The sequence below is a fragment of the Perna viridis genome, chromosome 10 (assembly GCF_037379345.1).
Source record: "Perna viridis isolate PV_CMFRI_1.1 ecotype Kerala chromosome 10, ASM3737934v1, whole genome shotgun sequence".
Lineage (NCBI taxonomy): Eukaryota > Metazoa > Mollusca > Bivalvia > Mytilida > Mytilidae > Perna > Perna viridis.
The window spans coordinates 6,045,265-6,189,443 of record NC_142454.1 but is presented as its reverse complement, the minus strand read 5'-3'; the positions used below and the strand labels follow the sequence as shown (position 1 = coordinate 6,189,443).

At 31.9% G+C, this 144,179-nt stretch overlaps 5 protein-coding genes across 12 annotated transcripts; 3 read left to right on the top strand and 2 right to left on the bottom strand.

Moving 5' to 3' along the window:
* Nucleotides 1-9,012: 9,012 nt before the first annotated feature.
* LOC148604290 (uncharacterized) lies at nucleotides 9,013-12,504 on the bottom strand. Its single transcript, XM_088549748.1, has 3 exons — nucleotides 12,360-12,504; nucleotides 10,625-10,828; nucleotides 9,013-10,213 (listed from the first exon to the last, which is right to left on the bottom strand). The coding sequence occupies exons 1-3, from the start codon at nucleotides 12,500-12,502 to the stop codon at nucleotides 9,409-9,411; spliced, it is 1,152 nt and encodes a 383-aa protein (XP_088405874.1). The 5' UTR covers nucleotides 12,503-12,504; the 3' UTR covers nucleotides 9,013-9,408.
* A 46,117-nt stretch (nucleotides 12,505-58,621) lies between these two features.
* Nucleotides 58,622-61,754, top strand: LOC148604289 (gamma-aminobutyric acid type B receptor subunit 1-like). Its single transcript, XM_088549430.1, has 4 exons — nucleotides 58,622-58,794; nucleotides 59,138-59,377; nucleotides 60,554-60,614; nucleotides 61,615-61,754. The coding sequence occupies exons 1-4, from the start codon at nucleotides 58,651-58,653 to the stop codon at nucleotides 61,722-61,724; spliced, it is 555 nt and encodes a 184-aa protein (XP_088405556.1). The 5' UTR covers nucleotides 58,622-58,650; the 3' UTR covers nucleotides 61,725-61,754.
* A 2,737-nt stretch (nucleotides 61,755-64,491) lies between these two features.
* LOC148604288 (gamma-aminobutyric acid type B receptor subunit 1-like) lies at nucleotides 64,492-70,350 on the top strand. The gene is made up of 7 exons (XM_088549429.1): nucleotides 64,492-64,623; nucleotides 65,308-65,424; nucleotides 66,044-66,166; nucleotides 66,986-67,321; nucleotides 67,999-68,154; nucleotides 68,834-68,982; nucleotides 69,369-70,350. Exons 1-7 carry the CDS (start codon nucleotides 64,576-64,578, stop codon nucleotides 70,042-70,044), a joined length of 1,605 nt encoding a protein of 534 aa, XP_088405555.1. The 5' UTR covers nucleotides 64,492-64,575; the 3' UTR covers nucleotides 70,045-70,350.
* Nucleotides 70,351-72,357: 2,007 nt separating this feature from the next.
* LOC148604287 (uncharacterized) lies at nucleotides 72,358-110,203 on the bottom strand. Of its 4 annotated transcripts, none has more exons than XM_088550793.1 (22): nucleotides 110,180-110,203; nucleotides 104,305-104,425; nucleotides 95,136-95,264; nucleotides 94,080-94,205; nucleotides 92,660-92,895; nucleotides 88,150-88,425; nucleotides 87,805-87,867; nucleotides 86,025-86,090; nucleotides 85,407-85,481; nucleotides 84,196-84,426; nucleotides 83,241-83,477; nucleotides 82,761-82,988; nucleotides 81,842-82,084; nucleotides 81,096-81,287; nucleotides 80,568-80,777; nucleotides 79,738-79,929; nucleotides 79,216-79,332; nucleotides 76,870-77,049; nucleotides 75,294-75,495; nucleotides 75,002-75,091; nucleotides 73,876-73,977; nucleotides 72,358-73,541 (listed from the first exon to the last, which is right to left on the bottom strand). In XM_088550793.1, exons 2-22 carry the CDS (start codon nucleotides 104,317-104,319, stop codon nucleotides 73,263-73,265), a joined length of 3,489 nt encoding a protein of 1,162 aa, XP_088406919.1. In that variant the 5' UTR covers nucleotides 104,320-104,425; nucleotides 110,180-110,203; the 3' UTR covers nucleotides 72,358-73,262. The 4 variants fall into 4 exon arrangements, with proteins under 4 accessions (XP_088406919.1, XP_088406918.1, XP_088406922.1 ...); XM_088550792.1 differs by lacking the exon at nucleotides 110,180-110,203 and adding an exon at nucleotides 108,725-108,932; XM_088550796.1 differs by lacking the exons at nucleotides 84,196-84,426; nucleotides 110,180-110,203 and adding an exon at nucleotides 108,725-108,932.
* Nucleotides 100,068-125,128, top strand: LOC148604286 (uncharacterized). Of its 5 annotated transcripts, XM_088550798.1 has the most exons (11): nucleotides 100,068-100,434; nucleotides 101,253-101,276; nucleotides 118,438-118,566; nucleotides 118,819-118,950; nucleotides 119,165-119,289; nucleotides 120,819-121,076; nucleotides 121,479-121,541; nucleotides 121,748-121,888; nucleotides 122,240-122,506; nucleotides 123,039-123,269; nucleotides 123,540-125,128. In XM_088550798.1, the coding sequence occupies exons 1-11, from the start codon at nucleotides 100,348-100,350 to the stop codon at nucleotides 123,808-123,810; spliced, it is 1,728 nt and encodes a 575-aa protein (XP_088406924.1). In that variant the 5' UTR covers nucleotides 100,068-100,347; the 3' UTR covers nucleotides 123,811-125,128. The 5 variants fall into 5 exon arrangements, with proteins under 5 accessions (XP_088406924.1, XP_088406925.1, XP_088406926.1 ...); XM_088550799.1 differs by lacking the exon at nucleotides 101,253-101,276 and having other exon boundaries at nucleotides 100,073-100,434; XM_088550800.1 differs by lacking the exons at nucleotides 100,068-100,434; nucleotides 101,253-101,276 and adding an exon at nucleotides 111,764-111,942.
* The last annotated feature ends 19,051 nt before the right edge of the window (nucleotides 125,129-144,179 follow it).

Sequence of the window (144,179 nt, the reverse complement as noted above, 5' to 3'; positions counted from 1 at the left end):
TGCAATGTAGGGTATTGACCATCAATCGCATTGAAGGTCCATTCATTAATGGTAATGGCTGGTGGTCACAAGCATTGAATGTGTTTGATGTGTAGTATTCCAGGAGGAACTTTCTCAATTTCCAGCGATTTGATTCAGATACGATGTAAAGTAACTTTGTGGGTGGCGAAGGCGGTAACTGACGTTTGGGGCAGGCACCAATAGTTACGAGACCACTAATACTTCTAATCGTATTGGTGTTATTTGCTGTAGCTTTTGTTAGTATATCCGGTTGTGTTTCGATGATATCACCAACAGTCGGAAATCTTTCAGAAATCATGCCAAGGTCAACGCCAGCTTTTCTGATTATAAAAAGTTTGTCTAAATTGACGATTATACAAGTCATTTGTCTAGTCTTGACGATCTGTCCTTGTTCGTCTTTTTCCGACATCCGGAGAATGACGGCACCGAGGATCTTAATATCCTTGTTATTTTGTGTGTGTATTTTGATTGTTACAGAAATCAGTCGGTGAATGACTCTGATTCTGGCACCCGTGGCTACTGTGGTAGAGTCTGGCACGGATTAATAATTGTAACACTGACTGTAACGTTTATTACAAAAATAAAAGCGAGCTCTCTGAATATACAACATGTTAAAATATATATACTATTCAATTATATAAGACACATCCATCAATCAATATGAATCTGGACATAAACATTCTATGTGTCCAGTTTACCCGCCCATTTCTTATTTGTTTACAAGTATTTTTGTCCTCCAGGTATTTGTTTTAACTTGCTTATTACTTGTTACTTGTTGTTTTTCATAACATGTTGTTTTACTTCCCCATTTTGGTTGTTTTATACCCGTAAGCCTTTTTGGTTGTTTTATACCTGTACATGCATATAATTCAATTTATAGTTAACATGAACAATAGTAATTCTTAAAGTCATTACACATTGCTCCCTTTCTCAAGAATAACAATTTAATCAATAATGTCTAAGCACTATCCTGTCACCCTGCCACGGTGGATATACGAACGGTGAATGTCTTGGTGGTAAGACAGAATCCAAAGGCTTCATAGGCCCCCGAAAATGCTCTGATTGTTAAATCAATGTAGGTTGGGGTTTTGATGATTTATGTATCCATGTATCTTTCAGATTGTCAAAGAGGCAGAGCCCTTTCATTGTGTTGATGTGATCGTAATGAGGTTGATACGCTACACAAAGTGTTGAACACAGCATGTTCATACTCATTTGTATTGTGATCGCCGGGCGTTCCTGTTTTGGGTTTGTCCTTGCTCCGGCGGACAATTTCGTAGTGGCGTTCCCAGTTGCAGTGCGTGCATCTATGACCGTATGCAGAACACTCTGTCTTTCTAACACGAGCTGATGCACTTTTACCGTGTCCCTTTTTCTACAATTAGTGCAGATTTCGGTCTTTTACGGCTGTCTGTTTTGCCTTTCTATACGAACTACTGGCTGCGTGAACGTCATGCGAGTCAAATAACCTAGACACGGACTCTTTGGCTTTGACAAATTGTGAAACTTACTCAAGCGTCATGTCCTGATTTTTATCACCAAGAAGATCAAGCTGTATTCCCGCGTCTGGTATACCTCCAACGAAGACATCTCTTACTATAGTATCAGTATAATTCACATGATTGTTACATTGGTTCATCACGATTTTGACGCATGTATGTAGATTGACCCTTGCTACCATAATGTTTTCTTCTCGGGCAGCTAGTTTCTTAATTGCTGCCATCACTTCTTGTTTAGTCCTGTTGGTAAGGCTGTCACATGCAGATCGTGTTAAGTCTTTGCGAAGTTGCTGATCGCACCATTCTAACAATTGTACAACTCTGTCACGGCCGACTACTTTTGTTACTTCCATGTAGTCGGACCATAGAGACTCGAAATACGCCCATTCCACGCTTGTTCTTGCTGTGAAAATGACAGGTCTTTTGACTTTGTTAACTTTTGCAGGGGTGACTAATCCAGAAGCATGTGTAGTACTAGTGCAGTTAAGCGTTTATGAGTGCAGCGACGATTACTGCATCAAGATCGTCAGTAACGTGATCACAGTCTGGCACTGGACATTATACGGCTGGCATTTTAGTTGGTGGGTATCGCTGTCTTGAATCTTTGGCCTCCGTGGACATAACTAAGAACAATTATGAACAATGACCACGATCTGTAACGAAAAATAAAACATTGTAAGGACATTGTCATATAACATTTACAGTCTCTAGCTTTAAGTAATAACCCTCCAGTTGTCTCGAGTGTTGGACTGCAAAAAAACGAAATGCTTTAAAAAAGATGTATAGTTAATGTAGTACAAATGTACTAAAACACCTGACCGCACTGTTACATTTTGTAAATACAGTCAAAAATATTGTCCTTAAAATTTCACATAGAGAGCAGTGGTTTGTTTTCATATACAATCTAAATTTCGTGTCTAAAAACACATTTTCTCAGAGTCTTTCAACTGTTTACTCAATCTCTTTATTGATTCAACTTTTTTTGTCTTTTCTCAAATCTGAGTTGTCTTTCTTGTAATATGTTATGTACTTATGTATTATGCAACTATTTTTATCCGGTTTATTTATTGAATTCTAAGTCTTTGATTCAAAGCGGTCCATTGATAATAATACATTTTTTAAAACTCTCTGATAACACAGCATTGGAACACATGTGTACAGTAAATACCCAACTTTGTAATTGTAGCAGTATGTGTCGGTCACTTGTCACACTCTTATTCCGTGTAGAGTGCATAGACAATAAGCGTCTTTGATATTCTCGGTAGTGAGTAGCGTGTGTCCATACTCCTTACCATATTAAGTATAAAAAAATGCATTTTTGTCTTCTTATTTAATCTTGAATGCATCGTATTTATAACCCACCATTCCCGTCAGAAATCCATGAACCAAGTCAAGACTAATTCGTTTTTTTTCCCATTTTTCCAGTGTTTGTTGTTGTAATATAGACTTTCCTTTTGACTATTGCCTAAAGTCTATAGCTATCAGTTCGGTAATTTCGTTACTACTTTTAAATTACTTTTGATGCTTCAAGCATTTCCTTTCCTTCGTAGTAATTTTCAATCAGCGCCGTCGTTTAGAGGTTTTGTATATCGACGTAGTGTATATACTTTTCTAGAAATTACGGCCATGACGCTTGCTGGTCTTCTAAATAGATGTTAACGATCACAGGAAAAAAACAAGTAAGGGGATAGAATGCCAACCAATCAAAACCACTTTTTTTAAAGTCCTACCTTTCTTCACTTTGACCTTAGACCTGCTTAGCTGTCATGAATTGTTAATTGCCAATATGATCTTCTATTCTCATAAAATGAATATAATTCCCATTCACGCACATATGACAAGCAACACCGCGGGAGTATTGTGATAGTAATTGATTTCATTTTTGGTTTTGATAGGGTTGGTGCTATTTGTTTTTATGTATGTTTTTTGTTATAATTTTTTTTTATGTTATACTATTTCGGTGTTCTAGATGTTGTTTTGTCCAAGAACTTCTCATCTTAAACACATTCAGTATCGCTATTTCTTCTTGCTTTAATAGTTGAAATATAATAATATGTTTATATATGAAATCAACTTCTTTTTTTTATATTTTTGACTAGGTTATGCGAAATAACCAACCTCGCGGCAGTTCATGAACAAGCGTAATGCGAGCACAAGCATAATCAAGTAATGCGGGCATAACTTGGTAATAAAAATAATATCAATTATTATGATTTAATTTCTAATCGATTAAAGTAAAAATTAGGATTTGTCCTTTCAACGAAGCTTTATTAGTTTGGAATGATTTAAATGGCGTACTGCGACCGATCGACGTTAATGACGTCACAGCACCAAGGAAAATAACCTATTTATCTTTCTCAGATGAGAAATAAACAATCAAATTGAATTATTTGTTTTTATCGCCAACATAATTAAAAGTAACAATTAATGATAATATACTCAATATAACATTTAAATAAATCACTATTAGCCGAGTGAAGCGAGGCAAGACACTCTTTTATGCCAAAAAATTGTGCCCCAATTTTAGGGGAGGCGTACATGGTTTTGCGTAAGCCATTTTACCGAGCTTAATTGTTTTTAAAATTATTAAATAATTAAATAATATGACCAATACTTTGTTTTACTTGAAATTTTCTTGTCAAGCTTCAATTAAAAGACAGATCATTCCTTCATGTATATTGCTTAAAAGTGACTTTGCAATTATATTGTATTGTAGACCCACTGTTCTTTAATACTACAGCTTTTTAAAGTATTCTTTGTTTTATTTTGTCATTGTTTAGCCAACTTTAAGCTTCATCGTTTTGTTTTGGGTGTTCTTTGTTTTTCCTGTACATTTACTTGAAGTTTTAAAAAAGTCTTCTCATGTTCTTGCTCAAATCCGACACATTTATTTGATAGTTGTTCATTTATTTATAAAGGATGAGGGTCCATAAGGCCTTGTTCTGCCCATTGAAAGAGTAATCAAGGGAACCAAGGTTATACCGGTAATCAAAAGAATGTAATCCAGGAACAAAGACCAGACATGGAAAGCAGACATACACAACAACGAACATAAAGTAAATAAAATCATACATACAAAGTAACAAAAGCAAATGTACATACACAACAACGAACATAAAGTAAATAAAATCATACATACAAAGTAACAAAAGCAAATGAGCAACTCGGACTCCACTAAAAACTGGGAGCGTCCTCTGCTTTTCTAGAAACACTCGCCGAGTTGCTCATAAAAAGTCAAGTCCGGGGTAGACAAACGAGGAAAAGAAAACTGGTGCAAATAGATACACCATAACGATCCACGAGTTCGTGATGACGACCATAAAACTTCTGTAGTGATGTCTTCAATCTTGTAGCAACATAACCCTGTTCCAGAAGCCTATTTGTTAGAGTTCTAGCGCGATACAAAAAGTCTGCGTAGTTTCGGCAAACTCTGGCATAACGTATGAGTTGTGATATGAACACTCCATACGCAGGTGCAGAAGGGATGTTGCCACAGATGAAAGGAAAGTTGACAATTCTGAATGAAAAGTCATCACGTTTGTCGTAAAGTTTGGTCAATAGTTTTCCTTTACCATCGATTTTGAAGTGTAGGTCAAGATATGAGGCTGACTTCACAGTGTCTGTAGTATCCTTTATCTCAAGTTCTTTTGGGTAGATGCGATGTATCATATCCCCGAAATTAGGATTGTTTAAAGATAATACGTCATCTAAATAGCGGAAATTGAGATTAAAGGATCTAACCATACGATATTCTTTCTTTCTGATCAGGTCAGCAAGTAAAGGAGCACAATTTGTTCCCATTAGAATGCCGACCGTTTGTTGAAAAACACTTCCACCACACTGGACAAATATGTTGTCGATTTAAAATTCCAGAATTTTGTAAACATCTTCCTCTGTATATTTGGAAGATGATTTGGAATTATTTCTTACAAAGTATGAGGAATCTCTACGAAGAACTATATATTTGTATCTAGGTGTACCATCTTTTTTGGAAAAACAACGACGTATAGTGTTTTAAGTCGGGATTTTAACTGAGTATGGGGAATAGAAGTATATAGTGTTGAAAAATCATAGGTTTTTAATACTATTATATTCAGATAATAGTCTTGAACTGATTGTCACCAAAAGATCTTTCGAATTTTTCAGGATCCACATTAAATTAATACCACTACGGGAGTAACAAGTGTTGTGGTAGGACTGTAGACCGTCTTTGACAGTTGTGAGTATAGATGTTAAAAGTTTTGAAAGAGGTTTGTTGGTACATTTTGCAGATCCAGCTATGAAACGTTGTTTGTATGGATTAACGTGGAGTTTAGAAATCCAGTACATAGACGGTAAATCACAATCATCGTCCTTGGTAGAGAGACCAAAAGAGGATAGCACAATAGAAATAATTGGTAAAAAAATTATAATCAATTCGGAAGAAAACTAAATAATATTGTAATACATATTGTAAATTTTCAATTTTATGCATTCAGTTTGTGATTTAAAGAGTAACAATACAGAAACGAATGCACAAAAACCGCCTGGAAGGCTATTTTGTCAATAAAATAGCATTTTTGTCCGTCTTTTGCCACCTATTCTATAGAGAGACCCAGCGTTAACCCAAAAAAGATTGAAAATGAAAGTGTGCATTTATAAAATCTTTCTACAGGAAAAAGGATTTTTTGGTTAACGCTGGATGTCTATGTGCATTTCTAAAATCATGCTTAAAATCCTTTCACAAATGACTAAATCGTACTTTACCTGTACATGTATCATGTGACCTAGCTAACTGTCACATGATTAAGTACCTGGCCACTCGTGTAATATACACTGAAATCCTAAGTACGCTGTACAAGTGGAGTAGATATATTAATTAAAGAGCTTTTATCTCACCTTTATGCCAAAGAACAAAAAAAGTCTGAAATAATCTTTGTTCAGACGTCGATTGTGTTATAGCCACTGCTATAAACATGCATGCATGTACGTGAATGCACTTATATACTTTGAAACGCGTTACTGTCATTTACGTGGGATTTTCTCTATGGATTTACTATTGGAATCCAATAGTTTTCAATATTTTTTGCTCTAATATCCGTATAAATCTCATCGATAAAAGATTGTTCTACATTGTGATTTTACTTTGCATGGATAAGAGACTTTAAATAAGCTCGTATAAGCATTATTGTATAGAAACCTGCAGCACGCTGTCTAAAGATAATTTTCTTTGTAATAAATGCTGCAACGCATTTTATTTCCATATGCGATCAAGCAAAGTTGGAAACACTGTTATAATATCAAGCGCGAATAAAGTTTTTTACTCGTTTCTGTTTTTATTTTTTTGAAAGTAGAAAAATTAAAAGCCGTTTGCTTTGTTTGCCTGTAAAAAAATCAAGGTCTGGGTATTTATCTATTGCGATGGTTAAGTAGAGTTCTATATAACAAAGTTCTTTCAACACTGCTTCCTTTATTTGGGAAAAGTCTTCAATACATATACATTTACAATGTGCATATATCAAACATGTCCCTACATGTACATGTATTCAATATTGCAAATTTAATATATGCAAAATGCTGGTCAATTTTACGCAACTTTCTGTGTATCCTGTTGCTTAAGTTTCTTGTATATAAACATTTCTTTCGTATTTACTGTGCACTGACACATACGCCAAAAACATGTAGATACCCGTTTTTATATCAAAGCTGTTAGCTGAGGAATTACTTTGATGCTCCGCTCAAGAGGAGCATGGATGTACATGTAAATTTTTCACGTCCATGTGTAAATATCTGTGCTTAATAGCCTACATGTAGTTTTAGTATTTGTTATAACAGGTCTTATATAATGTTTGTGCCAAGCAGTCCTGTCGTGCTAATTGTTGTCTGCAGTTCCGCTTTTTGTCTGTTTTTCGAATATTAAATGCAAATTTTAGCGTCTATATTTTATGTGAACGAAGTTGTCTTTTATTTTAGTCAACTGCATCCTGTGTTACGTTTGTATTTAATCCATGTTTCCAAAATGTTATCTGCTTCTTGAAAATATTAAAAAAAAACAAAAACAAAAGAAAACAGAACAAAAACAGGCGCGTGGCGGGTGGTGGATTTAATGGGGGTGCGACAATGCCTTATACATGTAGGTTGACAGGTTAAATAAGCATGGTCTGACCGTGAACCATCTGAGGTTTAGTGGTATGAATATCCAAGTGACATTTATTGAAATTAGTTTTTGAACCTTAATTTAAGATATACCAAGATTTCATGCATTTTAGCGGAGATACAGTTTGCATTGATGTTAATCTTCGGAAACCTTACAAAACGAGACCCCTGTTATTCTTATCCAAAACTGAAGTGTGTCACTCATTGCCTTCTTAACTTCCCAGTTTCATCCCCAATATTTTGACAGATGAATAGCGAAAATTTCGAAAGCGGCAGGATTTAAGCTCCCACCGGGACACTGACAAGACCGTTGAAGATTACGGAATGTATGATCAAATGTTGGGCATCCTCCCAAGTCAGGGTTTTGAGTCCACTCTCGCTCCCTCAAACCCCTGACATCACTCATTCATATTTAGCGGGTATCGTCCAGCGCCATGTAGTGAGTTACTTAAATTTAACCCGGATCCAAAATCCAATCAAATCACTCGTAATAGAAACTCTTCGATATAACTTGCAAAGTGGCTACACATAACGTCATTTTTTTCAGTAAAGACCCTAAACAGAAACTACAGTTATCATTTTTGCTCATACTGCATCATTTGTGACATCATACAACTTTCAGTCACTATATTGGATCGTCCATTACCTCGTATTATTGTTTACCTTCCACAGACATTTTTATGTTAAATCGATTTTCATTGGTGCTTCTCAGCCAGGGAAGCAACCAATCGAAATTGGCTGGACGATACCCGCTAAATATGAATGAGTGATGTCAGGGGTTTGAGGGAGCGAGGGTGGACTCAAAACCCTGACTTGGGAGGATGATGTTGGGAGGCTCCAGCCGAATACATATGTATAAGTTTCCAACAATAATTTACTATATATAATTATTCGTAATCATAAATTCTAATAAAACATGCTTCATTTATATTTTTCTCGTTTATATATTTTAAAACTTCGCAAATATTATATAAATTTTTGATTTAATTAACAGTATTGATAAGTTTATCAACAATGATTTGTGCATGTACGTGCTTATTATTTTTCAGCTATTGTACTCGGAAAACTTTTAACACATTGCTCAGGGATCTGTCTGTTTGTCTGTCTGTCTGTCTGTAGTTAACCACGATAATCATTAGTGACTTTTAACTGGTGATGAAGATATATAAAGCTACTCATGCAGTGTTATTATGTAGTAACTGTTGAGGAAGAAACGGTAACATATGATTTGTATATTTGCCCCATCTATGTTGATTCTGTTTTCAGCGGAAAATACTCTGAGACTCGATGATTTTATTTTTTTTTTAATTTTATACAAGTTTGATTCAAGTAAAACGATATTTTACGGAAGGGGAGACAAAAATAATTAATTGCCTAAAGCTTTAAAAAACGTAGAAATTACAGGGCTAAGTGCGCGACTGCACCAATGCGCATATAACTTTGCTTATTTCTTTTACAAACAAAAGAAATTTTCTCTTTGATTTTGATAAAAACGAAGATGAAATATATAGTTTTAATTTAAAAAAAAATGGAACAATTTTGAGTTTATTAAAGGGAGATAATTTCATTTCTTCTAGTAGGCGCTACAGCGCCTTATGTACCCTCATCCTTTTTAGATATTATTTACATACAAATAATATCAAAAAGGTCAGAAATTAAAATAATTTTATTTATTGTAAAAGGGCATTCAGAATAAGTAATACACAAGTAACAGTATAAGACGTTATACATATAACAAATGTCTGTCAAGTGTCTAAAGTCGCTCTAAATTTTGTTCGAAGTGTATGTTCCGGAATCTCATCTGGTGATCACCAACACCACTCCCGGTCATTATCCCGATTTTTGGAAAAGGATAGTTTCCGAGTTTCATGTCGGAATACCGTCCACAAGGCCCTACAAAATCGACAAGTATGTTGTTACCATTGTAAACTTTTATCTTGCAATCGTTGGTATGAGACCAGTAAATGTCAAATTTAAGCTCAAGCCACTCGTGAGCATAAGGGAGTTGGCTTTCCCACAATATCTGCCACGCTTGAACACCGGAAGGGGAATCGCATATATCTGAACTTTTTCCTTCTTCATAACGACATCGCCTAGGTGCTAATTTTTCGGGGAAAACGAATGGTCTTGGATCGTATCGGAGTCCAAGGATGACCTTGTCACCCATTTTCTTCATTGCCATAGGAGGACGACCACCGTATGAATACAGGAGGTTGTCGTTAGCACCAAATCGTCCTTTAAAACAACCACCTTCGCTTTTACAAAGGTCTAAGAACTCCTGTGTCGTATAATAGTTTGTTGTATTAGCTTGGATATCATAGACAAGCCGATCATCAGGCGAGCCCATAAACTTGATGAACAATGTGTCATCTGGAAACGAATTTACGTCATCCATATTAATGGTGATGTCAAGTTTCTCGTGGAAATAGTCTATATCTGCAGGTCTATTGATGAAGTCTTTACATTCTTCAGGTTCGCAAAATATGATGCCATTCGTCCAAAAGCCTCCCGCTCGACAGGAAGTGAACTCGTATCTTGCGACCTTTGTAGGATCATCACTGAAAGAACAAATTATCCATGCATAATACATTTGTACTGAAGCATCCATTACATACATGTATGAGATACATGGTCATCCTACGCAACAACACATTAAAGCGATTTTTTTACATAGCCCGCCATATGCATTTTCTTAACATTTCTTCAATATGAATTTGAAGTGGCTTTTTTAACTGTGAATTCCGACCAACAAAATCATGCTAGAATTTGTTTTTTTACACAATGGATAGAAATAAGATAAAATTGTGAGACAGGTTTTACAAATACTTTAGTCGGACTAAGTTGGTTTAAATTTATCCAAAGTAAATTACATTTTTATAAAAATAATCTTATCAAAATATAATTCTTTGAATCTGTTACATGTTATTGAACTTTATAATCTATTTAAACCTTCACTGTCATAAACTTACTTTGAAAATTTTATGTCAAGAACTTTCAGATCATCCACAGAAAGAGAATAACAAAACTTTGTCTCATAATCCGTTAGTCCTTTGTATGTCGTGTACACTTTTGAACCCCCGATCGTCAGATGACTTTTATCCAACTTCGTGTCGCTTTCCGTCGTCGTTATACACCTAAGGTTGCCTTCAAGTTCAAGATTTGCATGGGCTTGTCTGTAAAAAAGAAAAAAAACCTATATTGACTTTCTGGTGTGCATCTTAAAACTAATTCATATATATCATTTCTCATGGTTAAAATCCCCATTCAAAAACATAATACATCGTTGTTACTCTAAAAAAGACTGTGCATCTAGATACAAATAAGTATTTCTTGGTAGATATTTCTTATACTTTGTAAAAAAACGATTCCAAATCATCTTCCAAATATACCGAAGAAGAGATTTGCAAAATGCCGGAGTTTTTTTTATCGACAACATATTTATCCAGTGTAGTGAACGCGTTTTTCAACATTGAATTTCAAAGCTGGTATTGCAATGGAAACGCATTGTACTTCGCTACTTGCTGACCTATTCTTTCACTCTTATGAGGTTGACTTCATAGCTGATCTAATCCATAACAAGGAACATCGTTTAACTAGATCTTTTAATCTCAGTTGCCTCTCAAATGACGTATCATCGTTAAACAATCCTAGTTTGCGGGATTTTAAACATCGCACCTACCCCAAAGAACTTGAGCTAAAGGATACTACAGACACTGTAAAGTCGGCCTCGTACACTTAGAGATCGATGGTAAAGGAAAAGGAAAACTATTGCCCAAACTATACGACAAACGCTATGTTATTCCAGAGCTTGTTGTAACTACGCAGACTTTGTGTACCGCGCTTGACTTCTTACAATAAGGCTTCTGGAACAGGTTTATGTTGATACACGATTCAAGTCATCATGAACTCGTGGATCGTTACGTTGTATCCTTCTTACGCCATGAAAACTGATTTTGTTAAACGGGTCATAGATTTCCTTTCCTCTTAACTATGGACTTTACTTTTAATGAGCAGCTCGACGGGTGTTTCTAGAAAAGCAGAGGACACTCACCCTACCGGTGCACCTGGTCCATGCTCCCAGTTTTTATCGGAGTCCGAGTTGCTAATTTACTTCAGTATCTTTGTATGTCTTAATTGGTTACTTTGTGTTCTTTGTTGTGTGTGTCTGGCCTTTGCTCCTGGATTGCACTCTTTTGATTCCGTTAGAATCTTGGTTTCCTTGATTACCTCAATTTCACTTACTTTATTAAACCAAACAAAAAACAATAACAACAAAACAACAACAACAAAACGAAAAAATAGATAAAAACAAACAAAAACTCAAACAAACAAAAAAAACAACAAAAAACAACAAAACAAAAACAAAAACAAAACAAAAAACAAAACAAACAAAAAATTACTATACTCGTTCTTAGAATCTTTAGAAGTGAAATATGACAAAAGATGAGCTTTCTTTTGAAAACAATATTTTTCATTAACATTCTTAAAAAATAATTAAGAAAACCATGTATTATCTTTAAAAAATAAAGAAAAACGACGTAGTAAAATTTGGTTCTTTTTATTTTTAATTTTCTATTTTACACAATAACATAATAACACGAGATGCGATCACGTGACTTACTCTACCACAGAAGAACATCTTTTGCGGTCGAAAGTGGTCGTACAAAAGAACAAAAAACCTGATTTTAAAAAAATCATACTTACTCTTTGAAGTAATCGCAGCTCTTTATTGCACGTTGCTCCTCAAATGTTTCAGGCATAGATGACACAGACGTAACGACACGTGTCGCAAAAAACAACAAATATATGATACATATTGGCACGTACTGCATTTTCCGAGGCACCATCACTGCTGTTTAACAGTCTGGGTATCACTTAAGGTAAGGCCTTTTATACTATACGCAGCGACCTTGAACATAATTTAACCATATGAACTACTTAACAGTTTGGTAAAATTGAGATAATAATGAAAATTGAAATTGAAAATTTGTTTTTCTGTACTGACATGTACCAAGTCTTATACAGACTACTTAAACTATTCAAATATCGTCACGTGTTTGAATTATACATCTATGTACTTAATGATATTTGTCGTTGTCATATAAAACATGATAATTGTGCCTCTCTCTAATTGCTTTTGGTATTCTATTTTTGACAGCATTCTACCCTGAATATAAAGAAAGCTTAGTCGGCATTGGTACTATCCTGTAAATTAAAATAATTATAATAGAGGCTCAAGACAGCCGGAATCGCTCACCTGGTAAACCATTGCTTATTAGAAAAAAAACTTGAGGAGTTAAAATCAACTGAATTATCAAATGCAGGAAATGCTTTTAATAGCATTTTTAGGACCTAAACCAGAATTTTGCTAAAGGCAACAGTTTTTGAATTATTTGAAAAAATGTGTTCCGTTATTAGTATAGGCATCCATATCTATTCACGGATTAAATATCACTCATTTCGAGCACTACACACTAAATAACCAGTATGCTTATTTTCATTAAGTGATCTTAAATGGTTTTAGAGTAGAAGATTTTCAAAGTTGAACATGTGAAAAAAATTTTCAGAATTGTTTCAGAAGCCGTAACTCCTACATCAGTAGACGAATCGTTTTGAAAATTTTGGCATAGGTCCGTCTCATGATGCTGAAATATATTACCTTCTGCCAGAGTTTTGCCAAAAAGCAACGGTTTTGAGTTATTTGCAAAAAAAAATGCCTTCAGACTCCTATGTTCTATTTTTAGTAACGGTGGCCATGTTTTTTTTCTCACGGATCATAAATTCCAACTGTCATTTTGTGCACAATACTCTTAGGAACAATCATGCGAAGTTTACATCCTGTTGGTCAAGCAGTTTAAGAGATTTTTGATAAATTGCCTGGTGACCTAAAAAAAGCGTGAAACGCGTCATTTTTACCGACTTTTATGCATGTACATGTAAACTTGTATATTATTCTGATGACTGCGATATAAAATCATGCGTACCTGTATAAAGTTAATGGAACAAGACGATATTTGACATGAATAAACTTTTTTTGACAAGATATTTTTCCGTTTTTTGATTTCGAAGCAGTGAATGCTACTGCTAAAACGATGACGTACACCAAATAAGTCAGAATTCTCTATTGAACCAGTGTTCTTCAACAAGAAATTGAAAACGTAGGGTGCCTCTTTTTCGCATACGTACTTTGGTAACACTTCTATTTAACGTATTATTGTTTATTTACGATAACTTGTGTAAATCTTATCAATTTTTTTATTAGACTCCTTATAAAAATGCCCGTCTTCACGGTTTTTGAGTAAAGGGAGTTCAAAGAGCACGTTCCAAAAATGTAATCTTTTATTTTTGGTCCAATTTTGATTTGTTTATATGATTCTTCATAAAAATACATGCCCCTGTTTTTTCAGTCGGATATCAGATATCTCTTACAGTTTTTTTTCAGTTATAAGGATCGATCAATGAGAAAGGTCTTTTTCATCTTTCATTAAATTTCAAAATTACGTGCAATATTGACCAGTTGTTGTTTATTTAATGTAAATACCAGTTGTCGTGTACTTAATGCAAGTCCCTATGCTTAATTAGTTGATCAAAACCTGATATTGTGTCCACACTTGCCCCAAGTGAACAGCGTTTAACATGCTGCGATCGTATCATGTCGCGCTCCGTGAAGCTCATTATTCCTCTTTTGATATAACTAGCAACAAAGACATTCAATTATGCTTAACGAAGTTCTGTTCAATCCGTGAAATGAAGTCTCCAAGAATGACTACACTCTTGATATAATAGTTCGTCGCAGTTCTAAAGTGTAACCAAGGGAACCAAGGTTATAGCGGTAATCAAAGAGTAATCAAGGGAACCAAGGTTATAGAGGTAATCAAAGAGTAATCAAGGGAAACAAGGTTATAGCGATAATCAAAAGAATGTTATCCAGGGACAAAGATCAGACATGGAAAACAGACACACACAACAAAGAACATAAAGTAACTAAAATCATGAGCAATTTGGACTCCACTAAAAACTGGGAGCATGGACCAGGTGCACCGGTAGGGTAAGCGTAACATATGAAATGGAAGTGACTTTACCAAAGCTTTCTCGAGTCTAACGAGACCAATAAAAAGTAACTAAAAATGGTTCCTAATCTCTCTCTTTTTTTAAAAATATTTTTACACCTGCGGTAATATAACAAAAATAATCAGAAAGATCTATAAAATGTAATGTTAATAAATAAAGCGTTATTAAAGTATATGATGCGCTAAGTTTATTTTGATGAGGTTTAACGTGTGTTCTTATAACTAAATAACATTGTATTTTACGTACAATGATTTAAAAAAAATCACTTCGCGGGATAGACCATCGGCTTGGTGGGATAGAACACCGGCTTGGTGGGATAGAACACAGGCTTGGAGTGGTAGAACACCGGCTTTGTGGGGTAGAACACTGGCTTGGTGGGTTTATACGTTTGCCAGAAAATATTGAAAAACTGAAATATTTTTGTTGCTTAGATGAAATATTACTGATATCAGTTTGATGGATTGCTCTACATGTATTCCTTACTTGCATTGAAATAAGCATCACCGTGCCACAATAATATCAGAATGGCATTTCTTGTATTTTATGTAAAAATAAGAAAATGGGTTTTTAAATAGATAATTTTAAGAACACAAAACATGATATTGTATGTAAAAAAAAAAACTTGGATACAGTTGTATCTTGCATGTGACATGGTATATAAGGCAATGTCCTTTTACAGTGCCTTCCATTACAACAAGTAAAACCACAAATAACCAAATGTAAATAATGGGATTTAAGAACAAGTCAAGCGAAGTTGAAAAGGCTTCGGGATTCCCAATCTATAAATGGCATATATAGCTGATCTCTCTTTTTTAAAATTATTTTCACACCTGCGGTAATATAGCAAAAATAATCAGGAAGATCTATAAAAGATAATAAATAAAGTGTTAAAGTACATGTACATGATGCGTTAAGTTGTTTTTTACAAGGTTTAAAGAGTGTCATTATAAGTACATAACATTGTATTTTACGTACAATAATTTTAAAAGAAGTTGTTAAATGAAACATGAATTGAAGAAATCGAAATTAATTTGACATTACGACAAACCTGTGTAATCAATCTACAATTATAAAAGTAAATAGACGCATTACCCCCCCTCCTTTTTCCCTTTTAACAATAAGCCCAATATATTCAGCTTCTGTTGCATAAAATAATGACGCATTCTATTAGATAATATTTCAGAAATACTATAATACAATACGCATGTACAAGGTACACCCAGACTGTAGTATTGGAACCCCTCTAACAAAAATTAAAAAGCAAAACAATAAAAAAAGACAAAACAAAAACAAAAACAAAGCAAAACAAAAACAAAACAAACAAAAACAAGAAATACACAAAACAAAACAAGACCAATTAATAATATTTCTTCAAAATTAAAAGCTTAAATGGCCACTCTTAGTAATACGAGTTACAAAAACTTTCTGCTATTCACTTATGCAGAAATCCATATTTATTTATTGCGTTCAAATTTAAAAAAAAATGTCATCATATTTAGATATTGAATAAATATTTTCTAGAATATAGGTAGACACTAATTATCAATAACGAAAAATTGTAGTTAAATGTGAGGTTTTTTGTTATCCCCTAAAACCCTTTCAAATTATGAGCATTCTTAGCAATTTGGTTAGATATCAATAGAAATAAAGTACAATAACTCTGTCAGACATTCCGGACAGATTCTTCCGCCTACCTGTTAATTAACCAGGCGCGTAGCTGCCGTTAGGCAAAAAAGCTTTTGCCTGCACTTTAATTATGCTCTAAAATGCTATCTCCGCGGAGCTTCGGGGGGAAAGGGGGGGTGGGGTATGGGGGTGGGGGGCAGACCCCCTGCCGTAATTTTGTCTTCCTTTCAATTTGGCCTCAACTACGCGCCTGTTAACGTTTTCACTCCACTCTAATCTCTTATCGAAATTTCAACTGCGTGATATGTTTTGATCCCGTATTTTGTCTTATGTTTTGAGGGATATATTTTTAACATTTTGACTTTTACATTTTTTTTTTCAAGAACAAATTCGAGGTATTCTTACTTTAGATGAAAACTTTCCATCTTTGGGGTGTTTTTTTCGGGTTAAAAGACTAAGTCCTTCCAGAAGTGGATTTTTTTCAGCTGTTTTCACATAAATTATATTCAAACGGGATTCTGACTTTCACTCGGATCCCTCCTTGGAATTCTACCACTTTAATTTACATATATCCCGAAATCTTATTTCGTTTTATGATTTATAGCCAAAAAATTTAATTCGACAAACGTATTGTACTTAGCATATGGTTTTTAAACAGCAAGATTTCTTTCAATTTTGTTTTAATATACCATGACATACGTCTTATACACTTACTTTTCTGGACTTAATTTTCTCATTTTAAATCCCCTTTACCGGTTATATTTAACATAGATCGTGTCAATTTGAAATTTATATTTTTTAAAACGTCCAACATTTATGTGTTTCCAAGGTAAAATTTAGGTCAGTCATTACGATGAACTTATTTAACATAGATCGTGTCAATTTGAAATTTATATTTTTTAAAACGTCCAACATTTATGTGTTTCCAAGGTAAAATTTAGGTCAGTCATTACGATGAAATCCCAAGATATGCTCATTAAACTTTAATACCAAAGTGTGATGCCCCGTGCAGGTCCGGGTGTTAAAAGAATAGGCCTGCAGCAGCGCTAAGCTTGTCGTAAAAGGCGACTAAATAGTGCTCAGAACCCTAGCCGGGGGCTAGGGCGCTCTGCCCACTGAGCAACTGGGATGTGTGCCCCAGGTGGTGGAATGGGGTATCCCTGGCATGTTATATGCTGGGGTTGTCAGGCTATAATACGGAAAACCTGACCGCAAACCATAGTGGTGCACCGTGTTGGGAAAGATGCCACGTTCCTCGCACGTTAAAGAACCCTACTGTGGTATTCTCCCGGAGTAGGAACCATAGGGCTCCGCCGCAGGAGGCTAAATTACCCGACCCTACCCACCTCTCCCTATTTCCAGTGGCAATCAAAATTTGTCGACCCCATTGTCCTTGTGTCCCATTCCTTTTTCATTTCATCATCATTTCATGTTCATATTATCATCAATTTCATGTTCATCGTCTGAATATAGCTGAAATATTGGTGCTCGGACGTTCAACCCCAACAAACAAACAAACAAACCAAAGTGTGATGATAGGGTCATTTAGTTGTACGTGATTTTTGTATTTTCATTTCTGTTTCAGTTTTTTTTATTACAATATTGATTTTAAGCGAACGAAGTTCTTTGGTGTTGAAATTGAAAGCGATTTAAGATATTGAAATAAAATACTGACATTCGAAGTTTGAAAATGTGTACTGTTTACTTTTTGTAAAAAGGTTAACATACATTTACATAGTAAAAATGAAGATATGAAATAGATCCATAGTTCGATTTTCAGTGGAAAAAATATCAACGACCAACAATAATAAGACATAGAAATAAGAGCGTTCAAAAACGCCAGTGAAACTAGAAAAAAAAACTGTGATCATAGCGTCTTGTTGATAAACCGCGCTCCCCTAAATAGAGTTTATACAATAGTATTCGTATCCTGTGAAAGCGTCATTGAGTTCTATTCAACGTTTTCAGAGAAGTTGCAGATAAGAAGAGGCCCTCTTGGTTAACCAATGACAAGTCCATGTTTTGCACCCGGAAATCTAAAAGGTCATTCAGATTGTTAATTAAAAAAAAAAAAAACAAACAAAGAAGATACACAATAACATAATGTCATAAAGAATGAATAAAAGTTTCATCTAGTTCCATTTAGCATTTTAAGAGGCATTAGATTTGCTCAATGGTCAACCAATGACAAAGTCCTAATCCATGTTTTGCATCAGAAAATCCCAAAAGTCATTCAGATGAACAAAACAAAATTTGAAGTGGACAATGTCATCATGTGAAAGCGAATGTATGAAGGTACCATCGGTTTTGAGAGGAGTTGCAGATTAGAACGGAAAGCAAGATTATAATATATAGACACGGGTTCTATTTTTCGTGTGTGATTAAGATATTGGGGGTAATAAAATTGAAGTATTTGGGGTTTTTGATAAAAATTTAAAACTTTTGAAATATTTTTACAATCAAAAAATCAAATGAGATGAAATTTTGACTTAGTCAAAGAAAAAACTGTGTGAAAACGATTTTTCTCTGCAAAATCCAATTGACGTCTGTGTTATAAATCTAGATAGCAAAATAAATTAAAAAGTCAAATTTGAACCGCAGAAAAATAATAGAAACTAATTTTTTATATGATTTTTAAAAAAAATTTCTGAAATATTGGACCCATAAAATCGATCTTCGTTAAAATTTTGTTATGGATAAACCCTGTGAGAAATACTAAGACATGGTTTCTTTTGTCGTTTAGGATTGAAACATTGGTTCCATACGATTGAAACATTGGTTCCATACGATTGAAACATTGGTTCCATACGATTGAAACATTTAAAATTTTTGGTCCAAAATATCGAAACTTATGAAATATTCTCATAAAATATCAAAAGGTATGCAACTTTGACAAGGAAAACAGTGATTTTCTAACAAAATCCTTTTGACTTCTATATTAAATCTAGATTGTAAAAGGAGTTTAAAAGTCAAATTTTAACTCGCAAAAATAAAAATAATCATCAAATCATACTGTTTGAAATTAAGGACTCGAAATTTGTTCTTTGTCGGAATTTTGTTTCGGAAAAGCCCTATGAGGAATACATAGACTCGGGTTCATGATTGAAATACTGGGTCCATTAAATCGAAACTATTGAAATGTGCTTATGTGCTTATGAACGGATCAAACACGGGTGAAATTTTGATAGGATAAACAGTAAAAAATATATTTAATCTACAAAGATCTTTTGTTTTATATGTTTAATTTACTTATGTACATAGCTACATAAAAAAACAAAACAAACCAAAAATTAAAAAAAAAAAAAAAAAAAAAAAAAAAAAAAAAAAAAAAAAAAAAAAAAAAAAAAAATGAAAGCCGGAAATAAAGGCAAAATATCATAAATGGAAATACTACATTATCGGTTTCAAACATTGAACCTGACACATGTACACGTGCCGTGAAAATGTTTCTTCGAATGTTTATAGTATTAATGAAGCATAATGGATTACTTTAGAGTATACGGGTTCAATAATCGTGTAAAGAAAGACACAGGACTAAGTTTTTTGCAGGCTTTGTCACCTATTAATCTTTGTAAGGCATGCGCAATATGGAACTCATGCCACGACGATTTGACGCCTACTTTTGGGACTGATTTACTGCTGGATATCGAAGCTTTGTTTATTCGATTACCTTTGTATAGATTTGAAATAATCATGAACGGACACGATATTATCAACGTACTGTTAGATAGCATAGCGTGGGCAGCCATTTTATTTTTGCGAACCGTGACATAGGTATCGGCTGTATGTGCTCAATAATACATCGTATTTACCCCCCCTCCCCTTTTTCAAAAAAAAAAAAAAACAAAAACAAAAAAAAAAAAACCTCACACTGTACCACTACAAACACAATACACAATTACCCAATAACATACACACGTTAAAGTACAAAATGTTATTTACATTTCAGTTTCGTTTCAGACAAGTAACTGTTTAAGAGTAAGATGGTTAAAATAAACAAAAGTAAGGATTTTGTTGCTTTTCTTGAAATCTAGTTCAAAGGTTTGATTGGATGAATTATATTGCCAATCAAATCGTTCTAATTTTATTTCTCGTTGTCAATCATTTTGTCTAAGGATTATTTAATCTAAACATGAAAAAAAGTTCTAAATAAAAAATAAATCATATTTGCATATTTGCATATTTGCACTTTAAATTCGTTTGCTTACTTTACAAAAAAATGAATATGCCTATTCTTTTTTAATATAAACTTATCTACAAGAATAGATCGACACAAAAACAAAGAATAATTTTCTCATTTAAGGTCATCTATGTTGCTTATTTCCATTTTAAAGTATTTTCCCTTATTGTTTTATATTTTGTTGTTACCTGTTATAGCTTGACATGGATGATTGCCATTTATTGCAGTTTCATCAAATTTTAATTGTTTCTGTCGATGAAAACATATCATTCTTAAAGAAACAATCAAATTAAGCACTTATTAATGTAACCAGTGAGTGATTTTAGTCAAATCTGTAGCTAAATTGATATATCAACCAAAAAAACTTATCTAAATTTCTTCTTTCCCTTTTTATATTAATACATCAAAACTGACATATAAACGTAAAGGTTTCCATTAATTTGATCAGCTCTGTCATTCAAACCTAAAACAGCATTGATCCGTATGATGGGTAGCAAAAGCAGTGATGCCCAATCAGTCGCAATGGTATTATCCTAAGACGTTGATCTACAGACATGAGAATCATGTTTATACTAGGAGGCAGACCATCGAGTTTTCAGCGACATGTTTTTATTATCATACTTTTGAAAAACATAATCATGTCGTCCCTTGGCTATACATGCTTAAAGCAGTCAGAATATTGTAATTTACAACTTAAGAAAGAGAGCATTTCTACGGAGCTAAAAGCAAACCGTTTTGGTAAATTCAGTATACGTATTGGCGGACTTTTTGAATTAGGCTCTAACAGGCATTACTATGCTCATTCGGAACTTTCTGCTTCAATGGTAGCTTTAAAGCATGTGAATGAGAACAAGGCGTTGGGAAATTATCACCTAGAAATAATTCAAAATGATACAAAGGTAAGTCTCTTTCCTTTAAAGTTTAAAAAAAAGTGAAAAAAAAAGTTATATAATTGAGTAACCGACCACGAAGTTTCGGTGGCTTATTGGCTTTACTTCGTACATTATTATTATTTTTTCCCGTCATCTCCCGTCTTCCTATCAATGTACTTTTCCGGCAAATTTCTGAGAAACCGTAAGGCCAGTTCTTACGAACGAAATTTTACACACGTCTGGTACCATCTGAAGTTGTACCTGAAGTTTTCAAAACTGTCAAAAATGCGGCCATTTTAAAATGGCTGCCAAATAAGGAAAAAAAGTCAAAATATAGGACACAGCAATATCTTGGAAACCTAGGTGCCTAGGAACTTGAAATTTAGTACAGTAGTAAAGTTTGATATTCAAAACAAAATTATGAAAAAACGGGAACGGTATGTTGACGTTGGCATGGTCAACCGATTTTCCCGCCAAAATTTTAAAATGCTCTGATTTGAATAAAAGTTGTTTTCTAAGGTAAAAATGACATGCTGAATAAATTTTGTGATTGTATGACAATTTGAAAGTCGCTGTAGCTATGGTGACAGATTTTTCGCCAAAACTTCAAAATATTCTGATTTTGATTTAATTTGGTTTTTAGAGTGAAAATAGTGTGCCGGATCTAAATTTTTAGGTTTGGAACTGATATGTGAACGGGAGGTGACTTGTACCACTTTTCGCGAAACGTAAACTTTTATATTTTTATATTAATAGGTCGTGTCAAAAATATGCTCAAAAGAAAGTCGCATAAAACTTTCAAAAATGTCTGCAAGCAAATTTACTGTAGTTCCATTGTATCATTTAGCTTAACCTGCTCATACCAAGTATTAAGCTCACATTTGGAAGAAACATTACATTTTTAACTTGAAGTATTTGGTTTTTTTTTAAAGAATATTTACAATTTTTCCAACATGCATTGTGTTTTAGATTTTATCCAACTTGACAAGTTTTGGAATCGGTAATATTTATTTACATTCAAATTATAGTCTGAAATATGTAAAATTCGTAATTGATTTAGAGCATTGTAATTTCAGACGAAAAACACTTGCACAATAAAATATTCTTAGTACCCATAAAATGAAAATTGGTTTACAAGGAAATCCCTATACGTAGAGATTACATCACTATGGGTAAAGTGATTATGTTCGCCTGTTTTTTTTATTTTTCTTTTTTTCTTTTTTACAAAACTTCAAAACGAGTTCTTAGTAACATTAATGAGAAGTTTTATTGTTTTGTACAATGTCAGAGCATTTAATCTAATATTAAGTCTGTATTGCCATAAACAATTTTTCTAAAGTATGATAACATGGAGTGGACCGAAGAGACACTTCAGAAAGATGAACAGAAAACTATTCAATTTCTCGCTTATTGGTTGTGGAGAAAACTCCTGGCAGAGATAAATGATATTTAAAAAGTCGAATAATATTGATAATTCTGTTTCATCTGTTAATATATTCTCTTTAAGAGCATCCAAGTGATAGAATATCTTGCTTGATATTGATAGTAAACAAATAAAAAAGTACACCAAAGCTGTATATAGGGGACAATCCTTTGGATTTAAAAATCAACTGGTAAAGAAAAGCAGCAGCTGTTAGGTTCACAAAAACATTACCTTAGGATAGCAACCATCCAAAAACCTATACAATGTGACCTCGGGTTTCAATAGTAATTTTTTGTCCTAAATGTTAGTTTTGGCAAGGACAATGTTATTTGTTTTTACCTGAAAATAATATAAGCTCACCTTGATATGTTTCTGAGTGAAAATTCTAAAATTACTTTAAAATTATCAAATTCAAAGATAAAAAAATTACCTCTTCCCTCTCCCCCCAAAAAACAAAACAAAACAAAACAAAAACATATTTAAATATGCTAAAATAGTCGGTATATGTATATCTTTCTGCGCTCACGTGTTTTAGTGTTATATAAGTAACACTCCTTCAAACGTTCACGTTTCCCATTTTAGCGTTCGTGCATCGTTTATCGTGCGTTTACACATCGTTTTGCGTTCGTTGAAACACACGATAAACGCACGATAGAAGCGTTCGTTTAAAGGTCTCAGTATCGTATTAATTTTCCCATAGACTTCTATAGTGAAGTGCATATTTTTAGGATTTTTTAAAAAATATGTAAATTGATTCAAAAAAACTTTCACTTATGTAGCATTTCTAAGGACATGTGAAAAAATAATTTCCCGCAAAGAAAATAGGGTGAGTCCACGAAGATCGGACAGAAAAGTAGTCTCGAACTATAAATAGCCATTTTCCCTACTTTCAATTTCGTTTTGCACTCACCAAACCAACCTTTTCAGTGGAACATTTTTATGATATTATGTTAGATTTTCTTTTAAAAAAGTTCTTCATCTTACAGTGTGATGTTTGCTCTATTTTATAAGTCATTGTTCATATCTTTTGACAAAATATTAGTTTGTAGAGAGGCAGAAAGAAAATGCACTATATTTTTATAGCATCCATGTTTTGACGTACACCTGCTCAGGGATATGCAATACGATACTGGTACCTATTACTAATAAACATTTCAATATAATCATAAAAGTTGTTGTTTTTCTGCTAGAGTATTCATTTTCATACTGAAAATTCAGAACATCATTGCCCTGCTATAAACATGAGTTTTCTATTAAAATTTTTATATAGGTACCCTATTCCAGGCATGAGACTAATATCTCAGTGTTAGCCAGAAAATATTACTTTTGATAAAAAGCTGCTTCATTAGTCAAACTAAGCAAATTTGTGGTTTATTCTGACATGGTAGATACATGAGCTGTACTATGAGTTCCAAATCATTATTTAATCCCCACTTGTGACTTCCATATATGGAAATATTAATATTCGAACCTCCGTTTTTGTCTTTAACTCAAGGGAGCCTCTTGTTTAAAGTAAAGTATAATGACTGGTACAACCAACTGTTTTAAACTATAGATATGGTCATTTCAATTATAATAAATCCAAAAAAAATTATACCAATATCATAGTTTTAAAAAAATATAGCTTTTCATATGCAGAAAATACAGATTTTAAGCCATTTTGGTACCCCAGGCAGATACAAAAGGACCTCAATATGACAGGAAAAGGACTTTTTCTTTAAAACAGATAGCTATGATGCAAGAAAAATAGTTTATTGGTATAAATATTATAATAACAACTGTCTGCTTTAGATACTTTTTGAAAAAATTCAGTTTTTATATGAAAAAACACCTTTATTTTTCTTGCCGCATTAGAATCTGTCCATTTGAACCACTAAAAAAAGTCCACTAAAAAATTGGCTGTTGACTTTTGTGACATTTCTGTGTTTAAATCAACCACACAGTTATATGGCAACTCATTTTAGCTATTTATTTGAAAGAAAAACAAAAAATAAAAAAAATATTCATTTTTTCATATATAAGAGGCAATGTATGGAAAATGACTATTTTCAAGTCCTAACCACATACTTAAAATGTGTTGTAACTTGAAAACTATCCTTTATGCAGGAGTATTACTTGCTTTAGGTTACATGAATATAGATATGCTCATCATAAACAGTCAAGATAATAATTTTATTGAACTGATATTATACAAATTCATGAAAACAAAATGCATTTCCAAATTTGGTAAAGATTAACCATAAATGCAAAAAACCAGAGCTACCATAAAAAATCAGGTTCAAAAGTTGGCTAATTCATCTTAAAAGTGTTACCTGCATTGGGGTACTACTTTTTCAGCTGGTAAAGACCACTTGCTGAATATCCAACTTTACTTGAAAAACTGGCTTACTAGGTCTCAGTATCGTATTAATTTTCCCATAGACTTCTATAGTGAAGTGCATATTTTTAGGATTTTTTAAAAAATATGTAAATTGATTCAAAAAAACTTTCACTTATGTAGCATTTCTAAGGACATGTGAAAAAATAATTTCCCGCAAAGAAAATAGGGTGAGTCCACGAAGATCGGACAGAAAAGTAGTCTCGAACTATAAATAGCCATTTTCCCTACTTTCACTTTCGTTTTGCACTCACTAAACCAACCTTTTCAGTGGAACATTTTTATGATATTATGTTAGATTTTCTTTTAAAAAAGTTCTTCATCTTACAGTGTGATGTTTGCTCTATTTTATAAGTCATTGTTCATATCTTTTGACAAAATATTAGTTTGTAGAGAGGCAGAAAGAAAATGCACTATATTTTTATAGCATCCATGTTTTGACGTACACCTGCTCAGGGATATGCAATACGATACTGGTACCTATTACTAATAAACATTTCAATATAATCATAAAAGTTGTTGTTTTTCTGCTAGAGTATTCATTTTCATACTGAAAATTCAGAACATCATTGCCCTGCTATAAACATGAGTTTTCTATTAAAATTTTTATATAGGTACCCTATTCCAGGCATGAGACTAATATCTCAGTGTTAGCCAGAAAATATTACTTTTGATAAAAAGCTGCTTCATTAGTCAAACTAAGCAAATTTGTGGTTTATTCTGACATGGTAGATACATGAGCTGTACTATGAGTTCCAAATCATTATTTAATCCCCACTTGTGACTTCCATATATGGAAATATTAATATTCGAACCTCCGTTTTTGTCTTTAACTCAAGGGAGCCTCTTGTTTAAAGTAAAGTATAATGACTGGTACAACCAACTGTTTTAAACTATAGATATGGTCATTTCAATTATAATAAATCCAAAAAAAATTATACCAATATCATAGTTTTAAAAAAATATAGCTTTTCATATGCAGAAAATACAGATTTTAAGCCATTTTGGTACCCCAGGCAGATACAAAAGGACCTCAATATGACAGGAAAAGGACTTTTTCTTTAAAACAGATAGCTATGATGCAAGAAAAATAGTTTATTGGTATAAATATTATAATAACAACTGTCTGCTTTAGATACTTTTTGAAAAAATTCAGTTTTTATATGAAAAAACACCTTTATTTTTCTTGCCGCATTAGAATCTGTCCATTTGAACCACTAAAAAAAGTCCACTAAAAAATTGGCTGTTGACTTTTGTGACATTTCTGTGTTTAAATCAACCACACAGTTATATGGCAACTCATTTTAGCTATTTATTTGAAAGAAAAACAAAAAATAAAAAAAATATTCATTTTTTCATATATAAGAGGCAATGTATGGAAAATGACTATTTTCAAGTCCTAACCACATACTTAAAATGTGTTGTAACTTGAAAACTATCCTTTATGCAGGAGTATTACTTGCTTTAGGTTACATGAATATAGATATGCTCATCATAAACAGTCAAGATAATAATTTTATTGAACTGATATTATACAAATTCATGAAAACAAAATGCATTTCCAAATTTGGTAAAGATTAACCATAAATGCAAAAAACCAGAGCTACCATAAAAAATCAGGTTCAAAAGTTGGCTAATTCATCTTAAAAGTGTTACCTGCATTGGGGTACTACTTTTTCAGCTGGTAAAGACCACTTGCTGAATATCCAACTTTACTTGAAAAACTGGCTTACTAGGTCTCAGTATCGTATTAATTTTCCCATAGACTTCTATAGTGAAGTGCATATTTTTAGGATTTTTTAAAAAATATGTAAATTGATTCAAAAAAACTTTCACTTATGTAGCATTTCTAAGGACATGTGAAAAAATAATTTCCCGCAAAGAAAATAGGGTGAGTCCACGAAGATCGGACAGAAAAGTAGTCTCGAACTATAAATAGCCATTTTCCCTACTTTCACTTTCGTTTTGCACTCACTAAACCAACCTTTTCAGTGGAACATTTTTATGATATTATGTTAGATTTTCTTTTAAAAAAGTTCTTCATCTTACAGTGTGATGTTTGCTCTATTTTATAAGTCATTGTTCATATCTTTTGACAAAATATTAGTTTGTAGAGAGGCAGAAAGAAAATGCACTATATTTTTATAGCATCCATGTTTTGACGTACACCTGCTCAGGGATATGCAATACGATACTGGTACCTATTACTAATAAACATTTCAATATAATCATAAAAGTTGTTGTTTTTCTGCTAGAGTATTCATTTTCATACTGAAAATTCAGAACATCATTGCCCTGCTATAAACATGAGTTTTCTATTAAAATTTTTATATAGGTACCCTATTCCAGGCATGAGACTAATATCTCAGTGTTAGCCAGAAAATATTACTTTTGATAAAAAGCTGCTTCATTAGTCAAACTAAGCAAATTTGTGGTTTATTCTGACATGGTAGATACATGAGCTGTACTATGAGTTCCAAATCATTATTTAATCCCCACTTGTGACTTCCATATATGGAAATATTAATATTCGAACCTCCGTTTTTGTCTTTAACTCAAGGGAGCCTCTTGTTTAAAGTAAAGTATAATGACTGGTACAACCAACTGTTTTAAACTATAGATATGGTCATTTCAATTATAATAAATCCAAAAAAAATTATACCAATATCATAGTTTTAAAAAAATATAGCTTTTCATATGCAGAAAATACAGATTTTAAGCCATTTTGGTACCCCAGGCAGATACAAAAGGACCTCAATATGACAGGAAAAGGACTTTTTCTTTAAAACAGATAGCTATGATGCAAGAAAAATAGTTTATTGGTATAAATATTATAATAACAACTGTCTGCTTTAGATACTTTTTGAAAAAATTCAGTTTTTATATGAAAAAACACCTTTATTTTTCTTGCCGCATTAGAATCTGTCCATTTGAACCACTAAAAAAAGTCCACTAAAAAATTGGCTGTTGACTTTTGTGACATTTCTGTGTTTAAATCAACCACACAGTTATATGGCAACTCATTTTAGCTATTTATTTGAAAGAAAAACAAAAAATAAAAAAAATATTCATTTTTTCATATATAAGAGGCAATGTATGGAAAATGACTATTTTCAAGTCCTAACCACATACTTAAAATGTGTTGTAACTTGAAAACTATCCTTTATGCAGGAGTATTACTTGCTTTAGGTTACATGAATATAGATATGCTCATCATAAACAGTCAAGATAATAATTTTATTGAACTGATATTATACAAATTCATGAAAACAAAATGCATTTCCAAATTTGGTAAAGATTAACCATAAATGCAAAAAACCAGAGCTACCATAAAAAATCAGGTTCAAAAGTTGGCTAATTCATCTTAAAAGTGTTACCTGCATTGGGGTACTACTTTTTCAGCTGGTAAAGACCACTTGCTGAATATCCAACTTTACTTGAAAAACTGGCTTACTAGGTCTCAGTATCGTATTAATTTTCCCATAGACTTCTATAGTGAAGTGCATATTTTTAGGATTTTTTAAAAAATATGTAAATTGATTCAAAAAAACTTTCACTTATGTAGCATTTCTAAGGACATGTGAAAAAATAATTTCCCGCAAAGAAAATAGGGTGAGTCCACGAAGATCGGACAGAAAAGTAGTCTCGAACTATAAATAGCCATTTTCCCTACTTTCACTTTCGTTTTGCACTCACTAAACCAACCTTTTCAGTGGAACATTTTTATGATATTATGTTAGATTTTCTTTTAAAAAAGTTCTTCATCTTACAGTGTGATGTTTGCTCTATTTTATAAGTCATTGTTCATATCTTTTGACAAAATATTAGTTTGTAGAGAGGCAGAAAGAAAATGCACTATATTTTTATAGCATCCATGTTTTGACGTACACCTGCTCAGGGATATGCAATACGATACTGGTACCTATTACTAATAAACATTTCAATATAATCATAAAAGTTGTTGTTTTTCTGCTAGAGTATTCATTTTCATACTGAAAATTCAGAACATCATTGCCCTGCTATAAACATGAGTTTTCTATTAAAATTTTTATATAGGTACCCTATTCCAGGCATGAGACTAATATCTCAGTGTTAGCCAGAAAATATTACTTTTGATAAAAAGCTGCTTCATTAGTCAAACTAAGCAAATTTGTGGTTTATTCTGACATGGTAGATACATGAGCTGTACTATGAGTTCCAAATCATTATTTAATCCCCACTTGTGACTTCCATATATGGAAATATTAATATTCGAACCTCCGTTTTTGTCTTTAACTCAAGGGAGCCTCTTGTTTAAAGTAAAGTATAATGACTGGTACAACCAACTGTTTTAAACTATAGATATGGTCATTTCAATTATAATAAATCCAAAAAAAATTATACCAATATCATAGTTTTAAAAAAATATAGCTTTTCATATGCAGAAAATACAGATTTTAAGCCATTTTGGTACCCCAGGCAGATACAAAAGGACCTCAATATGACAGGAAAAGGACTTTTTCTTTAAAACAGATAGCTATGATGCAAGAAAAATAGTTTATTGGTATAAATATTATAATAACAACTGTCTGCTTTAGATACTTTTTGAAAAAATTCAGTTTTTATATGAAAAAACACCTTTATTTTTCTTGCCGCATTAGAATCTGTCCATTTGAACCACTAAAAAAAGTCCACTAAAAAATTGGCTGTTGACTTTTGTGACATTTCTGTGTTTAAATCAACCACACAGTTATATGGCAACTCATTTTAGCTATTTATTTGAAAGAAAAACAAAAAATAAAAAAAATATTCATTTTTTCATATATAAGAGGCAATGTATGGAAAATGACTATTTTCAAGTCCTAACCACATACTTAAAATGTGTTGTAACTTGAAAACTATCCTTTATGCAGGAGTATTACTTGCTTTAGGTTACATGAATATAGATATGCTCATCATAAACAGTCAAGATAATAATTTTATTGAACTGATATTATACAAATTCATGAAAACAAAATGCATTTCCAAATTTGGTAAAGATTAACCATAAATGCAAAAAACCAGAGCTACCATAAAAAATCAGGTTCAAAAGTTGGCTAATTCATCTTAAAAGTGTTACCTGCATTGGGGTACTACTTTTTCAGCTGGTAAAGACCACTTGCTGAATATCCAACTTTACTTGAAAAACTGGCTTACTAGGTCTCAGTATCGTATTAATTTTCCCATAGACTTCTATAGTGAAGTGCATATTTTTAGGATTTTTTAAAAAATATGTAAATTGATTCAAAAAAACTTTCACTTATGTAGCATTTCTAAGGACATGTGAAAAAATAATTTCCCGCAAAGAAAATAGGGTGAGTCCACGAAGATCGGACAGAAAAGTAGTCTCGAACTATAAATAGCCATTTTCCCTACTTTCACTTTCGTTTTGCACTCACTAAACCAACCTTTTCAGTGGAACATTTTTATGATATTATGTTAGATTTTCTTTTAAAAAAGTTCTTCATCTTACAGTGTGATGTTTGCTCTATTTTATAAGTCATTGTTCATATCTTTTGACAAAATATTAGTTTGTAGAGAGGCAGAAAGAAAATGCACTATATTTTTATAGCATCCATGTTTTGACGTACACCTGCTCAGGGATATGCAATACGATACTGGTACCTATTACTAATAAACATTTCAATATAATCATAAAAGTTGTTGTTTTTCTGCTAGAGTATTCATTTTCATACTGAAAATTCAGAACATCATTGCCCTGCTATAAACATGAGTTTTCTATTAAAATTTTTATATAGGTACCCTATTCCAGGCATGAGACTAATATCTCAGTGTTAGCCAGAAAATATTACTTTTGATAAAAAGCTGCTTCATTAGTCAAACTAAGCAAATTTGTGGTTTATTCTGACATGGTAGATACATGAGCTGTACTATGAGTTCCAAATCATTATTTAATCCCCACTTGTGACTTCCATATATGGAAATATTAATATTCGAACCTCCGTTTTTGTCTTTAACTCAAGGGAGCCTCTTGTTTAAAGTAAAGTATAATGACTGGTACAACCAACTGTTTTAAACTATAGATATGGTCATTTCAATTATAATAAATCCAAAAAAAATTATACCAATATCATAGTTTTAAAAAAATATAGCTTTTCATATGCAGAAAATACAGATTTTAAGCCATTTTGGTACCCCAGGCAGATACAAAAGGACCTCAATATGACAGGAAAAGGACTTTTTCTTTAAAACAGATAGCTATGATGCAAGAAAAATAGTTTATTGGTATAAATATTATAATAACAACTGTCTGCTTTAGATACTTTTTGAAAAAATTCAGTTTTTATATGAAAAAACACCTTTATTTTTCTTGCCGCATTAGAATCTGTCCATTTGAACCACTAAAAAAAGTCCACTAAAAAATTGGCTGTTGACTTTTGTGACATTTCTGTGTTTAAATCAACCACACAGTTATATGGTAACTCATTTTAGCTATTTATTTGAAAGAAAAACAAAAAATAAAAAAAATATTCATTTTTTCATATATAAGAGGCAATGTATGGAAAATGACTATTTTCAAGTCCTAACCACATACTTAAAATGTGTTGTAACTTGAAAACTATCCTTTATGCAGGAGTATTACTTGCTTTAGGTTACATGAATATAGATATGCTCATCATAAACAGTCAAGATAATAATTTTATTGAACTGATATTATACAAATTCATGAAAACAAAATGCATTTCCAAATTTGGTAAAGATTAACCATAAATGCAAAAAACCAGAGCTACCATAAAAAATCAGGTTCAAAAGTTGGCTAATTCATCTTAAAAGTGTTACCTGCATTGGGGTACTACTTTTTCAGCTGGTAAAGACCACTTGCTGAATATCCAACTTTACTTGAAAAACTGGCTTACTACTAATAAACATTTCAATATAATCATAAAAGTTGTTGTTTTTCTGCTAGAGTATTCATTTTCATACTGAAAATTCAGAACATCATTGCCCTGCTATAAACATGAGTTTTCTATTAAAATTTTTATATAGGTACCCTATTCCAGGCATGAGACTAATATCTCAGTGTTAGCCAGAAAATATTACTTTTGATAAAAAGCTGCTTCATTAGTCAAACTAAGCAAATTTGTGGTTTATTCTGACATGGTAGATACATGAGCTGTACTATGAGTTCCAAATCATTATTTAATCCCCACTTGTGACTTCCATATATGGAAATATTAATATTCGAACCTCCGTTTTTGTCTTTAACTCAAGGGAGCCTCTTGTTTAAAGTAAAGTATAATGACTGGTACAACCAACTGTTTTAAACTATAGATATGGTCATTTCAATTATAATAAATCCAAAAAAAATTATACCAATATCATAGTTTTAAAAAAATATAGCTTTTCATATGCAGAAAATACAGATTTTAAGCCATTTTGGTACCCCAGGCAGATACAAAAGGACCTCAATATGACAGGAAAAGGACTTTTTCTTTAAAACAGATAGCTATGATGCAAGAAAAATAGTTTATTGGTATAAATATTATAATAACAACTGTCTGCTTTAGATACTTTTTGAAAAAATTCAGTTTTTATATGAAAAAACACCTTTATTTTTCTTGCCGCATTAGAATCTGTCCATTTGAACCACTAAAAAAAGTCCACTAAAAAATTGGCTGTTGACTTTTGTGACATTTCTGTGTTTAAATCAACCACACAGTTATATGGCAACTCATTTTAGCTATTTATTTGAAAGAAAAACAAAAAATAAAAAAAATATTCATTTTTTCATATATAAGAGGCAATGTATGGAAAATGACTATTTTCAAGTCCTAACCACATACTTAAAATGTGTTGTAACTTGAAAACTATCCTTTATGCAGGAGTATTACTTGCTTTAGGTTACATGAATATAGATATGCTCATCATAAACAGTCAAGATAATAATTTTATTGAACTGATATTATACAAATTCATGAAAACAAAATGCATTTCCAAATTTGGTAAAGATTAACCATAAATGCAAAAAACCAGAGCTACCATAAAAAATCAGGTTCAAAAGTTGGCTAATTCATCTTAAAAGTGTTACCTGCATTGGGGTACTACTTTTTCAGCTGGTAAAGACCACTTGCTGAATATCCAACTTTACTTGAAAAACTGGCTTACTAGGTCTCAGTATCGTATTAATTTTCCCATAGACTTCTATAGTGAAGTGCATATTTTTAGGATTTTTTAAAAAATATGTAAATTGATTCAAAAAAACTTTCACTTATGTAGCATTTCTAAGGACATGTGAAAAAATAATTTCCCGCAAAGAAAATAGGGTGAGTCCACGAAGATCGGACAGAAAAGTAGTCTCGAACTATAAATAGCCATTTTCCCTACTTTCACTTTCGTTTTGCACTCACTAAACCAACCTTTTCAGTGGAACATTTTTATGATATTATGTTAGATTTTCTTTTAAAAAAGTTCTTCATCTTACAGTGTGATGTTTGCTCTATTTTATAAGTCATTGTTCATATCTTTTGACAAAATATTAGTTTGTAGAGAGGCAGAAAGAAAATGCACTATATTTTTATAGCATCCATGTTTTGACGTACACCTGCTCAGGGATATGCAATACGATACTGGTACCTATTACTAATAAACATTTCAATATAATCATAAAAGTTGTTGTTTTTCTGCTAGAGTATTCATTTTCATACTGAAAATTCAGAACATCATTGCCCTGCTATAAACATGAGTTTTCTATTAAAATTTTTATATAGGTACCCTATTCCAGGCATGAGACTAATATCTCAGTGTTAGCCAGAAAATATTACTTTTGATAAAAAGCTGCTTCATTAGTCAAACTAAGCAAATTTGTGGTTTATTCTGACATGGTAGATACATGAGCTGTACTATGAGTTCCAAATCATTATTTAATCCCCACTTGTGACTTCCATATATGGAAATATTAATATTCGAACCTCCGTTTTTGTCTTTAACTCAAGGGAGCCTCTTGTTTAAAGTAAAGTATAATGACTGGTACAACCAACTGTTTTAAACTATAGATATGGTCATTTCAATTATAATAAATCCAAAAAAAATTATACCAATATCATAGTTTTAAAAAAATATAGCTTTTCATATGCAGAAAATACAGATTTTAAGCCATTTTGGTACCCCAGGCAGATACAAAAGGACCTCAATATGACAGGAAAAGGACTTTTTCTTTAAAACAGATAGCTATGATGCAAGAAAAATAGTTTATTGGTATAAATATTATAATAACAACTGTCTGCTTTAGATACTTTTTGAAAAAATTCAGTTTTTATATGAAAAAACACCTTTATTTTTCTTGCCGCATTAGAATCTGTCCATTTGAACCACTAAAAAAAGTCCACTAAAAAATTGGCTGTTGACTTTTGTGACATTTCTGTGTTTAAATCAACCACACAGTTATATGGCAACTCATTTTAGCTATTTATTTGAAAGAAAAACAAAAAATAAAAAAAATATTCATTTTTTCATATATAAGAGGCAATGTATGGAAAATGACTATTTTCAAGTCCTAACCACATACTTAAAATGTGTTGTAACTTGAAAACTATCCTTTATGCAGGAGTATTACTTGCTTTAGGTTACATGAATATAGATATGCTCATCATAAACAGTCAAGATAATAATTTTATTGAACTGATATTATACAAATTCATGAAAACAAAATGCATTTCCAAATTTGGTAAAGATTAACCATAAATGCAAAAAACCAGAGCTACCATAAAAAATCAGGTTCAAAAGTTGGCTAATTCATCTTAAAAGTGTTACCTGCATTGGGGTACTACTTTTTCAGCTGGTAAAGACCACTTGCTGAATATCCAACTTTACTTGAAAAACTGGCTTACTAGGTCTCAGTATCGTATTAATTTTCCCATAGACTTCTATAGTGAAGTGCATATTTTTAGGATTTTTTAAAAAATATGTAAATTGATTCAAAAAAACTTTCACTTATGTAGCATTTCTAAGGACATGTGAAAAAATAATTTCCCGCAAAGAAAATAGGGTGAGTCCACGAAGATCGGACAGAAAAGTAGTCTCGAACTATAAATAGCCATTTTCCCTACTTTCACTTTCGTTTTGCACTCACTAAACCAACCTTTTCAGTGGAACATTTTTATGATATTATGTTAGATTTTCTTTTAAAAAAGTTCTTCATCTTACAGTGTGATGTTTGCTCTATTTTATAAGTCATTGTTCATATCTTTTGACAAAATATTAGTTTGTAGAGAGGCAGAAAGAAAATGCACTATATTTTTATAGCATCCATGTTTTGACGTACACCTGCTCAGGGATATGCAATACGATACTGGTACCTATTACTAATAAACATTTCAATATAATCATAAAAGTTGTTGTTTTTCTGCTAGAGTATTCATTTTCATACTGAAAATTCAGAACATCATTGCCCTGCTATAAACATGAGTTTTCTATTAAAATTTTTATATAGGTACCCTATTCCAGGCATGAGACTAATATCTCAGTGTTAGCCAGAAAATATTACTTTTGATAAAAAGCTGCTTCATTAGTCAAACTAAGCAAATTTGTGGTTTATTCTGACATGGTAGATACATGAGCTGTACTATGAGTTCCAAATCATTATTTAATCCCCACTTGTGACTTCCATATATGGAAATATTAATATTCGAACCTCCGTTTTTGTCTTTAACTCAAGGGAGCCTCTTGTTTAAAGTAAAGTATAATGACTGGTACAACCAACTGTTTTAAACTATAGATATGGTCATTTCAATTATAATAAATCCAAAAAAAATTATACCAATATCATAGTTTTAAAAAAATATAGCTTTTCATATGCAGAAAATACAGATTTTAAGCCATTTTGGTACCCCAGGCAGATACAAAAGGACCTCAATATGACAGGAAAAGGACTTTTTCTTTAAAACAGATAGCTATGATGCAAGAAAAATAGTTTATTGGTATAAATATTATAATAACAACTGTCTGCTTTAGATACTTTTTGAAAAAATTCAGTTTTTATATGAAAAAACACCTTTATTTTTCTTGCCGCATTAGAATCTGTCCATTTGAACCACTAAAAAAAGTCCACTAAAAAATTGGCTGTTGACTTTTGTGACATTTCTGTGTTTAAATCAACCACACAGTTATATGGCAACTCATTTTAGCTATTTATTTGAAAGAAAAACAAAAAATAAAAAAAATATTCATTTTTTCATATATAAGAGGCAATGTATGGAAAATGACTATTTTCAAGTCCTAACCACATACTTAAAATGTGTTGTAACTTGAAAACTATCCTTTATGCAGGAGTATTACTTGCTTTAGGTTACATGAATATAGATATGCTCATCATAAACAGTCAAGATAATAATTTTATTGAACTGATATTATACAAATTCATGAAAACAAAATGCATTTCCAAATTTGGTAAAGATTAACCATAAATGCAAAAAACCAGAGCTACCATAAAAAATCAGGTTCAAAAGTTGGCTAATTCATCTTAAAAGTGTTACCTGCATTGGGGTACTACTTTTTCAGCTGGTAAAGACCACTTGCTGAATATCCAACTTTACTTGAAAAACTGGCTTACTAGGTCTCAGTATCGTATTAATTTTCCCATAGACTTCTATAGTGAAGTGCATATTTTTAGGATTTTTTAAAAAATATGTAAATTGATTCAAAAAAACTTTCACTTATGTAGCATTTCTAAGGACATGTGAAAAAATAATTTCCCGCAAAGAAAATAGGGTGAGTCCACGAAGATCGGACAGAAAAGTAGTCTCGAACTATAAATAGCCATTTTCCCTACTTTCACTTTCGTTTTGCACTCACTAAACCAACCTTTTCAGTGGAACATTTTTATGATATTATGTTAGATTTTCTTTTAAAAAAGTTCTTCATCTTACAGTGTGATGTTTGCTCTATTTTATAAGTCATTGTTCATATCTTTTGACAAAATATTAGTTTGTAGAGAGGCAGAAAGAAAATGCACTATATTTTTATAGCATCCATGTTTTGACGTACACCTGCTCAGGGATATGCAATACGATACTGGTACCTATTACTAATAAACATTTCAATATAATCATAAAAGTTGTTGTTTTTCTGCTAGAGTATTCATTTTCATACTGAAAATTCAGAACATCATTGCCCTGCTATAAACATGAGTTTTCTATTAAAATTTTTATATAGGTACCCTATTCCAGGCATGAGACTAATATCTCAGTGTTAGCCAGAAAATATTACTTTTGATAAAAAGCTGCTTCATTAGTCAAACTAAGCAAATTTGTGGTTTATTCTGACATGGTAGATACATGAGCTGTACTATGAGTTCCAAATCATTATTTAATCCCCACTTGTGACTTCCATATATGGAAATATTAATATTCGAACCTCCGTTTTTGTCTTTAACTCAAGGGAGCCTCTTGTTTAAAGTAAAGTATAATGACTGGTACAACCAACTGTTTTAAACTATAGATATGGTCATTTCAATTATAATAAATCCAAAAAAAATTATACCAATATCATAGTTTTAAAAAAATATAGCTTTTCATATGCAGAAAATACAGATTTTAAGCCATTTTGGTACCCCAGGCAGATACAAAAGGACCTCAATATGACAGGAAAAGGACTTTTTCTTTAAAACAGATAGCTATGATGCAAGAAAAATAGTTTATTGGTATAAATATTATAATAACAACTGTCTGCTTTAGATACTTTTTGAAAAAATTCAGTTTTTATATGAAAAAACACCTTTATTTTTCTTGCCGCATTAGAATCTGTCCATTTGAACCACTAAAAAAAGTCCACTAAAAAATTGGCTGTTGACTTTTGTGACATTTCTGTGTTTAAATCAACCACACAGTTATATGGCAACTCATTTTAGCTATTTATTTGAAAGAAAAACAAAAAATAAAAAAAATATTCATTTTTTCATATATAAGAGGCAATGTATGGAAAATGACTATTTTCAAGTCCTAACCACATACTTAAAATGTGTTGTAACTTGAAAACTATCCTTTATGCAGGAGTATTACTTGCTTTAGGTTACATGAATATAGATATGCTCATCATAAACAGTCAAGATAATAATTTTATTGAACTGATATTATACAAATTCATGAAAACAAAATGCATTTCCAAATTTGGTAAAGATTAACCATAAATGCAAAAAACCAGAGCTACCATAAAAAATCAGGTTCAAAAGTTGGCTAATTCATCTTAAAAGTGTTACCTGCATTGGGGTACTACTTTTTCAGCTGGTAAAGACCACTTGCTGAATATCCAACTTTACTTGAAAAACTGGCTTACTAGGTCTCAGTATCGTATTAATTTTCCCATAGACTTCTATAGTGAAGTGCATATTTTTAGGATTTTTTAAAAAATATGTAAATTGATTCAAAAAAACTTTCACTTATGTAGCATTTCTAAGGACATGTGAAAAAATAATTTCCCGCAAAGAAAATAGGGTGAGTCCACGAAGATCGGACAGAAAAGTAGTCTCGAACTATAAATAGCCATTTTCCCTACTTTCACTTTCGTTTTGCACTCACTAAACCAACCTTTTCAGTGGAACATTTTTATGATATTATGTTAGATTTTCTTTTAAAAAAGTTCTTCATCTTACAGTGTGATGTTTGCTCTATTTTATAAGTCATTGTTCATATCTTTTGACAAAATATTAGTTTGTAGAGAGGCAGAAAGAAAATGCACTATATTTTTATAGCATCCATGTTTTGACGTACACCTGCTCAGGGATATGCAATACGATACTGGTACCTATTACTAATAAACATTTCAATATAATCATAAAAGTTGTTGTTTTTCTGCTAGAGTATTCATTTTCATACTGAAAATTCAGAACATCATTGCCCTGCTATAAACATGAGTTTTCTATTAAAATTTTTATATAGGTACCCTATTCCAGGCATGAGACTAATATCTCAGTGTTAGCCAGAAAATATTACTTTTGATAAAAAGCTGCTTCATTAGTCAAACTAAGCAAATTTGTGGTTTATTCTGACATGGTAGATACATGAGCTGTACTATGAGTTCCAAATCATTATTTAATCCCCACTTGTGACTTCCATATATGGAAATATTAATATTCGAACCTCCGTTTTTGTCTTTAACTCAAGGGAGCCTCTTGTTTAAAGTAAAGTATAATGACTGGTACAACCAACTGTTTTAAACTATAGATATGGTCATTTCAATTATAATAAATCCAAAAAAAATTATACCAATATCATAGTTTTAAAAAAATATAGCTTTTCATATGCAGAAAATACAGATTTTAAGCCATTTTGGTACCCCAGGCAGATACAAAAGGACCTCAATATGACAGGAAAAGGACTTTTTCTTTAAAACAGATAGCTATGATGCAAGAAAAATAGTTTATTGGTATAAATATTATAATAACAACTGTCTGCTTTAGATACTTTTTGAAAAAATTCAGTTTTTATATGAAAAAACACCTTTATTTTTCTTGCCGCATTAGAATCTGTCCATTTGAACCACTAAAAAAAGTCCACTAAAAAATTGGCTGTTGACTTTTGTGACATTTCTGTGTTTAAATCAACCACACAGTTATATGGCAACTCATTTTAGCTATTTATTTGAAAGAAAAACAAAAAATAAAAAAAATATTCATTTTTTCATATATAAGAGGCAATGTATGGAAAATGACTATTTTCAAGTCCTAACCACATACTTAAAATGTGTTGTAACTTGAAAACTATCCTTTATGCAGGAGTATTACTTGCTTTAGGTTACATGAATATAGATATGCTCATCATAAACAGTCAAGATAATAATTTTATTGAACTGATATTATACAAATTCATGAAAACAAAATGCATTTCCAAATTTGGTAAAGATTAACCATAAATGCAAAAAACCAGAGCTACCATAAAAAATCAGGTTCAAAAGTTGGCTAATTCATCTTAAAAGTGTTACCTGCATTGGGGTACTACTTTTTCAGCTGGTAAAGACCACTTGCTGAATATCCAACTTTACTTGAAAAACTGGCTTACTAGGTCTCAGTATCGTATTAATTTTCCCATAGACTTCTATAGTGAAGTGCATATTTTTAGGATTTTTTAAAAAATATGTAAATTGATTCAAAAAAACTTTCACTTATGTAGCATTTCTAAGGACATGTGAAAAAATAATTTCCCGCAAAGAAAATAGGGTGAGTCCACGAAGATCGGACAGAAAAGTAGTCTCGAACTATAAATAGCCATTTTCCCTACTTTCACTTTCGTTTTGCACTCACTAAACCAACCTTTTCAGTGGAACATTTTTATGATATTATGTTAGATTTTCTTTTAAAAAAGTTCTTCATCTTACAGTGTGATGTTTGCTCTATTTTATAAGTCATTGTTCATATCTTTTGACAAAATATTAGTTTGTAGAGAGGCAGAAAGAAAATGCACTATATTTTTATAGCATCCATGTTTTGACGTACACCTGCTCAGGGATATGCAATACGATACTGGTACCTATTACTAATAAACATTTCAATATAATCATAAAAGTTGTTGTTTTTCTGCTAGAGTATTCATTTTCATACTGAAAATTCAGAACATCATTGCCCTGCTATAAACATGAGTTTTCTATTAAAATTTTTATATAGGTACCCTATTCCAGGCATGAGACTAATATCTCAGTGTTAGCCAGAAAATATTACTTTTGATAAAAAGCTGCTTCATTAGTCAAACTAAGCAAATTTGTGGTTTATTCTGACATGGTAGATACATGAGCTGTACTATGAGTTCCAAATCATTATTTAATCCCCACTTGTGACTTCCATATATGGAAATATTAATATTCGAACCTCCGTTTTTGTCTTTAACTCAAGGGAGCCTCTTGTTTAAAGTAAAGTATAATGACTGGTACAACCAACTGTTTTAAACTATAGATATGGTCATTTCAATTATAATAAATCCAAAAAAAATTATACCAATATCATAGTTTTAAAAAAATATAGCTTTTCATATGCAGAAAATACAGATTTTAAGCCATTTTGGTACCCCAGGCAGATACAAAAGGACCTCAATATGACAGGAAAAGGACTTTTTCTTTAAAACAGATAGCTATGATGCAAGAAAAATAGTTTATTGGTATAAATATTATAATAACAACTGTCTGCTTTAGATACTTTTTGAAAAAATTCAGTTTTTATATGAAAAAACACCTTTATTTTTCTTGCCGCATTAGAATCTGTCCATTTGAACCACTAAAAAAAGTCCACTAAAAAATTGGCTGTTGACTTTTGTGACATTTCTGTGTTTAAATCAACCACACAGTTATATGGCAACTCATTTTAGCTATTTATTTGAAAGAAAAACAAAAAATAAAAAAAATATTCATTTTTTCATATATAAGAGGCAATGTATGGAAAATGACTATTTTCAAGTCCTAACCACATACTTAAAATGTGTTGTAACTTGAAAACTATCCTTTATGCAGGAGTATTACTTGCTTTAGGTTACATGAATATAGATATGCTCATCATAAACAGTCAAGATAATAATTTTATTGAACTGATATTATACAAATTCATGAAAACAAAATGCATTTCCAAATTTGGTAAAGATTAACCATAAATGCAAAAAACCAGAGCTACCATAAAAAATCAGGTTCAAAAGTTGGCTAATTCATCTTAAAAGTGTTACCTGCATTGGGGTACTACTTTTTCAGCTGGTAAAGACCACTTGCTGAATATCCAACTTTACTTGAAAAACTGGCTTACTAGGTCTCAGTATCGTATTAATTTTCCCATAGACTTCTATAGTGAAGTGCATATTTTTAGGATTTTTTAAAAAATATGTAAATTGATTCAAAAAAACTTTCACTTATGTAGCATTTCTAAGGACATGTGAAAAAATAATTTCCCGCAAAGAAAATAGGGTGAGTCCACGAAGATCGGACAGAAAAGTAGTCTCGAACTATAAATAGCCATTTTCCCTACTTTCACTTTCGTTTTGCACTCACTAAACCAACCTTTTCAGTGGAACATTTTTATGATATTATGTTAGATTTTCTTTTAAAAAAGTTCTTCATCTTACAGTGTGATGTTTGCTCTATTTTATAAGTCATTGTTCATATCTTTTGACAAAATATTAGTTTGTAGAGAGGCAGAAAGAAAATGCACTATATTTTTATAGCATCCATGTTTTGACGTACACCTGCTCAGGGATATGCAATACGATACTGGTACCTATTACTAATAAACATTTCAATATAATCATAAAAGTTGTTGTTTTTCTGCTAGAGTATTCATTTTCATACTGAAAATTCAGAACATCATTGCCCTGCTATAAACATGAGTTTTCTATTAAAATTTTTATATAGGTACCCTATTCCAGGCATGAGACTAATATCTCAGTGTTAGCCAGAAAATATTACTTTTGATAAAAAGCTGCTTCATTAGTCAAACTAAGCAAATTTGTGGTTTATTCTGACATGGTAGATACATGAGCTGTACTATGAGTTCCAAATCATTATTTAATCCCCACTTGTGACTTCCATATATGGAAATATTAATATTCGAACCTCCGTTTTTGTCTTTAACTCAAGGGAGCCTCTTGTTTAAAGTAAAGTATAATGACTGGTACAACCAACTGTTTTAAACTATAGATATGGTCATTTCAATTATAATAAATCCAAAAAAAATTATACCAATATCATAGTTTTAAAAAAATATAGCTTTTCATATGCAGAAAATACAGATTTTAAGCCATTTTGGTACCCCAGGCAGATACAAAAGGACCTCAATATGACAGGAAAAGGACTTTTTCTTTAAAACAGATAGCTATGATGCAAGAAAAATAGTTTATTGGTATAAATATTATAATAACAACTGTCTGCTTTAGATACTTTTTGAAAAAATTCAGTTTTTATATGAAAAAACACCTTTATTTTTCTTGCCGCATTAGAATCTGTCCATTTGAACCACTAAAAAAAGTCCACTAAAAAATTGGCTGTTGACTTTTGTGACATTTCTGTGTTTAAATCAACCACACAGTTATATGGCAACTCATTTTAGCTATTTATTTGAAAGAAAAACAAAAAATAAAAAAAATATTCATTTTTTCATATATAAGAGGCAATGTATGGAAAATGACTATTTTCAAGTCCTAACCACATACTTAAAATGTGTTGTAACTTGAAAACTATCCTTTATGCAGGAGTATTACTTGCTTTAGGTTACATGAATATAGATATGCTCATCATAAACAGTCAAGATAATAATTTTATTGAACTGATATTATACAAATTCATGAAAACAAAATGCATTTCCAAATTTGGTAAAGATTAACCATAAATGCAAAAAACCAGAGCTACCATAAAAAATCAGGTTCAAAAGTTGGCTAATTCATCTTAAAAGTGTTACCTGCATTGGGGTACTACTTTTTCAGCTGGTAAAGACCACTTGCTGAATATCCAACTTTACTTGAAAAACTGGCTTACTAGGTCTCAGTATCGTATTAATTTTCCCATAGACTTCTATAGTGAAGTGCATATTTTTAGGATTTTTTAAAAAATATGTAAATTGATTCAAAAAAACTTTCACTTATGTAGCATTTCTAAGGACATGTGAAAAAATAATTTCCCGCAAAGAAAATAGGGTGAGTCCACGAAGATCGGACAGAAAAGTAGTCTCGAACTATAAATAGCCATTTTCCCTACTTTCACTTTCGTTTTGCACTCACTAAACCAACCTTTTCAGTGGAACATTTTTATGATATTATGTTAGATTTTCTTTTAAAAAAGTTCTTCATCTTACAGTGTGATGTTTGCTCTATTTTATAAGTCATTGTTCATATCTTTTGACAAAATATTAGTTTGTAGAGAGGCAGAAAGAAAATGCACTATATTTTTATAGCATCCATGTTTTGACGTACACCTGCTCAGGGATATGCAATACGATACTGGTACCTATTACTAATAAACATTTCAATATAATCATAAAAGTTGTTGTTTTTCTGCTAGAGTATTCATTTTCATACTGAAAATTCAGAACATCATTGCCCTGCTATAAACATGAGTTTTCTATTAAAATTTTTATATAGGTACCCTATTCCAGGCATGAGACTAATATCTCAGTGTTAGCCAGAAAATATTACTTTTGATAAAAAGCTGCTTCATTAGTCAAACTAAGCAAATTTGTGGTTTATTCTGACATGGTAGATACATGAGCTGTACTATGAGTTCCAAATCATTATTTAATCCCCACTTGTGACTTCCATATATGGAAATATTAATATTCGAACCTCCGTTTTTGTCTTTAACTCAAGGGAGCCTCTTGTTTAAAGTAAAGTATAATGACTGGTACAACCAACTGTTTTAAACTATAGATATGGTCATTTCAATTATAATAAATCCAAAAAAAATTATACCAATATCATAGTTTTAAAAAAATATAGCTTTTCATATGCAGAAAATACAGATTTTAAGCCATTTTGGTACCCCAGGCAGATACAAAAGGACCTCAATATGACAGGAAAAGGACTTTTTCTTTAAAACAGATAGCTATGATGCAAGAAAAATAGTTTATTGGTATAAATATTATAATAACAACTGTCTGCTTTAGATACTTTTTGAAAAAATTCAGTTTTTATATGAAAAAACACCTTTATTTTTCTTGCCGCATTAGAATCTGTCCATTTGAACCACTAAAAAAAGTCCACTAAAAAATTGGCTGTTGACTTTTGTGACATTTCTGTGTTTAAATCAACCACACAGTTATATGGCAACTCATTTTAGCTATTTATTTGAAAGAAAAACAAAAAATAAAAAAAATATTCATTTTTTCATATATAAGAGGCAATGTATGGAAAATGACTATTTTCAAGTCCTAACCACATACTTAAAATGTGTTGTAACTTGAAAACTATCCTTTATGCAGGAGTATTACTTGCTTTAGGTTACATGAATATAGATATGCTCATCATAAACAGTCAAGATAATAATTTTATTGAACTGATATTATACAAATTCATGAAAACAAAATGCATTTCCAAATTTGGTAAAGATTAACCATAAATGCAAAAAACCAGAGCTACCATAAAAAATCAGGTTCAAAAGTTGGCTAATTCATCTTAAAAGTGTTACCTGCATTGGGGTACTACTTTTTCAGCTGGTAAAGACCACTTGCTGAATATCCAACTTTACTTGAAAAACTGGCTTACTAGGTCTCAGTATCGTATTAATTTTCCCATAGACTTCTATAGTGAAGTGCATATTTTTAGGATTTTTTAAAAAATATGTAAATTGATTCAAAAAAACTTTCACTTATGTAGCATTTCTAAGGACATGTGAAAAAATAATTTCCCGCAAAGAAAATAGGGTGAGTCCACGAAGATCGGACAGAAAAGTAGTCTCGAACTATAAATAGCCATTTTCCCTACTTTCACTTTCGTTTTGCACTCACTAAACCAACCTTTTCAGTGGAACATTTTTATGATATTATGTTAGATTTTCTTTTAAAAAAGTTCTTCATCTTACAGTGTGATGTTTGCTCTATTTTATAAGTCATTGTTCATATCTTTTGACAAAATATTAGTTTGTAGAGAGGCAGAAAGAAAATGCACTATATTTTTATAGCATCCATGTTTTGACGTACACCTGCTCAGGGATATGCAATACGATACTGGTACCTATTACTAATAAACATTTCAATATAATCATAAAAGTTGTTGTTTTTCTGCTAGAGTATTCATTTTCATACTGAAAATTCAGAACATCATTGCCCTGCTATAAACATGAGTTTTCTATTAAAATTTTTATATAGGTACCCTATTCCAGGCATGAGACTAATATCTCAGTGTTAGCCAGAAAATATTACTTTTGATAAAAAGCTGCTTCATTAGTCAAACTAAGCAAATTTGTGGTTTATTCTGACATGGTAGATACATGAGCTGTACTATGAGTTCCAAATCATTATTTAATCCCCACTTGTGACTTCCATATATGGAAATATTAATATTCGAACCTCCGTTTTTGTCTTTAACTCAAGGGAGCCTCTTGTTTAAAGTAAAGTATAATGACTGGTACAACCAACTGTTTTAAACTATAGATATGGTCATTTCAATTATAATAAATCCAAAAAAAATTATACCAATATCATAGTTTTAAAAAAATATAGCTTTTCATATGCAGAAAATACAGATTTTAAGCCATTTTGGTACCCCAGGCAGATACAAAAGGACCTCAATATGACAGGAAAAGGACTTTTTCTTTAAAACAGATAGCTATGATGCAAGAAAAATAGTTTATTGGTATAAATATTATAATAACAACTGTCTGCTTTAGATACTTTTTGAAAAAATTCAGTTTTTATATGAAAAAACACCTTTATTTTTCTTGCCGCATTAGAATCTGTCCATTTGAACCACTAAAAAAAGTCCACTAAAAAATTGGCTGTTGACTTTTGTGACATTTCTGTGTTTAAATCAACCACACAGTTATATGGCAACTCATTTTAGCTATTTATTTGAAAGAAAAACAAAAAATAAAAAAAATATTCATTTTTTCATATATAAGAGGCAATGTATGGAAAATGACTATTTTCAAGTCCTAACCACATACTTAAAATGTGTTGTAACTTGAAAACTATCCTTTATGCAGGAGTATTACTTGCTTTAGGTTACATGAATATAGATATGCTCATCATAAACAGTCAAGATAATAATTTTATTGAACTGATATTATACAAATTCATGAAAACAAAATGCATTTCCAAATTTGGTAAAGATTAACCATAAATGCAAAAAACCAGAGCTACCATAAAAAATCAGGTTCAAAAGTTGGCTAATTCATCTTAAAAGTGTTACCTGCATTGGGGTACTACTTTTTCAGCTGGTAAAGACCACTTGCTGAATATCCAACTTTACTTGAAAAACTGGCTTACTAGGTCTCAGTATCGTATTAATTTTCCCATAGACTTCTATAGTGAAGTGCATATTTTTAGGATTTTTTAAAAAATATGTAAATTGATTCAAAAAAACTTTCACTTATGTAGCATTTCTAAGGACATGTGAAAAAATAATTTCCCGCAAAGAAAATAGGGTGAGTCCACGAAGATCGGACAGAAAAGTAGTCTCGAACTATAAATAGCCATTTTCCCTACTTTCACTTTCGTTTTGCACTCACTAAACCAACCTTTTCAGTGGAACATTTTTATGATATTATGTTAGATTTTCTTTTAAAAAAGTTCTTCATCTTACAGTGTGATGTTTGCTCTATTTTATAAGTCATTGTTCATATCTTTTGACAAAATATTAGTTTGTAGAGAGGCAGAAAGAAAATGCACTATATTTTTATAGCATCCATGTTTTGACGTACACCTGCTCAGGGATATGCAATACGATACTGGTACCTATTACTAATAAACATTTCAATATAATCATAAAAGTTGTTGTTTTTCTGCTAGAGTATTCATTTTCATACTGAAAATTCAGAACATCATTGCCCTGCTATAAACATGAGTTTTCTATTAAAATTTTTATATAGGTACCCTATTCCAGGCATGAGACTAATATCTCAGTGTTAGCCAGAAAATATTACTTTTGATAAAAAGCTGCTTCATTAGTCAAACTAAGCAAATTTGTGGTTTATTCTGACATGGTAGATACATGAGCTGTACTATGAGTTCCAAATCATTATTTAATCCCCACTTGTGACTTCCATATATGGAAATATTAATATTCGAACCTCCGTTTTTGTCTTTAACTCAAGGGAGCCTCTTGTTTAAAGTAAAGTATAATGACTGGTACAACCAACTGTTTTAAACTATAGATATGGTCATTTCAATTATAATAAATCCAAAAAAAATTATACCAATATCATAGTTTTAAAAAAATATAGCTTTTCATATGCAGAAAATACAGATTTTAAGCCATTTTGGTACCCCAGGCAGATACAAAAGGACCTCAATATGACAGGAAAAGGACTTTTTCTTTAAAACAGATAGCTATGATGCAAGAAAAATAGTTTATTGGTATAAATATTATAATAACAACTGTCTGCTTTAGATACTTTTTGAAAAAATTCAGTTTTTATATGAAAAAACACCTTTATTTTTCTTGCCGCATTAGAATCTGTCCATTTGAACCACTAAAAAAAGTCCACTAAAAAATTGGCTGTTGACTTTTGTGACATTTCTGTGTTTAAATCAACCACACAGTTATATGGCAACTCATTTTAGCTATTTATTTGAAAGAAAAACAAAAAATAAAAAAAATATTCATTTTTTCATATATAAGAGGCAATGTATGGAAAATGACTATTTTCAAGTCCTAACCACATACTTAAAATGTGTTGTAACTTGAAAACTATCCTTTATGCAGGAGTATTACTTGCTTTAGGTTACATGAATATAGATATGCTCATCATAAACAGTCAAGATAATAATTTTATTGAACTGATATTATACAAATTCATGAAAACAAAATGCATTTCCAAATTTGGTAAAGATTAACCATAAATGCAAAAAACCAGAGCTACCATAAAAAATCAGGTTCAAAAGTTGGCTAATTCATCTTAAAAGTGTTACCTGCATTGGGGTACTACTTTTTCAGCTGGTAAAGACCACTTGCTGAATATCCAACTTTACTTGAAAAACTGGCTTACTAGGTCTCAGTATCGTATTAATTTTCCCATAGACTTCTATAGTGAAGTGCATATTTTTAGGATTTTTTAAAAAATATGTAAATTGATTCAAAAAAACTTTCACTTATGTAGCATTTCTAAGGACATGTGAAAAAATAATTTCCCGCAAAGAAAATAGGGTGAGTCCACGAAGATCGGACAGAAAAGTAGTCTCGAACTATAAATAGCCATTTTCCCTACTTTCACTTTCGTTTTGCACTCACTAAACCAACCTTTTCAGTGGAACATTTTTATGATATTATGTTAGATTTTCTTTTAAAAAAGTTCTTCATCTTACAGTGTGATGTTTGCTCTATTTTATAAGTCATTGTTCATATCTTTTGACAAAATATTAGTTTGTAGAGAGGCAGAAAGAAAATGCACTATATTTTTATAGCATCCATGTTTTGACGTACACCTGCTCAGGGATATGCAATACGATACTGGTACCTATTACTAATAAACATTTCAATATAATCATAAAAGTTGTTGTTTTTCTGCTAGAGTATTCATTTTCATACTGAAAATTCAGAACATCATTGCCCTGCTATAAACATGAGTTTTCTATTAAAATTTTTATATAGGTACCCTATTCCAGGCATGAGACTAATATCTCAGTGTTAGCCAGAAAATATTACTTTTGATAAAAAGCTGCTTCATTAGTCAAACTAAGCAAATTTGTGGTTTATTCTGACATGGTAGATACATGAGCTGTACTATGAGTTCCAAATCATTATTTAATCCCCACTTGTGACTTCCATATATGGAAATATTAATATTCGAACCTCCGTTTTTGTCTTTAACTCAAGGGAGCCTCTTGTTTAAAGTAAAGTATAATGACTGGTACAACCAACTGTTTTAAACTATAGATATGGTCATTTCAATTATAATAAATCCAAAAAAAATTATACCAATATCATAGTTTTAAAAAAATATAGCTTTTCATATGCAGAAAATACAGATTTTAAGCCATTTTGGTACCCCAGGCAGATACAAAAGGACCTCAATATGACAGGAAAAGGACTTTTTCTTTAAAACAGATAGCTATGATGCAAGAAAAATAGTTTATTGGTATAAATATTATAATAACAACTGTCTGCTTTAGATACTTTTTGAAAAAATTCAGTTTTTATATGAAAAAACACCTTTATTTTTCTTGCCGCATTAGAATCTGTCCATTTGAACCACTAAAAAAAGTCCACTAAAAAATTGGCTGTTGACTTTTGTGACATTTCTGTGTTTAAATCAACCACACAGTTATATGGCAACTCATTTTAGCTATTTATTTGAAAGAAAAACAAAAAATAAAAAAAATATTCATTTTTTCATATATAAGAGGCAATGTATGGAAAATGACTATTTTCAAGTCCTAACCACATACTTAAAATGTGTTGTAACTTGAAAACTATCCTTTATGCAGGAGTATTACTTGCTTTAGGTTACATGAATATAGATATGCTCATCATAAACAGTCAAGATAATAATTTTATTGAACTGATATTATACAAATTCATGAAAACAAAATGCATTTCCAAATTTGGTAAAGATTAACCATAAATGCAAAAAACCAGAGCTACCATAAAAAATCAGGTTCAAAAGTTGGCTAATTCATCTTAAAAGTGTTACCTGCATTGGGGTACTACTTTTTCAGCTGGTAAAGACCACTTGCTGAATATCCAACTTTACTTGAAAAACTGGCTTACTAGGTCTCAGTATCGTATTAATTTTCCCATAGACTTCTATAGTGAAGTGCATATTTTTAGGATTTTTTAAAAAATATGTAAATTGATTCAAAAAAACTTTCACTTATGTAGCATTTCTAAGGACATGTGAAAAAATAATTTCCCGCAAAGAAAATAGGGTGAGTCCACGAAGATCGGACAGAAAAGTAGTCTCGAACTATAAATAGCCATTTTCCCTACTTTCACTTTCGTTTTGCACTCACTAAACCAACCTTTTCAGTGGAACATTTTTATGATATTATGTTAGATTTTCTTTTAAAAAAGTTCTTCATCTTACAGTGTGATGTTTGCTCTATTTTATAAGTCATTGTTCATATCTTTTGACAAAATATTAGTTTGTAGAGAGGCAGAAAGAAAATGCACTATATTTTTATAGCATCCATGTTTTGACGTACACCTGCTCAGGGATATGCAATACGATACTGGTACCTAAACACACACTAGGAGCGTTCGTTTAAAGAGGTAGACCTAAGGGAAAGGACAATCACTGGAACGTTTGTATTCAGCATTTTATATCAATCTCATGTAAGCATCAAAGAAACTTGGGTTGATTTCATTCTGTTTCAAATGAAAGCTTGACAGGCTTCGGTGAAATTAAATATGATACAAACCTCATTATATAATAATATTATTATTTTTCAACGATCGTCTATCGTTTAAACGCACGATAGGAGCCGTTCATTGAACAACAAGACAACAACATTACCGAACACTAATCCAATCCATAATCAAGTCAAATACAAAATAAATCTGGCAAAATAGATATTACACCACCGGAGCAGCATGTACAGCATGATCCTCACTTTATTTGAAACTATTTCATACTAATGAGCTCACAACAAATAGTTACATGATGGTATGGTGTTTTGAATCAATTTCCTGTGCAAGGAAACATTGATTGTTTTCTCGTTGATTAAATCGTATTTCCGTTATGTCGAATATAATGTTTTAAACTCAAAGGTCTGTTCCTGTTTTAGTGACATTGTCTTTGCCAGACTGTTACAACTGTTTTTAACTTGTACAGAAAATAAGAAAAGCTTCGCAGATGTTTAAAGAGTAATGCTCCTGCCTTGTGACTTTTTTCACTTCGGTCAAAAAAAGGAAAAAAAAACACACTTAGCAAACAATCTAGAGGAGTGAAATAAATTCGGAAATGGTCTGCGGTGAAAATTATTTCTGTGGAAGCTTGTAGACATGTTCCTTATAAGAACGAATCACGTCAATAAAGGATGGTAGGGTATCCCGTCTAAAATGGCTTATTATATGTCTAAATATTTTACATATAAAATATGCACTCCTTCTCTTACGTTTAAATTTTAATAACTTTAGTTGTGAGCTTTATTTTAAGGCAGAACATGCTATGAAGGAGCTCATACCTTTTGTAATCTGCTACTGTTACCGTATTTTGCCAATGTTATTTTTAAAATTTTAAAATGTATTTGTAAATAGCTAAGTGTTGATATAAAATATATGACGATGACTCTGATCTCAATAAATTTGGTATTATCGGATTGTAGTGTCGATATTTTTGCCATAACGCAAAACCAAACTATTAGCGAATTTTGAAAAGTCGATATCCATGAATTATAGCAATTGATCAGTATGTAAAATGTAAAGATGCCGTCGTTTTTCATCCAGTAATATTGAACTTCACGATTTTCTGGATAAAGCCGTTTAAAGCTATTCTGAGATGTCATTGTATGATAAAAACAATCCTAAAATAAATTAAATCACATTTAAGAATAACAATCTACTGTTCCCATCATTGGAACGTGTTTTCTCGTTGATTAAATCGTATTTCCGTTATGTCGAATATAATGTTTTAAACTCAAAGGTCTGTTCCTGTTTTAGTGACATTTGAATTGAGAGGCAAAGAATTAAAGTTATTCTTTAGATTGGTGTAGAATTGCTCTATATTTGGACGATTTAGGGATCCTTTATTTCATTTTTCTATCAACATTTATGTAATTTCCTTTTTATATGGTTATTTTGTCTGTAGATTCTTATGTACCAGTCCATATAAAATTCAGATAATGCCAGTATTAAAGTGATTCATGGTGAAGAAAAATCCACCGAACAAATGATGCTTTTTCATTCTACATATGCTATATTTTTATGTAACAATCGTCCTCTCCACATTCAGATTTGTATTTTTGAGAAAACCATACATTTATCTCTCACTAAAACCAACTAAATCAAACAAAATCAAGAACAATAACTCTTGCAAGGTGGCAATTTCATGTACAATCCATATAATTTTTATCTAAAAAGTGCAACGTCCAAATGAAGAACTAAGACTGGTTAAGTGATCAGTAACTGTTTCTTGAACAAGATATAAAAGTGATTTCAGTGGGTTTTTAAAATGCATGAATCACCTCCTGTCTGGTCTTTGTAAAGACTGATACTTAAATGGTTAAGAACAAATTCTCAGATGATATCGTTGAATATATTGTAGGAAATTTAAAAGCAGTTGAACGTATCATTTGCATAGATACTTATGGAACAATTATTTTGTTATTTTTCCACTTAATTTCTATGTTTTGATTGGACGATTCAATTTTCGATCATTTTTTAAATCTCAATTAAAACATATTTGTATTTGCTATGGCAGTAATTTGCTAGTAGAATAAAAGTATTGAATTCTATTCTGCAATACAGGGACATGATGTGTAGGTACAGTACACCAGTGCCTGTGATATCATGTGCAGTTTCATTTAAATGCTATTTTTTACAAGTGAGTAAAGTAATATTTATATTTTTAAAGGGAAAATATGACCAGAATGATCCTTATGAATTTAATATAGCTTTTTTGAGGTATAAAACTTTATCAAAACTGAGCCTTTGACGATGATGTTGCAATTTATGTCGCAAATCAAACCAAGCATTGTTGCATTAAAATCAGCAGACTTCACAACGTTTCTCTGAATCAATTCAAATTTAATAATTGAACTTAACTTTGATGGTATTGGTTTAAACATGTCGATTTCTGTATCATGCAATACAATGTTTATGAACTTTAAATTTGATGTGTTTTTAATCTGATGAATAAGTGTAGGTTATATGATAATTAGAAACAAGCGATGATTGCAAAACACTAAAGGTAAAAACTCTGGACACAACTATTTCTGAAAATTAATCTTCAATTCTTTAGCATTTCAAACAAATAAGTCATTTACTGTTTGAATATGAATAACAAATGCGACAATTATCGCGTAACAGTTGTTTAACATTTTGACTTGGAACAAGGCGAAAAACACTTTCCCCGGTTCATATCTACATGTAATGTAAGGTAGCACAAGGAATAACATTTGTAAAAAGAGGTTTAATGAACAAAGACTGTAAGAACAACAAATATACTTGAAATAAGGAAAGAAAGAAAACAAAAATGAAAACAAACCAACAACTTTTCTTTCAACGCCTGCAGATCGAGCTGCTACATGTATCAAGGTTTTATATGGAAGTAGGAACGGGTTCATCGAACACAATGTGGCAATTAACAGGTTATGTCGGTCGACAAGCATGCATACTTGTCGTATGACTTTCGAAGATTTACTTTTCCGAAAATTGGTATTTGCATTTCCGAAAAAAATTATCGCTTTACCGAAAAAAAAGTTCCTTTTCCGCTATATTAGTGTTAGTTGAGAAAATAATGATACTAGATTCAACATCGTTTACCATTATAAAGTTATCATTTTTACTGGTATTCGGATCAATACGTCCAACTGTGGTATGAGTTTGCTATCGGCTTTCCGGTAATGAAGGGAAATGTTTGCGGCGTTCTTTACACAATGAAAGTGCAGTGTTTTGGATATCTCTGCGATGCAATTTATTCTCGTCAATGACTTTAGAACTTCAAAAATTGTTAATCTTCATTACTTTCCATATGCCGAATTCTACATTAAAAAAATAAATAGTTTCTGTCGTTTAATGTGCACTTTGTTTTGCTTTGTTCAAAACGATTTGTATTAGAGCCTTAGTAATTACAAACACTCTACACACTAATAAGTATCCAAATTAAGAGAAACAAGTCTTAATTGATACTTTTCAGAGTTATTTAAAGACAATATTGGCTCCCTTGATTGACATCAAACCTCTATTGTCCGTTATACCATCAATATATAGGCGATTTGAATCAGATCTGTACTTTTGTATCGATACCGATTTAAACCGATTTGACAATGAGGCTGTGAAAGTATATAGAATTACTATCAAGCCTCAAAATGACAAATGATCTTAACGGCGGCTTATTGATAAAGTATATACATTTTGAGGGGCATGCGATGATAGGCCAAAGAAGTAGACCTAAGCGAAAATATATTAGGTGCTTGTATGATTTTCAAAGACCGAATAATACAATAATGCAAACGAAAATGCATTCTTACTTAATACATGATACATTACGATGAAACACAATTGCGTTACAAGGAAATCAAATTACTTTTTACTGAAGAATTCTCAGTTTATTGTATCTATTATTGGAACGTGATGTTTCCTTTGATTAAACCGTATTTCCGTAATGCCAAATGTGGTTTTATCAATTCAAAGATCCATTCTATCTAAATGACAGAGTGAATGTTGGTCAAATGAAATTGGTTTATTCTTCTGCATTGTATAAAGTAACTTAATCTAGAGTTGTCTTAAGAAAACACTTTATTTGCTTAAAACTAAGGAAATACATTAACACTAAGTCCACCAGTTAAAATGCATTATTGAATCTGATATCCGTTTTCATGCTTTGTACTTTGACTTAATAACAATGCGCTTTTAATACTCAAATGATGGTTGTATATTATCACTGAGCCAGCAAAACATCACTGTTAGTATTTGACGAACTTTAATTAGGCTTTTGTCATTTTATTAAGGAATAAACATGAGTAGCATTCAAATTACAACGCATTTGTTTCAAAATAAGACACGACATCATTTGATAATTTGCATGTTTATTCTCAATACGGAATTAATGAAAGGAGTTATGAACTTACAAAGTGAAATTACAAGTAATACGTATGCAAGAAGTGTTGTAAACATTGGTGTCCTAATTGATAATGGTGGAAAACGTGCAGATTGGCAAGGAAAGACGGAGTTATACTCTGTCAAGACAGCGGTGGACCATTTTAATGAGTTGTCTGACAATATTTACATAAACCTTTTAACAAACAACACAAAGGTAGGATTATTATTAACCTATTTTACTGGCACATTGCAAAAACAAAAATTACAATTAGTATTTAGAAACAGATAAGGGCATGACCGTTCCCAAGAAAATCTCGTTGATAATTTGACCATTGATAGAAACATCATGTTGTGCTTTGTTTAATACTAGGAAGCTAGTGTTGTCTCTTTAAGTGGTGCCAGAATTGGTTATTTACTTTTGTTCCAATATACGTTTTTATTTTGGTAATTTCATGTTCTATGTATTTTGTATTTTTTTTGGTAGTTGTTATCACCGGAATATGTTCGTTTTGTTTTATCGCACAAATTCTGGTTCCAACGTCACAGTGGGTTATGTCAGACTTTTGGTTTCATTTCTCCAGCGTTTTAGGTGTAAACAATTAAAGTATAATGAAAAATCAAGACCTCAATGCATATCAAGGACTAATAACAAGACTTAATTTGTTCATCTTTTGACAGTGTGATCCTGGTGTAGCCACTGACGTTCTTCTAGATTTGATATACCGCAAGCCAAAAATCTTGATGTTTATTGGTGGTGCATGTTCTGACGTCACAGAGACTTTGGCCGAGTTGGCACCTTATTGGAATTTGATTATGGTTCATATATTTTATTATGACATTTATTGAGATAAAATTAAAGGGTTTATTTTTTTTGAAACTGCAAAGCATCCGATGTAATATTTACTATTTTCTGAAGGTCATTATTTTGCATGAGACTGCATCTATTTTGTTCACTTACACTGTTTCTATTTTATTTGATCAATTTGTCTATATTTTTTACATATAAGATTGTTATTTTACGAAAGTTATAATTTGAACAATAATGCGAGAAAGTGCTAAAATGTTTTAAATTGTAGGTTTCGTACGCATCGACGTCACCAGCGTTAAGTGAAAGAGCTAATTACCGGAGTTTCTTCCGGCTTGCTTCTACCGACTCCTCTAAAAACCCTGCGAGAACATTATTTTTACAGAGATTCAATTGGGATACAGTTGGTATCGTGTATGAAAACAAAGAAATATATTATTTGGTATGTTTTCTTTCTTCTTTAATTCAAATGTGCACACGTGATTTCGAAAAGCAATGTTACCTACATATTTTGTTTAACTAAGATGTATCTTAAAATTTAAAGTACTCAATAAGGTTAAGGAAAAGCTTATGATTGAATTTATACATAGTTATTATTTAAACGCCAGATTTATACAATAAAGGATGGACCTATATTTTAATATTGCTGCATATATTAAAAGGAAATAAATTTAATTTTATTGAAAAAGGTATCGGTAACATTTCTAAAAGTGTCTACTATTTTGTTTTCACTATGCACGTAACAGGAGACGTGAAGTCTTTATTGAATTTGCTCTATTTGTACTAAGCATTTCGTGTTTCAGATTAATGTTTAAGGAGACGTTTTAATTCTTTTGAAATAATCCAGAACCTATAACACATTTATGAGCTGTGGCATGAAGTTAATGGATTTTCATTCTTCTTAAATTTTACTCAAGGTTATTTTATTGTATTGAAATATGCCAACTTAGAGAATTTATTTTGTACCTCATTCAAGAGGGACGTGTAATGAATCTGTGTATCAATGTGAAATAATAAAATGGTTTAAAGTTATTAAATATGAAAATAATTCTTAAAACCAAGTCAGCCCATACCCGCAATAAAACAAACCCTTCATGGTTTCAATACAAGCATGTAATGAGAAAGGGGAATAAAATTGCAATGGTGTCATTTCATGAAAGTCTTCTCAACGTTCATGCAAAATATTTTATACGATCAATTTAAGCAGCTGCTTAACCAAGAGAACAAAACTACTGTGGGTTTATCTGATTCGTAGAAGTCAAAGAAAGGGGTAAAAACAAAAGCAAATGCGTACTTATTTTTCACTTTCGTGTTTTGAATGTCTAGGCGATAAATGGGCTATCACAAGCTTTGGAAGAAACTAAGATAAGAATAAAGAGATCTGTCTCTTTCAACGTTAAACAGACGGAAATATCATCTAAAATTAAAGAACTACGGGTAAGCATGTAAATTTTCTTCCTAAACATTCATAATATGCAGCTTTGCCTGTAACTTTGCAAGAGTAATCAAGGAAAGCAAGGTTATAGCGGTAATCAAGAGAATGCAATCCAGGGACAAAGACCAGACATGGATATAGACATACACAACAAAGAACTCAAAGTAACTAAAATCATACACACAAAGCTACAAAAGCAAAGAACGATTTTAAAACCAAACAAAACGGTATCAGATATGAAAAAAGAAATACAAGCTGTCCTTTGAACAATAATATTTTAATGAAAAGTGAAAGATGAATTTTATGACATAGCATAAAAAGTATCACGTTAACTGTTATGATACAAGTTTAATAATAAGTATTCCTTCTACAAACAGAAATAAATAAATCAATGATTAAAATATTTTCAGTATACATAGTGTAGATTTACTTTTTTATCAAAAACTTTCCTTGATAGGATGCAGATGTTAGAATAATAATTGCTGGCTTTTCTGAGACAACCGCGCGAAAAGTGTTCTGTCAGGTATAGTAAAAACTATATACGCTAGTATCGTAGAATGAGATGACAACGTTAAGGTAAATATTAGTCACCTCAATCTCTTTTATCGATCTAATCATTTACACTTTAATACGAAAAATAACTAGTTCGAATTATCAATTGTTAAATTTCTAACACAAAAATAGGAAATGGGAAATAACTGCGTTCCTCTCTTTTACTCTCATTGTTGTTACCCCTGTTCCTTGCTTTTTTTCTGATTAAAGGCTATTCGAGTTTATTTATTTGCTTAATATATTTAATTACTCAAAAATACAGGCATTTAGACATGGAATATATGGGCCTCGTTACGTCTGGATTCTGATGAAGGATTTTGCAACCGATTGGTGGTCTACTAATAATGACACAGATTGTTCGACGAAAGAGCTTAAAAGAGCTACTGACGGATATTTCATTGTTTCCAGTCTGAAAGGATTCGATAATAACCAGATGTCATATGCAAACATTGTAAGAAAGAAAAAAACCTTAAATTGCTTTTGTTCCTCTGTATTTACTGGTATATTGCTCTGTTACAAGACAAAAATGAGACAAAGAAATTTAATCGGAACGTATTGCTTCATAAATGCACTTGCAATTCAAAAAGAGAAGCATGTAAAACATACACATCAGCGTCTACAATCCAGTATTTGTGATGCCATTCTTTTTAAAGTAAGCCAAGTTTTTTTATCACTTGGATTGTATACATTTTGAAATGGTCATTAACGGTAGAAGTTACAGTTATATGCAATTTAACAATGAACAAAGTTTTTTTTTTTTAAATATAACACATTCTTTCCACTTTGTTTGCTAGACAGTAGAGAAGTTTCAAGAAGATTACCAATTAATGAACGGGACATTTCCTCTCAGTCCTTACGCTACTAGTGCTTATGATGCTGTGTGGACAATAGCTTTGACCATCAACGAAACTTTCCAGAAATGGAAGGATAACAATACGTCGTTAGACATAACAAACTTTGATTACAAAAACGGCAAAGATATTATGATTGAGCTCAGGGATGTCATGCAGAATTTAAGCTTCGAGGGTTTGTCAGTAAGTTACCTAAAAAATGACCATCAATTATTGACATGTATAACAATTTTAATTGCTTCTGAACAACTATTCCAGTAATGTTTTACCGGAAGTAAATTATGCGATTCATGTAGACAGCAACAGGGTAATAGAGTAATATATCAACTACTTTGTGGCATACAATTTCTACTACATTTGAAGTGATCGGTTTGCACTAGAAATATATGCTATTTTGTAAAATCATAAGAGTCGTAAAAATCAGTAAAACTGGCAAGATACTTGATGAATAGATGTCTATGTAATTCATTTGCCTCTAATTTATCATATCTCTGCTAAATGGAAACTTTATTATTTGTATATCCAATTTGATCAGAAGATTTATATGTAATCGTTGACTTTTTGTGAGAAAATTAATCTCGTTTTTCATCCTTGATTGACGAAAAGTGCTCCAGTAGAAAAGATGAGAAAATGAAATTAGATTAAATGCCATGTTAGGTGTGTTGTTACAGACGGAATGATAATATTTCTTATTCCCACTGAAATTAATATTTTTAAAGATACATGAGGTTCGTAATCGCTTCGATGAACCTTCATGTTAGACATTTTGTTATATTGAAATGAGTAAACAATAACGTCGATACTGTATGTATGAGTCTACGGTAGGAATAGTAACAATTTGGTCAAACAGTGTTTGTTACAGTAATTATATAACCCAGTTTACAATATGTATGTATCAAATGTAACAGTATGGACCCTATTTGGTCAAATAGAACTATACATTTTTAAATATTTGTTTCTTCATTTGTATAATAATGTTAAAAATGTAAAACTGTCTTGACGTTCTAGTATGGGTTTTGTATGGTTGTAAACTTACCATACCCATAAGTCATTACAAAGGCTATAAAATCACTGTTTCTGCTTCTATGTTGACTATGGTAGGGTATATGAAGATAACATAGCGATCATTTGTTGATTAGGAGTTATCCTAATGAAATATCCGACATGTAACAATAAACTAATGTTCCTGTGTGAACTCGATTGGTAATCAATAAGTATCGTCTTCAAGTACATTTAAAATCTGGCGATATAGTATAATAAAGAAGGAAAAAATACACAAACAGAAACAAAAATAAATAAATAAACCTAATAAAAGGAATGAAATAATGTCGTTACCAGTTTAGCATCTTATATTATTAGGGTCCGGTATCATTTAAAGGTCCTGACAGAAGAGGAATTTCAGTGGTGTCGCAGAACCAGAGTAAGAAATTAGTCTCAAATGTTTTATTTTACTTTTTAAGGCTTTTAAACCAGAAGTAATCAGATCAGAATGCAATAAGTTTAGAACAAAACGAAACGTCGCAGATTTACTTGTAACTGTACGCAGATTTCAAATATAAAAAAAAATCTTCAAGATTCTGTTTAGCAGGTGCAGTAATTCAGGAACTGATTATGACAAAGTGAAGGTCTACTGAGGGCAATAATTAATCAATTAAGTTACACACAAAAAATGTTTTGAAAAAAAAAATTCAGTATGTAAATTTGTTGGTGTTAGATTAACACAAGATAGTTTAATGCATGTCATTATATATATATATGGGTCTGAAAAATTCCCAACGATGTTAGAACTATCAAATTTGCGATGCAAATTTTTGGTCGTTCCCTCCGCGGGACTCGAACTCGTACCGCTGTGACATCTATGGCAACACCGCCTGCACTAAGTCCAGCGCCCTAGTCCACTCGGCCAGCTAGGCTATATAAAAATATAGCTTTCGCTGGCCGGGTCATTCCTCCTCGTAGGATTAATCTAGGGCTGTAACTTAGTACACGATGTATGGTAGTACGGGACAGTTCATCTAGGTGTTATTATGTAGGATAGAGGATCAAATTAATGATGCATGTCACATCAAATCAACATTATACAACGTCTCAGAATGTGACGACTCTATTCGCTACACTGCTCCATCGGATCAAATTGATACAGGGAAGATAACGTAAACTTATAGAAGGGTCTGAAAAATTCCCAACGATGTTAGAACTGTCAAATTTGCGATGCAAATTTTTGGTAGTTCCCTCCGCGGGAACTTCTATAAGTTTACGTTATCTTCTCTGTATCAATTTGATCCGATGGAGCAGTGTAGCGAATAGAGTCGTCACATTCTGAGACGTTATACATACATATAAAATAAAATAAATGCGATATTTTTGAATATGTGTGTGTTCATTCATTTGTTTATTTAATGCTTTGTTCATTTTTTCAGATGGTGAAATGAAGACCGTGGGAATGTATGATCCAGAAAATCAAGTTTTAAATTTTAACTGTCCAAAATGTGTGAAAATTGTATGGAAAGGTCATGTTTGTTTTCGCTAGAGTGTTGTATATAATGAGTAATACGGCTTAACCCCCAGCAGAGCTATTAAATACAATACTTTAACGGGTGTTAAACGGACACTTTGTATTAATGGAATCAATCATGCCTATCCATCTTAAAAGAAAGTGAAATATTAGCAAAAATGTTCTGACAAACTCAAAAGATCAAACACACAATTGATTTTATTCGTACACGTAAAGATGTTTATGTAAAATTCGTATGATAGCACTTTCTATATATACATGTACAGGTAGCTCCATGGGCGTCAGATCACTTTAGAATAATATGCACCAAGTCTTAAACAGCCGAAAACAACTTTTACGTTGACGAAGACGTCGTTAATTTTCCAATAAATGACGACATTGACCATGTTTGATACCACACACACACACATACACTCGCACACATATAATTGAACAGAAGGGAAATTTTAAAGAAAATAATCATTACCTTTTGAATTTTTAATACACATCTTTTAAAACTTACACACAGAACAAATGTAACAAAAGAACGGGAGGTCATCAACCGTTAAGACTATTTTATTTACTGACGTATAGTCAGTCCAACTGTGAGGTGCATAAACGGTGACAAACGCCCGTTTTTTCGCTACCTGCGCCTCACATTTGACCTGACTACTTGCGAAAAAATAAACTATGCGATAACGGTTGATATCCACTCGTTCTCTTTTACATTTGTTTTGTATCTGATGAATAATTTTGTCTGGTGATAGTATAAAATTTTTCTCGTTCATTTGTTTGTTTGTTTGTTGGGGTTTAACGTCCGAGCAGCAATATTTCAGCTATATTCAGACGATGAACATGAAATTGATGATAAAATGAACATGAAATGATGATGAAATGAAAAAGGGATGGGACACAAGGACAATGGGGTCGGCAAATTTTGATTGCCACTGGAAATAGGGAGAGATGGGTAGGGTCGGGCAATTTAGCCTCCTATGGCGGAGCCCTATAGTTCCTACTCCGGGAGAATACCACAGTAGGGTTCTTTAACGTGCGAGGAACGTGACATCTTTCCCAACACGGTGCACCACTATGGTTTGCGGTCATCTTCTCCGTATTATAGCCTGACACCCCAGCATGTAACACGCCAGGGGTACCCCTTTCGTGTTACATGATAGTATCTAATTCAGTTTATTTCTAGTTGTAAAAATCTAATAAACTAAACTGTTTCTGTTTTCTTTTGGGAACAAAGCTTTAATAGGCAAAATTTTATCTATTTTGTTTACCTGCACTGTTATAAAAGCCTACATGTATTTGAATTGACTAGTTAGTAGTGGATTGGTCTTTCAGGTATTCCGAAGGGCTTTTAGCTGTAATCTTGGTTCCCTTGATTACTCATCCATTACATCTTTTTTTGTAAAAGATATATATAAACCAACTATTGTCTGTTTTTGCACGGTTTGTGGATTTATGTTAAAATATCAAGACAATGTTGTCTTTGACCAAAAATATATATGTCGCTTTTGATATTAGAACAACTATAATTGTATATGGAAATAAATGACAATATGATTGCATGGTAAATCCTCTTTGTGATAAAAATATTTTATCGATATATACATAAAGGAGGCTTACTTAACAGATGTATAACAAATACATAATTTTCTTTCTGAATTATAGGCAAGAGACATCCAAGAGATAAAGTTCTGTGTATCACACGACAGAGGGGCATAAGTGATACCGTTTTCTACGTTGTCGTGTTCATTTCTATGACAGGGATAATCGCTTCCGTGTTCTTCTTATGGTTCAACTATAACTACCGGAAATTGAGGTATTGAATAATCAGATGCAGTTTTCAAATAGCGTGACATTTTGCGTATTACTCTGAGACAATCAATAATGTTTCTTTGTAGTTCTTGCAGGCACTTCCTGCAATTTAGAGATGTTCGTTCAAGTACATATAGCTTGTGTTACCATTTTCTGTTGCTTTTAACGTTTTACGCGGAAGTGCTGTATTATGACTACTGCAAATTGGATGATCATTTATACAAATTACAATACGGTAGCTTAAATACAAGAAAGGTCAAGGATAAACAAAAAATGTAACTTGATTTAAATAACTATCATGATACTACTCAATACAAAATAATGAAGTATGTCTTAAAAGGCAAATATCTAGTTTACGGAAGAAAAATCATCAGAAAATACTCCAAGAACCCATGGCAACAAAATTAAGTTTTCTTTTTTTTTAATCTCTTTGCCGAACAAAACAGAAATGATAAGACTCGTAATCATGATATTTAAACTTCATATAGTCACCGAAAAATAGAGTACATTTGAAGACGACGTTTGTTGAAAAAGTTTTGTTGACTTATAATCAAACCTTAGTATTAATATTTTTTTATAATTCCTATTTCTGATAAAACAATACATGTAGGACGCTAGATACGCTTCTCTGCTTACTTAGTTTCTAGTCGGAAAGCTTTGAATGTGAAATAATACGAAAAGAGCTATCGTGTCGATTTTTTTATGTACATTTAATATTTTATGAGAATTTATGTTTTTTTGTCTTCAATTTTATGTTTATTCTGTATTTTATGAGATTTTTTTTCTATGTCATGATGTCATGATATATATGGTATTTAATGAGAAGTTATGTTAACTTCACTACTTAATGGGTATGATAATCACCTGTGATATAGCAGGTAACTCGCAAATCTTTTTGTCTATTAACTGACTACATTTATCGGAGACATTTAGACACTATTATTTAAATTATTTGCTAAAAGAATACTACTGTTTTAGATATATAAAGCTATCAAGTCCGAAACTAAATAATCTTGCCGTATTCGGATGTATACTCGTTTACTTCGGGGTGCTACTACTTGGTATGGATGACAATAGGATGAAAAGGAAAAACTATCCTGTATTTTGTACGGTAATTAGTTTATCTCTACTGGATTCGATATGATAACTCCTTAAGCCATGAATACTGCTACAGTTCTACAAATACCCTCTTCCTCCAATTTTTAGGTGCATGATTGTGAATCAAATTTATAGGTCGTGATAATGGTATTCGCTCTGAAGCCAAACTGATTATAAAATTCGCAACATTCCTTATCAAAATGTGAACTAATAGCTGTTCATTCCTATTATTAAGTGAGGTTTGTAATTTAACTTGATTGTAGGGATCCAACACACACGTTTTTAAATCAATGAGTTTTACTTGCAGTTTATATATGTAAAGGTGGTGCATATTATTCAAAAATAGTAAAAAAAGTACATACGTGTGCTCAGACCATTCTCGCTGCACAGGTCATTTCTCATAAATGTCATTCTCTATTAATGCAGAACCAAAAATTTTGTCTGTTAAATTAGTTGAATTTGATCCAAAATTCTCATAACTAAGACCGACCAGGTCAATATCTTGACCATCAAAAATGTAGTTTATATGACAAAGTAATAATTGTCCTAAACTGTTTCCCGCTTTTCAGTTTATGCCATGATATTGCTATTGGTTACACATACTTTACTTTTTGACTTGTCCGTCTGATTATTACGTAGTTTTTATTGTCGGTAGTTTGTTATTACCCTTCATCCGTCAATGTTATGTCTTTTGTAGGTTCGTTCGTTCATGTTTGCGGCTGGATTTTCTTTGTCATTTGGGTCCATGTTTACCAAAACCTATAGAGTGCACCAAATTTTCACGAGAGCACACAGTGGACTTATCAAAAGTAAAGTATGTTTTGTAGTTTTGTTTTCCTCACATATTCAAAGCTACGTCGGTTTGACTAACATCAATATATTTGTATTTTCTAACCTGAAAAGTCCAAATAAATAAAAAAAAACACTCATAATAATTTACATTTTACGGAAAGTATAATAACATAAAAGGAATGAAAACAAAACAAAACAAAACAAAAATGTTACGTTGCTCTTGCTGTCTAGCAGAACAGAGAAAGTTCAAGTTCAAAAGCTTAATTTAAAGTCGGTACATGAAAAACATAAAATCACAAGCTCTAATGAGCTTTTAAAGTTTCCTTGTTGCAAGCATAAACAAGGCGTCAAAGATGACAAAAACAAATGTTTACCGAATATAAATGTTTTCAATAAACTAAAACTGATATTGCCTGTACATTGGGGAATAAAATGTATCGTGTAATATTCGTTATAAACTCACAAGCTCGAGCAAAAACCCAAATTATTACCCGCAATGTTATGACGTAAAACATTGTTTTTATGATTAACCTTAAGTTATATTAATTTATCAGGTAGTGATGTTTACGTGAATACCTTTCACTATTGGTACCATAAAAATATTTAAACACCACAAATATATTCAATATTAAATTTTGTAGTTATTACAAGACAAACAACTGATGATTATTATATTTGGATTGCTGTTTGTTGACTGTGCTATGATGGTGTTGTGGGTTTGTGTGGATCCTATGAAACGTCAAATATCAAATCTAACGACAGAGGTAAACCTATTTCTAGTAAAGAACATATATGTGGATACTTTTGGTACTGAAAAAAAACCCCCCAAAAAAAACCAAAAAAAAAAAAAAAAAAAAAACCGAATGCCAGTAATTTGTGGTATCACAACGAATGTAGCATACATATTTTGATTTTATGAATTGGTTGAATGTGATTTTTGCTTATATATATTTTTTTTCAGATCCTGATAACCAATACAACCAATACATTCTAATTTTCTTTGACCTTTTTTTTAAAAGCATTTATTTCTCCAAATTCAATGTATAGTAAATTTTAAAAATATTTGACTAATGCAAGCATGTTTAAAATTGTTTTGGAAATTAAGACATTTGGTTAAATGCAATGTAAAATTCTCATATGTAGTGGTATAACTTTATAGGAATAAGTTTATTTCCTTTTTAAAAATCAGTTCTTGGAAGTTAGAATATACAAGTTTGCCTTGTTTCGTTATCATTTTCAGTTTACTTTCATGTTATTGGAGTACATAGGGGTAACTATTTCTCTGTACTTGTTGTATTGGAACCAGCTGTAGCCTGACCAGTGGTGTTAAAGTTTCCTCGTCGTTTATCGAAGACCCATGCTTGGCCTTGAACTGTCATTGTTATCCGGATGATGTTGTCTTTCTGACATTTTCAACATATCCATTCTCCTTATATGTATAACACTTAATATATTACAATAAATGCTGTGCAATACTTCATATTCGTTTTCCATGTCTATTCATTATCTTAAGAATAGGATGCTTGCATTGATTGATTTATTACAAAAGATAATTATAAGCACATCGTTGTTTTAAATTACAGCCTTCTCCAGACGATCCAGACATTCTCTTCATTTATCAGTCTTCCAGTTGTCGTTCTATTCATATGGAAAAGTGGCTTGGATCTTTTTATGCATTTAAAGGATTATTGTTAATATTTGGAGTATACATGGCATGGGAAACAAGAAACGTAAAAATCCCAGCACTTAATGATTCTCAGTACATAGGAATGAATGTGTACAATGTTGTTACGATGACTGTTACAGTGGTGGTCATGTCAAATATTCTCTCAAAATCGCCAACACTTGCCTATACTGTGGAATCTACAATACTTCTAGTATCAACTAGCCTTACGCTGTGCCTTATGTTTGTCCCAAAGGTTGGTAACCATAGTAATTTTTTAAGGCTTGAATAATTTTTATGGATCGTATATTATGAAATGACTTGTAACTGTATATAAAGATCTCTTATTTGCATATTTTGTCAAACAATATTAACACATACATTGTTACAACTATAGGGTGGTTTCAATACATAGATAGTAAAGGCTGCAAAAAATGTGAACCAGTAGACAATTAATGTTATCTATCAGATGGGCCATGCATTTTCAGCATTTAAAAATATTCAATATATTAATTGGCAATATTTTAATCATTCTAAATACAATCATGAAACTTTAATGAGCCATTACAAGCTTCACTAGACCTATGTGTCTTGGCTCCTTATCAATGTATAGATATTTAAAGTTAAAAACTAGAATGGTGAAAAACAACCAAAGATACATTTGTGTTTTGTAAAGTAAGTTTACTGATTACTTTATAATTCTTTTTTTATAAGTTTAAACATGTATTGTTCCAACAAGAAGAAAACATATAGGTCTCAAGTATAATTGTATCTGCTCCATAAGTCGCATACATATGCATTTTATACATATACACGGAACAATATGAAGGAAGACAATATAAAGTGTTTTACATTATTAACACATAGTGTGAAGAAGTGAATGAAACAAATAATAAATATTATTGTATATAAATTTATTTAACTTGTGAACAGATCTATTGTATAGTAACTGCTAAAGGAGAGCCTATTATAGCATCCTCTGGTATTATGGTTGAGGACAAAACGAGGAGGTTTATTGTAAATGATAAACGTGAGGTGTACTACAGAGCAGAGGTACAAAATAGAATCTACAAACGGGAAATTATTGAGGTAATATTATTATACCACCCTTACTAATTGAGGGTACATGGGTACATTTTTTTCTAATTAAGGAAAATTTGCTACTTGCTTCGCCATAAAGGATTATTTCATGAATATTGTATATGTATTGCCTTTGAGTGTTTTTTAATCTTAAATACAACTCGGGACATTATCACTACAGTAATCCTATAATATTTCATTCTACAGAAATAAAATTTGTTTCATTATTTTAACTTGAAAACAAAACCATCATACTTCTTTACATAAATGTAATTTATTATTTCTTGTATTCATTTTTTTTTATCTTCCTTTGTATTTTATTTCTGTGCTGCTGATGAGAGTTTTCTCTTAGAAACATGTGTACACCAACCATATTTGAAATTTTATATGATTGGTACTTTTGAATTTTATCACTACTGGGTCGATGCCACTGCTGGTGGACCTAAAGTCCCGAGGGTAATCAGATTTGTCTGACCACAAATTATTTTATATATAATTTATCGAAATTTGAAATATTATATGATTGTATAAACAAATGCGGAAGCAATCTGATAATACACCAAAAAAACAAAACAAAACAAACAAACAAACAAACAAACAAACAAACCTCAACTTGTTCATACATTACATCGCACAACCAAAATATGACAGGGAGCAATATTATTTATTTTATTTTATTTTTTGTCAGCTTGAACAGGAAATAACAAGGTTGGAGAGATTGTTGGAGATGCCCGTTGAGCCATACCCTAAGATGACAACAGAATTACTAACAAAGTTACCAGAAACAAAGATAGACTCAATATTTCCCACTCCTGAAGTTGTTAGAAGAATTAGACGGTATGGCAACATGTAAAGTTTAGACCTGTTTGAAATGTCGTCCATGCATTATAACGTGGAATTTTAGTACATTGGGTTTATGTTCGTAAATTAAATGTCAGTTTTATTGTAGATATATTACTTATAAGTAACTAAATATTTCATTTTTTACATTTAGTTGTGATCCATTTTTGTATCTAACAGATCGATTATCTACCAGTTCTTTGTTTTGAGCAAAATATATATTGCACCTGAACATTTATTTTTGTTTCCAGCATTTTCAGTGTTTTATATCTTTGGTTTCTGTTATTCTAACTCAGTTTGTTTTGGTGTCGAATTCAACCATTCAGGTACAAATTCATATGCTTGTTGATCATACTACTATGTTTTGATATCTTACGTTGTAGGAGATCTATAATAATTAATGACGAAGAAGTTAGCATTGATGGGTTTGGTTTAGATACATCTGATAGCAGTTCATCTGAAAGCGATGAAGAAAATGTACAATCTGTATTTAGCAAGAAAAATTCTTTGAGAATAAGTATAAAGAATGCTGCAGCTTCAACTTCTAGGCGCCTTTCACTCTGGCGTAAAGCATTAAAAGACAGGCCAGACAAGGATAAGTTATCTGTCAAAAACATACGACGTCGTAATAATCTGACACTCGAAGTTCATCCCAAAACAACAAATTTAGATTTGCAAAAACCGAACATAGAAGACTCGAGATTTTACCCTTGGAACAACCAGAAAGTAGAATGTCTTAACCCAAGACAGAAATGGCGCATTATGTTAACACCAGAATCCGAAAGTGAGGATGTGATAGAAATAACTTCAGTTTCTCCAGACGTATCGTTAGAGATGTGTATACCAGAAGAAACGGGAAGTCAAATATATTGTAGTAACCAAATTGAACTAAAACATGATCAATCTATACTTAAGTCAGACAGAAAAGAACAACTTTTAAGTTCTCTGCTTCTGTGTGAAAGGCGGAAACGTATACAAAAACTACAGACTGATATAAGAAGTATTCATGATCAGTTAATTAATCTAGAGGAACTGGAATATGTAGTATCGGATGTTTGAAGTATTGATAAAAATAATTTTTAAAAGTAGCATCCGTTTGAAATTTATTGAAAATATTTTGTACGCTTTTGATATAGTAACGCTTCGTAAATTTTGATTTTAGATTTGCCAAAGAATATGTGTACTTTTTCTACAAAACCGTATTTTCTTAACTCTGCGTCAAAGAGATTAGGTTTTGAAATTACGGTGGTTCATATAAAAGGGTGTGCGAGATCAATTCTTGTTTTTTGCTGGAGATATACATAAAAAAATCATTAAAAATGTGGATACCCGAATTTGAAATTTAGCTTCTTTGCAATTATTCCTCTGTTCTACTCAGATGTACATTGTATAGCCTTGAGTAAGTATTGTGTGATATATCACACATGTTTATATATGTGGATGTTGAACAAGAAGTAATAGTACTGTCGGTGCAAATGAGGAGCACATTACCGGAAACAAAGTTCAACAGAATTACCACACACAGAACAAAACAACATATAGAGAAACAACACAAGATAAAAAAAACTTAACTGCTTCTGAAGGGAAAGCAGTTTCTGCTTCATGCAAGTCCGTTGAATAACAACGATATATATATTTATTTATGAAATGTGTATTCATTATTTAATGTGGAGTATACATTGCATATGTCAGCGAGTACCGTGAACTTTGAATCTATCATACACGTACTGTCTGTGCGAGACTCGTAAATATAGTAAAGGACATTAAAAACCCCTTTGGTACAAAGGGGTGTGGGTCAGATGAGATTTTTTGTTTTGCAAATGCAATATTTTTATTTATATTTAAACAGCGAGCGAAATCAATATTTTTATTTCAAAGTCTGCCTTGTTACATAATGGGTGAATTGTTATTATTTTCAATGAAGGAGTCAAAAATGTTTTTTTTCCGAAATCCAAGCCACATCCCCCTTTTCCAATCGCTTTCAAAATGGTCAAAAACTTTGCAGCACTTCGCTTTAAAATTTATAACCCTAAATACATCCTTTACAGTTTCAGCTGGTCAGATTAATTGTACAAATACCGGAAATATTACAGTTGTCCACGGATGTTAGGAATATTTTACAAGTATCATGTGACGTAAACAAAATTCAGGCGCAACTGATAGCTGTAAATTCCAAAAAAGAAAATGATTGTCTTTCCTATCTTAGAAAAGCTATGCTACGATTTGTATAGTACAATCGGACTTGTATTTTTTCCAAAGCGGGTAAGGTTCCCAACAACAGCAACAGTGTCAAGCTCCATGCAGCGACAGACATTCGTTTCCTCTCTTAATAACCGCTGCAAACGTCGTTTGACAATAACTTCGCGTAAAACCATTCCTTTTTCTCGAATTTGTAAGATTCTTGCATTTTCTGAGAGTGGTGGCTGCAGCGTCTAGAGTGAATTTCGAACGGCAGACGCTGTTCGGAGCTTGCAACAGTGTAATTTTTTATACACATCATATTATCTTCTTTAAGAGTAATCAAGGGAACCAAGGTTATAGCGGTAATCAAAAGAATGTATTCCAGGGACAAAGACCAGACATGGAAAACAGACACACACAACAAAGAACATAAAGTAACTAAAATCATACATACAAAGTAACAAAAGTAAATTAGCAACTCGGACTCCACTAAAAACTAGGAGCATGGACCAGGTGCACCGGTAGGGTAAGCGTCCTCTGCTTTTCTAGAAACACCCGCCGAGTTGCTCATAAAAGGTCAAGTCCAAGTCCGGGGTAGACAAACGAGGAAAGGAAAACTATGACCCGTTGAATAAATCAGTTTTTATGGTGCTGATGGATACACCATAACGATCCACGAGTTCATGATGACGACCATAAAACTTCTGTAGTTAGTAATAAAATTAGAAAAGACCCGAAAACTATCAGAAAAGATGAAGTTATTTTTACTGAAACGTTATATTAACCTTTATATTTTATGTGTTTTTGATTTAAGGAAACAATGAATTTCCTGCGCAAGGCCAGTCACTTTTTGTTACTTCCGGGACATGACTTCTACGGATTATTTCACGGTGAGCAAGACTTAGACTAATATTTTTAAATTAAAAATGTCCACACCATTTGCCATCCTGTGATCTTTTAGTTCTGATATTTTGTTTGGATTTTTCGTCCAGTGTTCTGTAACATAGTATAAATCACAATAACATAGTTGTTTATATAAAGACTTATCTTGGAAAGCTAAGTTCAACATTAAAAACTTTTCTAATAAGAAAATCAATGGTTTACCACCAGAGTCCCTTTAATTATTTTGGTTCTTTATGGTAGCTACAAATGGCACTTGACATTGAACAAAACATAAATTCTATTATTTAAAAAAAAAGTTTAATGGGAACAAAACTTCTAAATGTTAACGGAAGTTAACACTTAATTATGGAGAACAATATTACAGCACCAAAGTTATATTACTTTACAAGTTAAATGTAAAGAATAATATAAAGCTGACAAAAAAAACATAACAATAAAACTGAAAAAGAAACAAATAATGCCGGCATTTCTAAAAAAAAAAAATAAATCGCACCAGTAAAAACTTCATTGAATGCAGTAACATTTATATACTTTATATTACACATATATTTTAAAATAAATAAAACATTAAGGCTTTATTTCTGGTATTTACACCCGGTAGAACCTCTTGGTGATAGATTTTGGCTTCCTATTTCGAGTAATGCTGCTGGTGAGAGGTTACTCCTTGAAACATCTTGACAGCCAATCGAAACTTGCTACATATATGATTGGGATTGGTTGAAATTTAGTATGATTTATGAAGATATAGTTGGATTCGGGTATCGTGTACATTGAAGACCAATTCTAAGAAAACAACTTTGTAAAATTTTTGGACATCTTGCGTGTATTTTAAGAATAATACAACTACTCATATCAATCATTGACATAATATCAACTGTAATACTATGTATGTGGATATTGAATAAATTTATCATTCAACTTCATTAGATCGCATAAAGAACTAACACCTGTCAACATTTGTTTGCCGTAATCAAATAACTTGGCTCATATGCAGTTCAAAATTGGCAATTCCCTTCTTAATTGCAAGTACCAAGACGTATTACATAAGTAAAGTTTATTCAACTTAAACTATAATTTACACAAATATGTACAATGACATCATTATAGATAAACAGTGTCATGATTTATGATATGAACAATGTTGTTCCTGAGATAAAATGTATATCACAGATTTGGAAATGATTGATCTGCCGTCATATCGCTTGAATAACACCTTTTGAAATCAACGGTCCATTTTTATTCAGTAAAAGTGCAGGCCACACAAGGTATTCCACAAATTCTCCAGAGTTCGTGAAAAATCTAAAAGTATTTGTATCGACTGTCTCCCCTGACTTGACGTCACAATGCATACTGACAGGTGGATCATTGACGGCCATCATCCAACAGATTTCTACACACTTATTTACAAACTGTTCACACTGTTCTATTTGTTCCTCTGTGATGTAGGATTTTCCTGGTGCAGACTGGTATAGCTATAAAAAAGAGGGGGGAATGGTACAGTACATGCTAAAGGTCTGGTCAATTTCATTTTCAAAGCTATATCAAACTGTTGCAGTATGTTCTTATCTTATAAAAATTGAGCCCTACAATATACCAAATAATGATGTTTCTTGGTGATATCAAACATTATCCAATGAAATCATCACTGGAACGTACTCATAGTCCGATTAAGTCAAATATTCTGATGGTTTTACCCCAAAAAATGGAATAGCCTTTTCCATGTAAAATACAGGTAACATTTAAGTTGACTTTTTTATCTAAAACAAAAGAAACTTGAAATCTTATGACGACTGAAGACAGCCTTACCCTTACAACAGTTGTTGCTGAGTATTTGGCAAGAATTTTACGAGTTTCCTTCACATGCCGTAGTTCATTTTGATTTAATGACCGAACTTTGTCAGGACTATTCTGAAAAACAAAATAACACGTGAGCATAATTCAAATGGCAACTGTAAAACATATCAGCTGAAATATTCTCAATTTTTAGACAATTATCTTGTCCAGTAAACCGATTTGGAAAGTTATTGAAAGCTTTTCAAAATAATGGTTTATGGGCTTTGCACAAATACATTATAATAAAAATAACTCTTACGTAAATAAAAGCACAAAACCCAAAGATAAACAAATTTTACGTATTTTTATAATCTTATAGCAGAATGGACGCACTCTATTTCGAATTGTCTATGTTACCATAAGAAATAATTAGCACAAGATTTGTTCGACAGATTCGTATCGAAACAATTGTTCTGTTCACATATAAGTATCCATATAAAATTCAGACATAGCCTATAAATTTCCTTTCTGTTTTTAAATATGTATTTTTGAGAAAGAATAGCTAAGGGAACCCAGGTTATAGAATGTTTTCCAGGGAAAATCATGCACTCATCACACAAAAATCGATAAAATCAAGAACGATAACTCTGCAATGTGTGTGAGTTTAATGATTTTATACACAATAAATTATTTTTTCTCTTAAAAGTGTAACAACGGAACGATGACCGACTGATTTGATGGGTTTTTGACCTCTTTGACCTTTTGTCTGATTTTTATACAGACCGCTACATAATCAATTGATATTTACAACAACAAAATTAAAATTTTAATTGATTCTAAAACAGAAAAAAAAGGAAATACTTGTACAAACTATATACTGAATATGGAAAGGGAGATAAGAACAAATATTTAAGTTAAGTCTGTGTTTAGGTATAATCTGTCCTATCGCTATTTGTTAACGAAGTTTTGATTTCAGACAAACCAAGTTGTTCAGATTGGTAGCTACAAACCACAAGCTACAGTGGTTTGTTAATTAAACAAATACATGAACATAGCCAAAATTTTATGCTTTTAGCTTTTACTTTAATATTGTTTAGATTAATGCTGAATCAGACATGACGTTGTAAACGATACCAATATCCATATGTAATTTACATACATGTAATCCATTAGTATGTAACATCAGCAAGACACACGTGCTGTCTCTGATTTGTTCAACAGCAAGTTTACAACAGAACTCATAACTCTCCTGTAAAAAAACAACATCATGTGTTACCAAAAATTCGTAACAAAGAATAAAAATTAAAATAAAGGCACAATTGTAAAACAGATTGAGCGAATTTTCACCGAATCTAAAATCAATTACCACAATATAGGCCAATATTAAACTTTTGACAATGCATCTGTGTTCTATAGGTCAAGTGTAAGTATTAAAGATGAGTGTCAACTACCTGTGTTACATTGAGTAGACATTCAGCGGCCATCTTTTCGTCCATTGAAAACAAACTTGTCAATGTTTCATAAGCAGTAGTCCATTCATCGTCATATAACTGGGAAAATTTCTCTGCTAATTTCTCAGGTCTGTATGGGTCACTTAAATTGGCCACCGCCGGATTCCCATCAACCATATTGTTTCCCATAGCCTTGCTTAGCCTGCAATTTCACAAAATATGCGCTGTAAATTCTGCAAAGCCTAAGTAAGAGAGCAATCAAGGGAACCAAGGTTATGGCGGAAATCAAAAGAATGCAATCCAGGGACAAAGACGAACATGGAAAACAGACATACACAACAAAGAACATGAAGTAACTAAAATCATACATACAAAGTAACAAAAGCAAATGAGCAACTCGGACCCCACTAAAAACTGGGAGCATGGACCAGGTGCACCGGTAGGATAAGCGTTTTCCGCTTCTCTAGAAACTTTCGCCGAGTTGCTCATAAAAAGTCAAGTCCGGGGTAGACAAACGAGGAAAGGAAAACTATGACCCGTTGAATAAATCAGTTTTCATGGTGCAGATGGATACACCATAACGATCCACGAGTTCATGTGACGACCATAAAACTTCTGTAGTGATGGCTTCAATCTTGTAGCAACATAACCCTGTTCCAGAAGCCTATTTGTTAGAGTTCTAGCGCGATACAAAAAGTCTGCGTAGTTCAGCAAGCTCTAGCATAACATATGAATTGTCATATGAACACTCCTTACGCAGGTGCTGAAGAGATGTTGCCATAGATGAAAGGAAAGTTAACAATTCTGAATGAAAAGTCACCACGTTTGTCGTAAAGTTTGGTCAATAGTGTTCCTTTACCATCGATTTCTAAGTGTAGGCCAACATATGTGGCTGACCTTATAGTGTCTGTAGTATCCTTTATCTCAAGTTCTTTGGGGTAGATGCGATGTATCAAATCCCCGAAATTAGGATTGTTTAAAGATACTACGTCGTCTACATAGCGGAAACCGAGATTAAAGGATCTAGCCAAACGATATCCTTTCTTCCGGATCAAATCAGCTATAAAGTCAGCCTCTTAAGAGTGAAGGAATATGTCAGCAAGTAAAGGAGCACAATTTGTTCCCACTGGAATGCCGACCGTTTGTTGAAAAACACGCCCACCACACTGGAAAAATATATTGTCGATTAAAAATTCCATTATTTTGTAAAAATTGATATTATTTACCTGTTCACTTTATTTTATGGGTCAACATAAAAGAGGGTGCAAAATCAAACATCAAACTATAGACTTCTAAGAAGATTACCTTAATTACTGAAACGTTAGAACTAAGGGTTACTTAAAGACTGGGATATGGCATTACGATCCCCTACAATCTGGAAAGATGAGCTATGATCCACGCCATAAAGGGTCACGTGTTGAATAACATCAAATATTATGCCGTTAAAACATTTTTACTTCATTTTACTGTATTTTTTTATATGTTCAAACAGAACCATTCATGGCAATTAACGACAAACCCAATCATAAAAACGGCGATTTAATTGTTTTTGTGAACACATTATACGGATGTATACCTTCGCAGCAAAGTTGATTTCTCTTCTTGGGCCTCTTTTAACTCTTTCGAAGTTTTATCTACAGTTGATTTCAAGTTATCAACTTCTTTTTCCAACTGTCTTTTATCCCTTGATAAATTTTCAATATTCTCTTGGAGTTGTTTGTTTTCTTTTGATATTTCACCGCCTGCATCTTTTAACCTAGAATGAAAAACCCATGTACAGTTAAATGTTGATGCTACCTGATTTTACAGCATAACGCTTACTCTATAGTTGGTATATATAATGCATAGTTACACCTTATATAAGAATCCAAGATTCTGATAAGCTAACAGCAGCCAAGTGTACTTACTCTTTTTTTTTTTTTTTTACATTTTGGACATTTTTTTCAGCTGTCAGGTTGTATGCATATAAAATATGTCTTTTCCCGTTTACCAGTTGTATTTTAGCTACTTTCCTTTCATCGGTGGCATTATCCTTTCAGCACCTACATGTGGAGTTTTCATACCACAACTCATACGTTATGCCAGTTTACTATAACTACGCAGACTTTTTGTACCGCGAGCTAGACTTCTTAAAATTGGGCTTCTGGAACAGGGTTATATTGCTACAAAATTGAAGTCATAACTACAGAAGTTTTATGGTCGTCACCATGAACTTGTCGATCGTTGCAGTGTACCGGGTATCATTTGCAACATGAGAATCAATTTTTCAACGTGTCATAAGTTTCCTTCCTTCTTTCGTCTACCGCAGATTAGACTTTCTATGAGCAGCTCGGCGGGTGTTTCTAGAAAAGCAGAGGACGCTTACCATACCGGTGGATCTGTTTCATTCTCCCAATATTTTAACGAGTCCGAGTCGCTCAATTACATTTTTGCTTTGTACATAATATTTTTGGTTATTTTATGGTCTTTGTTGTGTTTGTCTGTTTTCTATATCTGGTCTTGTCCCTGGATTACATTCTTTTGATTTCTGCTAAAATCATGGTTAATATCTTGATTTCTCTTTTACTCTTCCAAAACGTGTATGCCTTTTTCACCCACGTGTATTCACCCCCGCTAGCCCTATCCCGCAAAACTTCAATCGGAAGTTCAATAACGTAGTTAATCAATTTTGAAAACGGAAGTGTTCCGAGTATCAGTCAACCCTTCAATAATCGGAGCTCCTAAGCCTTTCTAGTTACACAAAAATAAACCTCGGAGACACTAGGCGAAAAACCTGCCCGGATTTTGACAGATCCGATTCTTAAATTTTAATTTCACTGGTTGAAATTTTTACCGTTACTTTTTTTCCCTATGTCCTCGCTTCGTTATTGTTCTTTATTTCTAGTGATATCTAACAAATTTCTAGCGCAACCTGGTGGATAGAACTTCTCTGAGTCGTGTATGACCACTATTCCGGCCATTTATTTAAGAAGAAATTCTCATTTCTGCATCCGAGGTTATTTTTTAGTATAGCGCAAATAGCCGAGTACTAGTAGTTCCGATTGTCAACCATATGGTAGAATTAGAAAGACGTAAAAACATGAAACAGTAGGTCAATTTTGGAATTGATATTAGGTGAAGTTAAAGAGACATATCATGGCAGGGTGTATTTGCGACACTGTTCGGTGCTCAGGGAATTAATTGATTAATGATGGAATATTTACCTACATGAAGATATAGATCTATCATTGATCTATGTTGGATTAGGTGGGTCCTACATTAACAGCAAACTTTTTTGAAATTTTATTTCTGAAATAATATTCAATGCACATCAGAAACAAATACCCTCTAGTACAGGAAGGATTTATTCATTTTAAAATTGAAAATACTCGAAAACTTTTAGGTTTACCACAGTTTCTTACCCGAGCATTAACTTGAAGCTAATCATTTGACATAGACGAATTTCAACCAGGGTTGATCGGTCCTACTCTTTATTTAAGTACCAGCCCATATAAAACTCGGACACTTCCTATGGTAAGGTGATTCATGGTGTAGAAAACACCGGGAAACAAACGATGTTTTTTTTTGTGCCACATAAGCAGCATATTTATGTGTCAATAGTCCTTTTTGCATTCAGATCTGTACTTTTGAGAAAATCACACTTAAACCTCCCACTAAAAGCAACCAAATCAAATCTAAACAAGAACGATTACTCTTGCTAAGTACTAATTCCTTGTACAGTCTACATAGATTTTATCTTAAAAGCGCAACACCCAAATAAAAACTACGACTAGTTGTGGTCGGTTACTGATTCTGAAAAAGAATTGCAAGTAAATTCCATGGGTTTTAAACATGCATGAATCACCTCCTGTTTGATTTTTATAAAGACAGCTACTTAAAGTACAAAACTGTAACATAACCAACAATAGGACACCCTACCAACCTTTGTATCTCCATGACTTTCTCCTTTATATCACTTTCACAGACATTTATTTTTATATTAACTTTAGATACTTGATCTTTTAGTTCTGATATTTGTTTGGATTTTTCGTCCAGTGTTCTGTAAAATAGTATAAATCACAATAACATTGTTATTTGTATGAAGATTTTTTTGGAAACCTAAGTTCAACATTAAAACCTTTTTAATTTTACTCTTTCTAATAAGAAAACATGCTGTGAATTTCATATTAGCGTTTTTAAACGTGTTCTAATATCAAACAAGCAACACTGTTTTACGAACAGTCAGCTAAAAAGCAAGACCGATATCATATACTAATATTTCACATTGTAAAGGATGAAGACATTAATTTTGCACAGATCTGACAGATGCCTACGAGAGTTATCTGGAATTTGTTGAAAACAAAAAAAAGTTTTATTTACGATGAAGAGCTTACAAATAGACGTCAAGTAAAGAGGTCACATGATTATATAGTTGATAGTTTCAGAATATTGGATATTAACGTACTCATAGTAGGCTTTTTTCTCCCCCACAACTCTCCATAGTCCCTGTTTAATTGCATCAATATCTGCAGTATAGTTGTGTATTTCTCCATTTTTGGGACCATCCTGTTCAGGTTTTTGACCCTCCATTTCCAGTCGAACCATGTGGACCTTGTGGGCTAGTCTTGATAAGTCATCTACTGAACTTTTAAATTTCCTGATGGACAGAATTACATCATTTTCATTTCTGGGATGCCGAAATCATTTAAAGGAGGAAGTAAGATAATAAATTTTATATTAGTTTTGGACGTATTTGATTGAAAAATTTCTTTGAATTTCGGTCTAGAATTTTCAATCTAATGGTGATCGTTTAATCAGTCTTAATTTGTCTTAACGATTTTTTTAACTGGTCTCTTTTGAACATTCTTTTTGTCTGTAGCCCAAAACCAACCTACAATTATGGGCGTAAAATCTTTCATAAAAATTTTGATGCTGAAGTTATGATTAAAACGAAATACTAGACGAATAATTAAAAAAAAATGTTCTAGACGTTTTCCCATAGACATGTTGCATAACATTGATAAAAATCCACATCTAGAAAAGTCAATGACAATCATTACAGTAGTAATCATTACACTAGTACTCATTACGATTTCAAAACAGTTTATATAAAAAGAGCATATATAGTCAAATGCAACAAACGCTCCAGCGTAAAACCTAAATTCAAAACAGTACATACTTTTAGAGGCCAGCAGGTGTAATCACACCTTTAAGCATAGATATTGTCTCTAACAGAAAGGTACAGCAGATTAATAGTAAGTAATTTTTTGTCATAGAAAAAGAAAAGAAACGGACCTTTTATATTCGTCTTTTTCCATTGAGAGGTGATCAACGTTTTGTGTTATATCATGTAACTTTTGTTGAGTTTCTTCCACGGCTGTTTGTAACACATTGGAATCAATTTCTCTGGTGTCTGTTGAGTTTCTTAATTTTCTCACGTGATAGTGAAGAGTGGCCACGCGTTTAGTTACTTCCGTTGTATCTATGATAGACTTGGCGAGTTTTCTAATAGAAAAAAAATGAGACACTATGTATGGAGAATTATTCATACAAGTACATGTTCAGATCTCAACCTCATCGTTTGATTTTTGTTTTCATATCCTGAAATTAAACTCTGATCAAATGTCGTTAAGATTTACAATGTCTTTAAAATTGATATGTATTAATAGTATATACATGTACATGTAGCATTGTAATTAGAGAAAACATATTTCCACTAAAAAATTGTTATATGTATATTTGTGTTCTTGAACTTCTGGAGTCATCGAAAACAATGCTTAAAATTTTCAAGATTTAAAATAAGTACCTCAAAACTTTTCTCACCTTTCAATATTATCTTTATCATCAATCAATTTCTTAGAAACATTTTTGCAGAGTTTTAAATGAGTTCTCATTTTATCTCCACTTTCGGGATGACGTTCTACTTCGTGAACCCTGAGTATATTACATAACTCATGAAGGTCTGTCTCCATTACGGCCATCCGATGGCTAGTCGAGTCCTTCCCTTCCAGCTGCCTGTAAAACCGTAAAGCGTGTTAGAAAATACAAATACGGTACATGTCACGGTACAATACGTTTAATATATGCTTTCATCCCAGGGAGGCAATTACAAGTTATGAAGAATTATTCAAACAATGTAAAACACATCTATTTAATTGCTATTCTTAGTTTTGATTTACATCAAACATCATGTTAAATTTTTGCATTATTTTCATTATGTCCTTGAGGACCCTTGATTGTTCAACAAATTTGGATTCCAAAAAAAATCCGACTGTGATTACTGCTTCAGTAACTTTTCTAACTTACACAACAATTTGAACATTCTAAGAGAACTTTTTGAAATAGTTCATTTATGTATATGAAACATCTTTGGTATATTTAAGTGACGGTACAATACCGGAAACATTACGTTTTATTCAACCATCTATCAATATAACGTGATGGTTTCTGTATTGGCCAATTTAATGGTTCGAGGCTTGATGCATTGACCTGAGGTGCAGCCGAAAACCAATTCATCTGGCCGAGCTGTTATTTAAATGAATGTAATGAAATTCGATATTACACAATACCTTTTATAAAATTTGTTTTGTTCTTGAAGCTGTTTTAGTCTTTCATCAAATATCTCCAATTTTTTCATCATGGTATCCAGTTTTTCTGAAAACATCCGACTTGGAACCCTTTTATTTTCATGGTCTTCATCATGAACATTATCATCATTTAAAACGCCAGCACCAAGTTTGACAATTCTATGTCTGAGTATTTCAATATCTTTGTCGTGCTCTCTGATCGTCTTCTCATATTCTGTGTTCCGACTATTTAAAAATGACAAATACAGCAAGAATAGGTATGGTGTATATGTCAAAGAGACAACAACCCACTGGGATCAAAATGTCAGCCCAAGGTCACCCATAGGTCTTCAATGAACGACGACGAAAACTTCACACCACAGGAGAGGCTGCAGCTGACCCAAAACCATCAATATACACAGGTACAGCAAACGTGTTGACCCAATATATTCAAGTAACATAAAAAATAAACTTAAGGTGAAAACGAACAAGACTTACAGAGGCTAGAAATTACTGACTTGTGAAAGGCGCAAAAAATACGGCGTTATCACGACCCACCCCTTTAAACTCTGGCAACTGTGAAAAAAATATTACACAATTAAACATCAGTTTAAAAAGGTCAGAGTCCCTTGTTACAACGGAAATAAAGAAGCTGAATATAAATTACACAAATGTACAAAATACGGACTACTAGCAGTTAAAGAATATTATTAGTAGTAAATTTAAATCGAAAAATGACATGTATGAAGAAAGTATACTTCATTGGTTTGGTTTTATTAGAACAAATCACAACATGTTCATGCCCGCGAAATTAGCAAAAGAAAACAAACAAAAATAAAACCACTTAAAGATAAATACATGTAAACATCTATTCTTTTTACATTTTCACAAACATTACAATTTATGTACTTTTTTATCATACCTTTCAAAGTCTTGAATTATTTTCCTGATATTTTTTACGGAATTAGAAATCTCGCTGGCATCTTGAGGATCATCAGATTTACTCGTACTAACACTTCTCAGACTTAGTCTACTGTTTGACAATCTAGCACTATATTCAGACTGTATTTTATTGAGTTCATCTATAACTTTTTTGAATATGTCTGTCACACCAGTGGATAATGTAGGAACATTGGCAACAGTAGATTTCCTACAAATAATTCAGGAGCATTTTAGATTTAATTTATTATGCCATCAATTTCATATTTGGCACTGCTTTAAGCATACAGTTTGTCATCTGATAAAAGTGGACATACACACAAGTGAAAAGTTAAAGGTTTCATGTGATTAATATGAACTGTCTTCCAAGCTCGCAATTCTTTTTTTATACATAAAATATAATTGTGAGCTGGTTTGATATTTTCATCAGGTTTATACTAAATTGTCTTCTAAATATACGTGCCTTTCTGCTTCTTCCAGCTTTTTGGAGTTATTCACAAGAAGTGCTTTTGCTGTAGCCAATTTGGCTTTGATTGGTCCCGCCTTAGATCGGGGACTGTCTACTGCTGCTTCTATACCCTTAGCTAGATGTCTGACATCCGGGAAGTTTTTGTTGGAATACACATCCTTCCACAGTGAATCAACCTCAGCGGTTACATCAGCAAAGCTTGTTTTCCACACCTGAAGATCATTGTTGTCTCTAAAACAAATGATATGCAAATCAAATAACCCGAAGAACTGCAATTCATCTTTTCAAAAGCTGCACATTTGCACTCAGCATATTCTACAGATAATTTAGCAACCATGTAATTGAAGTAGTGTACGTTAATATACAAGTATATATCTTATGGTTCATGGTTGTTATACTTATTTCTGTCTACATTGCAGTTCTTAATGCCAATTATGATCTATGCCAATATTTAATAAAAATACAGCAAAACTAATTATTGTTTCAGGTCAGTGGTTTGAAAGAAGAGCTCACTTAAATAGCTCAATGATTAACTTGATGAAAGTGATGGAGACGAGAACGCTCTGAAAACTGAAATATCATGCGAAACACAAAATACGAAAAAAAAAATCAATACAAAAGATAAAAAAAACCGGAAGAAGGAAATGTCTCTACTCTATCATCTTAAACTATAAAAACAAAAAACTTCGATTATTACTAAGAAACAGTGTGAACCAGCTAGAAAAAGATAATAATAGGTTAATTATAGACTATAACTATCATGGTTTAAGTGAAATTTATATAATACAGAAGAGCGGTTGTAATCAAGTGAATACAATGCTCGTGTGATATTCAAGCGTGCAAAAATCAGCAAAACGAAAAATAAAGAAATACCACAACAGGTGCGAACCAATTGTAAGATATTGTGCAGATATAGATGTTGTATGCTGTTTTTGTTTTTTTTGCAAACCTTGACAACTCAGATTTAGTTTTCTGTAGTAACTGAATTTCCTCCCCTAAGTTGACAATACGAGGTAAAAGATCTTCATAAGCGTCTTTCTCTTTCGTAAGATTTGATGCTTCTGATCGTGTTCTGTGTAATTTATTTCTTTTGTTTACGATCATACAAACACGTAGAATCTCAGTGGATAAATTATCAAGCACCTGTCGATGACGAACATCCTTTGATTCCTTTTGATTGCTGTACAATGATATGGTTGTTATTAATAATTGATATCTTTATATTCGATATATTTAAAATGAAGTATTGTGATTCAGGGTAAAACGTTGACACTGAAGACTTCCAAGTGGACAAATGGGTTCAATTTTGCTTCACCACATTTATTATTTGTGAAGCTTATTTTAGTGAAATCAATATATAATTAAAACTACAGTTTCGTCTTTCTTGGTAAAAACATGCATGACTGCCATATTAACATGTTACAGCATATTAAATTCAGAACTTCGGTTTGAATATGCATCCAGTTTTTTCAATCATCGCATTCGCGAAAAAAAAATATTGGTACTCCTAATGGCTGATATTTACATTGTATCATTGTTATAAGCATTGACTTATTACTTTACTCTATTTCAACATATATTTGAATAACCATATACCCTGATACTGACCGATCAGTTTATTACCGCTTAGATCCTTAACAACATAAAAAAGGACTTATTTCTTTAATCACTAAAATCACCAAATTCTTAACAAAAAGTGTGTCTCGGCATTCTATGTTTCAGTGCCAGTTAACATATTTCTACCAATTTAAGCCTACATAGTACATTGTACATGTTGGCTCAGAATACTCACAGCTCTAGTACATTGTAAATGTTGGTTCAGAATATTCACAGCTCTAGTACATTGTACATGTTGGTTCAGAATACTCACATTGTATGTGTTGGTTCAAAATACTCACAGCTCTAGCACATTGTACATGTGGGTTCAGAATATTCACAGCTCTAGCACATTGTACATGTTGGTTCAGAATACTCACATTGTATGTGTTGGTTCAAAATACTCACAGCTCTAGCACATTGTACATGTGGGTTCAGAATATTCACAGCTCTAGCACATTGTACATGTTGATTCAGAATACTCACAGCTCTAGCACATTGTATATGTTGGTCCAGAATACTCACAGCTCTAGCACATTGTACACGTTGGTTCAGAATACTCACAGCTCTAGATTCTTTTTGATATTCAGTTCAAGTGTCTGAAGTTTAACAACCATGTCACGTTTCTCGTGTTCACGTCTAACAAAAAAAAAAAAGAAATATTATCATAAAATATGAAATAACATTTGTCTCTAGTGATACGGGGACTAATGTTTGGCATCAAGTAGATTTGTCTTGGATGCAGATAGCTTCCACTTATACAGAAGAAAATATTTCCAAATTTTGGAGAGGTTCACAAACTGAGAGAGGACTGTTGTAAACTTAACTACATGCAAACTCTAACACATTTTCATTATAGATACAAATAATCATACACTCCGTCATTCGTGGAATACAATAAAATAATAATTACAGAAAACAGGAAACAAAAAATACACATGACTTGTATTTGCAACAACCGAGAGTAATACATTTTGTATCACATGACCCCGTCGCGATAATTACTCGTCAACATCATGACGATGTTAACTGGAACGACCATTAACATATTGGTAAAAAAAATACCGATGGCCTAAACATGACACATGAAACATAGACGTTAATTATATGTGATTATCATTTATCAAAATAAGAAATATAAAATAAGTGAACAGCTGGTTTGCTTTTGAAGAAAAAACGTACATTTCAGCCATCTTTTCTACTGCCTTTCCCTTTGCTTTCTGTGCTATTGAGTGGGTACTCCGGAATCTAAAAATGAAATACTATTAGCACTTTGTTTACAACTGATTTCCTGTTACGTTGAATAAAAGCATATAGATATTCAATAAAACAAAGGTAGTTTTCTGTAAAGCACGTTTTATATTCGTAGTAAAGACAAGATGACAGTGCCATAAAACAAAAAAACACTCTTAGCTTTAGTTGTTTCGTAAACTCAAATATAGGTTCAAAATATAAAGAACCGATATGAAGTGACTTGAGTATACTCAGTGCTCATTTTCAGTCATTCTTGTCAGATTTTCGGACTACTCAGGTTTTATATGTTTCATAGCATTTTTGCCCAGTGACTCCCATTTTTCTTTTCGTAATTTAAATTTTTTTTAACGAAATTCTTGTAATTTCTTCGTGGGTTTTAATTGATAAGACAAAACCTAGGGTTATTCCACAAAAATCCTTTCCCCCTTCAAAACTTCAAAACAAATGCTTATATCTCATTAAACAAGCACACTAACCCATCATTTTTTTTCATTCATTTTGTTATAGCATGAAAGAGTAATCAAAGGAAACAGGATTCTAGAGGAAATAAAAAAAAATATGTAATCCAGGGACAAAGACCAGACGGAGAAAACAGACACACATAACAAAGAACACGAATTAACCAAAAATAATTCGTACAAAATAACAAAATCAAATGAGCAACTCGGACTCCACTAAAAACTGAGAGTATGGACCAGATGTACCGTTAGGATAAGCGTTCTCTGCTTTTCTAGAAACACACGCCGAGTTGCTTATAAAAATTCAAGTCCGGGGTAGACGAAAGAGAGAAAGAAAAAATATGAAACGTTGAACAAATCGGTTCTCATGGTGCAGATGGATACACCGTAATGATCCACGAGTTCATAATAGCCATAAAACTTCAGCGGTGATGACTTCAGTTTTATAGTAAGCAGATCTTGTTCCAGAAGTCTAATTGTAAGAAGTTTAGCGCGATACCAAAAATCTGCGTAGTTACGGCAAGCTCTGGCATAAAGTACGAGTTGTGATATGAAAATAGTTTACTCTTACCACTGGTCTCTAAGTATAGGTCAAAATATAAGGCTGACTTCACAGTGTCTGTAGTATCCTTTATCCCAAATTCTTTGGGGGGTAGATGCGATGTATAATATGCCCGAAACGATTGTTAAACGATAATACGTCATATGTATAGCGGAAAATGAGATCAAAGGATTTGACTATGTTTGTTTCTTTTGATTTGTTCAGTAATAAAGTCAGCCTCTTAAAAATGATGGAATAGGTCAGCGAGTAGAAGAGCACAATTTGTTCCCATTGGAATACCGTCCGTTTATTGAAAAGGGCGTCCACTTTACTGTACAAAAATGTTGTCAATACAAATTTTCAGTATTTAAAAAACATCTTTGGTATATTCAGACGATGATTTGATTTTTTAAAAAAAGTAAGAGGGGTCTGGACCAAGTACTACATATATCTGTATCTAGGTTTACCGTCTTTTTGGAGTAACAACGATATATCATGTTTTTGGGTCTGGATTTTAACTGAGTATGGGGAATAGAAGTATAGATCTCTCAAGATTTTACAACCCTTTGAATTCGTTGCATTTTTTTAAACAGAGCAGCGAACACTCTAAAGGACAAGAATGATAAACTTTGTTAGTTCACAGTATTTTTGAAGGTTTCATTGTTTAAACTTTTATTTATGCTATCATGTGATTAATGATTTACATTACCTATCAAGTTCTTGTTCCTTTTTAGTAAGAGCTGATTGCAGCCGTTCAACCTCTGATTTTAAACTGAAGATACAAAACGTGTTTTAATACAAGGACAATTATTTTTCTCTTTCAACAGTAGAGCAAAAGGGATTCGACTGTTTTGTTTTGTTTTTTAAATAATAATAAAAAAAATCCAAAAAAATCAGACATTTGACTTCAATTCCTGACGGTTAGTTCAGGCATTTTTTCCTAAACATATGTACATGTACATGTAAACTTCTAAATTAACAGTCCTTTTTTTATTTTGTTAGTAATATTACAAGGAAAGAATGACTTGAAATTCAATATAAAATGTACATTCACCTCTGTAACGTTTCCTCCTGGTTCCACTTTTTCTTCTGAAATTCATCTTCAAATACTTGTAACTTGGCTACTAAAGACTTTACATCCTTCACTTCTTCAATTTTCTGTAGCTTTGTTCCTGTCTTGATTTGTGTTTTTGTTTGTTTAGTAGTTAACTTCGTAGTGTCTTTTTGTTTTGCCCTGTCAATTTCTAACTGATCAAATAACCTGGATATTGTTTTATTTAGTCCTAATAATGATTCCGGGGATGTGCGACCCGTGTTCATCCGACCGTTCCTGAAATGCAGAAAAAAGCTCTCTAAATCTGTAGTGTAACCCACTAAATCTAGAAGCAATTTTATCAAAGCTCAGTAATGAATACCCCAGCTCCTCATTCCAACAACTATATTGTAAGATAATAAATAGGGTCGTCAGTCTGCAATCAAATTTAATGATGACATACCAATACAAAGCTTCGGTCAAAATACCATGTGGCCGTGAAAAGTAGTTGCAGAGAAAATTGTAACTAGAAATTTGAAGACGAAAGAACAAACAGACTTTCATTGTATGGCACAAGTTGTACTCGTAAGTTTTCTTGTGCATTCCGAGTACTTTAAGTACTTCTCCGTCTAAAAATCAGGCAAAATGTGTATAAGGTGTGGCACATAAAGAAAAAATACACAGAGATTCTACTGCATTATCTAAGTATCTACACCTCATAACCTCAAGGTCAAAGTGTTTGTAAAGTTTGCCTTTTCAAGATATTGATAGGTCAAATTTAGTTGAAATGAGCAATGGAAAATGGCGGGAAAAATTTGCCAAACTTTTTCCTTATATAAACAGTCCAAAAATATCTACGTCATCAATGCTTCAGGATAAATTTAAACAGCTTTGTAGTTTCTAGATGTATTTGAATATGTTTGAGGCATAAAATTCCAAATTTAGGAAAATGATGTGCCACTCATTGCCTGATTCTTATACAGAATGGTACTTTTATATACTAGGAATAAACCCTTGGAAATATCTGTTACGTATATACATTTGTAGTTAGCTTTAATTCTACACAACAATAATTTTCAAATACATGTATTTCATTCTTGCAACAGAATGTTGAAATATAAATACAGGTGCACATCAGATTAACTTAAAATCGATATTAAAACAGCGTCATATTGGACGAAAGCCATATTTTTTATAAAAGTAAAAACTGGAAAATATATAGTTCCCTTACTTTTTCTAAAAAAGGGAAGAACTATATATAGAACACTAAATTATTCACGTACAAGACGAAATGTAATACATGAATTGAAGTATAAGGACGTTGTTAATATAACTGTTATGGTTACGATTCCTTCCCATTACTTGCAATGGAACAGACTACCAGATATTTCTGTCGCTCGAAATGTGAAGCTTATTTAAAATATACAACAAATGCAATGAAAGGGCGGTAACTACTGGGGTCAGAATTGTTAATATATTGCATTGTCATAGAGTACAGTGTATACTGGGACGTCAGATATTTGCAATGACATTTGTTTTCAATCAAGAAAGGTGTTCCAACCCCCTGCAACCTCCGTTGAGCTGGAACTTCTGTGTTTTATTACAACCAATTTTTTTTTCATTTCTTCAGAAGACGACATATCTCTAAGCCGCCTTTTACCTGTTTACTACGATTTTACACGACCGGGAGTACAGCGTATATTGGAGCTGGAAGTGCTTTGTCTGATTGCGATATAGCATGATATGTCTTGAAGAGTGTATATTGGGGCTAGAAATACTTTCTTTCATTACATTTCTTGCTTACGGTACAGCACGAATTGCCGTGACTTAAATGTACATATATGTTGAAAAACTGTTCACCAAATTCTTTACCAGTTAACCACGTTTTTCTCAGTCGACCGGAAATAACATAATTATCAATGGTATATTTTTGTGATGCATCAATCATATAATTCTTCTTACATTGAAGTCAGGATGGGAAATTTTTAATAATAAAATGCCTTTTTGTCAAGACATATAGTCCCCAAATGCTTTTAAGTCAGTCGGAACTCCCTACCCTTTAAAGTTACACAAAAGAAAAACCTCGGAGGCACATGGCGGAAGAATCTCTCCGGAATTTGACCGATCCGATTTTAAAATTATAATTTTACTGGTTGAAATTTTTACCATTACAACTTTTCCTAAGTCATTTTTCGCGCAAAAATTCTCGACAGTTATTGCTCTCTATTTCTAGTGATATCTAACCATTTTTTTTGCGCCACATGGGAATTCCGGCAAAGTTTTCAAGAAGAAATTCTCCTTTCTGCATCCAAGATTATTTGTTTAGTGTAGGGGTAATTAGCCGAATAGTTCCGATTGGCTTTTTAGTAGGACCCTTACAAAACTCAAAAGTGTTCCGAACTTTTTAATTTATCTAATTACTTATTTCAAACAAAAATTGATTTAAAAGGCTAAAATGTTTAGTGATAAATATTAAGTGTAAAACAATAATAACCTTATATAAGTTTGATTTGTAGGTTTGTTTCGGTTTTACGTTTATTAGGTCAACAAAACAGTCTTTAGATTAAGTAGTGTAGATATATCACTGTGTTTGACATACAAGGTTATTGAGTAACATTGGGTAATCGAAATATCCTTACAATTAAGACATCAGTCATGTTTATAATGCGATGAATTCTCAATTAAACAAAACTGGTGGATTTGCTGTGTATAGCTTTGCTTTTTATTAAATCACTTTTATTCAATTCCACATTCAATTTAACCATAAATTCATCAGTTAATTCAATGAACACAAACTAATGATTCTCATTCAGGAATCATTAACTCAGTGGTAATTTGAACATAAAGAATGACACTTGCTACTTCAAAAGATCATTATTCCTCAGATTTGTGTTATAACACTAGTTCCATTGAACCCATTACGGTATTAAACACGGAAGAGGCAGGACTAAGTACATAAATCCCCTTTTACGATTCAAATCAACGGATTCTTTCTAGTAATATTATTGATTGTCCTTAAGGAACTATAAAATCAAATCTGATCACACAGTGAAAATTACTGCACTTAAGTTCTAATGATCAGGATTGGAATCTTTCCAATGCATCTGACATTATAAGAATGAACTTCAGTAATGAGAAGATTGCAACTGTTACAGAAGTTCCAAATATGGAAAAAAATGAAAAAAAAAACAGTTATACACGTAACCGCTCGTCCGAGATTTGTTATTCAAGGGCTATAAACATCCTTCAGTTCGGAATACATCGCCTGTAACAAATAGAACGAACAAATTTTTATTTACAGATAAGATCAGTTCTAACCTCTCATGAAAGTAGTCTAGAACTGTCAGAAGAATAGTTCCATGACAGATCTAGAACAGTTCTAGGATAGTTCTAGAGCCAGCTTTTCAGACAGTTCTAGCAGAGCTGGCTCTTGTTTATCTGGTTCTAAAACTGTTCTCGTAGAACCGGCTCTGCTTGAACGGTTCTCGTAGAGAATAGGATGCATGTATATTTCTCTTCATCTGATATAGTTTTGAATATCTTGTGCGTATTTGTACAAGTGTACATATTTTACATGTACATCTTCTACCAGGAAAGAAATTACATTTTGTAGATGTTTCACAGTTTGTTTCACAGTTTGTTGCACTTAACATTGCATTTCATGTTAAAAATATGTTAAAAAACTGATACAAAAACAAAACAAAGATAGAGCGAATACCTTTTGTTCTCCAGTTAGAGGTTTTCGAACTATATCAGAGTTATCGCACCAAGTATAAGTAACACAATTGTTTTACAAACTGTGAAAAAATGACAGTTGCATTATAGGAGTTTTACATACACATGTAATCTTTTGTTCGATACTCATTAAGTATTCCTGATTAAGTTTTGAAAGTATAGCCTGTCACATTTCGAAGATTTCTTATATATACTTGGTGTGTTTCCTTCACCAACAAAAATCATACAATCTCTATATTATGTCATACGGTTTTAAAAGGAAATGAAAACACGACTTTGACGTAATACTGTCATTACATTTCCGTTGCATTAATTCAGAGATTTAAGTTTGCACCGTTCTACCTTTCTTATACAGAAATATTTGCATACGCAGTAATCCAAAACCCAATAGAAAGTTTAAAGGTTACATTACTAAATAGTTATGTTATTCGCATTATTGTTCCGATAGACGTATAATGTACTTTAATTACGTAATAGCATAATATCCTGAACCGTAGCAGGAGACCAAAACTTAAACAATAAATATTTCTGCGTTCTCATTGGCAAAAATTGAAAAAAAACTGAATGACTGAACTTGGAAAAGCTTCAAAATTTCAATTAATTTTAACATTGTCAGAGAGGGAGAAAAAAAAACAATTTGAATTTTCTACCTAGTAGTAGATAAAATCTTTTAAATATTATAATGAGTACATGAACGTCCTTCTTTAATCCTATATTTGACATCTGTTTTGCTGTTTAAGTATGGAATTTACTAGTACTATAGTTACTAGAAACATTAGTACTCAATTATACTTACACGTCGATGCTAGGCGTCTTATGACCTTTCGGCACTACATCAGGTTGTATGATTGGACGCTTGATAGCTGGTGCTTGTGACCCAGGATTCCTTGCCTTTTGTCTCTCTTGAGCATGTTGTAATGTCACAGTTCTTGCTCGGTTGTTATTACTTTTATCGACTGGTTTCAGAGTATGTCTCTGTGGGCTTCGTTCTGTTTCTTTTCTGGCTGCTTTCATTCTGTCAGTGTCTACAGTCTAAATCGGACAGTTGTTTTGATTAATGACAGTACTTGTAAATAAACAAAATGTAGTAATATTTTGACTAAAAGTACTATGTAAAAAGTATGTAAGTTCATGCCCCTCCCAACTCCATGATCAGAATCTCACGTAAGAATATGCACCATGTTTTGTACTAGGTTGTTCCGTCAAATTTCGAAAAATATTAGATACAATTTAGTACTCCACGCAAGTTAAAAGGATGTAGCTTTCACATAAATACATGTGTCCTCTTATCTTTTTTTTTGCTTTATAGAAGTGATAGACTAAAATTTAGAACGTGAAAACTGTTTCAACGATTATCTTGTTGAACATTCTATCACAATTACCACTAATAACTAACTACTTACAAGAATAATGATGATAAAAAGAAGTATTATTATATGTTATTACGAATAGCTACATGAGTACTACATGTACTTGTAAGATATTGCTGAAACGTGACATGTTAAAGTATACATATACGGTAACTTCAAACAATGTGATTTCCTGTTATATTTAAAGGGCCATTAAAATATTAGTCTATAACACGTAGGACTTTTTGAAAACAGGTGTTCGATTGTTCTCACTTATTAAATTTTAGGGTTTTCGTTTTTTTGTTTTTTTTTTGTTTTTGGTTTTCGTGTGTGTGTGCTGTGTTTAGATTTTAACGCTTGGGAACACAGAAATGCGTCACCAAATACATAGTACATATATGTATACAGGGGTGGATACAGGATTTCAGGTTATATATAGTGGCGTATACATAATTAAAATCCGAGTTTGGAGGTGGAATTTTTGAAAAATCAAGATTTCATGCAAAACTTTATTGTTCCGAATTTCAGGGGTTTGGGCATACGCCCAGTATGCCTGTCCTTGGATACGCGCCTGTGTGTAAATTTTCAAGGCTTTCAGAAGACATCTGGGATATGACTGCTTGTAGAAATGTAGTTTGATTTTAAATACTATTCTTTTTTTGTTCCTTTGAATCCCTTTCCTAGGATAAGTACTACCCCTTTAAATTTTAGTAAGGTTTTTATAAGGTTGAACCTGCATTAAAATTGTTATTCTTTTGTTTTCATGCATGTATCACCATGCTTCACTTATCAAAAGAAAAATGACACATGTCTATATTTGTCTGCGTATAATCTTGAAATATGTGCTTTTACAACTATCTGTTAAACCTCTAAAATATCTTGCTTGATCTGTTCAAACTTTGATTTGACGTTTTTGTAAGCTCCTTCATTTTTCAGGCTCTGTTCTAATTTTCTCAAAGCTGACTTCAGATCAAAATCCCGACCAGACTTTATCTGCAAAAAATATTAAGAATATTTAAGAAAAAATAACTCTTAAAAACATACTGATCTATATCTTCAAATTATCGATAGGTATCTGTTGTAACACTAATTTCATAATAAATAATGATAGAAAATTTAGATTTCGAGACAGTTCGTTTTCTCATAAAAGCATCTGAAAGGCGACCAAATCGCCTTGCTTTTACAAGGTGGTTCATTGCATAAATAAGCAATCAGACTGCGATTAAACAGTAAATATGTTTGCCTTTCAAACTTGAATTAATAGCAATTGAATATACATTAACCCCGATCCACAAGTCGGAGGTTCATGTACATGTACATTGTTATAAGAAGGTAATGTACATGTACTATAGAAATGCGTCACCAAATACATGTAGAAGATAATTTTTTACGTTTTCAGGAAGACCACAATTCTAACTACCTACAATGATAAATACATATGATTAATTTGTGTCCAAGTTTGTGTGGAGCCAAAATCTTGGCTCTTTTGGCTTCGCTTTGTGTTTGTTTTCCTCTGTCGGTCCATCCGTCCGTCCTGTCAAAAAGACTTTGTGATCTTGGATGTCTAGATAATATTCGAAGAACCGACCAATTACACTTTTTAAACGTCAACACAATGCCTTGAAAGACAAGGCCTAAGTCAAGTTTGATTATCGAGCATTTTCTCATATACCATTCAGTAGTTAAAAACTGTCTCTGTTAATGAACGGATTTTTCTGTCTTATGCAACTGGTCTTTACAGCTTATTAGTAGGAAAAAAGTCTGTTTGAAACTACTAATAAGATACATGTACGTCATGAAGGGGCACAAGATGTGTATACATGTAGTTCTCCCTAGATATCGAATTTTACATTCAGTTTATTGTACATACAGTAAGAAGAACCCAGTGGTATATTTAAGTACTAAGGGTATACAAGGACTTACCTTCGATACACAATGTTTAAACTGGTCAAATGAATCAGATATCACTTTCGAATTGAGGGTATGTTTTTCTGTGAGTAAGGTTTCTAATGATTGTTGAAGAACTGTCAGCCTTTGTGTATTAATGGTCATCTGAAAATGAAATAAAAAATAATGATAGAAAAAAATAAAATAGGTGATAAATAAGTAGTGAAGTAAAATTGATTTATCTCCGTGCTGTTTGAAGTTTTTACAACTGGAAGTTGTGGGTGTGGTCATATTATGCTTGGTAAAATATTTCTAAGTTGTAGTGTATCCGGTTTCGTAAAGCTAAATATAGTTTTTTCTGGGGTTTTAAACGATTTTGCCAATCTTCTTATTAACAACGGAAATGAACAAACACGTTTGCACTTATGTACTCGTATTCTCTAGATCACAATAATAGATTTTAAAGAGATATATCTTCAACGCAAGATCAATTTTATATTTTGTACATATATAAACAATTATAGGAACAGTCAGCTGATGGCCAGCGTCACCAATATCGTGCAAATGATTGGCTAAAACTGTGTTACGAAAGATTTTTTGGGGATTTTAGTGGTTTAGATCCTCAAAGACAGTCAAATTATCTGCTAGAACCAACGATGTCCTAACTATATAATGCACGAAATAAAGGGTGTAACGAATATACGGGAAGTGCTATCGTTTTCAACTTTATTATTATAGTGTTATTTAACGGGCACGTGCATGACCATACATGTATATGTACTAGTCTTTCTCAACACCCCCAAAACAGATATTTTTATTCACAAACAGATGAAGGAGAAACAAGAGTGATGCGAATAAAAGAAGAATAAATACAAGGAGACACAAGAGAGACGCGAACAAATGACGAATAAATACAAGAACGTGGGAGAGTTCATTTATGAATGTATGTAGGTCTTGCCATAAATAATTTGAGGGGGATTAGAAGAAATTTGGCCTGAGACACAATAATGAAACAGCACCATTACAAAAATGCACAATGATTTGTATTGAAAGTATTATGTCAGGGAACCAAAAATAGAGATTTATGACCGAATCTTACTAACAACAATGCATGGTTTCTACGATGAAATATGTATATCGTTGTAAATGACAATGGACGTTTTATTTTAAGTTTAAGAGAATGACTTGAATTTAAACATGAAATATTAAACGGAGTTGTTAGGAAGAACATAAAATTTAAATATATTGAAAGGAACTCCACGTCTAGTATACTAACACACAAGGCATTCACATGAAAGCATAACTATTTTTAGTATTACAGTAACATTTCGTTTATTAATTTATTTCCAAAAATGTAGCATTTAGGCATACATCCATAGGCACTTGTTTTGGGATCATTTTATGATATATATGTGTACTATCCATTTTTTCAAATGGGAAATAAATCTCAAAACAATGCATACATCATACGTCATAAAACATAGCTCCTGTCAATGGAGATCCTTTAATATACATTTTACTGATATTTTTGTAGTATGAAATATTAAACAAATAATGTTTAATTGTATACAAGTAAAACAAGTTTCAAACAATTTGTGTTTAAAAACAAAACTAACCTTGCATGCACATGTAACATCAGAAAAATATAAATCACAGTTAGAACGAATGGATGAAAACTTGCAAAATGTAAACAACCTACTACATGTAAGAAATAATACTCACAAACTGAGAAATAAAATTTCCCACACACTGTAATATAAAACCCTGCGAGCACCTGTTGTAATTTCAATCACAAAGCTTATCTTTCACATCAACAGAAGCCAATACGACTTCACAGGACAATTCCAAACCAAAATGGTGTCAGTTTCTCTTTATCACTCACGTCGCCATACCCGTACGGAATACACAGATAACCACTTCATTAAAATTTCATACAGATTAAAAAATGACGGATGGACCAGAGAAAGTGTATAGCGTGGTTAGAGTAGAAATGATATTTCTACAGTCCCAACACGGCATTGTATTGATCTGACCATCAATAATGAATAAGAAATGGATTAATTGATCGCTCTGTTGTAATCAACGAAATGATAAACTGAGATTACTCCTGCCTGTTGTGATAAACTTCTCCATTGCATAGTAATTCTGATAATAAAAACCCTAATATGACGTCTTTTTCATTAAGGTTATGAATATTGAATTATATTTCGATAAAAAAAAATAATTTGAGGACTCCGATTCTTAAGGACTGTTAGCGGCCTTACTTACATCATAGCAGTAGCAGTAAATGCAAGACTGTAATGACATGTTGTCTTTTGGCGTTTTGTACATTTTAATTGAACAAATTTTAGTTATTTTGAGTTGCAAAGAACTCATAAAAGGTGTTTATATACATATACAAATTTAAAGTATCTTTTATTTTACGTCTACGTCTACGGTGTATCCATCTGCACCATGAAAACTGATTTGTTCAACGTGTCATAGTTTTCCTTTACTGTTTTGTCTACCCTGGATTGACTTTTTATGAGCAACTTGGTCCATGCTCCCAGTTTTTAGTGGAGTCTGGATTGCTCATTTACGTTTGTTACTTTGTAGGTATTATTTTATTTACTTTATGTTCTTTTTTGTCATTGTCTGTTTTCCCTGTCTGGTCTTTGTCCCTGGATTACATTCTTTTGATTTCCGCTTTAACCTTTGGTTCCCTTGATTACTCTCTATCTTCTTTCCTCCTCTGTCCGTAATTACTTTTGTAAGGGTTATACGGAGGTCCTGCTCACGTGGCCCTTCTACCGACACCAGACTATTACTCTTGTAGGGGTTATACGGAGGTCCTGCTCACGTGGTCCTTCTACCGACACCAGACTATTGCTCTTGTAGGGGTTATACGGAGGTCCTGCTCACGTGGTCCTTCTACCGACACCAGACTATTGCTCTTGTAGGGGTTATACGGAGGTCCTGCTCACGTAGTCCTTCTACCGACACCAGACTATTACTCTTGTAGGGGTTATACGGAGGTGTATTTGTTGCATTTCACCATATCTGTTCACTTTTCTGGTGTATGTATGCAAGGCTTAAATCTGTTAATGTAGCCTAGAGGTTTGTCATGTAAATGATAAATGGTTATGTACAGCTTAATTTCACTTGTATCAGGACATAAAGATTATCGTCAGTCCTGCTCACGTGGTCCTTCTACCGGCACAGACTATTACTTTTGGCATCGTTCTTTACACCTTAGATTTTTCTTTTCAATTTTCTTTTCATTTCGAGTTGGGGTCTACCGATGAATTACTTAAAATATCTAGTTTCCGAATTTTATCACTTAATCCTAAGAAGGAAATCTGCGTGGTTGAAATATGATGTCAAAGGCAGCATGCTAATTTTCTTTATCTTGTCATAATAAAAAAAAAGTGAAACAAAGAAGAACTAAACTGAAATATGACAAGTATACAATACTCATGCTTTATTGATACAGAAATATGACAAGTATACAATACTCATGCTTTATTGATACAGAAATATGACAAGTATATTATACAATACTCATGCTTTATTGATACAGAAAATCTTATTATGGAAATATACAATATTGCTATGAATATTTGATGATAGTTTGATTAGTTATGAAGTATTATGTACAAGTATATTAGATACACACAAATCAACGTCAATTTGTCAAACTTTCTAACTTCCCAGCGATTGACATATGCGATTCAAAGAAATACAAAAGATAAAATTGTACTTACACAACATGTGTTACAAATTATGGCACTGTTAACTGTAAGTTTGTGAGTACATTGTACATGAACATAGTAAATTGAAAAAAAGAAAGTAATGAATAATAATGATGAACTATTAACTAGAAAACAATCATACACGTACATGTGCATTGTACACATAAAACACATGTGCTTGAAGAAAAGAAAACTTCTTTTGTCACGACTATAAAAACCGAATTAAAATCCCCCTATTATAGCTACGACCTGTACACGTGTTGATAGCCAGAGTGCTACATATTCTCGATGGTCTTACATGTACATATGTATTTACTTTAACTTTCAGGTCGTGTTCCAATTCACTGCGAATTCAGTCGCATTTTTTTTCTAAAAATATGGCAATAATGAACAAAATTTAAACAGAGGTTTAGAACGGGAGGTTATAACCTTCATGTTTACATATTCACTAAATATTTGAATCATTGAAAACATTTTCCGTGTTTAGAAATAAGAAGTACGAACTTATCAGATATCAAAGTCTCTCAACGTAAAGATCCCATTTCAACTGACTTTTATTTTTATCGGTAATGCTAACTATGCTATTCAAATATTACTATTCCGAAATCGTATCAGAAAGGAAATTATCTTATAGATACCTTTGTTGATAGAGTCAATATTGAAACCTATTGATCTAAATGTGATTTACCAATCTTTACAAATATTTTATATTTAAGAGCACTAATCATATCTGCATGGCTAATGAAACGGTAGAACTATTATACTTAACTTCTAAAATAGATGTCAGGAGGGTGCTTATGGGACAAACATTCGCACCGCCGAATTATTTGAATTTAATTCAAATTTGAGATAAATTCGATGAAAGGGTTTAAGGCTAGCAATAAAAGCACCATGATAATGATAGGAGAATCCAGCTTTAGAGTTGCCAAAAATTGAAAAAATAATAAACATACAGTTCATGAACAAAATAGTTAGAAAGATATAAAAGATATTTGTGTCAATGACTAAATCTCCCAGCATGTACATGGTTAAGTGATAAATCACGAAAAACCATGACTAGTTAAGCCACAGTATTGACTATTGTACCTCTGTGTGTTTACATATACCAATCTGGTATAGTATGACAGTTTTGATTGTTGTGATAGGAAAAACCACTGTTTCTAGACGAATGTAAATATCTGCAAAGCAATTGTTTGGAAGAGTGAAGCTATTTAGAACCTGCATTTCTGTGTTTATCAGTAAATTTGGTGGGATGATAAGATGCCGGGTATCATTAAGATCAAAGTATATTGATCGCCATACTTAAATTCTAAGATCAACGGATATCATTCAGTCAACAATTTTGGAAAGTTTCCACTAGTGCCCTGCGAGAAGCACATTAATAATCATTCTTTGGATCTCGGAGACTTATCATTGCTGCAGTTTGTAATTCTAGATGAATTATGTAACCATTTGACGATTAACCGTGCCATTACAGACTTAAATTAAAATCACGTCTTTGTCATTTCCTTTTAAGAATGGCTTTAACTTTAGGGTATTTGGATATGTACCACAAGAAAAGCTGGAGACGTAGAAAGTTGAAGAATCCCAACTTTTACGTAGAGGTGAGTTTACATAAGTAGAAGTTTCATTTACATGTAGTGAGAAAAAATATATTGGCGCTTACATATTACAGGTACATGTAGCAATTCAAAATGAGTGCTTTTAATTAATGCTTTCATTACACCGAAAATTTCTCACAATACATACAAACGTCATCGAAAATAAGAACTTCGATATCATTTGTGGAACTTTAATTTTCTTATGAATGGTGTGCGATGTTTTTGAATGTCACGAAACACGAAGAAGTTGCAAAACTGGGTATTCAATTAATTCTAAATTTGTGTAGCCATATCGAAAATGTCCATGTCACACAACATGAATGACAAACCAATACCAAACACAGAACTAATAATTGAACACAATATGACCTTGTTTTTCTATAATTTACAACTAATTCCATACCAAATTTATCTTTTAAACAGTTGTTATTTCACTGTTAATTCGTATCTCTGCAGAGGCTACAAATATGAAACATGTCTAGTTCTTTATACCACTATATATTCTTGTGTGAGTTTTTAGCCTTTAATGCACATCTAAACAACTAAAGACAATTGTATAAAGAACTTTGAGTCAGAGTCTTTTTTTCACAGAGAACTTTGGTATATAACTGAGATGTCATTTTATGTCTGTAAGTACATATCCAGACGCCTGTATTTGATTTATACCCTGCCGCATGCTTTAATTGTTAACGGATATCAAGTAAACGCACTTTTAGGTTTAGAAGACACCCTCACGATTATAATGACAGTCATATAATCCGACAGTATTACAGAAGAAAATAAATTGATACAATTAAAATCAAATCTTTATTTTTTAACAGTCAGATAACGGCAGTTCAGAACCAGTAAGTTACATGTTTACCGCACAATTACATTGCACTTTCATTGTATTTTCATAGTGTTTTAGTTTTCACATGTCCGTCTTTTAAAGGAAAATTGCTCTACTTCTATGTCCGACTGTCCGTCCAAAAATAAGGCAAACAATATTTTAAAAGGATAATAACCGATTAAAAATGTAGTCTGTAAGTTAATGTGAATGGAAAGACGATTCGTTTTTTTGTATTTCGTTTTCCTATTTTTCGTTTCAAAGCAATTCCACTGGCCCGTTTACACGATCAAAGTTTGCCATCAAGTTTTTTTTTCAAAAGTTTTTGATGGAAACTTTGGTCAAAGAATACTTTGTAAAAGTTGTCTGTTTACACTATCGAATTTTGGTGATTGAAATCCTTTTTGGATAGGAAAAAAATCAAGTACCTGCTATTTGTTTTTTGTCATTCCAAAAACTCATTTTGATTGGTCAAATTTCAACTAAGTCCATTAGAGTCAATTAAAGATAGGATGGAGTTCTATTCTATCAAAGGTTTTTTGTCTAAGTTTTTGATATATGTTGACATGGTCAAAAAAACGAATGGAAAACTTTGATCGTGTAAACAGGCCTTTAGAAACATCATGTGGTTCAGCACAGTTGTTTTTGACATTTTAAACATTGCTTAAGCTTATTATCAAAAGTTTTGGGGTTCACATATTGTTCTCTCCTTAAACTGAAATAATACCGACGACACAATAAAAAATTACACTGCTGCTCTGAAATCGAGAGGATTCTGGGGTCATGCGCGGCGAAACGACTTGTGTTAATTCAGGTATTGCGTTTTAGCTATAGAAGTTGATTAATTGATAGCTATAGATGTAAAGGATACCAGATTCCTTACTTTGGCTATTGTTGGCCTGTTCTACTGTTGTAACTCCTCCGTACAACTCAAAATTGTAAAAATTGATAATAATTTGTTACGGATTCAACTAACCGTTATATAATTATAACTAGTAAATTGTTCCCGCACAGTAGTCGAACAAGAGTTTATAGTGAAACCTCTATTACCTAAATCCTTTAGTTTTCGTTATCTAAAAAGGATGAATCTTTCAATAATAATGATTGTCAAAGTACCCGCAGAACACAATGTTTGTCATGTAGATACACTGATCCGGAAGTATACTGGCTTTGTTCAACCATCACTACATTTTATCGAGATTAACTTAAGACTGCTTTCACTATACTTGTATTTTTAAAATGTGTAATTATTTGAAATTCGACGCTAATGTTCATAGAATAGTGAACCAATAATGGTTAATTATACAATCAGAAAGAATTCAATTAGCAGATAGTCAATTACTTTTAATTGAAAAAACATAGAGAATGATGTTGCGTATAGTTCTATCTAAAATATTAAATTGAAAACATTCCACAAGCTAATTTCGTTTCTAAATTTATTCGATCATTTCCATACGAGGTAGGTAATCGCTACAGTCATGGACACAACATACCTTGGAATTTACAGGAAATGTCATGTTTTTAAAGAGGTTAAAAGTACGCGTGCGGTAAGCATTTTACATGTTCATGTATTACGATACTGATATGATATGCATGCAATGTATTTACTTTACAATAACCTACGCGTTTGTTCCTGAATTCACAAATCATGTTGTACTTATTATGAAGACCACAGTTGATGATTCCTTGTCGAAGCTGTATTTTGACAGGCTTGTCAAGTCTCACGCATTTTGAAGCCGATTTCGGCGGCTTTTTCCGTTGAGCTATTGTTTTTTGCCTTTGATCTGAAGCTTCTAAACGTTAGCCAAATCATTCGTATTTGCGTCTTGAAAACCCTATTTGACACTCAGTCAAGCTAATCCACCAGCTAATTTTTCTCAATTAAAGTATGAATATTTGAAGCACGTGCGTTTTGAGATATTGATTCTTAAATATTGACCTTTGTAGTTCCTTGTGTATAATGGGAAAAGGTAGCCTAATCAGTTTCAATGAACTTACGTTCTGAGCATCTAAAGAACATTTCAGATTGAGCCATTTACAATGTACTTTTTTCGGGAAAATGCAAGGATTAGAACCGTTTTAGTTGTCATTTATTTTCTTTTAATAAATTGAAATTACCCTGAATTTAACAACTCCAGAAATAGACATTTTATGTATGATTGACTTCACTGTGGCAAGCCGAAGTGGACAAAAAATTAGTATTATTCTAATATTAAAAAATGATTTTTTAATATTACAATTCATTTTCTGATATTTAATTATTAGATTTCTTATATCACTTTTTTAATATTAAAAAAATCATTGATTTTCTAATATTAGAAAATAGATTTGTCGTATTCAATTACGATTTTTCAATATTAGAAAATCATTTTGTAATATTAAAAAAGTGACTGATTTTGCAATATTGCAAATTGATTTTCTAATATTACAAATTCATTTTCTAACATTTCAAATTCAATTTGTAATATTACAAAATGTGCGATGTTTTATAATATCACTAAATCAGGAATTCGTAATATTAGAAAATGAATTTTTAATATTACAAATTGAATTCCTAATGTTATAAAATCTTTTCTAATATAAAAAAAATGATTTTGTAATATTAAAAATAAGTGTTTTTTTTAATATTACAAAATATTGATTTTTGTCCACTTTGGCTTGCCATACTTCACTCATGTTATATTCAGTTCTGACAGTAACCACTAAGATTTTTTCATCGGCTTTTTACAATAACAAAATTGCTTCTAATAAAAAAAATCTACAATGCATTCTAGTATTACAAAATTTACTATAGGTATATAGTTCACAAGTGAACAACTCACTATCATTCTAGTAATACAACTATCCTACTAGTAAGGTATGTCTCATTGAAAGTAGAAGTCTTACATTGTATTTAATTTAGTACAACTGGTTCATCTAAATACATGTAGTTCAGTTCAGATAGTTCATGATCAGTTCATTTCTGTCATTTCAGTTTTAATGCTTGGAATTCATAGCTACTCTGTTTGTAAATATTTTCTAATTTTGATAATAAGTGAATTCCTTACCTTTGATTTGTGCATAGTCTTCACTATGAGAACTACGGTATTCTTTCACTGACAAAGTTCATATTTCATCTAATTTATTTCTCCAATTCGTTTTGCCCAAACAGTCTGGTAAACGACGATGCTAAAATGCAAGTACATATCAGTATACAAATGCAGTTCTTAGAAGAGATAGGTACGTTTATGACATATTTTGGCCCGTAAATTGAGCGATTTTATTGGTAAACACAATCGTAAATCAAAGTTCTATTTTTTGCATAAAAAATCATTGAATTATTTCTAGTAGTACATTTTGTACAGTTAATGAATGTGATGAAATAATAAGGAGATAAAAATCAATGAATTGAGACAATTTTCACCTTTATGAAATAATGTTAATGCTAACATTCGTCCCTGCTGATGGATTTGCTATAAACTTGACGTCATATTTGAATCACATGTACCTCCACGGTTAAACGGTAAAAACACGGACTAAAATCAATTTGATGTAAATATGATGAAAAGATAAATATAGATACGTTATTTTCATACTCTAAAAACTGGTCCTATTTCTAGAACAAGGTACCTAGTTCTTTGATATTACAAGCTATGTGTTCAATACAATGATTCTGATTTTTTTTCACTTTCTCGCAGCATTCAAAGTACTTCAACCAGAAAATTTAATATATTCTCTAAATAAATGTTCAAATTAATTAATGTTTTTAAACCTGTCTTTTCAATGAGAAAGTTCAGATTGACAATAAATGCATGCTGGTGTTTTGTATTGAATTGTAGACCCAACTAATCTGAATAAGAATTTTGGTGTTTTATTATCATGATTCAAACATATTATATTCCCATTTTAATTCAATATATCAGAGGACTTTACTTAATGTTCCAAATAAAATTTTAATAAAAAATTAAGTAAATATGAATCTTATTCCAGTTTGAATGGTTCAGTCGCATGACATATTTCAATTTTCAATATACTGGGGCCAAATCGGAGAAAATAATTTCTAATAAGAATTACATAATCATCATATATATACATATATTCTTTATTTGTTGTTCTTGGCTATATATATTTCCGGCTAGTCTATCTGGTAACATCATTTCAGTAATACAGTATCATCATTGTTCTTGGCATGACAATATTAGGTAAGAAACTGCATTCTCACGCAGTACAATTTCAAATGACAAGAAATGATTAAGTCGTGTATGTATCAGGTAATTCCGACGTCTGTCGGGTAATAGAATGATCATCAGTATAATATACACGAAGAAATCAATGTCAACGTCCTTGAAAAAACATATATTCCACCCATGTAAGTTAAAACAAGCTAAACAATGCACAACCAACATGATGATTGTATAAAACATTACTCAATAATTGTAAAAGCAAGTTGGAAGAAATAACGTTCTTTAAAACAAAATAGAATTACATTTTGACTTTCATTGGCATCACGCAAGGTTTCTTGTAAGAAACAAGAAGTATGTGCCCTTCCGGAGCACTTCAACTGACCGCCGTTTTTCAGAGGGGTATGTGTTTCTTTTAATTCTTTTATGTGGATACAGTCTATGTTATTTGTCTGTTGTCTGTTTGGTAATCTCAGATTTGTTTTGTCCACAGATTTCACCTTATTTGACCCTTCAGTTCTAATATTACAAAACGTGAAGCCTAAGAAGACAAGACTTACATGGGTGAAAACAATAGATCAAAATGTTTTGATTCTGGATATTATCCGTCGAACTTAATATTCAATTTTACATTAGCACATTGCATACAATGAGTTTCAAACATTTTAAATAATCAATCTGTAGCGAAAGAGTAATCAAGGGAAACAAGGTTATAGCGGTAATCAAAAGAATGTAATCCAGGGACAAAGACCAGACATGGAAAACAGACACACACAACAAAGAACACAAAGCAACCAAAATCACACATACAAAGTAACAAAAGTAAATGAGCAACTCGGACTCCACTAAAAACTGGGAGCATGGACCAGGTGCACCGGTAGGGTAAGCGTCCTTTGCTTTTTTAGAAACACCCGCCGAGTTGTTCATAAAAAGTCAAGTCCGGGGTAGACAAACGAGGGAAGGAAAACTATGACTTGTTGAATAAATCAGTTTTCATGGTGCTGATGGATACACTATAACGATCCACGAGTTCATGATGACGACCATTAAACTTCTGTAGTGATGACTTTAATCTTGTAGCAACATAACCCTGTTCCAGAAGCCTATTTGTTAGAGTTCTAGCGCGATTCAAAAAGTTTCGTAGTTTTGACAAGCTCTGGCATAACGTAGGAGTTGTGATATGAACTCTCCATACGCAGGAGTCGAAGGGATGTTGCCACAGATGAAAGGAAAGTTGACAATTCTGAATGAAAAGTCGTCACGTTTGTCGTAAAGTTTGGTCAATAGTTTTCCTTTACCATCGATTTCTAAGTGTAGGTCAAGATATGAGGCTGACTTCACAGTGTCTGTAGTATCCTTTATCTCAAGTTCTTTTGGGTAGATGCGATGTATCAAATCCCCGAAATTAGGATTGTTTAAAGATAATACGTCATCTATATAGCGGAAACCGAGATTGAAGGATCTAGTCAAACGATATTCTTTCTTTCTGATCAGATCAGCTATAAAGTCAGCCTCATAAGAGTGAAGGAATAGGTCAGCAAGTAAAGAAGCACAATTTGTTCCCATTGGAATGCCGACCATTTGTTCAAAAACAAGTCCACCACACTGGACAAATATGTTGTCAATTAAAAATTCCAGCATTTTGTAAGCATCTTCCTCTGTATATTTGGAAGATGATTTGGAATTATTTCTTACAAAGTATGAGGAATCTCTACCAAGAACTGTGCGCAATAATAATGGACATTTATATGTATAATATTCATACTTACATGTTTTTAATTATTGAGTATAATTGCAGTTTAATGACCTTTAATTGCATGATTTGTTTACAAACTGTAATCCTCTGTTTATCTTTAGAAATAATTGACAGTTTCTTGAAATTACCTGTTACTATAGATAGAACACTGGTCATTGTTTTTAGTTATCTATAGATTGATAATAATAATGTGTTATCAGTTTATTCCAATGTGGTATTGAAGTAGCTCTTTGTACATATTGTAAATAAGTTTACAGTGCAAGTAAATCTGGAAACAGATTCCGTGTTAGTCTGAATTTCGCCACACCATCAATTTAATGTACATTGTATTAACTCAAATATTTAATATGGTTAGTATGTCGATGTGCATGTACATTTGTACTTTCTGAAGTCAAAATTATAAGAAATTTGAAAACATGAAAAAGGAAGAGTCCAAAAGTATTTGATATCATATCTATATATGGAGGCTATTATATTATCCCTAAATTCATATATTGCTATTACACCTGGTTTAACCCACTTTCCATTTTGAAATTCCCGTACCAAGTGGTGGTTTCCAACGCTCTGGTTTTTGCCCTGATATTGCCGTCTGTTTTTGACTAGTGTTTAAGAGTTCTAAATAACTTGAAACAAAGCTCAAGTCCCCCGGACTCGTTCTGAGGACTCTCGCTTTCATTTCAATAAACTCAGTAATAGGGAAATGAAGTTTATATGGTCAAGCAAACATTGCACATTTTCTTTTTGAAAATTAAGTTAATAACATATAACATTCGGTCAGATAAATACTAAATTTCTTTCGCCAAGTCTATAATTACACAATACAAAGAACTAATATTATAAAATCTTATTTGACATGTGATGCTTTACTATGTCTTAAACTTTAAAACACTGAGTTTAGTATATTGTGATAGATTGAAGTATTATAATTTCTACAGAAGAAAGTCCTTTAGGTTAACAGGTATACCGTAAATGTATATTTAATTTTGATAAGACTGTTGTGACTACAAAATGGTTCATATTGGAATGATCCGTTTTCAGTGTACAGAATAATGGTCATTATCACAGAAATGACTCTAAACAAAGTTCATTCTTTGCCCAAATGTTTAAACAATGCTAATAGATAAGGAAGTTAATAAGAGAAATTTTCAATATGAGTCTGACAGAGAGACGAATTCACGGATATGTCTGACAGGGAAGTTCCGTCCTTTATATATTGACATTATTGATGGAAAACATTTTTTATAACAATGACGAAAAGGTGGGTGGGGAGGGCGGGTTGTAATTTTTTTTCATTTAAAGATGTTTACCAATCGTGTCATCATATAGAAATAAGTCTACCAATTTTACCATAACCACCACCACAATCATCATGTTGACGATGTGAAACATGTCAAGGTTTTCATCATACTCGGCAATGGACCATTTATATCTGATTTTACATGTACAAGCTTTAGGTTTATCCCTGTACATTTACATTTTTTGCTCAGTGTATACATTAAAACTAACTACTAACATCAAAAACCCAGAGCCAATAAAACCGTCTCTACTTACCATGTATTCTCATAACATCTTTAATCCACACCGCAGTCAAAATACCGTGTAAACACCGTCATATAAAACACATACTTCGCAATTTACTTAACACAATTTTAAACGCAGTGAAAGGTTTAAACCTTAAGATATACGAGGTATTTCAGTTATATATCAGAATTCTGCACGACACAAGAGGATCGTGTTCACCTACCGTGTATTTTACACAGCTATACCCTTATTTTGATATCATTCAAAGTTTTAATGTGGAAATGTTCAATGTATGAAAGGCATCTTTGATGAAAGCTGAATAGGGCCTATGTAATATTAAATATTCATTGATAAAAGAATGTTTTCTATCGAAATTTAAAAGTCTCCTTCGCAGGAAAGGGGAGACATTAGGGAAATTAAGAAATTGAATTTACAATGGGTTTACCCCACATCGATTTACAGTTTAAAGATAATCACTGTACATAGAATTGACTTTGTCTGACTCTCCGAATATACAACTTTTGATTACCAAAATGCATTGATTTCAAACTTAAAAAGGCAAAGGTCATTAAACATTTTCATGACGTGAAATTAGATTAGGGTGTCAATAATCTTTAACAGGCCAAATAATTCATTAAATTATGATTTCGGTGCTTAAGTTTCAATATTTGTTATTATCACATCTGTTTGAAATAAAAAAGAAATGAATTATGCATCTACAATGTATAGTTCTCCAATAACCATAAATGTTACGGTAGCACGTTGTATACAGTATGTTTATATTTCTCGGTATTCCACACTTGGGCTCCCATAAATCTTGTGAATACAAGGATCACTTTAGATATAATTGACATTGTACGTAAAGGGCTTTTCGACTTTTTTTTTATTGAATACAAAATATAAACCGTTACTGTTAAAGGCAACATACTGTGGCGTTATAATGAATAAAACTAGAAAAAAACCAAGGTCACAATTATCAACTAACATGACCTTGCACTTCAATACAGTTCAGTGATGAAGAAAATCACAAAAGCAAGGGACTAAAACGTTTCTATATATAATGTATAGAAATTATGTAATTAAAACACAGTCTACAAGCTAAATTGCTTCGTGTATGTTCAGCTTTTTAAATAGTGTTGATTTATCATTTTGGTAGTTTTTTAAACAATTTATTGTACTTGTTCATTCGATGTGTAAATTTTGCTTCTCCCTAGAAGGTGTGTAGCTCAAAGCAATGAATTTCACTAGATTCCTCTTCATATTATATTACAGATATTTTTTATTTTACTTACATTTTGCACATGCACACACACATACCACTTTTCTTTATGTTTGAAAGTTCGTGTGAAAATTGTTAGAATTCGTCGCTTTAAATAAAATTGAAGCTAAATGTATGATTAAATATAGTCAAGTTTTTTAATTTACATGTACATCGACGGATGCTATCAGTTAGTTTACATCATAACAAGGCTAAGTCATTCTTACCTTGTATTTGTTTTATGCTGCTCATAAAGTCTTTGAGCATTTTGAAGATAAACCCCAAAGAAATTACATGCCTTAGATGTGAAACTTAGATAAACAATTTATGATTATGTAAAGACTTGATATCAAATTGATTTTACTAAGAATATCAATTCAAAAAAACGTTGCGTTTTCCACTCAATAAATAATTTCAAATGAAATGTATTTCATATAGAGTTCAATTTTATTATTGATATGAAAAAGATCCTTCTACTTTGAAGACTTCAGTGTGAAACTTTAAAACGACCAAAGATAGTAATTTAAACATTTGGAATACGATTTCGTACAATTTTTCCTACTCTAAATGTCAAAATAACCACATGGAGCTGGTAGATGTTACCCTGATCAATACATTGTCTATTGAATTGTATTTGCTAACGAAATTTTAATGATAGGATTGACACCTTTGAATCTAATTTTTCAAACATCAGATAAGTTTTTTCTAAACGAAAAAAGAATTTAAAGAATTAAGAATGTATCACTTTTTATCACTGTGTGCACAGATTGTTATTTAATCTGCATTATTTGGATTAAGACAGGGCAGACGCAAATTTTAATTGTCGCAAAACAGACTGTTGATTACAACATTTTAAGAGAACCGACTGTCTTTTTTTTTAATAAATTTTATTTTATTTTGTAACCTAAAAGGCAAATTCTGTGCAGTTTACATAAATTGTTTTGAGATACATAGAATATATATAAAACTAACAATAAAATTTATAAACAGGACCGAATTGACTAAATGTTATAAGGCAAAATAATTAGTAGTTGTGGTTTCTAAAGAAAGCGTAATAAAATTTGACAATAACACGTATTTTCTCTACAATAAAAAGGCTAGACATTTTATTTAATTAAATCATAAAGAATATCTATCATCAATGCGTCATCATAAAGTTTCAAAAGACTTTTGTCATATTACTACATCGTTGATTAAATCTTTTAACTATTGACCTGAACGCAAATGACTTTGTTAAAATATTTGAAAGGATAATTTGTTTAGTATTCTGTATAAGTTGCCCGTAATTGGTTTCAAACGTAAAAATGAAATCAGGAGATATTGTCCATACTTGCTGCAACAGAAATCTATTCGTCCTTTCCAGAGACGTTCATCGACCTCAAACTGTTATAGGCGTTCTTCCTCTTTTTTTGAGGAGTTTTGAGTATGGATAATTACAAAGGTTTATACCTACGTTCGTCTTTTACATTTGTGTTTGTTTCCATCCATTTCTGCATCTTGATACAATATTGTCTATGTTGATGCTGTTATTTTATCTTATTTTTATTTTAAAGTTTTATCAACATTAAACGGTTTGGTTTGTGCCATTTGTTTCGTCTTGTATGTTGAAATTCATACTAACCCCTCGCACTCATTCAACTGTTAGAGATATTTGATTAGGTTCATCTAACGTAATGAAGCAAGTACCTTTATAGACCGAACACAATGTCAGTAATTTGTTAAGGTGCTATCTTACATTTATCTACAGTTACCTATTATACGAATGGCTTAATTTAAACACATGTAATAATTCATAACATAAAACAAAGGAATATCGTCAAAATCAAACTGTTCTGAGGAGGCATTTTTAATAAGCTAGTATTATGATAAATCGACCGTAATAAATTTTGCGATTTTGAAACTATCTTTATACGATTTAAAAAATATGACGGAATTAAGTTTAGTTAGGAAAGATTCTGTGCGTTATGGACTATTCAGATACGAGAAAGAGGTAATTTATTTACGATTTACTTAATTTAATTTTCATTAAATACTTAATTACATTTGGTTCATACGAAGACACATCACAATTGTCAAAATACAGCTTTAAACATTCATTTTAAAACGAGGACATCTGCAGAATATCTGTCTTTTATCAAGTAATAAAATTTCCCCTCACAATATTAACTATCAAACTGATTTAGCAAAATCTCATAATGAATAACATGTTAAACAGTTATTTTAAACATTTTTTATAATTAGTAATGACACCACGAAATCCTATCATTATACTCAATACAATCTTATCCAATAAGTAATTCGTATTCTCTCCCCACTTATTAAAGTTATTTACCTCACCATCTATGTAAGAAAAGCATCTATTTAATATTGTAATGATTCAAGTCTGCATTTTTCTGTATATAAAAGTTTTTTTCTACAATCTTTATGAAACTTCATCAAGAACTTACTCCACATATGGTACCTCATTTCGACACTCTCTTTAATTTCAATTCTTGTCATAACTTTAGAAATAAAATTGTCTGAAAAAGGTCTGATGAGCTTACATTAAAAGTTACTAGAATAAGCTTGTATTGCCAATATATTAAAATTGTCGATATGTACTTATTGAAAACTATAGAGAATTCGTTTCCACTTAAACAGACGACCGCTATCTGACAGATAGATATTCTTTCTCGACAAGCAGCATGTGAGATGTCTCGTATTGCCTGTCGTCATTCTGTTCTTTTTTCCTTTAAACAATTCTTTCTTCATTTGATAGAATTGAAAAAGTTGTTAAACATTATTTAGTGGTCGTTTTTAAACATTTTTTAACCACCTTAACAGTAATCAAACGATGATCATTTCATATTTAAAATACCACATTGTGTCAGATAAATTGTCCTATAGTTATAAGCTGTACACTAGTCTTTTAAACACCAAACAGATACCTAACATAACATTTGCAAAATTACATAGATTGAACGAGGGTCTTTTTCGGAAAAAAAAGAGATTAATTTTAAGATGTTATATTATTAGATTGATTTGTTTTTGACAGAAATTTTCGAGGATTGAGGAAGTTGATTATTAAAAAAATTTGCCGGAAAATAAAATTACTCAACTAAATATTGTACTGGTTAATCGTCAAATGTTTTGTGGAAAACAAAAAGGAAATTGGCAACAAGGACAATGTCCTGTAAGAAGTAATAAGAGATATGCATTGTCACAGTGTATAAAATATTTTGAAAGGTCCTCAAACTTAATTGAAAACAAGTGATTTAGACTGCAATATGATAATATGTCGTACATAACGTTTGTGTACAGTACAAAATATCATTAAACTCATCAGAAGGTCGAAGTCCTTTTATCGTATCAAAATTATATCACTCCCTCTATTGATTATAGACAAAGGAAACACTTTCACTTCAAGTAATCGAAATCAAATCAATTCAATTTAATTAGATTTTAACAAGTTAATTATTTACAGACAGATTAATCAATTGATTCATAAGACAATACATTGTCAAGGATATCGAATTTGTAGAAGAAAACATTTAAGTTCTGGTCATCAGACTTGAAAAGAATGATAGAACAAAACAATGGCAATAAGGTATCATATAACCAGAACGTAATTTGTCATAACCCGAAACAACATTATAATGTAATACATAAAATTTTCTATCTCATACCTTTACTGAAAGTTTAACAAACAAGTAACACATGAACACACACTTCGTGAAACCATTTATTGTGGATTTATATATTAACTGAAAAGCTTTGAAAACAGTATTGACTACGAATATAGCTTATTATAGTTTTTTTAAAATCAAAAGAAAATGAATTTCGATGAATCCAGCTATTTCACGGACACGTCGTTCGAATCCGCACCCGAATCTTCCGTTGTCGTCATACACAAGGAGAAAACAAGGATAAAAAAACGTCCATCAAGGGTAGGTCTTTAAGTAAAAAAATGTTAACTTGAACAAGATTTTCAATACGGTGTATCTAATTAATTAAGTTTAGATTAATATATTTGTATTTTTACATCGCATTTCTTTGAATGAAAAAAAAAAAAAAAAACATCGCGCATCAGCTGTATTTACTGTGTTTTGTTGGACTACATATTTCGTTATTCGCGAAGGTACAAAATATGTTATCCCCGAGATCTGATTTGTACCATGTAAAAAGTTACAAAAAATGTCGTGGACATTAAATTTAAGAATTTCATACAGATATTTTGTTTTGTCATTCTAGCAAAAAGGCTTTTTCACTTAATTAAGTGACAATTCAATTATGTTAGGCATAGCAGAGTTAAAAAGGTTTACTTTATAAAGGTAGTAAACGAATGCTACAGGAGGTGGCATGGAAGTAGTTACCGATGGTTGAAAATGTCTAAACCTTCTGCAAGTTTATAATACCGTATGATATTGGAACCCGGATGTTTCTAGAAAAGCAGAGGATGTCTATCCTACCGGTGCACTTGGTCCATGCTCCCAGTTTTTTTAGTCCGAGTTGCTCATTTACTATAGTTACTTTGTATGTATTATCTTGTTTATTCTATGCTATTTGTTGTGTATATCTGTTTTCCATATCAGGTTTTTGTCCCTGGATTACATTCTTTTGATTTTCGCTATAACCCATAACCTTGGTCCCCTTGAATACTCTTTAAGAATAAAATGCATCTATAGATGAACAAGAATTAATGTTTACAAAAATTATCGCATTTGTCGTAGGAGCATTATATATGAGTTTTCCTCTTTCGATTGTTAGAGTAGATCAGACAGAAAATCGTAAATTGTCTGCGGACAAAACATCGCGGAAATGCGATTTAGAAACAGGAAAAAATCATTTTTGTCAAGTCAAGTCTGTTGCAAAAACATCAATTCATATTCATACATGACAGCTACGTGTAAAAAGCTAGTGTAGATTAATTTCATTGCCCGATTTTGTTCACTTATTGTGTATTGTAGTACCAGAATATAATAACTATATGTATTTTACTTCCTTGATAAACATACCAACTGAAAGGTTGCGTACAAAGGCAACCTCATTCCAACGTTCTTAAAAGATAATATCAATAATATTACTAATTAAAGCATTTTACGAATTATAAATTACAAATTACGTTTTTATTACTATGATGAGATTTCCACATATTAATCATGCCTATCAAATCCATGAGTACATTCTTAATCTATCACAATTTCAAATTTTCTACAAATATTCATTCAATGAATAAAACAATATTATGAAAGTTTGTTTTTATAATAAAGTGTGCTTAGTCATATTTCGTTCGACCTTAATCGGCTAATCAGTAGGTAATTGAATGAACACAAATATCGGTTAATACACTTAAAGAAGTTTAAATTTTCGTTTCAATCAGAGTTGTTTCCCTTCATATGTTTACACCCAAATCAATTATACCAAATTTCACTGTCTGTTGAAAAATGTGTTTTAGCATCTGTAGTAATAAATCCAAGAGTAATAAATCCAAGTGAATATGAAAGTTGTCAATGCAAGACAGCAATAGCTGCATTTATAACAATTTACAATTGTTCATTTCATTGTTAAATAATTGCCGATTTTCGTTTTATTTATCACGGTAACATTCTGCTTTAATCAAATTCTTTAACAAGTTTCCATGTCAACATCACAGAGCAAAATAAACAGACGAAAACAAAACTAAATAGCAAAAAATATGATAACTATGCATAAATTGTATTCTACCAAGTGAATCATATTTGATGTTGCCAAACATAACTACGGGTTTCCCTCAAATGAATTTCAATACTCTGGAGCATTCTTAACAAAATATATCACTATAATACCGCCCCTGTTTCCTTTTTAGCTTGAATTCCCTTTTAAAAGTTAACTAATCAAGTAGCAGTCTTGATAAAAATCAGACAGAAGGTGATCCATGCATGTCAAAAATCCACCAAATTCAGTTTTATTGCTTGCTCAGAAACAGTAACTGATCACGTAACCAGTCTTAATTATATAACCAGTTATATAGATTGTACATGAAATTTGCATTTTTCAAGAGTTATCGTTCTTGATTTGGCTTCATTTTGTTGATTTTAGTGGGCGATAAATATACGATTTTCTAAAAAGTGCAAATCTGAATGCAGAAAAAGTTGTTGTTATGTGAAAATAAAGCATACATAGGCTAAAAAAGCATCGTTTGTTTGGTATGTTTTTCTACACCATGAATTACTTTACCACTGGCAGTGCCTGAATTTTATGTGGACCGGTACTTAACAAATTGATAAATAAGGGATGTATGTAATTTTTTTTCACACTAAATTAAGAAAGTGTAGTATACATTTAAATAATTAGCTTGGTTTTTCTAAAACCTTATGTGTATTTGAAATGTTCAATGCCGACTTTACAGGTGCACTTTGCACTGGTGCTCAATTTATATAATGATTTGTGATTTTAACAAGAAGTCATTATAAATAAGAAAAACAAGGACAAATATAAACAGCAAAAGAAAAGAAAGTCTGATTTTAGAGGTGGCAAAATAAAAGTCCTAAAACTGATTTTAATTAAAGTATCAATTTACACCAACTTTGCGACAAAGCTGGTAATAATGAGTACGTGAGCATTCTCCTGTCTGTTGAACGTGATACTTTTTATATTTTCATTAGAACTTCAAACAATGTCTATCATGTTCTTTTGTCAAGTTAAATATTAACCTTCAAAACTGCTTTTCTTTGTTAATGAATGTAAATTGTCTACTGAAATCCAGACAGATTATTAAAAACTAAAGCTGTTATGTACAAACGGCCTTGTTACATATATATACAATAGCAACTCATTAACTTTGCCCTCTTTACGTCAAAGGTATGACTGATATTCAATTTTGAAAGAAAAGGAAAAAAAAGTGAAAGACTTTTTATGTTTAGGTATAACTTTACAAACTTTGGATTTCTTCCTATCTTCATTCAGGTATGCAATATCAAATTAAAAATACGCAATAAATCCCCAATAACCATTACTTCAAATTAAACAATAAGGGGTTAAAGTTCGTCATATAAACTTTTGAAATGATAAAGATAGTGACAAGTCTTTTGTTTTAATTTATTTGTAATAACTTAACCACACAATATGTATAAGATTTTAGGTCTTTTTACTAATTTCCGCATGAAAAATCCTTTTGTTTAAAAGAAAACAACAATCAGATATGAAACATTATATCCATATATGTTTATTTTATGAACTTGCTTATTTAACTACACTGAAGAGGAAAGTAAACCTGCAAAAAGTTAGATTTAGGTTGATCAAATTTTTTCTTTACAAAGATGACAGAGTCAAAATTGAATTTTCTCCTTCTTCATGAGAACAGTAATTTTTCGTCTGCTACAAAGGTCAGTTATTGTCTATTTGTCTTTAATACGTAATTCTAATTTGTATTTTAAGTCGTATGACTGCAATACTTCATTAATATTGCGAAGGAAAATGTTTTCATGCAAATGATCCGTTACTCTTCCATAATCAAATAATTCAGTTATGCTCTTCGTGAACAGACAGAATAATATGATATAAGTTGACTTTAAGGTTCAAAATAAAATATGAAAAGGATTGAAAAGCTCTGAATTTTAAATACTTGCTGAACGTAAGCATCATTGGATATAGCTAATTTTCTCAGCATCAACTGGATATGAAGATATTTCTGTATAGAGCAACTCAATCAAATCTAACATATATAAATCGAAAAGAAAACAGAAAAAAAACCAAACCAAACGCACGACAAAACGTAAAGCAATGAACACTAGAAATATCACCTTGGAGGCATGCTTATACTGAACGCTAATTGTCGTGAATAATATTTCAATATGAACTTAAATAACTCAAAGAATTTTGATTTACCGACGACACATTGAGCACTTATTTGTTGATTTACCGACGACACATTGAGCGCTTATTTAAGATATCATTTGTTTATAGTATATATTGTCACCAGTATATAACGACATCACGACTTTTAGGAAAATTGTTATCTGAAACACTTGAAACAAATGTACTTTAGATTTTGTACCGATACGGTTTTGCTTTTCGTGTTCATAAACAAAATGATCAAATAACGGTCAATTATCTAAAACAATAATCCCGAGTTTAAAGTATTAAAACTTTTACTGCGAAGCATTTGATCCATGATTCAACCACAGATAGTAAAACAAGTTACGATACTGTTAAGTACAACTTTTTTTCATTTAAAGACTACCTTTTGTAGTAATTCAGTTTAAAGGAAGGTGGTAAATGGTATTGTTTACCACGTTTCAAATAAGGAGATGTCAAAAGTTCAAAAAAAAGAAAAGGTTAGCATTTTTTTCTTTTATAAAAACAAACACGCTCTTGCCCGTTCAAGGATCCTTATTGAAACCCATTGATCCTCGTAAGTATAAACATATAAAACTAAACCCAAGCCAACACCCAAAATACAATAAAACTGACAATGGACAAAATATACCTACTTAAGTTGACTAATTTGCATCTTGCACAATTTCAGATGGCAAACTATAAGTCAAAAGTCCAAGGGCTACAGATAAACATTGCTCAACTCCTGGCAAAGAAGAAATCGCTAAACTCTAAAGTTGTTTCCCAAGAGTTTGAAGCTTTTCAAGCAGCTGTTGAAAAGGTACGTTTCTTTGAGTGGACCTCAGTACAGGTACGCTACTCAATTCCTGCCAGATTGCTCTTTCAAATACCTGCAAGAAAACAGAATTTGAAAGCTATTAATGATCTTTTTTTAAAAAAAAAATACTTATGACGGTATTGGAGACGAAATATTACATTTGATAATGTATTGCCAGTGTATAATAAACCATTAACTATACTTTAAAATAATTAAACAAGTCTATTTATACTTTACTGTTGATAATAATTTCAGATACAAAACGACGAGGGATCAGCTAGTGAGGTGAAACAATGTCTTGTTGGACTGGAAAAGGCCCTGAAGAAAGAGGGCCTCTTCAAAAATGTTAAAGGACTTTTTGTTGGCATGAAGAAAGAATTCTTTGCCGTATGTATATTCGTTGTTTTAGTTATTATATTCATAAAGGTATATCTATATAACTGAATATAAGACAACGATATAAACTTTTCTGTTAGATGATATGCCTCAGTAGGTGGTGTATTTGAATCATTGCTGTCATTAACTCTTCTTTGGCAAGACATACTGTGCATTATGATATAAAATTCAACAAATTCATAATTTGAAAAAAAAAAATTTTCAGGCCCCGTCGTCAAAACCTGCACCCCCTGTTGACTTAGATGGCCTGGATGATGAGGACAAAAGAGATAGTAGAAGCCGAGTAACAACCGCTGTTTATTCTCACAGATCTGAAGCTAAAGCACCAACGTAAGTTTTTTGTAATATCAAGGGTTTTTTTTTCTTGCATGTACAAGACTCCACTTTCATTTCTTACCATTTTGTATAACATGAATATGTCTTGTAAATACTTGCTTAATTTGATTTTATTGAATATATTCGAAAGATGATACACTGATGAATGATCTATCTAGTTGAAGATTAATCCATCATGCTCAGGTCAACCAAATGTTCCTGTAGGATAATGATAGAATGCTTGCTTATGTTAACCGGTTATGATTTGAAAAATACACAGGCTTATTTAAATTAAATCACTTTTACAAATTAAGTATAGGGGAAATATTGGAAACAAACTGAAAAAAAAACTTGAAATACATCAATCAACTTTAAATGAATAAAGAATACTTTTACATAACCCGTTTTTTTTTTATTTTGCTCTTCAAAATTATTTAAACTGATATATCAAGTCTTTTCAGGTTTCATTATGGGTTTAACCTATCACAGACAAACCGAAAAGTACATTTTATAAAACCGGTGTACATCCTCCGCCGCTCCCGACTGAAGATACTATCCTACTCGAACTATAATGAAATATGAAATATTATTTGGATACACTTGGAATTATATATAATGAATCATTTTGTATATATCTAAATTAGTTATTAACATATGGTCCAAATATTACAAAGACACGAGCACAATCAGGGCGAAAATCAGAAACAATAGTCATATCAAGTTTCTTTACTTTGTCATATTGCAGAACTTTAATTCTTATTCTTTTAATCCAGTATTAAATTTGACAGTTTCAATTGATTCGAATAAATGGATGTTTAATTCAGATCATTTACGGTTTAATTCATTTGAAATAATCTTGTACGTAGAAATCAGTTCAGAAGTTTGTCGTTTGAAAGGAAAATGAGTAGTAAATAGTTGAAATGTATAAGAAATTGAAAAAATAGAATAATTTCAAATTTAAAGCTTTCATGATCCAGCTCTATATGTAAGCCGGTTTAGTGTATGATTTATACATATAACAGATTCGGTATTTCAATTTTTAAGGTAACAATACACATTTTGATCTTATGAGAAACACATCATTATCCTTGTCACACACACACGCACAATCACAAACATATACCTTTAACACTAATCAATACAATTTTAAAAGGATCCGTACATATCTTTAAATATGATTTAAGGAATAGAAGAAATGTTGGTACCACACAAACCATTTCAAATAAACACTAACACGCAAAAAAGGAGAAACATATTTAAAGTCAGATTGTTTAACATTAAACATATGAGGACAACACGATGTCGAATGTCGGGTAGTATTCCCTTGCCATGTTGAGATTGTAAATCCCACTTTAGTCATGATTAAAACAATGACCAACTGTCAGAAAGAATAGAAGCTGTGGAAACTATTTCCATTTATAGTTCTGTTTTGATTGAAGATACATTTCATATCCACTGCTGTACTGACGATCATTTGCCGGCAAGACGAAGAGAAGGTTAGAAAAAACTGAAGTACCGTTTTCATAAATCTAAACTTTTTTCAGACGATATGCAGCAACAGTCCACATTGAGGATGTCAAGAGTGTGAATAGGGCTGTTGGAAAACTGTTTGGACATCTTAAGCCTCCGAAAGGCAGTGAATCTAAGGATACTACAATGTTGTCAATGCAAGGTAGATCTAGTACCGTGGTCAAAATGAAGGACTTTGATGACACAAATTTCTCTGAAGTGATTAAACGATTGAAACAGTTCGAAAAAGAACTAAACCGACAGCGAGCAGCTCAGCAAACGGAGATAATGAGGCATGTACTTTTGAAAACATGAATAAACAACTTGATAAACTATCATACATAAAGAATATTTAAAGAAACCATAACACAAAAGTTCAAGAAAAACAAATTAGATACTTTAAATATCGATTTAAATGATTAACGAATTTTGACTCCACTGCCTTAAAATAAATAAAAAAATGAATCACTCAAAAACGAAATATGATTTTTTTGGTGATGATTAAACTGTATCCACTTCTAATTTAACTGTAATGGTTACCACGAGAAAACGTAGACAAATTAAGTTTTCTTGGTATTTATAAATGAATTGGAGTGCATACGTAAAACTATAAGACATCCTGTTTAAAAAGATTTATTTTGTCAACATGAAAAATAAATTTAGATACATGCAATTATTCAATATGATATTTTCAGACTATCAGAGGAAAACCAAAACCTCCGTAAATCAATGTCAGAACTTAAAAAGGAACATGACAGGTACGTAACATTTTATATCCATTGACAAATATCTTAGAAAAAAAACAAAAATAAAACAAAACAAAAGAAAACAAACAAAAACAAACAAAAAAAAACAAACAAACAAACAATAAAAAACAATTCAAATACAAAACATACAATAATGAAAATCAGGGACCTGAAATACATTTTGCATTTTGAATGACTGACAATAAAATTCTTTTCAGAATTAAAGGCACGCAACCCATTTCATCACGAGCAAAGGACAAGCATGTTGCAAGATTAGAACAAAAGTTCAGAACACAGAAGAGGGGTATGGAGGGCAAAATCTCAGAAATAGAAACTGAATTACAAGTCAGTCTTGAAAAGTAGGTACATGTATTTGTTGACACTTTACCATCAAAATCGGCAAAATAAAGACAATTCGGAGACACAAAATACATGGATTTGTTGTGACAACTGGACAGAAACGATAATCACGATAAAATATTGATAAAATCAATGGTATGCGCCGTTTTAAACAAATGAAGGACAGTTCGTTTTTTTTTATTTCATGTTGAATTTTTAATTCTATTTGTTTCTTTCTAACAATACTAACCTCCTTTATAATCATACAGCGAATCAATTACTTTCGTACTACATCCTTTCCTTATTTAGAACTGTTATCAAGTAGTTATAACATTATAATATTTGATTATAAATATTTTTTTAATTTCAAGAACTTTGCAAGAAAAAGATAAGTTGGAACAAATGATAATGGATGGTGTAACGCGGCTAAAGACGGCAATAATCACACTTCACCATAAACTCTGCAAAGGAGATGACGACACACCCAGAGAAATGACGACAATAATAGAAAAAGATGAAGATGACCTTGACGAGTCCAGCAATGAAAGTGCGATAAGTGTAGACGAGCTGATGAACAATATTGCAAGCATTGAAGAAGAGGCTAAACATTTACAAGAAAGAAACGACAAGCTTCAAACGTATGTATAAAGCTTAACTGTTATGGTAAATTTAAACCAAAAGTTGTTGAATTAATGTAAGAAGAGAGACATGGCAAAAAAAAAAAAAATCAAAACAAAACAAAAACAAAACAAAACAAAACAAAACAAAACAAAAAAAAAAACAAAAAACAAAAAACAAAACAAAAGTCTAACATCATAACGTGTTATATGTATAAAGGATAATAATAAAAAAACGACAGAAACTGAAATACATCACGTTGAAATGAATAATGGCAGCCATGATAACATTAAAATATTTGTACGTAAAACCACAAAACAGTGCAACACAGATTAGGCGACTTATATGGAGTTATCATTTTAAGCAAAGCACTTGTTGGGTAAAACTTATAATTCAAAATATAAAGGAGACAATCAGTCTAAAAAGTCGACAAAAACCCAAAGCGAAAGATAAAAAATAACAAAGTTAAAGCAAGTTGAATAACGTACATACTTTAACTTTGCCAAAATTATATTGGCATGCATAACATATAACATTTTTGTGTGTTTAAAGAATAATCACCGAAAAAGAAAACGACATCCACAAATTAAGAACAGCCATATCAGATATTTCATCAGAAATCAGTAAAATGCACGGAACGGTAGCGCATTTAGATGGAACATCGCAAGTCAAATTAGGTCGTGGAACAGCCAACTCTTCTGTAAAAGGTCTTGATGCAAAAGAAAAGGACTTAGCCATCGCAAAATTGCAACAAGTAAATGCTAGTATACAGCAATACAAGAGGTAAACCTTTTAAATGCATTTGATATGCAAAAAATCTTATACTTTAAAATAGTTATGAAAGGATGGATAAATTTATAGATTGATTCATTATTTAATTATGTATCTTTTTAATCTTTATATTCCTTTATCTGTATTTACGTCATATCAGCGAGAGACACATGCATCATGAAAATCTAACGTAACTTTAGACAGTATATTGTAAATCTTAAAGACGTATTAAGGTAATTCGAACATTGGAATCAAATGTCTTGTAAATAAAATATTTTTCAGATTATTGCAAGAAGGAACAAGTGTCAGTCTAAAACCAAAAGACGATATGAAAGCTCTTACGAACAAAATAAACAAAATGTATTGTGAATTCAAGCGTGATGTTGAAAGATTCGATTCTGAAAAGAGTGGTCTAAGTATGGACACACTGTTAGAGGAACCAACGCACCAGGATGAAGTTAATGTTATGATAAAGAAATTAACAAAGATTGAAAAAGCTTACCAGGTGTTAAAAGAAAGAGATTCGGAAACAAATTCAAATGATCAGTGGTAAATAAGGTTTAAATTGTATCTGTTGGAATAGAAATGCATTCAAAGGCACCAGAACCGCACGCGGCACGCGCGAGAATAGACGTGTATGTGGTAAGAACCTATGGTTTGGTTTGTAGACTTGTACATGATGCGCATTTGGTGGACGTGCTTAGCATTTGGTGGACGTGCTTAGCATTTGGTGGACATGCTTAGCATTTGATTCGTGTATTCATTGTCTTCATTATTGAAGTTCAAGTACGTTCAGTATTTGTTTACTGCAGAAGATTCATTATGATTCAATTTCTTATGCATTGAAAGATTAACAATTGGATGATATTTGTTAAGAATATAATTTGTAGATCAGTCTTATATTAAATGCTGAATGTGGAATTTTTGCATTGGAATTTAAAACCATTTAAAAAAATGAATCGATGTTTTGCCTGTTTTTTCTAGCATTTGCTCTAGTAAAAAAAAGTTACATAAATTCTTAAAAAGACAAAAGAAAGTAATTATAATTAAGTTGAAAATAAGTTGAATTTGTAATAATTATCTATAGTACATCTTTCTCATTAGATTATGAATGAACACGATTTAACTTGTAAAGTTTTGAACACTTAGTTGTAGATTAATTGTATTGTTGTTTCAATGAGCACATAAACCTTTGTTAACAAACGTTTGAGACATCTCAAATATCAAACTGTCGTTTATATTTTAGTTTTACACCCCGAAAAACCCAGTGCACTTAAGAAGCTGGTAGTGAAAATTTATTTCTTCCGAAATTTATTTCATATTGTCTTTTTGACTGTTTCTAATATGACGTTTGTTTAAAAACTTAATGCAAGTTTAGAAAGAGTGTCAACTGAATGGTCTTTTTCCGTATTTACGATGACATTTTCCAAATTAACTTTTTATGTCTGAAATATTGTTTTTATTTCGTTTCCAGTAAAGATGATATTTGGCTTGAAAAGGTAAATAACAATATTTTAGTTCTTTTCTGTAAAGAATTAAAGGTATAACAAAATATCAGATATCATAGACACATTTTCTCTCTGAGGTTTTTCTAGAAGTCCTAAAGTGCATACCAGCAATTGACAACATATGAATTTGTATTGATTCTCTTAATATCTAATTGTTAAATGAAAATAACATTGCAAAAGAATTTGTCATCAAAATGTATTTATCATCGACTGGTACAAATGACTTGCCCGAAATATAATCGGGTGAAATAAATGTTTAACTTGACTTTAATTATTATGACTGAATCTGTTTCATTCAATCATTAAATGTACATTTCATATTGCCTTATCAATTTATTTCATAAGTAAAATTTATTCATTTGGTTTGCTTTCCTCGTTTGTCTACCCCGTACTTGACTTGACTGGCGGGTGTTTCCAGAAAAGCTAAGGACGCTTATCCTACCGGTGCACCTGGTCCATGCTCCCAGTTGTAAGTTCGAGTTGCTCATTTGCTTTTGTTACTTATATATATATGATTTTTGTTACTTTGTGTTCTTTGTTGTGTATGTCTGTTTTCCATGTCTGGTCTTTGTCCCTGAATTACATTCTTTTGATTACCGCTATAACATTGGTTCCCTTGACTACTCTTTCATGACACAAATATTCCAAAATGACACTTAAATATATTTTTTAATACACTATTAAAAAAAACCGAAATATTTATACAACTTAACTTTATAGAGTTGTCTTTCTTTGTCTAGTTACATTGAAACACTGGTTTGTTTATCATAAGAATGACTAAAGTATGTATTGTACTTACATTAAAGAATATCATTTCATTTAAAAGATGCATCATTTCATATTTTGTTGCAAAAATATTTGGAAACATTTAACTTTCATTTTTATATGTATTTACATATTTAGCAATGCAAATATCTAAAAAGATGTAATGTATTTCATTCATTAACTAATGTTCTTGATATGAAAATAAAAATAATATTAATTAAAACATGTGTTAAATTTTACGCAACACAACTTTTTATGAAACACAATTTTCAAATAGTTTTCTTTAACAAAGGATCAGATGTGGAGAAATGCAATAAATTCACCATTGTATAACCTTTATACAAATGATAAATGCTGACAAGGACCACCAAAATGTCTTAATTTATTGTAAGTAGATCACCTGAAAGTCCACATTAAGTGTAAACACACCTTTATACAAAAGATCAATACTTACAGAGATCACCAAAATGTCTTCAATAATTGTTTGTAGATCACCGGAAGATCCACATTATGTGTAAACACATCTTCAAGTTGCTATGAAGTATCCCGACAAATTAAGTAATAAAATCTACGGTGACAAGTGAAATGTGCGCAATACTGTTCATTCAGACGTCAAATAAACGAAACTGAACGTTGCAATTGCACGACAGTAGAAGTAAATAAGCAATCTTCAACTCATTTACACATGGACTTTCTTCTGCTTTCTCAGAAAAACCAAAAGGAAGTTTTAAAATTATCATCAATTTATCTGAAAGAGTACAATTATTCGAAATGTTTTTAATGTAAAGAGCAGAAAACAGAAGAAAAACACAGTAACAGATGAAAAAAAAATAATAATAAAACAAACAAAAGAAAAAAAGGAAAGAAAGAAAAACACTCAAAACACACACATATAAATGAGCAGCACTGACCCATCTTATACATAAACCTATGTACTACGAAGGATGAGATTAGTAGTTCCTGCATCTGGCATTAAATTGCGTCATGAATTTCATCAACAGTTATGTTTGTTGAAGATGGAAGAAAAACAACAGCGAGAGAAAGAAGCCATTAATCATTTATGTTAAAGTAAAGGTGAGATAATATATGTTTGACCACAATCAAGCATTTTTACAGTTTTTACTGTCATTTGAGCTTTCCGTTTTATGTGTACGTTTCATTTACTCTGTGATTCTATGAAATCAAAAAATATTCAATCATTATTTATGAAACTGTTGGATAATCGAAGCGCTAACCATCTCTTTGACAGCATATCTTGTGCTGTTCAGGTAGCTGAAGTTAAAAAATCAGAGCATTTTTCAAGATACAATATGATACGAATACTTGGAAAATAACTGCATATGGATATGACAGTGAGAAAATTAATGTCGTCGCAATCATTATTGAGTATAGGTAAAAGCTTTTCTCTATTTTTTTTTACGAAGCGAAGATCAAATTAATTAATTAAAGAAACGTTATTGGTTATTAGTTTAATATGCAAAGGAAAAGATAAGAAAGACTTTCAACCTTTTCTAAGCGGACGTGTAAATCTTGCTATTTAGTAATTTGATTGGTTGATTATCAAATAAATATTCCTATTGCAATCTCCTTACTTGTCAAATTCTAATACAGTTAAGAATGAAGATTCGTACTTCGTTTATCAAAAAGTCAAAATGTCATCAAAACAGATACGATACTTAATCCTTTTATGTATTATTTCTGAACTTAATAGTTAAAGACATGATGATAACCTCATTTCAAGTTTGATATGACTTAATGTAAATAAGATTACATTGTATCTTTTATATGTCAAAATAATACCCATCATAAGACGGTTACATAATGGACTTTGTATAATTACATTTGCTGATATACTTAAATTTGTGATGAGAAATCATTTTATGAAAAAGGAGTGAACGAAAACATTACAGTTTCAGTTATTTGACATAAATTTCATTTGATTTCAGTTAAAGCTTCATTAATGCGATTTCATTTGAGTTTAAGTGTTCATTCGATACACATTGTCTCTGAAATTACGTGACTTATCGTTATAAAACTAATGCATTCGGCTGAAACCTCAAATCAAGATCTAATTATTGAATTTCCAAACGTACGAGTTGTGTCTTCTACAGTAAAGATTGAATTAATCTCCTTTTGCAAATAGTTGACATTTTAAAACCTGGACAGAATTGTTATTCATCAGAGTATATTGTTCCAGAAGATGATGGAGACATGCAATTAACAGTTTATTGTCCGGACGAATGTTCCTAAACAAGTGTGATAGGAAGTAGTCTATGCGTAAGGACACTAAATGACACAAAATAAATATGTAAAGTGCCCATCAACAAGAACATTTACAGATTTTAACATAAGGGGAAGAAAATGGATTTTTGACCACGGTTTTTATTTGCGTTCAACCTGCTCAATTTCCTTTTTATTTTTCATCTATTCTGTGATTCCGTGAACTGTTTCTTCGTATGTTACAGCGAGTTTTATATTTACCTTCAGGAAATAGAGTAAGTCGTCCCTAATTTATACCATTACCTCATTAGGTAGTTAACATGACCATTTACAAGGAGGTTGAAACTTTCCACAATGCGATAGGTAACTAAAGCTGTGTCTGAGAAAATGTCTAGATCACCTTGTCAATTGTCCAGTAAACTATCTAACCCATATCATCAGGTTATGTTCATTCAATCAAAGGACCAACTCTATTCCCCTAAGTAAACTATTTTACTCGCTGTAATATTTACTTTCTTTACCTTTTTCTGTCCATTTGTAGATTCGGTATTCTCCATCTTGTTTTGTTTGTTTCAATTAGTAGTTTCTAGTTTAATTAAATACAAACAGAAACGCTACGGTTTTTAAGGTTCTTTATAAAGACAAGTTAAAAATAACGAAGAAGAAGTAGGAGAAGAAGATTATGATGATGATGATGATGATTTAACGAGTAATAAATCTGTATTGTATGGTATCGTATCATTATTTTAAAGATGTAAAGAACAGATAGCATAATCAATTGCACAAGCATCAACTTTTTTCCTCGAGTCTAAATGAACAGAACTAGATTTGACCCGATATATAGACGAGTACAAAGGTTCAACACATCTATAGGTTAAACTTCCTATCCCTTATCCCAATACCCGATTTCACTTGTCCAATTCTCCATTCATATCCAGCATTGCCATGTACGTAATAAACACATCATGAAATAAATTTCTTATTTATAGTCATTAAAATTAAAATAAAAGTAAAAACCTATAATCAAAATTGCGTGTGTAATTTATACCGATCCCCATAACCCTTGCATCAAGCCAAATGCTCCATGCCCAAAATCTCACTGCCCGAATTAATTACCCTGGCCTATTGATCATACCCTATTTACCACTGCCTCATACCCCGTTGAATAAAACTTTAACCCCATTCAGGCTTTGTGATATGGTACCTATCCTTAAAGGGACAATCAATAATTATTGTCAAGACACAGTAGTCATGCATGATATTAAGTGCATACTAATCCAGATTTACAGATACGTAGCGTTCATGTGAGTATAATAAATAAAATGAGAAGTCAAGTTATATTGACACAAAAAATTAAGAAACTAAGTATCATATCCGTTCATGTATTAAATCTTATCAATGAATGATTTTTTTTTTGTGTAGACTATAACTAAAATTAAAATCTATAAAAAAAAAACAATATATGATATTAGATGATACACTTATTCCCTCAATTTTCAATTCTTGATTTTTTTTATAAATATAATATTACATGTAAAACTAAGACTCAACAAAAACAACCTAATTTGACATATTTCTCAAATAATTCACACTTTACAGTTTATAAACTGAAAAAGATGAATCAACTCAACTCAAAAAGCCTTCCAAAAATATTAACAAAAATATAATATTTCTGTTCAATTCTACTTCCATTTATTCAATGGATTCTTACTCAAAGTCTATTTTGTTTTGGATAACAATTCATAAAATGCGCAAAAAGAATTATAATCGCTTTAAAGGCCAATTAAAGTCTTTAAAATACGTCGATTTTACACGTAATTACGGTAAATTAAATTTGCAACGCTTTAAGGCCCAATCCATCCATTAATAAGTGGAAAGACAATTCTAAGCCTTGACCTCATTGAGAATAAGATTCACAATCAATTTTTGTCAAGACTAATTTGTTTTCACATATCAAAGAAGCAGGTGTTGTTTTGTATGGCATGCATTTTATCAATTACCTCTTGTCTGTGTGTACAAATTATATTTTTGTTGCATTACCTATTCTATACTACAGATATTAACAAATTGAACGTATTGAAAAAGCCGTTAGTATCGTTGAATATTTATGGAACTTGTTCATATAACTCTTCACATGCTTTAATTGTATCTTAAATAACACTGTTTAGTATTGATTCCTCATAAATGTGCACATGATGTCGAAACACCACACGAGCTCTGATAAACGTTGGGCGTACGCCCGTTCGTCATTCTTTCACGCCTACCAATGGATAGGTCGATATATGACCAAATGACAATTAAAACAAATGAAACGGCGTTTCTAATGAAATCAAATAAAGAAACTTTGTTTTTTTTTAAACAAATACATTTTGTTCATAATAATGAATTGACAATAATTCTAGTGTGACAAATCGGTTTGAAAAACAAGAATGCAGTAAAGAAAAACGTTAACAAAGAAAAAATACTTTCCGAAACATAAGGTAAAGATATACTTAATCAAAACTGGGTGTATATACTTTAATTTCAGTAAAGAAGAATACGATGAGAAAACCTAAATTGGTGAATTTTAGATAATAACCAGATAAATTAATTACACATATCTTTATTTGTATACAAAGGGTTTCCAAACATTCTTTTAATAAACACTTTAGTTCCTCTTACTTTTATATTCTATTGTTAAAGTATGCACTTTAAAAAAGCATTACTTTTAACTTTTCCCAATGAATTTACTTATTTTGTATATGCCCGATTCTATGATGCCATATGTGACCGCAAAATATATGTACTTTAATACATAAAATTCCACTCCTCAGTTTCTTAAAGAATCAATTACGTGTCTGGAATTCTTTGAAACCAGTGTCACTAATCTAATTAAATCTGTCGAAATGTGAGCATAAAAGTCATTCTTAGTTTAATAAGCTAAGTATTGTTTTCGAAATAAAGTTCAGATTTCATTGTTCAAGTTCTTTTTTTAACAAAAAATGAGTATATAAACTAATAAGAAATAGTTATTATACATTGTGTCGGCAAGACATAGCAATATAATTTTAGAAATGTTTTTTTTGCTCACGAAAAATATCTATACATATGTAATGACTCAAATTGATCATAAGCTTTACTTATTATTACGACATTATTTCGTTTATTGGCAATTTTATTTTATTTTTTTTAATTGTTCTCATTGCCCAGTATTGCATATCTCAAGCTACTGTCGTGATACCAAAAAAAAAATGGCAATATCCAAATCGACCATGACGTCACACACACACACACACACACACACACACACACACACACACACACACACACACACACACACACACACACACACACACACACACACACACACACACACACACACACACACATAAAAAAGAAGCCTCGCTGTAGTTAAACTTGATTGTTTTCTATTTTTTTATGTATGGCATGTAGTACCAACAAAAATTATTGAATGCCGTACGTGCTACGCACCTGACTTTAAATGAACATAAAAATTCCCAACGATGTTATAACTGAAATTTGCGAAGCAACTTTTGGTCGTTACCTCCGCAGGACTGGAACTCGTACCGCTGTGCATCTATGGCACTATGTCCAGCGCCCTAGACCACTAAGTTACTAAGTTACAGCCCTAGATTAATCCTACGAGGAGGAATGACCCGGCCAGCGAAAGCTATATTTTTATATAGCCTAGCTGGCCGCGTGAAAAGAATTTTGACAGAAATATATGTGTCACGGTCATCTACATGATAGTTATATTAAAAACAATAAATATTTTAGTCAATAATTTAAGACCATTATGAAAAATAAAACTGCTGGCACTTACACATTTTGCAGAAGTTTTAGAAATTTTACCTAGAATACATGTGTCAGAGTCACTAATATGAAACTAACATTTTCAATTTCTACATTTTCTACATATAAGACCATGTAGGTAAATTGGAAGGGTTCACACTCATATTTGTTGCTAAAAATGGCATTTTAAAGAATTTTGACCGACATATTCAGGTATCAGTCACGCATCAAATGCTAAAATTGTCAATTTTAACATTTTATAGAATGATTTGTGACCCATATGTTATTAAGAGTAATCATGGGAACCAAGGTTATAGCGGTAATCAAAAGAATGCAAACCAGGGACAAAGACCAGACATGGAAAACAGACATACACAACAAAGAACATAAAGTAATTAAAATCAAACATACAAGTAACAAAAGCAAATGAGCAAGTCGGCCTCCACTAACAACTGGGAGCATGGACCAGGTGCACCGGTAGGGTAAGTAAAAGTAGTCTTCACTCAAAAAATACTTTGTCTATTCTGAACCGTGAGAATTACCAAACATCTGAAAGTTATCGGTTACCATTTTTACTCTTAGAACAGAAACATAGACCTTTAATTTTATAATTAAATAATTTAATTTAATAAATATCACAGGTGTATGGCAGAATGTAAATAAAAAATTATACATGTAAACAATGATAATTTTTGAACGATGAGTGACTGGACCGTGATCGACAAAAATTGGAACATGAACAGCGATCGAGTTATTGTGGGGTAATGATCACAACGAGCTTTCTATATATAATTGGAAATTTAACGTAAATTTTGAAATCAAGTTTTTTTCCTTAACGGCTTTGCTAATTTACATTAGTCACACAGTTTCATTTATTAATCGTGGACTTTCTGTTCTAAATTACGTCACACAGAATAAAAAGATTTAGTGTCAGGAACTGTCCATGGGTATATGACAGTTTAGAACAACTTTTCGTATTTTCTCTGTCACGACCCCGGATATTTTGTGTCAGGATCTGTAAGGGAATAGGGCAAAATGTGTCCCGACCCAGGACAGCCTCTATCATGATTTCTGTTCTTTCTGCAGTCGTAGAACGGAAATCCTGACAGATTCTGACAGAATTAAGAGCGGTTAGAAGTGATCGCAACTGTACTTGATTTTAAGACTTACTTGAAAATTACGGCATGTAGGCTTATATATATATATATATATTTTAACGGTGCTTAAACGCTTAAAGCCAACAGGGGTAAGAATCTTTCTATCAAGATGAAAAGGTCTTGCATTAGTTTCACATGCATATACATTACATTTAAAACTATTGTATGACTGATATGTTCAAACCTAGAACTGAATGTACTTATAAGGTGTCTAACTTCATTCAGTACAACTCAATTCTTATGAGAATACGATACGGATTTTTATGTATAAAGGATGGTCTTATTTATGCATTCGAAAGACGTAGTACTTATTCGATTTATGTATGAGAACAAATGACTTTCAAAGTTTAAATGCAACATTTTAAATTTTAAATTGTTTTTTAATAATTTTCAAGCCCTCTTGTGCCAAACTGTTAATATCTGTTGTTACACGTACGTAAATTATGTTATTATTCATATTGGTACATCATTGTGAAAAACTTACCAGTGTAAATAGATATTGAAGTGCAAACGATAAGTACTCGAGAAAAAGCTTTTGTTTAATTTTGTATATAAAGTTAGTGCAATAAGGCATTGCATTATACACTTTTAATTTATTGATCGTTCAGAAAACTGGTATGATCGCGAAGATCCGTCTGGGTATTAGTAACACAATATTCATATAAATCTACTGAATAACATTATATTGCTAAAACTTGAACAGCGCATTCCGAACTATCAGCAACGATATATGTGTTTACGGTAAAGAAATGTCCTTCAAAGTTACCATGACACTTGATCTTTAAACGAAATTTAGCTTTAATGCCGATTCCTGTGTGGTCCTATAAAAATGTGTAAGACATTTCCATAAAAGCGTCGAAATTCAAGATAACAATTTTATTTCACCTAGGGAAAAATGGAAGAAATGGATTAACATGTTAACTCACAAAGGTAGTAAACTTTCGTTTGTAGTGTAGATACAATGTAATATATAATTTACATAATTTTACACATTACAAATATGTTCATCACTAACAATTATTCATTTAAACTGATGGTAGATTTTCAAAACACTTTCGGAACAGGAACAGACTAACCCTCGTCCTACAGACAATACCTTAAAAGGAGTTGAAGAGAGGGACCACAAAATTAGGCAAACTCTTTTTAAATGTCAGCCTTATTATTCTTGTATGACGACCTGTGACGTCATCCGATATGTTACCCTGATGCCCTGTTTGTTTACCCCTGGTCAATCAAGATCAAGAAAACAACTGAAAAGCTATTGGGATTTATCCTGAAGCATCTTTGATGTAGACTTTTTATTACTTTTCTCACCATTTTTCCATAATGCATTTCTACTAAATTGGACCTATCAATATCATAAAAAAGAAAACTTTACAGACAAATCTTTGTGTTTTTTTTTTCATCATGTGCCACACCTTATACACATTTTGCCGGATTCTAAGACAGAGAAGTACTTAATATTTCTTAAATAGAAGAAGGTCGTCATGAAAAGTCATGATGCAGCGATTGCATATCCTACATTTAAGTTTTAACAGCAAGACGAGACACACATTCGATTATGTTACATATGAAAACAACTTTACCTTGACCTATAGTTAAAAGGATAACTTAGATCAATCTTCAATTTGGATTTCAGGCATGTGTCAAATTCATATATCTACGATGCACGCTCTATATACAAACCATGTATGTTTATACGTAATAGCTCTTCATCTAGTCTTATGTGAATGGAACTCCTTCGATTTGAATGTATTGAAAGCTCGTAAAGAAATAAAATGGCATCTCAAGTACTACTTTCTGATTAGTAAGATTTCAGAAGATCGTTCGAATTTTCCAGGATCCACATATAATTATTACCACTATGGGAGTAATAAGTGTTGTAGTTGGACTGAAGACCCTTTTTGACAGCTGTAAGTATACAAAATGTAGAAGTTGTAAGTTTTGAAAGAGGTTTGGTTATACATATTGCTATGTAACGTTGTTTGTATGAATTAGCTCTAATCAAGGATTTTACCGGGAAATGTACTGTAAGAATACTTAATACGACTTGAATGGGTTATCATAGTTTCCTTAAGATATAATACAATGGGTATTTTAAGATATCTAATTTTCCTTTTTTTTTTATTTTCAGGGAAACATGTGTTTTGTCATGATTCTACAGATAATTTCAATGAACATGCACTATAATAATGTGTAAATCCTAAAATCTAGATTATTTTTTAATGATTATACAAAGATAATTGTTTTACAAACAAAAAACAAAACAAACAAAACAGAGCTCGGGGCTAATAGTGAATCGACTTTTGTGATGCTGATTTTTGTTTTAAATCTACGTATCATAAAAATATTTTCGAAATATTCTTTGTTCAGTTCATGCAATTTTCGTACAAATAATTTAGACTAATAATATAAATTTCAACATATTTCAAAATTAACGATTGACCTTAAAACATACAATGTAATTTTTATAATAACAAAGAATTTCAGATTCATCATTTTTTTTTGGTATTTAATACCTCTTCATCTAGGAAAACAAATCTACTAATTTTTAGCTATAGTATGTCTCATTCTTTATTACATGTTTAATTTCGTGAAATACATGGCTATAATAATCAATTGTCGTTCCAAATCCCAAGTCTGTAGATGTCATCTCAAGTTTATCGTTGTTTTAATCAAAAAAATAGAATAAGGGCTCTTGAGAAAATGCCTATATTATTCATTTAAAATGTGTTTAAAAGTAAAGTCGTTTGCTTTAACACACTTATCTCGCGTGCATATAAATCAATGTCTTTCTTTTTATTGTTTTTAGTGTACGCTACCCGATAAAGATCTTCGCTCTTACTTATCGTAACTCTCTTCCCCTCTGCTTACATGTAAATCGATGATATTTGAATTATATATATTAGCATCCGTATATTTAAAAGACGACTTACATGTATTGATTTCGAGCCAATATGGAAATTTAATCACGGAAACCATACCTTAATTAACCTTAAATCTTATTTTATATAAAATGTAAAAGTAGAAACAAAACGTGTAATTCTCATTTCAATCAGTTCTTGCGGTTAGACTATGATTATTTACCAGAATCTACAATAAATTACAGGCTTTAGCATTTTTGTCATTGTATTTTTCTTTATTCATTTTTACTCACGGCCATTGTAAAAATATGCCTAAAACAATCCCCAGGAAGACGCTGTTTTCATTTGCTGTTCACTCTTTTATTTATAGTACTTAAAAATATATATAATGGACATCACCAAACTCTCCAGTTTTGATACGTCTGTATGTTTATGTTGAAAAAGCAACTAAAACCAGGACATTTCCCAAATATTTTTTTTCATTGAAAAAGTCAAAAGTTCTATAGTTATCACCTGGACCTAATTGCACGGTATATAGTGTTTATCGGTAATCTGTACTTTTCACCTTCGATCTTCTTGGCAGATATTTTTCTATCTCTCGTATATGAATAGATATTTAAAAAATCCGTCAAAATATTAGAAATTGTGACGTCATCAGATTTTTGAATGAATTTGACTTCACCCATCGACAGTGTGTACATGTAGTTGTACACTTTTGTGGAACAAAGTAGTGTTAAAAAGTATATTAAAATAACTGAAATTGCAAAAAATATAATTACCGATAAACATAGAAATAGTTACTATTTCGACATGTGTTCACGAACCCGTCGAGACAATTCCACATGATATCGTCTGTATTATAATCGAAAGTAACTATCATTCTCTATTTGTTTTTACTATGACCAACAACCTTCGTATCTCATAGATGTCTTTCCCAAAGATTTCCCATCGTTTGTAACTTCAGTACTGCTACTTCTTAAATTGTATTTTCTACTTGAAAAAAGTCCAATTCTGAATATAAAGGAGGAAGTTTTTCTTTGTCAATACGCAAAATAACACCAGTGTATATAACCTGTACACCTGATTTGGAGACAATATCGCCTAGGGTGAAAGGCGAAAAGAATTAACAGGAAACGTACTGGAATATGTATAATGTAACCTTGCATAGAAGTTTTTTTTGTATCTAATGACATATTTCCTGACAAAGCTTTCAAAACGAAAAGAACAACAGAAGGAAATGTTAGTTCTTGCATTATTCGTTCAAAAACATCACAATAGGATAATTAAAAATAATAAAAAAAAGTATATAGTTTGCTAATTGATACGAATAGAAATGCAATGTAATGTTCATAGAACAAATGAACAACATTTGATGCAAGTATTGTTTTCGAATTGATCAAATGCATATTATGTATATTACTTGTTAAATAAACATACTTTTAAAGAGTTAAAGGAAGAGAAGATCAACAATTCATTTGAAATTCGTATAAAAAGGAAAACAGAAATACAATGAAATCAGAATAATATCTGTCTCCAGTATTGTATTGTATCCAGAACTGATTTCTGTATTCGTGACGTTAAGGTACTCCAGTGTTGTACATATTTCATATAAACAAACTCTTTCTTAAAAAATTGAAGGCATCGTAAGAATCAGGCAAAGGATAATACTCTATGTCAATTTTCTGTATTGACTAGTTCAGTACGAGAGTAATATTCTAATCTATCACATGTCTCAGAGGGTGATTTTGTGACGTTTATTTACATTCGGTGCCATCTATACAAATAGCAGAAATAAACTCCACAGTGCAAGATTCTGTTATCGGGAGATTGTTTACTCGACCAATCAAAGTCACTCTACCACACCAAAGTGGAGATGTGGAGTCCCATATAAATACAGGTACACCGACAACACGATGTATTCGGAAACCAAGGAACCATACTATGTGTTTTCTAGGTAAGCTATTTAAACCTGGCCTGTTGGATCTCACTCGTACCTGTATGTACCTGAGTGGATTACCTTGTTTAGATAAACGCCTAAATTAGATAAATAATATAAGTAGTCACCCGACCTGACTTGAATATTTACATTATTACTACTATGAACTCCGAATAACATCCCCGTTACAAGTCAAAGGCACTTGTATATTTATTATATAAATTATTATTATTGATATCTGTGCCTCAGTAAATTGTTATGTTTGTTAAAGATTCTAGTATTTGTTATACTTAACAAACAAATGCCCAATAATATGCTCGATATAACTTATAACCAAGGTTTAATTCCCTACCATATGAAAACCAGATTTGAGTGACTATATTTTTTTTATCATCCACCCATGAAAGCCTTAACTGGTTCCGGTAATATTAGGTTACGGTTCAATTTGAGACAGTTTATGCGTTTGAAAGGATCGATATGCGAAACTTCTACATCAATAATGGAAACATATCGATCAATAAATGAACAGCAACAGGGTTTTTCTAATTTTTGGTTCTGGTGCCAAATCTACTATGAAACTGCGCCCTAACATCTAATTGTATTGGCAAATCAAATTAAATAGTGATTGAGCTTGGAACTAGAAAAAGTATTCAAATGAGAATTTATGTTATTGTTGTTTTTAAATTTTCATAATACTCTATACATACAAGTTGTTGGTATTTCAATGGTGACTAATTGTGCTCCTGTCATAGGTGATTTGTTTCTCTGCTGTTACCAATCGCAGTTCATAGCTTAACTATTTTGAAATTCTTCAAAACATAATCTATTGCATACATTTAATTGTACTTTTATGTATCTTGATAATTTTGCCGTTAATAATCTTTTGAAACTTGGTTAACTATGTTCAAGGTACTTACCCAAAAGATCTTATATGGATTCAGTGTAACAATAATGGTACTGGTATACCTTTTCTCGAAAATGGAAACCTTCATACCAAAATATACGGCAAAAGAGATGATTTGGATTTTCCAATCGCTAATTTATTATTGCTGAATAAAGATGATGTTCCTGAGGCCCCCTCCGTAGGTTTTTATATTTCACAACTGGTCGGTTTTTTGTATTTGTTATATATTGTCTGATTTAAATGAACGCAATAAATTCCTACCAGAAAAGCTTTGGTATTGGTATCGATATCACAAAATTCTAAAAACACTTACTTTAAAAAAATGTTTTTGACTGTTACTAAAACATTTAAAACTTTCATGTTTGGTACGGACAGGTTTTTTTTCGGTCAACATTAGTATTTTAAGATCTTTTGATATGTATGTATCAGATTTAACCAAAAACAAATGTGTAATTTCAGTGAAAACTTTAAACAGTGAAATATTATCAACTGAAGAAGCGTAGTTCGAAGAAAGATGAACTTCTACCATTAATTTAATTAATTCAATTAGGCGATACTTTAATGAGGCCGGTGACCCAATTAATGTATATTGCCTGAACCAATATTGCAATGATAGAATGACATCTAAACCCTAAAAAAACATAATATCCGTCGTTAGAAGAAAATATATTCTGTAAGACAAAAGGACCCATTCATCTGTAAGAACATTCCATTTCAATTGTTTATACCCATTAGATTTACGAGATATCGTAAAATATATGGCAAAGGGTAGCCCGGAAATTATTTTCCAATTTCTGTTGTCAATTCAAGCATATAAAGTACATTGTGAGATGTATATCATCCTAAATGGAGAACATTTATGGACACACGTTAACCAAAAACTGCATTGTTGTCAGGACCACAATGTCATTTACGAACCATACAAATATACAAAAAAAGTTTACTCAAGGATTTCACGATCTTTCAGAATACAAATGGTTATTGAAAAATAAATAACACGATGCAATTCTTGTGCTTAAAGGTATACGGTGCAATGATTAAGAGAAAGTCAGTTGTCTATTAATTCAACATTTCATCTCTAATAAGCTGAAATGCAATTCAAGAGCAGCAAATTAGCTGAAACCATTTTACAGAGACCTGAAGGTTTACCCGTAGACATGCTAGAATGGAGGATCTGTGCCTTTTATAAATTAATGAACATTTCAAAGTTGTCGTAGCCTTGTGACTTACGACTTTAAGAAAAGATGATTAAGTTGTAATATCTTGTTAAATATTCATTGTTTTCTATACACTTGCCCGATACCGATACTTGTTTAGTTGAGTCTTATCCCAGGTCACGTGTTTGCAATAGTGCATCCGCCAAAGTATAATTGTTTTTATTATAAAATAATTTAGTAATGTATCTACAGGTAGAGAATCTTACTTCTTTCAATTGACCTTTTGTTAGTTGAATGTTAAAATGATTTTAAAGTTAATTAGACATCTGTATTGCTTCCTTTCTGCGCACAATTTTATTGTCTCTTTTCATGTCAAGTTGATGTCATTTTGTTTATCTGCATTATGTCCAGTATATAAATACGAAACATTAATAAAATGTTAATTACATTCTGGCCTATTTGTTTTTAGAAATGCATGTCAATGTCATTTTGGAATCTAATTTTCATGTCGATATTAAATAAACATTGGACTTTGACATCTTATTTGTATAGTATTATTTCAATAGAAAAAGTACATATCAATTACCTATTATAAGGAAGTATTCAGCGATGAGATTAACTGCATATTGCCAATATACTCAATGTTCCTGTCATAGGAAATGGGATATTTCGTTTAATACCACAGAAAACACGGTAATAAATATTTGTCATCAATGATAATATACAAGTCAAAGAAAAAAAAAAACCCTGTTAATTTCAAGTATTAGATGTTAAAGAGTAATCAAGGGAATCAAGGTTATAGCGGTAATCAAAAGAACGCAATCCAGGGACAAAGACCAGACATGAAAAACATACATATCAAAGAACATAAAGTAACTAAAATCATACATACAAAATAACAAAAGCAAATGAGCAACTCGGACTCCACTAAAAACTGGGAGCATGGACCAGGTGCACCGGTAGAGTAAGCGTCATCTGCTTTTCGATGACACCCGCCGAGTTGCTCATAAAAAGTCAAGTCCGTGGTAGACAAACAAGGAAAGGAAAACTATGACCCAGATAGATACACCATAACGATCCATGAGCCTCATAAGAGTGAAGGAATAGGTCAGCAAGTAAAGGAGCATAATTTGTTCCCATTGGAATGCCGACCGTTTGTTGAAAAACAAGTCCACCACACTGGACAAATATGTTGTCCATTAAAAATTCAGGCATTTTGTAAACATCTTCCTATGTACACTTGGAAGATGATTTGGAATCATTTCTTACAAAGTATGAGGAATCTCTACCAATAACTATATATTTGTGTCTAGGTGTACCATCTTTTTTTGGAGAAAAAAAACAACGATGTATAATGTTTTTAAGTCGGGATTGTAACCGAGTATGGGGAATAGAAGTATACAGTGTTGAAAAATCATAGGTTTTAATGCTAGTATATTCAGATAATAGTCTTGAACTGATTGTCTCCAAAAGATCTTTCGAATTTTCAAGATCCACATTGAATTAATACCACTACGGGAGTAACAAGTGTTTTGGTAGGACTGAAGACCCTCTTTGATAGTTGTGAGTATAGAAGTTAAAAGTTTTGAAAGAGGTTTGGTGGTACATTTTGCAGATCCAGCTATGAAACGTTGTTTGTATGGATTCTTGTGGAGTTTAGGAATCCAGTACATAGACGATGAATCACAATCATCGTCCCTGGTAGAGAGACCAAAAGAGAAAAGCACAGATTTGTAGTTTTCCACAATCTCTTCTTCGGAGAGTATGGTAGCAGTATATGTCTTATCACTGCTATTATTTTCTACGTCTACCTCTGATAATAAGCATTTGATGTAAAACGATAAACTTGCATTATACTATGCTGCATCGGATGAAGATGGCATGAATTGTTAGAAGTTGTTCATAAATTTTACACAAGAGTTCTTTATACTGCATTGCATGCTTTATGATTTTATGATTTTCAAGTTGAGGAGAGTTCTTTTTTTTTCTACACGTTCATTGATCTTGCACACGATGTATGAATATTGCTAAACATTCAACTTGCCTATACAATCAACAATTGATCTTGGCGCAAACGGCCATTATGATATAAGACCCAGAGCATCAGTTAGTAATAAAATACTTTTTATTGAATAAATTTTTATTTCTATTTCTATTTCGTTTATTAATTTTGAGTTTTGAGTTTTTTTTTACTGTTTTCTTTTGTTGAACTATTCGCTTGAATATTATATTTCACTTCTTTGATCAGAAAGGGAAAGTATTGTTTAATCTTCATTGATAAATAAAATAAATATATAAAAACAGTACTTTCTCACAAAATCAAGCAAAAAATTAATTAATTCTCCTTGTAATACATATTTAGTTCATACATTGCCTGCATCTAGCAAATTCCTCTTGCTACTTCCATTTAATTACAGTTATACAATAGTAACATTGCCTGCATAAAGTCAATCGAATTGACATTTATGTCAGGAGAAAATTAGATGTTACATTTGGAGCTGCAGATATAATTGTTGTAAAACACTGTCAACTAGAGTACATTAACCAATATCAGTATTAGCCTCACATAGTTGCAATTCACGCCTACGTTTTTTTAACAGCACTTAATAAATCTGCCAATCTTTCCGTAAGTATGTCATCAATGTCAATCATTCCATGGAGTGCCAAGCCTTTCCTGTTTTATTCAGATCAATAATTTGTATTGATGCGAGAAAAGCAAATGCAGAAACGAAGTTATTGTCAAGAGCGCTAAGACCGGAGGAAACTTTAAACTTCGGTTAAACTATTGGTGAAATGCATTTCCAATAACCTGTAATACATGTGTACCACTTTATATACTCTCAAGAACAAGAACCTTCACAAATGCACTCTTAACCATTAAAGCGCATTCAATTATTCTGTACACCTGTATGCATTTTATTATACTGAGAAACCAAATTCATACTTAGCAGAGGAACACTTCCTAAGGTGCCCATTTATGCAAGTTCAACACATAACAAACTTCTGTCACATCTTTTCCATCATTTTAGCTGACAACACCTCTGTGTAAGTTTCATGGAATTTAAAAAAACTACATGTAGTAAATACATGTTTGTTTGTTTGTTTTGTTTGTTGGGGTTTAACGTCCGAGCAGCAATATTTCAGCTATATTCAGACAATGAACATGAAATGGATGATAAAATGAACATGAAATGAAAAAAAAGGATGTGTCACAAGGATAATATGGTCGACAAATTTTGATTGCCACTGGAAAAAGGGGGAATGGGTAAGGTCGGGCAATTTAGCCTCATGTGGCGGAGCGCAAAGGTTCCTACTCCTATCGAATACCACAGCAGGGTTCCTTAACGTGCGAGGAACGTGGCATCTTTCCCAACACGGTGCACCACTTTGGTTTGCGGTCAGGTTTTCCGTATTATAACCTGACAACCCCAGCATGTAACACACCAGGGGTACCCCATTCCACCACCTGGGGCACACATCGCAGTTGCTCTGTGGGCAGAGCGCCTAGCCCCCGGCTAGGTTTCTGAGCACTATTTAGTCGCCTTATACGACAAGCTTAGCGCTGCTGCAGGCCTATTCTTTTGACACCCGGACCTGCATGGGGCTGATGTATACGTACATCTTGTCTTAATGTATATTCATATCTTACAAGTTAACAAGTTGGTGAGTGTATATAGTCAAAACCTATAACATATTTGTAAACACATGAGAGTAATAAATCTATTAAAATAACTACTTTTAAACTAATTAAAACATCAGTACACAATATTTACATAATTACAATGTTAAAAAAAAAAAAACAACATAATTTGGAAATTTGGGGGCTACTCGTAGAAAACAAAATTATTTTAGAAATTAGTATCTGGGGGGAACCAAGCAGATCCATGAAAGATGTAAAAACTCAAATATAAAAGAAAACAAAAGTACATTGTATCTGGGGGCAGATAATGTATAAATTTTGTCTAATCTTAGTACCTGGGGGAACCCGGCAGGCACGCCTACATCCTAAATCTTAGTGTCTGGAGGTAGCCCAGCAGACACGCCTACAACCTTATCTTAGTACCTGGGGGGGGGGGAGCCCGGCAGGTACGCCTACATCCTAAATCTTAGTGTCGGGGGGGGGAGCCCAGCAGACACGCTTACAACCTTATCTTAGTACCTAGGGGAGCCCGGAAGGCTCACTTACTGACGTTTGGAAGCTGTGTACTAGATATCTGGGGGGAGCCCGGCAGGTTAATAACATAAAAACATTTGTGCAATCTGAATTGGGGTTTAAATTTGAAAAAAAATTGAAAACGCCAAAAGGAGTGTAATGAGTGCTCCCAAGAAGATTGCTTCACTGTTTATATGAATTGTACATTTAAATGTAGGTTCTGTAACCCAGTATAGTCAACAATAAACATCGGATGGAAATATTCATTTGATTCGCGCATGTATAACTGTATCTACCGAAGTCCTCATGTACCTAGTGTAACAGTTTTATGACCATCGACCTAAAGTTTGAATCAAATGATCGTTTCCTGCAGTTGCAGCAGAAAAGGAATGACCACTGTATTTGGAATCATCAATACCTAATGAGGATAATGCATGTCTAAGAAGTCAATAAACTTGTCTCTACT

What these genes read in the sequence shown, in the direction of transcription:
- LOC148604290 (XM_088549748.1), bottom strand. Translation starts at nt 12,502, where the DNA reads ATGGTGCCTCGGAAAATGCAGTACGTGCCAATATGTATCATATATTTG. An exon ending in AGCTGCGATTACTTCAAAGA is followed by an intron (nt 10,829 to 12,359) that starts GTAAGTATGATT and finishes TCTTTTTTACAG; the next exon opens with ACAAGCCCATGCAAATCTTG. An exon ending in CTTGACATAAAATTTTCAAA is followed by an intron (nt 10,214 to 10,624) that starts GTAAGTTTATGA and finishes TTGTTCTTTCAG; the next exon opens with TGATGATCCTACAAAGGTCG.
- LOC148604287 (XM_088550793.1), bottom strand. An exon ending in GATAAAGATAATATTGAAAG is followed by an intron (nt 80,778 to 81,095) that starts GTGAGAAAAGTT and finishes TTTTTCTATTAG; the next exon opens with AAAACTCGCCAAGTCTATCA. An exon ending in GAAAAAGACGAATATAAAAG is followed by an intron (nt 79,930 to 80,567) that starts GTCCGTTTCTTT and finishes TCTGTCCATCAG; the next exon opens with GAAATTTAAAAGTTCAGTAG.
- LOC148604286 (XM_088550797.1), top strand. Translation starts at nt 113,765, where the DNA reads ATGAATTTCGATGAATCCAGCTATTTCACGGACACGTCGTTCGAATCC. An exon ending in TTCAAGCAGCTGTTGAAAAG is followed by an intron (nt 118,567 to 118,818) that starts GTACGTTTCTTT and finishes TAATAATTTCAG; the next exon opens with ATACAAAACGACGAGGGATC. An exon ending in CAGCAAACGGAGATAATGAG is followed by an intron (nt 121,077 to 121,478) that starts GCATGTACTTTT and finishes TGATATTTTCAG; the next exon opens with ACTATCAGAGGAAAACCAAA.
- LOC148604289 (XM_088549430.1), top strand. Translation starts at nt 58,651, where the DNA reads ATGAAGGATTTTGCAACCGATTGGTGGTCTACTAATAATGACACAGAT. An exon ending in AGATGTCATATGCAAACATT is followed by an intron (nt 58,795 to 59,137) that starts GTAAGAAAGAAA and finishes TTTGTTTGCTAG; the next exon opens with ACAGTAGAGAAGTTTCAAGA. An exon ending in AGTGGTGTCGCAGAACCAGA is followed by an intron (nt 60,615 to 61,614) that starts GTAAGAAATTAG and finishes TCATTTTTTCAG; the next exon opens with ATGGTGAAATGAAGACCGTG.
- LOC148604288 (XM_088549429.1), top strand. Translation starts at nt 64,576, where the DNA reads ATGGATGACAATAGGATGAAAAGGAAAAACTATCCTGTATTTTGTACG. An exon ending in GCCTTATGTTTGTCCCAAAG is followed by an intron (nt 67,322 to 67,998) that starts GTTGGTAACCAT and finishes ACTTGTGAACAG; the next exon opens with ATCTATTGTATAGTAACTGC. An exon ending in ACAAACGGGAAATTATTGAG is followed by an intron (nt 68,155 to 68,833) that starts GTAATATTATTA and finishes ATTTTTTGTCAG; the next exon opens with CTTGAACAGGAAATAACAAG.